This window comes from Scatophagus argus, chromosome 2 (genome assembly GCF_020382885.2).
Source record: "Scatophagus argus isolate fScaArg1 chromosome 2, fScaArg1.pri, whole genome shotgun sequence".
NCBI classification, from domain to species: Eukaryota; Metazoa; Chordata; class Actinopteri; family Scatophagidae; genus Scatophagus; species Scatophagus argus.
Genome location: NC_058494.1, coordinates 1,474,843 through 1,619,021, shown reverse-complemented (window position 1 = coordinate 1,619,021; position 144,179 = coordinate 1,474,843). Strand labels below are relative to the sequence as shown.

Sequence of the window (144,179 nt, the reverse complement as noted above, 5' to 3'; positions counted from 1 at the left end):
TTGTGTTAAATCAAAGAAGCTACCTGACTCTTTGACTTTTGACTTTTAAAGACTGATATTATTATTGTTATGCATGTAAATGAGTCATTTGGCTGCCTGTCTGTAAGCTGGTCAGTGTGTGTCCTAAGCAAATCACACAGTGGCATGTGTTGATTCATATGAGTGATGATGCTTCCATTTTTGCTCAGGCAAAAAAAAAAAAAAAAAAAAAAAGCAAAACCCTGAGCAGCATGAAATTCCATCTGTGTCTATGAGCATGTGTCAGTATGTGTGCACGTGTGTGAGGTGGTATCTATCTATCTATCTCATGCAGACTTAGGTATCGGGTTCACTTGAATTGTGACACAGCGCAGATGTGTAATAGAACTAGAATGAATGAAATTAAATAAGGAGCCTTAATTTGTGCATTAAACCGACTATCAGCAGGATGGTTCTCCCTTGTGATCAGGGTCCTGCTCAAGGCTTCTTCCTGTTAAAAGGGAGTTTTTCCTTGCCACTGTCTGCTTGCTCGGAGGTTCAGGCTCTGGGTTTCTGTAAAGCATCTAGAGACAATTTTGATTGTATAAGGTGCTATATAAATAAATTGAAATTGAATTGAAATTGAAAACGAATTCTAAAAGCACTCGTTGAGAAATTAAGTGCAGTTTAATAGTTCAATTGGTAAATGATACTGACATTAGCATCTGCACTTCAACAAGCATTACTGAAGTGTGTGTGTGTGTGTGGGGAGGGGGGGGGGGGGGGGGGGGGGGGTAATAAATTTTAATTAATTTCTTCATTATTATTATTATGGTCTATCCCATCCATGATCTGTGACCACGTACCCTTTGTGGGTTGCAGGGCTTAATCACAGGTTATCACAGGACTGACTTATGTGAATAAACAACAATCCACACTCTCACTCACACCATACAGTCATTTTGTGTGAGTCACCAGGTAACCTGTATCTATCAAATCAATTAAAAATGCCGTAATATATTACAATTATTAATGGGTAAATTAAATAAATTTAAGCTTTATAAAAGTGTATGAAGGGGCTCCTTTTGAAGGTCAATTTTTTGGTTAAAGGAAAAAGTCAAACCAACACCAGCCTGTATGTCAGGGTGACCTGGGCAACATTATTGTGTAATACAATACATAGCAAATTCAAATCATAATAATGAGAAGAAAAAAAGGATTGACATAGCCAACCTTCATGACATGCAACGAAAATATGCATTAGTCTGCAGGGGGGATAGGGTGTGGCTAAAGCGGTATGTTGTACTTCCATTTCGACCTTCACTAGTTAGTGTAGTTTCACCTACACTGGTAAGACATTCCTCATCCAACAGCTAAGTGATAATGAATGATGAATATATATGAATATAATGTATATAATAATATATAATATAATATATATAATATTACTCTATCGACATTAGATAATGTAGTTAAAGGCAGATAAATAGAAATAGCAATATAGCTCTACAGACAACTGAGGTGATATTTATTATAACCAGTTTTAATAAATAGAAGGCATGGGATCATGTGTATTATAAGCATATATAAATGTCTCAGTGTATGTGCAGGGGTCACAATTACAGCAGGGGGCAAAGAGGTCTTTCCTAAGGAAAAACAGATAAATAAATAACCATGGCATTTTCTGAAACTTGACATTCAGAAGACAATATATTCAAAAAACTTTATAGTAGGGTGATTCATGTCAGTTATTTGTGCTGTTATGGCTACTGAAAATGACACTCACTTATACATGCACTTCTATACTGCCATTTGTCTTTAAAAAGGGCTAAATCTTGTCTGCTTCACTCCAAAAATGTGGAACATTCCATTGTTTTTCACAAGTACAAGTGCAGAGACTCCGTGCAGGCTAAGCTGCAGGCCCAGATGGTGTGAGCCCCAGTGTCCTGAAAGCCTGTGCCCCCCTGCTAAGTGGAGTACTCCATCATGTCTTCAACCTGAGTCTGAGTCTTCAGAGAGTCCCCATGGTGTGGAATACATCACGCCTCATTCCAGTCCTGAAGATTCTATGTCCCAGTGACCCCAAGGACCACAGGCCCATGGCTCTGACGTCACACATCATGAAGACCCTGGAAAGACTCGTCCTGGAACAGCTCCGGCCCATGGTCCAACCACTTCAGGATCCCCTTCAGTTCGCCTACCAGCCCTGCCTTGAAGTAGATGATGCCATCATCTACCTGCTGAACAGAGTCTACACTCACCTGGACAAGCCGGCAAGCACTGTGAGAATCACGTTCTTTGACACTGTTGGCTGAGAAGCTGACAGCGATGCAGGTGGATGTCCCACTGGTGTCCTGGATTGCAGACTATCTGACTGGCAGACCACAGTATGTACGCCTGAAGTGCTGCTTGTCAGACAGAGTGATCAGCAACAACTTCCTCTTCACTATCTACACCACAGACTTCAAATACTGCCATCTTCAGAAATTTTCTGTCTGCAGTGGTTGGTTGTATTACTGGAGGTGATGAGAGAGAGTACAGGACTGTAGTGGACAACTTTGTCACTTGGAGCGGGAGAAACCACTCAATTTGTACCCACTCAATGTGACAAAGACTAAAGAACTGGTGGCGGATCTGAGGAGGTCTAAGCCTCCAATGACCCATGCCAACATCAAAGGATGTGGAAGACTGTCTCTCCCAAAGAGATGGGGTTTCATGATGTGCTGTTTAAACTGCTTTGAGTACAAAGAAACGGGCAACGTTGAGGATCGTAGACGCAATGGTCGGCTGAGGAAACTTGCAGCAGTGCAGCAGATGGAAAAAGCTTATTTCCCTTTGAAATCGGAAGATGTCCTACAGTGCCATCAGCTCAGAACTGGCAGAAACCAGTGGGACCCTGACATGGAAATGAGGTCAAGCGACTCAACTATGCACAAAAACATAGGAACTGGGCTGCAAAAAAATGGCAGCAGGGGCTCTGGACTGATGAGTCAAAATTTGAAATATTTGGCTGAAGCAGAAGGCAGTCTGTTCGCCACAGGGCTGGAGAGCGGTACAACAATGAGTGTCTGCAGGCAACAGCGAAGCGTGGTGGAGGAAGTTTGCAGTTTAATTTCTGCAAATGGAGTTGGAGATTTGGTCAGGATTAATGGTGTCCTCAGTACCAAGAAATACAGGCAGATACTTATCCATCATACAATACCATCAGGGAGGCGTATGATTGGCACCAAATGTATTCTGCAGCAGCACAACGACCCCAAAATACAGCCAATGTAATGAAGAACTATGTTCAGTGTACAGAAGAACAAGAAGTAGAGAGGGTGAGCAGCTTTAAACACCTGAGGGTCCACATCAGCGAGGACCTCACCTGGACACTCAACACCACACAGCTTGTGAAGAAAGCTCAGCAGCAGCTGTACTTCCTGAGGAGGCTGAGGAGATCCTCAGCAACTTCCACAGCTGCGTTGTTGAGTCCATCCTGAAGAGCTGCATCACTGTGTGGTACGGCAGCTCTACAGTCATGGACCGCAAACACCTGCAGAGGGTGGTCACAGTGGGTGACCCCAACAAGGTCTGGTCACTCTCCTCCCCTCAGGCAGGAGGTACAGGAGTGTGAAGTGCAAGACCACCACACTCAGGAACTCTTTCTTTCCCTCAGCCATCAGACTCCTCATCAGCTGACAGGAGTCTGTAACAATGGACTGTACCCTGCACATACTGACTGTTTACATCCAGTAACACAGTAACTGCAGTACTGCACCTTAATATTCAGTAATTACACATGGTACATGTGTAATTACTGATTACTGTTTACCTCCTGACAGTTTTTGCACAATTATTCATTCTATGCTGAATTTTGCACAGCAGCTGATGTAGCACATATGCACATCTATGTATATAGCTTTACTTTACCTTCTTATTCATAATTTGTAGTTTGTATTTTATGTTTACTTGTTTTCTCAAAGTGCCTATTTTGTTAAATTATTCTATTCTCTTTTATACCTTAAACTTTTATTGGCATTCAGCATCCTGGAAGTGATGGCATGGCCCCCACAGAGCCCTGATCTCAACATCAAGTCTGTCTGGGATTACATGTAGAGACAGAAGGATTTGAGGAAAATTGATAAAAATAAACAATTATTATTTATGTTTTTGACAGCATTCTTAGTTTACAGCATTTTTTCACACCTGCCTAAAACTTTAGCACAGTACTGTATATTACATCGTTTATACAATGCTAAATTAATGTATGTAAGTATTAAGAGTATAGAAACATTTATGGATAAAAATGCTAAATATGTCCTTTCAGCTAATTTCCACTCCTCGTTCACTTTGATATGTAACTACAGCGCCACCTTGTGGTATTTGTGATTGGTACAGCTGAGATCTACAAAAGAGCAGGCTGTCAGTGTCTCAATAGTTGACACTATGAAATGACTGGGTGACAAATCCTGATATGGTTTTCATGATGAAATCTCTCTTTGTGACAGGGTCTGAAGGGACCATTCCTCACTTAAACAAGACTCCATCTTGCGAACTCAGCTCATCTTGGTTTCTGACGTGGTTTAAAAGAGGTTTATAGGTCTATTTTAATCACTCAGGTGTTATAGAAGGAACAAGCACTGAGCATCGAGTCAAACATTAAATATATCCAAAATGTGTCTCCCTGAGACAATTAAAGCCATTTATTTAGAGATGTCATGATAAAGAAAGAAAAAATCAAAGATCTGTGAGTAGCATAGCATAAATATTATGATTATGATTATACAGTATGAATGAATCAGTTAATATCATTGTGTATTATATATGTGTGTCAGTGTATTTTATATTATGTCAATGTAATATGAGACTTACATATAACTGTCAATTGTATTTTTTTTTAAAGACGATGATAAAGATAAATCATGATCCCTGTCAAAACATTAGCCAGCATAAATTCTGTGCGTTAGCTCACAAATAAATAAAAAAAGTTCATCATACAACAAGGGAAGGCAGATGAAGTTCAGAGAAATATTTCCCACTGTGACCTTGCAGGGGCTTCATATGCTTGAGGTTATGCTAATATATATATATTTTTTATAGAGATTTTTTTAAAAATCTTTGTACAAATCAACAAAAAGAATGATGCTCAACAGAGCATTCCTGCCAGGCATTCTGTCCTGACAATGTTTTATTTTTACATCAAGCGCAAACACAAGTGAGACTAGTTAGAGCAAGGGAAGGTGAAGGAACACAAAACATATTCACACAAGTGAAACTAGCATAATCTTTGCTCACAGATCCACTGGTTTCTGGCGTTACAGTTGAAGTCGTTCAAGCCAGTGAAATTCGTCATCGTGCGAAGGTCACCACAGTCTTCTCCTCCAAATGCTCCATCAGGCTGCCCAAGGGCCCACTGCAAGCTGCAGACGGAACAAACAAACCGAGAGCAGCGTTCACAGCACTGTTTAACTGCTACAACGAGACTCCAGATTCTGTTTAATACTGTGTTTTTACACCCATCATGTAAGGATAAGAATGATGTGATGTGTGCAATGACAGTCCCTTAATGCTGGCTTTTTATACTAAAAAGTCATTTTACCTATCTAAAATAAAAACAAGAGTAAAAATATATAACAGCAATGAAATTAAACTAGAGATGGGTGTTCTGAAGAACAAGCAACACCACAATCAACTTAATCGCAACCATGAGCCACAGTCCTATAGAGCCAGATATGAAATTACTTCTGAATTCGTTTAGAGAAGAAGAAGAAGAATCAGCTTTATTGACAGTATATATATTTTTACATACACACACTGAATTCGTCTTCTGCATTTGACCCATCCTGAGTTGAACACACACATGCAACACCTGGCAAATTACATGCAGTGAAACAAAAACAGGAGCAGTGGGCCCAGGTAGCACCAGGGGTTGAGTGTCTTGCTCAAGGGCACATCAGCGGATTAATGGAATTTTTCACATCAATCACTCCACCACACCCAAATGTTAATACCTAAGGAAAGTTTAATTTGGCACAAGCTTCTCATCTGCCTGGCTACATCACTCTTGGTTTGTTCACAAAGCAGGGATCTGCAGATCTGCCAATTAATGAAGTTTATAAAGTCCATGTTGAATGATTTGCCTGACAAGTTGTGGACACCGTCAGGATTTATCTTTATCTAAAACTGGCAATCTGACAGACTCCCCTCCACCCCTGACTCAAACTGAAATTACAGACAATAAGATACAACAGCTAGTGTCGTAGTTTAAGTGCAATACTGTCTCAAGCAAAGGGAAGTATTGGTAACATTAGTAGCAGCAAGTCAGGAAAGTATAATGTATCTAAGAGTGGTATGATACCATCAGATAAAACAGAGTGTAAGTAAGTCTTTATTTATATTATCTATCTATTATCTATTCCATATGTCATGTTGTTAACAGCTTTCCTGCCTGTACAACATCCATTGCACGTCTGCCCGTCCTGGGTGAGGGATCCCTCCTCTGTTGCTCACCCTGAGGTTTCTTCCATTTTTTCCTGTTAAAGGTTTTTCTGGGAGTTTTTCCTTAGTCGATGTGAGGGTCGAAGGGCAGAGGATGTTGCTGATGTTATGTTAAGCCCTTTGAGACAAACTGCTTGTAAAAATGGGCTATACAAATAAAGTTGACTTGTCTTGTCTATATTGCACTTTTTAAAAACACAGAGTTGCAAAGCGCCTCACATAAAGAAAACCAAAGAACAAGTAAAAGAAAATGCATAGAAGAGGAAGTGCATTAAAAACAATAAACCATAGGATAAAATAACATACATACATAAAAGGAGCAAAACATTATCTTTGGAGTTGAGTTTTGTAAAAAAAAAAAAAAAAAAAAAAAAAAAGGCTTGTCTGTAGAGGTAGGTTTTTATAAAGTTTTTCGTCAAACTGTTGCCAGGGTTAGCAGATCTAATGGAATGGGGAAGCGTGTTCCAGAGAGTTGAGGCTAGCACAGCAAAGGCACGATCACCTTTTTCTTGAGGCTGGAGCGGGGAACGGATAAGAGGCCAAGGTTTGATGAACAGAGTGGATGAGAGGTAGAATATGGCACCAAAAGGTAAAAGGTCAGAGATATAACTAGGGGCGAGGTTATAATATAGTGTGATTATCTATTTCTACTGATATTTATCTATATTAATATCAAGTTAATGATGAAGTGCATCATGCAGAAAATAATACCACATGTATACGCTATATAGACAAAAGTATTTAGTCACACCTCTTTATTATTGAATTCAGGTGTGGTAGGGGGGTGCTTTTCATCTAAGCTCGGCCCCTTACTTCCTGTGAAGGGAAATCTTAATGTGTCATCATCATCTTTGGATGAACTGGAACAGACATTGAGAGTCAAGCCTTTTCTTCCAAGACTGTTGATGTCATAGCCAGGTGTCCCAATACTTTTGTCTTAATAGAGTAACGTACTTAACATGCTAGGAGTTAAGGTTCCTCATCTGTACTGTGCATCTTCTTTCTTACTTCCTTTACTGCTGTGAAACTTTGCCGTGGGATGAAATAGTATAGATAGATAAATAGATAAATGGTATCTAATTGTAGCCTACCTTATCTTAATGTATTTTAGTTGCTGAACCTTTTTTTAACGGCGAGCATACAAGTGCATTACTGAAAGTCCTTTCTGTATTTCAAACAGCGTAATGCTGGTATTGGCTGGGCAGTGAAGTGTGAATATTACATGTTGAACAGCTGGTAACTTTACAAATTACACAATAACATTACAAATTACAAATTTGTAATATTACAGGTACAAATAAAACAGGGCTTTTAGCTGTTTATGTTGTTAAATATTAATGTTTGGATTTTACAGAACCTCTTTCTATAACGTATTAATGTAAGGTGTTGGTGGTGCAGTGGTTAGCACTGTCGCCTCACAGCAAGACGGTCGCTCAGTGTGGGTGTCAGGAGTTTGCATGTTCTCCCTGTGCGTGCGTGGGTGTACGGCTTTGCGTGTCAGCCTGTAGTCAGCTGGGATAGGCTCCAGCCCCCCTGTGACCCTGACAGATAAGCGGTATAGAAAATGGATGGATGGATGGATGCATGTGTGTGCAGAGAGAGAAAGACAGTTACACACTGTATTTATTTATTTCTTTTTTGGTGCCATGGTCAGGTGGCCCAATACTTCTGGCTATATCTCACCTGTGTTTGTTCACTGGTGTTCCATCCACCCAGATCCAAGTTCCTTCCATCTCCCTGTCAGTCATCCCAACCCAAGCTGCCATGGTGAGTCCGGCGAGAAAGAACTGTCAAAAAAACAAACAAAAAAAACCATAAACAACAAAGGTATCACACGCTGTCCATTTTAATATCATCTGTGTTCATATATTTTTCTGTGTTCACATGGAAGATCTATGAGAGACAGACATTCTGTACATTCTACATTTGTCAGAATGAATTAAAAAAAAAAGGAGGATTTAAAAAGCTGTAAAGGCACCTGTTCGTATCTGCTATTGATGATGACCAGGTGAGCACCTCTGTGCACACAGTCCTGCCGGCTGTAGTCCCAGCTCCTCCTCTGTGAGGAGATGTAGTAACAACTGCAGCCATATGTCACCCAGCCCTGTGCACAGCTCTGTTCCTCTGTCTCACCTCAACATAGCAACACAGACAGCATGTCCCAACATAACGTGTCACAATGTAGAACATGTGGACATTGTAAGAAGTGTTATGATGCAACAGAGAACAGGAACCTGCATGTGGACCCAACAGGGAACAAAGCCACAGAGATCGGCTGAACTTGCATATACTGTTGCAAAGATGACTGAATTGAATCTTTTGTTAAGTGATCAGTTTTTAATAGGTGTGTTAATCTAAGTTGGGAAAATAGACATATTTTAATCAAGCGTAAACCCACGCTAACATCACCCATTGGTTAGTGGACTAGTGATTTGAAGCCTCAACAAGACTTGAAACTTGACACTGAGAGCATCAACTTATTAGGAAACTGTAAATCAAGTGAGAAGTATGCGTATTTTCTCATTAGCTCACATGCAGTGAAACTATATTTTAACCTTTTGGCCCACTGCTGGCCATTACAGACAATGGAGATTTAAGTTACTTCTGTGTGTCTTGCTGCTGTTTGGTGCAGGGCAGGTAGGGAAGAGTGAGCCAAAAGAGTCAAATTAGAGGCTGCAGAACCAAAGCAAATAGCTACAGGACACTACAGAGCTACACTGACATTTAGGAAGCAGAGTCACAAGTGTGTCTTACCTTCATCAGTGGGCTCACTTGGGGAAACTCTCAGAGAGATATTGAGAATCCCTTGAAGGACACACAGCAGGCCAAAGCTCAGCAGGACCACACTGACATGTCTTAACTCTGTCCAACACACACACACACAGAGGGGCTTTACTTTTTATCATCAACTATAAAACCAGCATGTGAACACACCTAAATTATCAGAATTTTCTTCTGATTATTTAGCCATTTCCTGTCGTGTTCCTTTCCTCTGCCTCTGAAGGAGTCTCCCTGCTGACATCTGACAATCTGACTCCACTGAGGTCTTTTAATGTAAACATAAAACTTACTTTTTCTCTTTAACTTTCAGTTAGAACTCTGTTCTTGATTGGTTCAGCCCTCACATCCTCATATTATCATTATCCTTTGGGTGGACTGCTCTCAGTCTCAATGACTCTTCTATGAATAGAATACAACAATCTGTAAACTTGTGACAAATGCTGCCTTTCCCAAACTTGTGTGCTTTTTTGTTTCTGTTTCCCGACATGTGTTTTCTCTTCCTCTCTCTCTCTACCTCCCTGAGTCTTCTCCTCCACCTCTCTCTCTCTCTCTCTCCTGGCTGTTGCTGTCTCAAGCACATGTTGGATTTAGGTTGGTTTCCTGTATGGATTATGACTCTTATGTTTACAGTCCTCTTTAACGTGTATTTGTGTCTATTCTTTTGCTGATCTTCTTTGTGTGACCTGTCCAAATTTTGTCATTATAATCTTTATTATTATTATCTTTAATTTTTTGGGTGTTGGTGGAGTGATTAATGCGAAAAATGCTTCCACCCCTCCATTAGCCGGCTGATGTGCCCTTGAGCAAGGCACTTAACCCCCCAATATGCTCCCCGGGCGCTTGATGCAGCCCACTGCTCCTGTGTGTGTTTCACTGCATGTAATTTGCCGGGTGTTGCATGTGTGTGTTCAATTAAGGATGGGTCAAATGCAGAAGACAAATTCAGTGTGTGTATGTAAAAATATATATACTGTCAATAAAGCTGATTCTTCTTCTTCTTTATGTTCTGCACATGTGGCAGCTATTGCACATCTGTCTGTCCTGACAGAAGGATCCCTCCTCTGTGGCTCTTTCTGAGGGTATTGTGTATTGTACAAATTGTAAAATACCTGTAGGCATTATTGTTTGTGATATTCGCTCATATAAATGAAACTGACTTGACTTAATATGCTGAACAACAATAACACAATACGTGATCTCATGTGTTACTTACTTGATTTTGGAGTCCTCTCTGTGGCACCATTGTCAGGTCCAGGTTTGGGAAATTTCTGATACTCACCAAGTTCAATGTTGATATCAGACTCACTTGGATGAAAGAACACAGACATTTTGGAGCTGCAGCGGTGAGACGCTGTGTTTACTGCGGGGTGTTGTGCAGCCCTTCTTACCTTTTGCACATACTTCCTTCCTGTCTGTCACAGGAGAAGTGTGTGCATCCTAAATAGACAATATAGATTTGATTCTTTCTTGGCTACTTTATTGTTAACATGTTCAGACTTATTTCGTCTCTGTTTTGTGTATTAATTATTAACATTTGACAGAGAATAAAATCAGTATCAGAACATTTTTTTGATTTCTGTTTCAAGGTGTTTACAGAATTACATTGTGATAAAATGCTAATTTTATTATGTTTGTGTTTGAGACCTTTTTAGATTAGATTTTACATTTTGGGCTTGTGCATAATGGAAGTCCAAGAATGATGACTGTATTAAACTAAATATATTCAAAATGAAGTTTCCCATTTTTATTTTACATTTACAGAATTTAAACTTACACGACATTTTTCAGACATATGAAATACAGGATTTCAATGTATTTCTAAGCATCGCCCTGATACAAACCTAAACTTGAAATCCAAATTCAGTGTTTTTCCATCTGAATTATGTAATGTTTGTGTAAGAGTGTGAACCACATCAAATCTTGATGTCATTCCAGGTTACCTGACAGCTAATTGTCCAAACCCCACGCTTCAGCATTTAAATCTAGGCTGAGGAGGATCTCAGGTGAGATGGGGTAACCGAATGTGTCAGAAAATCAAGTGACGCATTAGCTTTTGTATCAGATTCAGTTTCATTCAGCAGGTGCTGTTGAGAAAGGCTGTGGAAGAGTGTGAACACAGCAACAGCTTTACACAACAATATGACAGAAACATGTTGCCCAAGATACAGCACATGTGGCTCAAAACACTAGCTGTGGTCATTATCATTCATCACTATCAGTTCTGACTGATGAAGGTCACTGCATGGAGAAAATGTTGACAAGTACAAAGGATTCTGATACAAATAAACACAATATCACATGAGTGACAATGACTTGTCCTAGTTGAAGGGCTCATTTCCAGCCAGTGGAAAAAAAGATTAGGACTTAATATCTGGGAGGCAAACTTCAGTTCATTCGTCCCATTACTTTTACATCAGTTCACCGTTTTCAACCGGCACCACAGCACATGAAGCTGTAGTTACATCCACGCTGTACACTTGTTTTCCACAGTGCATATCTTACAAACCGGAAAACAATCACATTTCTTTTTGATTTTTTTGCAGACATGGCTGTGCGACTGTGTGAAGGCAAGAGAGTGCAGAGATGAGACAGGTCCATGAGAGAGCTGTAAATACAACAGCATACACATCATCATAGAACTATGTTGTGTATTTAGACATTTAATGTCAAGTCTACATAAAATATGTTTACGTTCAGCTATAGACTTATCTTTTATTATTAAGTCAATCAACTGTCAGCAAACTTGTACATCTACATTTGAAATTAACACTTGCTGGTCAAACATAATTAAACTAAGGCCTGGGGAAAAAAAAAAAAAAAAAAAAAAATCAGTGCATGTTTTCTGCAACTGACACATTTTATCAAATGGCCAATACCACTAAGCTAGCATGCCCATTGTGAAACTGAATACTGAATGACCTGCTGCGCCAAGTGCACAATTTCTGTGCTGATTTCATTCGATATACTCCTTGCAACAATTGTAATACACTCACAATGTGCCCACAAGGGACAGTATTATGTAATGCCTCACTACTGCTGCAAGAGTCCAGAATGCTCATTGAAATGAGATGAAAAGGAATGCGTATGACCTGGAGTGTGACAAATAATAATTCTACTTTAATTAGGGACTTTCCAACATGCAGTCAGGACGGTAAACAAACGTACTGTATGCAGCTGTGAGAAAAATAAGCAATGTATTTAAAATTATACCACACAAATTAAAAACGCACAGTGTCACAGTATGTGACAGGTCCTGCTTTGTCTGTCCACACAGACAGACGGTGTGTGTTAGGCATCACTGAGGAGGTGGAGGTGGAGGTGGAGGAGGAGGAGGAGGAGGGAGGTCAGAAAAAGGGACAGAGTTTGGTGGCCAGAGAGGAGAAGAGAAGGACGGATTGAAGAAAGAGGGTGGAGGATGAGGGGGGTAGAGAGGGAAGCTGGGTGGGGAAAAAGGGTGAGGAGGTGGAGGAGGGAAAGGGCAAAAAGGAGGGCGGTACATTGGAGGGACATTTGTGTGTATAGGCGGCGGGTGTATGTGTCTGGGTAGAGTGTGCGCATGTCTGAACGGTACATGTTTGTTCCTCGGGTTCTGGTGCCTGAATGGAGGCCCTGCATGCCTGACATCACGCTCCTGCTGCAGTGAGGTATTCTGGGTAATGTGGGCAGGATTATCTGGAAGAGGGGGGGGAGAATGGAAGATGAAGCAACATAAGACTTATTTTAGATGATAACACCTTAAAACAATCCAAACACATCAACAACATATCAGCAGGTGAATACCTGGATTGTTATTGTCCCGCTTCTTTTTGGAGCTTTTTAATTTCCTTTTGGCTTCCTGCTCTTTCTCATCATCACTATAATCTAAAGCCTAAGGTGGGGAGGGAGGGGAGAGAATGTCATTATAAAGAATACACAGCAGTCTTTTGTGTGTTGGAGTGCAGTGTACGCCCCTTCAAAGTCTCTTCCTCTTACCTCCTCTGGTGGCTCCTGGTCGTTTTTCCAGGATGCATCAGATCCCTTTAAGCTGAAGGAAGAGCAATTTCAGTATATTAGTGAGGTGTGCTCAGTTACTGCGCCCCATGCAGTGTGTGTGTGTGTGTGTGTGTGTGTGTGTGTGTGTTTGATGAGGCCATGGTCAGACGTCAGACAATGCCTCTGCTTTTTTTCACATTACTACTTTCTGTGTGTAATTGAACATTGCTTACCAAGTGAAAAGAGATAAATTCAAACATTTTGAATATGTGTAGTATTTGACTGAAAATTAGTCATTTTATAACTTTAAACACATATCACCACACTCTAATCTGCTAATTCATGCTGTCGGAAGCTATACCACACATACATATTCCAGGTTAACATGCAACAATTTCGGTAATAATTACTAGCAATACCACTAATTACTACGCACAAAGCAGCACATAAATCGGCACAATCAGCAAATAATTTCAGTCAATGTAATGGCATTAATATTATCTGGCATAAAGTTCTTTCAGAGAGTTGATCGTGGAGAATTTATTTCCACATCATGGCTAAATATTTGACCGATTTCAACAATCTAGATGAGTAAACAACTGCCGCCTCTCATGAAATTTCAGAGCAACATTTCTCCCTAAGAAAGACTGGCTGGCTGTTTGGCTCATTGGCTCTTTTAATACAAATGAAGACTTTACTCTTTAAGGAAAAAGGTCTCTCTGAATAGGGATTCTTTCTATATTGAGCCCAGGTTGACTTCTTTTTTTCTCATTTTCAGGTACATGTACTCCTTGGGGGGGAACAAAAGTCAGCACAGAGCCCTGGCTTACAGTCTGAGCTGTTGTACAAAGATGTATCTTGTGTACTCCTTGATGGCCGGCGCGTAGTAAACGGTCAGTCCCTCTGCCAGCTCTTTGTTTCTTATCTGGTCTGCAGAGTTAAAACGCAAAATATACAGCGGGCTGGACACTGGACCAAACACCTCAAACACCTGAAACACATGGGACACATGGAAACCAATGAGACGCAAACTAAGTGGTAACACGAAAGACCACCACGGAGACGACCCCTGCCAGTCACTCACCTTGGCCAAAGCCAGGCCATCAGATCTAAAGATGATGCTGTCCTCAGTTAGAGGAGGCGTGTCTTTCAGAGACTGAACGATAACTGCACACACAGAAAGAGACCTTAAAGTACACATTTAAAGCCATCACTTACATCATTCGTTTTGGTCAGACAGCACTAGTTGAAGAGGGACTATTTACCAAGTTGCTGTATAATGCTGGAGACCGTTCCTACAGGCTGCAGTTCTGCATCTGCTGGTAGTGACACGGACACCTCCTCCACTGCTGGCAGCTCCTACACACATCATGACATGTTGTTAGTCGCATTTGAAACGCAACGGGAACACAGGTCCATAACTCTTCTTATCGCTCAGGATTAATCTGCAGGCAAACTTGTACAGAGACTGACAGCTAGAACACGCAGCGTATCAACAGTTACTGAACGTCGGTTCATTCAATCAGAAAAAAAATAAGAATAATTCATTCATTCAGATGTGACATGGCGGAATCTTATGTTAAGTATGCCTCATCCTGCATCACCTCCATGAGCAAGTGAGATTAAGAAATACGTGTAGTGAGCCAAGGAACTAAAATTAATATCAGGATCAGAATTCCTTCGTTTATCCCAGAGGAGAAGTTCTTCTTTCTTACAGACATTGCAAATTTCCCAACCAAGAAAATGAAAAGATAGGAATATTTCATCCACACACACACACAGAACAAGATGACGCAATCTAGTAAATGCAGTATGCAACCATCTAGTTACAACCTTTAACCTGCAAATTTCCTAACGCCAATGAAAAACAGACTCAATCTACACATAATAATGATAATCTATCTATGAAATAAAACCACTGAATGTCACAGCACTGTCATTTAAATAATTTAACTGTATTAATGCCATCACTGTAAACCATCCTGCAAAGACTATTTGCATACTTACATATCGCAAATTTCATTTCAATCCAGTGCAAAAAAAAACAAAAACAAAAAAAAAAAAAAAGATTTAGAGCACACATACAAAGGATCACCAAAATTATGAAATTTAGTTCTCAAACCTCAAAAATCAGATTACAGCTCTGAGATTCTGAAAGTTACTATGAATTTAACAGAAGTACTCACATAAATTCTATTTTTTTTTGAACGGGGAGGTCCAAGGTGTGTTGATGAAATGACAACTCTGAAACTCAGGCATCATCTTGGATGGCGTTGAAAAATTTGTAAAGAAAAGCCGCCTCTAATCTTGTGCTTTAATGTACGCTGTATCTCTCAGAAGACTCTGTAATGAAGGCTGTCACACACTGGGTCACACACTGGTGTCTGAACAGGAATGCTATGAAACTACAAGGCAGAGCAGTACAGGCTTTGAAAAATATGCCTGAAGAGAGAGTTTATTATCTGTGACAGCTCACATTCTATAAGACGGAATAGTAGATAAAACAATGTCAAGCAAGCAGGATATTACTGTTCATCTACCACTTATATACACAACCCACTGACAGGATCCACACTGTTGTCCTTCTGTGCTCATCAATGTGGACGAAACACAAGTCCAGGGCGCCGTGCGAAAACCTTCAAAAACACAACCACACACTGACCTCGAGCAGGACTTCGTCTCTGGTTTTGACCGGGGCCGGCTGGCTGAAACCCTCGTCATCGTCATCATCCCCAAAGGCGGGAGCAGAGGGGGAAGAGGAAGAGGAGGAGGAGGAAGAGGAGGACGAAGAGCTGTCACTGAGGACAGGAGAGGAAGAGAATCAGAGACTGTCATTTTGTGGCCAAGTTTGCACTGCTTCCTGCTTAGATATCGAATAGAAAAGCAACTGTTGGCGCTGTTTTTAACCAGTGTATCTGTTCTGTTCTGAATCTATCTGTGTGTTAGCGTTAATACCTGTCTGAATCCTCTGAATCATCGCCATCACTGTCCTCTGTCTTACACACGCTGTCCACAGGAAGTGATGCTGCTGCTGAGGCTCTAAGCACATCCTCTTTGTCCTCTGTGTGTGTTTGTGTATCTGATGACATGTCCGCACTGTCGGGGGATACAATGAGATTTTCCAGCTGCGTCGTCATCGTAACCTCCATCTCCTCGCCCTCCAGCTTGTGTACTGGTGACGTCTGTTCATTCTTCTCATCCATCTGAAATGTACACAGATGTGTGAAGGCGGCCATCGGGTAGCACATGATCCAGTTTCTAAACTCAGACTATCCATAGTGATCCATTCAATGTGACAGCACACTGTCCGCCCATACAAGCTTTAATGTTGAGTACTACACTTGCCGTTGACACAGTGTGAAATACATGTGAGAAGCAGCTCTAACACGAATGTGGTTTCCACCATTTACTGCAAAACTTAAGTTGAAATCCGTGTTTGTTTTAAATCACACATGTCACACACAAAAACAGTTATCAGGTAGGTAAAATAACAGTACGGGCGAATGTTATTAAAAGAACGGTTAAAATGTAACTACTTTACTAGCGCCACTCGGCTAACTAGCTACCCAGCACTAACAGCCGGAATTTAAATTACGAACCGGAGTCAATAGCCGTGAGCCAGTGTGACTCCTTTTTAACGCATTCCATTAACATCACGTCGGCACAGTGATAATGTCTATCTGTCCGTAAATTATTACCTGTTTATTCGTGAAGTTTCTGGATCCGTGCTGCGAAGAGCTTCATTAAACAAATAACTATGAGCTCAACTAAGATGAACACAACTGCTTCCTTTTAGAGACCTCTAAAATAAAAGCTTCATTGCCTGTTCACGTCTACAACGTTACACTGAGCCAGTGTAACATTCAGTAGGATTAGGCCACCACTTGACAAGACAAAAGATTATGCTTCTTAAAATCTTAAACTCATTTAATAAAGTAAATACTATACATTACCGATTTATCTGCAATAAACACACTCTATTATTAAAATCAATCGAAAAATAAAACATTTTGTTCAGATAGTGAATACCACATTGACATCTGGTACCAAAGTAGACTTATATTTTATTTTGAAGGCAGAGTTATTAAACTTCGGTGGTAATCGTTTCTGTCTGTTAACTTGACGTAGCTAGGCCTCCATGCCTGTGCCACAGGTTCTCACCACGTGCGGTTATGTTTTTCCGGGTATGGGCAACACTGTTGCGCAGTCAGTCCTCACAACTGACGATAAATCTTCAACATACCAGGCGAAACACATTTTAATTGTTTATGGATTATGCTATAAGTAGAATTAGAAAACAGTCTTCCTAAATTAAGGACAGAATACATTTTCGTTTAGCACAGCAAATTACAGAAAACCTGGCAATAATCACATATGGTAAAATAACAGTAATACCTCCAAACTGAGCCGAAGTGGTGGAAGAAATATTCAAGTATTGTAATGGAAATGTAATTAAAGCAAGTAAAATATCAGCAATTCACTATTAGTAATATTAGATTATTATTACTGATGATTGCTTGTAATTACTGGATGAATACATTAAGTAAGATTTGTAGTATATACTGTTGCACTTTTGCACACATTGGAAATTATTACTGTTGACATAGAAGGACACTGGAAATGTGAAATATCCTTGTATTGCCACCTACAATACTTATCAACAGCAGGTGGCAGCACAATCCTGTTGAATCAGACTATGCTACGATAACTGGTCTGGAGTGTGGTTCAGTCTGGACTATTTGATCTGAACCAGTGTTGTGTGACATTTGGATTCAAATGGCTCATAGCTGGTTCGACTAAGAAACCACGAAGCTTGAAAAGCTCAATCTTTGTTAAGATGATGTTCCCAGGATGATTATTGTTCCTGATTAAATTAGTAATTAAATTACCATTAGTGGTACACTTTTCAATTGACTGGCGACCAGTCCAGGGTGTACCCCGCCTCTCACCTGTAGTCAGCTGGGATAGGCTCCAGCTCCCCCACGACCCTGCTGGATAAGCGGTATAGAAAATGGATGGATGGATGGTACACTTTTCAATAAAGATAGAGTCATAAATCATTTCACATGTCGCAGTTGATCAGGTCAGAATTGAAGGCAGGAGTGAGCTGTGGAGTGTGCACGTGCGTTTCTGTGTTAAAACCTTTTGTTTAGTGTAACGATTCTTACTTTAGAGCTGCCCGCTCTATAAATGTGTCAGTTTTGCCCTTCTATGACCTTTCCTCGGTTAAATGTCTGTACAAGCATCTCTTGTAAAATATTCAAAACCTGAAAGGAAATGATTTCTAATTATATACATTTCTGTTTCTTAACAGCTTATTTTATGTCAGAAGAAACATTTCCTTTGCAAGTGAGTTTATTATTTACTGACAATCTTTGAAATGCTGGCAGCAGGTTTTGGAACACTCGCAGCAGGGATGAATAATTACTGCGTAAAATCAGCTGATGCTGGCTTCTGGACATATTGTTGTGAGCTAAGCAACTGGCACCAACACAGTGCAACTGTTTTAGTTCAAAGCCAGTTCACACATCAAATAACATTTCTTAAGCACCACAGATGAGGACTGCTTTGTTTGTGTTGCTTTTGAAGACATGATGACATAAACATCCCCAGTCACCAGTTCTGTGTCAGCACTGTGAATAATTTATTGAACCCCAGTAGGCTTCATATTTGCATGCACCAAAGGAGTTGAGAAATAGGCTATTGTTGATAGCGCATGACTCACCTCAGCAGAATGTTGGAATTACACTTGTGTCTGCATTCAAGTTGATGGGAAGTGGAACACCAGTGTCTTATTGAGATACTGCCTTGGTATCCTATGATATTTCCTATGATAACATTGTATAAGCCAGGCCTCTAACGCTGATTCCCATTGTTCCACAGGACAAAAAAGAAAGCAGACATCATAGCTCAGAAATTCCTCATGTGCACACTCATATTAAACCTTGAAAACATTTGCTTTCCTGCATAGCATACAATGCAACTTATTTACCCTAGTACAGACAAAGGAACATATTCCACACATTAGCTCATATCTCTAACACTGTGGTGTCACTGATGGTCTGTGTCTCACCTGATGTCCTCTGGGATTGCCAGCCATCCACACTGCAAAATAAAGTGAAATAAAATAAATGACTTCAGCCTGTCAACTGCACTCTGATCTTGCCTTAACGAAGTAGTAGTTTAATTTTAGGGACACCCAGGGAGGCTACTGTGTTTCATCAATTAACACAGCTGTTTTTAACATGAAATCATTGTTTAAAAATGTCCAAGGTGTGAATCCATCAACCTTATACACATGTAAGCTCTATACATTACCATTTCACAAACCATTGGGTTAAATATGAATCTCCTCTGCCTGAATCACAAAGTTGGACTGCAAACTATCATTATGTCTGCTTATGTCTACATGTCAGACTTCTGATAGCATTTTATACATTTAGTAAACATCTGAACGTAATGTTTTGACAACTGTTGAATCGTCATGAAGTTTGGTACTGACATCATGTTCAAGAGACATCAGGTTAACATGTCCTTTTGCTGACTAAAATTAGAGTATACTGTATATTTGCGGTTAAATCAGACAGATGTGTTGTATGAGAAAATAAGCCTGAGGGGAGGCTCTCACCTTACCAGGTGATGTTCCAAACCCCACCTGTTTGGCCAGTGCCAGAAAGAAGAAGAAAAGTGTTGGAATCAAGCAGAAATTAGTTGGAAGCTGCTGTCAACAACTGACAAAAACTGCACCCAACTTTTCATTTGCATGGAAGTGGGTAGATAGTGATGGAATTTTCCTTTTGGGGTAAGCTGTTGCTCTAAATCAAAAATCTCTTTCTTCCTGTGTTGACATGTATTCATCTTAAGTGTATCTGTGTTTTGACAGTATACAGGAATTGAGCTTGAGTCTCTTAGGGGGCTCTGAGGCCACAGGATGCTGGTCATAAAGTTAGCAGGTGTTTTTCTGGCATTGTGTCTTTCACACACACACACACGCACACACACTGTCTGTCTGTCTGTCTCCCTCTCTCTTTCACACACACACACACACATATACACAATAAGCAGGTGTTGTTTGTCAGAAACTATTCTTCTTTTTAATGGTCTCAGTGTTACTCACATGACACATGACAAACAGAATAGCTTTACTCCACTGTGACACCTCCATATGTCAGAGAAAATTCCTCAAATTCTTGATTTTTTTTCCTGTTGTTGGTGTATGACTTCCACATTTCCTCCCATGAGTGACAAGCTTCAACTATTTATGAGCTTAAAGGAAAAATATCCTCTTAAAGGCCATTGAAGGATAAGGCCAGCATTACTTAAGCTTTGCAGCTTCGGTACATTATCTTTCACATTTTGACATTATATATCTCTCTGCTGTTGCACAGTTTTCATTTGGACAGTAAAACTATACACTAATAACAGATAACTCTCAAACTGTATAATTTCCTGCATGTACATAAGAAGGAAGAGAATGTTAAGTAAGCTACAGTTTGAAAATCAAGTGGAAAACAAAACTCAAGTTAACACTCAACAGCCAAGAATTGGCTCTAAAAATTCACTCTGATGATGAATGCTTGTGAATAGGGTCCAGAATTTTATGCTATGCCCCTGCCCATAACTACCATATGGTTTGCTTAATGGTATATGATATATCTGTTTATGTTTATGATCACCAGAGGTGGAATCCTCACGTGCTTATTATCCTGTGTTATCCTGTAATACAAATTGTCAAGATCTAAAAATGTAATGGAAAGGTTCTCATGAGCACACTCATACTCCAGGATGAACTATCCTCTACTATGTGAAAGCATCATCTCAGATCACAAACGTGTGATGTAGCTTCAAGGATAATGTTTTTGATATTCTATGTTTTTGTTCCTGTCAACAAATTCTATGTGAAAATCAAACCCAACAATTTTGGGACACCTTTTTAGTGTCTGTTAGATATCAAATAGGTCTCAGAGGGGCCTTAAACTTTTGCTTTGTGTATGTGTGTGTGTGTGTGCGTGTGTATGTGTGTATTTAAGGATTTATCAGTTTCTCCCTATGTTTTCTCCTTCATGGTTGTCCCTGTTAGTCTCTTTTGCCTGTTGTTGTGTGTTGTGTCTGTGAAGCGGTAATTCCTTGTTTTGTCCTATATATGATAACCACTATGGCAGCTGAGCAATAATCCAATAAAAAAAAATCCAATGTCCACAAAAAGATGTCTAAACATCCATCCATCCATTTTCTATACCGCTTATCCATCAGGGTCGCAGGGGGAGCTGGAGCCTATCCCAGCTGACTACGGGCGAGAGGCGGGGTTCACCCTGGACTGGTCACCAGTCAATCACAGGGCCAACACACAAAGACAAACAACCACACACTCTCACACTCACACCTAGGGGCAATTTAGAGTAGATTGTGGGAGGAAGGAGTACCCGGAGAAAAACCATGCAAACTCCACATAGAAGGGCCCAGACCAGGATTTGAACCTGGTACCCTCTTCCTGTGAGGTGACAGTGCTAACCACTGCACCACCGTGCCACCCAATGTCTGAACAGTACTAACTAACTAACTATTTAATATAATCTGTTATACAGTCTGTTCCTGCCAGTCCTTCAGGAAGTGAGGTCAAGAGATTGACTTCCTGCTGTGGACACACCCTCTCAGTGGCATCCTCTTCTATTCTCTCCCCTCGTCAGATTAACATGCAGTTCATTATTTTATGTCACTAACTGTGTGTCCAGTTCTCCTCATAGTTTTGTGTCTCTCCCTCCCTTTCTCTCTCTCTCTCTCTCTATATATATATATATCTTTCTGCAGGTATCTCTCCATCCAGATCTTCAAGTTGAACTGTAGCTGGCTCTATGACCAACCCAAAGTCTACTGTTGACATCTGCCTGTCATTCTTCTGTGCACCGACTATCGGCGGGGTGGTTCGACCTTGTGGGCCCAAATTGAACTGAATAGAATCGCTAGGATAGTGGTTTTCAACAGCACATAAAAAATACATGAATGATACAGCAGTTCATTATAATTTCATTATTATAATTTCAGTCTTGTGAAATGTTAAAATCATATTGAGGTGGTATCAAAAGTGAAACTGAACGGATGAAGGACATTAAAATTTAAAATTTTTATGAGTTGAGATTTTGTTTTACTTGTCTTTTTAGTAATGTCATTTCTCATGTTGTTAACTGCTTTCCTGCCTGTACAACATCCATTGCACGTCTGCCCGTCCTGGGTGAGGGATCCCTCCTCTGTTGCTCACCCTGAGGTTTCTTCCATTTTTTCCTGTTAAAGGTTTTTCTGGGAGTTTTTCCTTAGTTGATGTGAGGGGCTAAGGGCAGAGGATGTTTCTATGATGTTATGTAAAGCCCTTTGAGACAACTTGCTTGTAAAAATGGGCTATACAAATAAAGTTGACTTGTCTTGTCTTATCCTCCGGTATCCCAGCCATGGTCACTAAATTAGGTTAGCTTAGAAAAGAACAATGCAAGTTTCACAAAATCAACCTTTTGGCTCCTACAGTGTGTGTATCCAGAGCTAGGCATGGTGATCTAGTTTTCTTCCAACCAACTCACATGTGCAGCTGCTTCCCATCAACTCATCAACTCCGCCTCTAGTCTACTAGATAAAAGGACCAGTTCCTTCATTTTCTCTTCACCGGATTGTATAGTTACATTCAGTGGTACCACACTTCAGGCTGGGACTCTTGGTTAAACTCTTATGCTCTTTCTTGACCCTTGAGTGACCTTCATCTCCTTGGCCTGGTTTTTCAAAAGTAATCCGCTCGGATTTTGGATAACGGATTGGATTAAATCTTGAAAATGGATTTCTCAAAAGAATAAACGGATTACGTAATCGGATCAGATCACATAATCCAGTCTTGGTTTTGATCCGAATCAAACCTTTAGTTTGGATTTTTTAGAACCTTTTAGTAGGCTTGGGATCACTTTGATCCTAAAAACTCTTATAATTATACTGATCCCTGATCCCATCAGAAGGGTGGATTCAGCGTGGATTTCAGGCCCAAAATATAATGAAACTTTAAAATTGTATCAAATAATACTATATTTGGATCATGCAGTATAGCCTACAAGAGATCCTATTTATTCATAAGGTTGTAATTTGATTTGTTCAGCCATCAGGCTACAGTGATTAGGTAGGCTATGTCATGCCTGGTTTTTGGTTATGCTTTGTCTCTTGATTTCAGTCCATGTGCCATGTTTCATGTTTGTCTTGTCATGTGTTTCCATGTATTATGTTCAAGGTTTTTGTCATGTCCGCTTTTATTTTGAAAAGCGTCACTTCCTCTGTGTGCCCTGTTTCCATGTAGCTTTGCTTTTAGTTTTCCTGATTGCTTTCTCCCTCCTGATGTGTGTCACCTGTGTCTCGTTGTGATGTCTATTTAGTCCTTGTCTTCCCAGTCACCTTTGTCAGAGCGTCTGTGTTTTCCTCCATGTCGTGCCAGGAACGTTTGTTTAGTTTTGCCTTGCCTTGTTTTTGCTTGGAGATTTAATCACAGTTTTTTGTAGTTCTTCTGCCATGGTGAGAGTGTGCTTTTTGAGTTGTTTTTTTGTTATTATTAATTAAAGACTATTGCTTGGACCTGCCTGCCTGCTCCTTAGACTCTGCATCGGGGTTCAGCTCTTTTTCTGCCTCAGCGACGCCGACCCACTCTGACAGAACGCTCTGACCCAAAAATGAACCCCGCAGAGTCTCCTTTTTGGGGCACCAGACTGGCAATCAGGCCCCCTTCCAGTCTGGGCCACCTCTGGAAGGTGCACATGTACCGCCTGAGGTCCAGGGGAGGCCTGCACCCGGCGACAGGCTCCCCACTGCCGGTGCAGACTCCGAGCCGCCTGCCGCTGCGGAGGTCTTCATTCCTGTCCCTGCTCCGTGGACCAGGCCGCCTGCTGCCGCGGAGGTCAAAGTCCACAAATAATATATTTAATTCTGTCATTAATTAATGTGTATTCATCACAATCAAAGATATTTTTGTTTTGTTTTTAGATCATTTTTTAGTGATGCATGCAATGATAAAACAGAATAACAAAGCAATGGCAATGGCATCACTGTTTTTTGAAATCCAAAACAAATTCAAATCAGAAATAGTTTCTAACTATTGTGTGCCTTGTTGCATGTTCTGTTTGCTTATTCTGGCAGAATGCAGGAGGTTGGTCAGGGTCTCCAAGGGACTCGGGTGCATCATTGTCAGCGCAGAGAGGGATGTTGCGCTTGGAAGCGATGTTGTGCAGGACAATACAGGCAAGGGTTATGTTGCAGGCTTTCTGTGGTTCTGCTCCCAGGTAGTTAAGGCATGCAAAGCGCCTCTTAAGAACTCCATTTAAAGGCTCAATTACACATCTTGCTCTGAAATGAGCGGTGTTGAAGCGTGTCTGCGTCGGTGTATTTGCTGTCAGAAAAGGGGTCATCAGCCATGGTAGGAGTGGGTAGGCACGGTCTACTAATATTATGTCATCCGGTCAGTTGGTTTGGAGGTCTCTATATAGGGCGCTCTCCCTCAGGATGTGTGCATCATGGATAGACCCAGGCCACTTGACAATGAAGTTGGTGATGATGAGGTCAGCATCGCACACAAGTTGGACATTGATGCTGTGCCTCTCCTTCCTGTTTATGAACTCCTGTTCATTCTCACAAGGTGCTTGCATATGCACGTGTGCAGTCGATTACTCCAGTAGTATTGAGTATATTCCCCAAAAGAAAATCTTCACCGCATCACACAGCTGATTTCGCCACTCCCATATAGTCACCAATAACTTGGTAGAAAGTGCCTCATGCATAAAGTCGGAGAGCAATGAAGATCTGGTCTTCCACAGACAGACTGTGACTCCTTTACCTTCTGTGTTGTAGTTTTGGCTGGAAAAGGTTCACAAAGTACTCTATCAGCTTTCCTAAAGCGAAACCGGGCATACAGCTCCTCAGTAGTGTATGCTCAACATATACCCTTTGAGATGTGAATGCCATAGGGTCTGGCCAGAGAAGGACCACAGACCAATGAGGTTTTGATGGAAAAATCTTAAGGCCAGGGCAACAAAGGACTATGCTGAAGCCAAAAACCCACAAATAGGCAACAAGCCCTTTAAGAGGGGAGATTACACAGATGTGGTCCTCAACATCATTGGAGGTGAGAAGTCACAAGCTCTGCATGGTATTCAAGGTGTTGTAGGGGATGGCGAGTCTGGGATTGAGGAGGACAGTCAGCCAGTTCCTCCTGAGGCTAATCCAGAGAGCACATTTATTTTGAATCTCAGCTCTGTTACTGAGGAAGAAGCTGCATCCTCACTGGTGGAGCCAGCAGTAGTTGTCACAGGATGATGATGTTTTACAAGGCACTTCTTCAAAAAAAGACTGAAAGGGCAGAAGTACAGATTCGTCTGATAGAGGAACAACTGACTCTCACCAAACTACAGCAAACCAAGGCCAGACTTAAGATCCGCCTCCTAAAGGCCAAGCTCAAACAAGCTGATCTCTCCACATCAGATGAAGAACCTTGAAATTATTGTTGAGTAATTGACATTAAGCCTTTTTATTGAATTCAACACATCTACATTTGAAACTTGTTCTAAATATCCTCAATGTACAGTGTTTGTGTGTGTCTCTTGTTCTCTGTTGTGTTCCACAGATGTCGGCTGTGAGAGTGGATCCCCTGTGCTGCTGGGCTGTCCTGTTGATTGGAGCTTAAATCTAGCCAATCATCATTCAAGGACCTTGACATATATAAGCCAGCACATCTATCTGCTCTCTCTCTCTCTCTCTCTCTCTCTCTCTCTCTCTCTCTCTGGACATTGGTCTGTGTTTTGTCACTAGAGGAACTCCAACTAGAGGAGTTTGGGGTACCCTATACATTTGTGCAGCACATAGTAGGTTTTGTTAATACACACTAGGGTTTTTGGTTGGTGCCACCTGCTGTATTTAATTTTATTTATTTATTTATTTTTTTTAGATCAGATAGTTAGGCCTTTTGTTTGTTCTTTTGTTCCTAGCAGTAGAGCGTAGTCAGGTCTAGTTTTTTGTACTGTTTTTTTGATTATTTTGGCACAACCACTCGTTTCCAATTCTCCCCCCACATTTGTTTAGGTTTAATTCCTGTTGTTCCTGTTGTATTTAGTTTATGATAGAAATAAAAGCATCTTTATTTTTCTCCACCACATGGACTCCCTTAAATTGTTTGGTTGTGGTGTTACAGCTTCCAGTATTCCCCTAGACTCCACTTCAATGGGGGCGTAACAGTGAGTAATGTTTTATTTATTTGTTGTAGGTCTCAAATGAGTGGACTGTCGTAAGAGGGTGTTTCTTTTTTTGTGTGTGTTTTCATTTCAAATAAAAATATACTTGTATTGAACTCACACTGGCTAGTTGTACATTGTGATTTCCTATCCTATTTAAGTGCTGGTTATCCAGATTTGGTGATCCTGAAAAGTTTCTATTTGGATCAGATTGATCCAATCCGATGTTGCTTTGAAAAACCGGCTCGAAAGTAAAATGGATTACCTGACCACGGATACCAAAAAAAAGGATTACCAAATCCAGATCAATTTTATCCGGATTGAACCTTTTGAAAGACCGGGCCCTTGTGTCCCTGGTTCATTTCTGCCTTCCCACCTGCTCACCACATCCAGCTCAACTTCTCCCTGGATTCCCCTCACCATCAGTTCTCTCTACCATTCACCTGGAGCTCAGCCACTCGGCAGCCACAGCAGTGCCTAAAGGACATCAGACCATTCAACTTTCTGGATTGTCTCTTCAGCAAAGAACTTGCTATTTCACAGTCTTTATGCTGTTTTTTCCATCCGTCTCTGTGTTATTCATGTGTTCAGCGTCGCACGCACCACACCAACGATGACTACTCAGTTACACCAAGCCCTCTCCAGTCCTGTAGCCACAATCAACTAATCCACTCCATCATGGATAATCAGGTAATCACTTCTCAGACCTCTGAATTGACCCAACGGTTTTCCCTCTTCTCCACTTCCTTCTCCAGGACAGCCTCTGTCCCTCCTCTTTCAGCCCCTGAACCACCGATCCTGGTTTCCAATCAGCCTTCATCTTGGGAGTCTTGTGCAGCAGACCCCCAGCCCTTTTCTGGAGAGCTGGACCACTGTTCAGGTTTTTCATCCTCCAGCATGACCAGTTTGGCAGTGGGTCAGTAATGGTGTGGGATGGAATTTCTTTGGGGGGACGCACAGCCCTCCATGTGCTCACCAGAGGTAGCCTGACTGCCATTAGATACAGAGATGAGATCCTCAGACCCCTTGTGAGACCATATGCTGGTGCGGTTGGCCTTGGGTTCCTCCTAATGTAAGACAATGCTAGACCTCATGTGGCTGGAGTGTGTCAGCAGTTCCTGCAAGATGAAGGCATTGATGCTATGGACTGGCCCGCCCGTTCCCCAGACCTGAATCCAATTGAGCACATCTGGGACATCATGTCTCGTACCATCCACCAACGCCACGTTGCAACCACAGACTGTCCAAGAGATGGCAGATGCTTTAGTCCAGGTCTGGGAGGAGATTCCTCAGGAGATCATCCACCACCTCATCGGGAGCAAGCCCAGGCTTTGTAGGGAGGTCATACAAGCACGTGGAGGCCACACACACTACTGAGCCTCATTTTGACTTGTTTTAAGGACATTACATCAAAGTTGGATCATCCTGTAGTGTGTTTTTCCACTTTAATTTTGAGTGTGACTCCAAATCCAGACCTCCATGGGTTAATAAATTTGATTTCCATTGATAATTTTTGTGTGATTTTGTTGTCAGCACATTCAACTATATAAAGAACAAAGTATTTAATAAGAATATTTCATTCATTCAGATCTGGGATGTGTTATTTTAGTGTTCCCTTTATTTTTTTGAGCAATGTAGATGTTTCAGTTTTATACAAAGCTATGCTTACAACTTTGTGGCAACAGTTTGAGGAATGCCCTTTTCTGTTCCAGCATGACTGTACCCCAGCACACAAAGCAAGTTTTGCTTTTAATTTTTTATATATTCTATATTTTTTGTCTTTATGCTGATGCTACTGGATATTGAATTTTCCTCTGGATCAATAAAGCATCTTTCTATCTATCTGTCTCACGCAGGATTAAGTTGAATTGAGACACACCATAGATGTATAATAGAACTAGATTACTGGACCCAAACATGGCACCTATTCAGTCCAATGATAATTGCTCTCCTGGTATGTTCGCAAGAGTTCCAAACTGACATTTACATTGTGATGATATTCTAAATTGCTTTGCTCAGCTCGACAAGAACCTTGCAAATATAAAACGTCCCTGGAATTTTTTGCTGCGCCACTGAAATTTGCCACTGGGCATAATGGGAAGAAAGGCTGGGCGTTTGCTGTCATATCCAGATCTAAATAATACACTTACAGGCTTACTGGTGTGGAACACAGATTCTCAGGCTTCGTGTAAATGTAATGATTATTCCTGATTGAACCAGCTACAACTGAGTGCTGGAGGCCTCTTTACCCAAATGTCCAAACTTACACTTTCTTGGCCTCAGAAAAAAAGTTGCTACATTTTAATGAAATGAGTGTGTGTGTGTGTGTCTGTGTCTGTGCGTAGGAATGGTTTCTCCCACAGGATTACGATGACAGGACCTGGCAAACAGGCCTGGGAAAAAACCTGAATAACACACACACACATGCACTGAGTATGTGTCTCGTGCATGTGTGTGTTTATATTTTATCATATGTTCATAAATGGATTTTTTTTTTTTTTTACTCCATCATGATTGGCAAACGTTTATCACCCTGTTAGGATGGCCATGTAGTGGATGGACTTCAAAACAGGCTTGAGGCAGAGGTTAGGTGCAGACCAACCAGGTGTTTATTTCACCCACAAACAACAACAAACAAACACTGTGGACCACAGGCTGCATGTGATCCTGACAGCAGATCCTCCTACTAAATGCTGGCAGCCTTTTATAGTCTGCCACTGACGAGGACCTCAGCCTCTAACAAACATAGGGAAATACACCCCTCCCCAAATAAACATTACAACAATATTCAAAAAGATTGAAATACATATCCCATATATTTGGCACCCACATCCTCTCAATTAGTATTATACATTACAATAAAGTGACCTGGAAAGAAAACATACATTACACTGTCATCCCCTCCTCTATTAACCATATGGTATCTCCCAGAACCTTGAATTGGTGTTTAGTTTTCTTGAACACCCTGGAAAGGACACAGCAGGTGAGTGGCATTGCACGCAGTATTGCACAATTAAGCCACACATTTAAAACATCATTGTAGAAGTAGTAATATTACTAAGACCACATGTTTAATTAGCCACACTAAGTTTGTCTTGTCTCATCTTATCTTTGCTGGTTAGGGCTCAATTCTACCACAACTGAGAAGCACCAACCACATCCCGAAAACAAACATTTTTAATACATACCACAATTACAATAAAACATTTCATGCTTCTATTTTCTGTCTCATTTCTTCCACATTCGGTCCAAACTATCAATACCACAAAATGAGAAGAAATCTTAGGAATGTTAGTAATGAAAGGACCTTCATTACACACACATTATGAACTACCTTTTATACCTGGATAAAGGGTCAACATGGTCCTTAAAATACAGTGCCATTTCTCTGGATTATGTTGCACATGTATGTAAGACAGAAAACACATTCCATAATTTAGGAACAATAATTTTGTGAATTTGTACAAAAGCAATATTTACAACACTTTGAGAAAACAGCTACCAAACCATACCTGAATTCTGAATAAATATTGTTATACAGACATTTTAATAAAAAAATACAAATATTGTTCAAAAGGTTCAGTGTGTTGAATATAGTGCCATCTGGTGGTAAGCATACAGATTACAATCAGCCGAATAGTCCTAACCTTCACCCTGTTTTTTTGTCATAATTATGTGCACCATATAGACAAAAGTATGGGATACATTTTTTTTATTTATTTTTTTTATTCAGATGTGGTATGAGGCTCCTTTTCACAGGCTGGATTAGGCCTCTTACTTCCAGTGAAGGGAAATCTTAATGCTTCAGCATAACAAGACATTTTGGACAATGCTATGCTTCCAACTTTGTGGCAACAGTTTGGGTAAGATCCTGTTCTATTCCAACATGACTGTGCCCCAGTGCATAAAGCAAGGTCCATAAAGAAATGCTTGGATGAGTTTGGTGTGCAGAACTTGACTGGCCCACACAGAGCCCTGAACTCCTTTGGGAAAATCGCAAGCCAGGCCTTTTTGTCCAACATCAGTGCCTGACTTCACAAATATTTTATTGGATGAATGTGCAAAAATTCTGACAGAAACACAAACAAAATCTTGCAGCAGGCATTCTGGGTTTAGTGAAAGCTGTTGTACTTTTGTTCATATTGTGTACTACTCAAAACCTCAAAGGAGGCCCATAATCTGAAGTTCAGTGCATGCGATTTGAGTAACTGAAATTTGTGAACCACTTCAGCAGCAAACAAACTAGATTTGAATTAGCATTAGATAACACTGAGACCCTGTCTTGTAGATGGGACTTACTACACCCAAAGTAAACAAATATTTGCCCAGGGGACGGTTTAATCTGGTCATGTATGGGTTCCATGCCGTGTGGTAAACCACAGCAGAAGGTAACTGTCATTCAACTCTGTAACCAGTCATTTCCACCTCAATGTATGCTTACTTTTGACTCCATTGATGTATATTGTATTTGGAATATGTTCTGATTTTCACTCAAAAAATTCCTTTCAGCTGTTCCTTTCACGGGTTGCCACAGTGAATCATTTGCTTCCATCTCACCCTATCCCCTGTATCCTCTTCCTCAAACCAACTACCTTCATGTCCTCCTTCATTATATCATAACCCTCCTCTTTGGTCTTCCTCTAGACCTCCTTCCTGGTAACTCCAACTGCAGCATCCTTCGACCGATACATTCACTATCCCTCCTGAACATATCCAAACCATCTCAACCTGGCCAACTTTATCCAAAATTTGTATGGATGTATTGACTGATTTTATTCTGTGGAGAGAAATATTTTAATCATGTCATATTTGTTGTGTTTGGTCAATATATTACTCGTGCTTTGCTCCAAAAATATCTTTAAAAAAATCTAATCTAAACATCTAATCGGAAAAGTACAAAATGTTTAAAGTATTCTATATAGAGCACAACAGTGTGTAGGTGGTTGAGAGCCAGTCATGTGAATTGTGTGTGCCTTTCAGTGACAAAAATGGGATTTTATTAATTGCTGTATATTTTGGAATGAAATTTCATTTTACAAAATATTTGAGGTGTTCTACCACTTATGTTTGGGGTTCTATGAATTTTGTGTACCATTTGACCAAATGAGCCCACTTTTCAAAATCATGCTTTCATTTGTTTATACAGCTGTTTCCCTCTTGTTATAAGTTATGTTAAGTAAAAGCTATATTTAATAACTGCGTGTCAAAATCTGCGTGTCAAAAACTTGCCTCTTGGGTCGTTGATACTCCAATAACTTTTTCTCAGATTTACAGGAGGTTTGCAGTAAGTTTGTGTTCCCTTTCCTGGTAAGACATCATCTCATCATCTGGCATGATAATCTGAATATAAACAAATATGCAAGAGGACTGAAATACAGCCTTTTATGCTTTGATAGGTCATAATGGTCCAGCATAAACCTGACAGAACACTAACTTGGCAGAGGAAAATGTCAGAACAACATAGTTCATTTCAACCATATCCCCAATGACACACTGCATCATCTTTATTGCTTACCCAACAGTTTTATGGAACCGTGAACATTTAAGGATCAGGTAGTCGGCCAAATTATCTGTGACATTTCAGTTCATATTTCATTTCAAAATATTTCTCCTGTGTAAATCTTTCACATTTACATCAGTGTGTGACATTCTCCCACTATTGGTGAAATCCTTTTTGAAAACATTGTTTCAACTGAGCACAGGACGTTGCAAAAGCATTTCAACTTTACTGCTAGTTGCATATTTCGATGTGTTTTCTAGTTCAAAGCATGTCTCAGTATCATACATACATCCCCTCCACCGCTGTGTCTGGTATTCCTATGTTGACCAGTCACTGAAGGAAGTTTATATTAAGGACCTAATCAGGGATTTACATGTCTCCATGTTAGCCAAATACACAAGCTATGCACACACACACACACACACACACAGATATACACCAGCAGACAGTTCGACCCCTGACACTTACAATTTTTCTGCCATGTTAAAGTATTCTGTACACATTGACTGGCACAAAATAAGAACATTACCTGTAAGTTGAATCACACTGGAACACACTGGGTAAAAAACAAGTGCGTGTTATAACATGCTTGAGTGTAAACACTGGAGCATATTGGGTTACATCGCTTACTCTGTGAAAACACACCACTCGTTACAATGTCTGACCAAGCCACTGTGAAGTAATTATTTTCATATCAGCTCAAATTCCACAGATGTCTGCGATTGCACGACCAAAAGCATAGCATTCCAATTAGGGAACACACACAAACACTGACGCATGAAGGGATGAACACACACAGACACACACACACACACACTCACAGGGAGAGAGAGAGAGAGAGAGAGAGAGAGAAATTGGTTGTCAGAGCATAACCTTGACCTACTGTTTGCGGGGGGTCTGAGCTATTAGTCTTTGGATGTGCTGTGTGCACAATTAATTGCCTAACCAAAAGGTCAACGCTCAGCCAAGGGTTTGTTATTTATGTAACTGAATGCTAGAGAAATGTAGGGGCAGAGAACACCAAGAGCCAAACTTTCTACACCAACATACTAACCACACTAATTCATCTTCATCTGTGATTTTGTCTAACAAATCATTACATTAACTAAATCCTTTTTTTATATAGAGGAGTTTTTTCAAAATCCCACGAGCAAGCACTTGGCGACAGTGGGGTCAGACAACTTCCTTTTAGAAGGCAGAAACTTCTGAGCAGACCCCAGCTCAATGTGAGCGGCCATCTGCCTTGACCGGCTTGGTTATGAGTGAGTGAGAGAGAGAGAGAGAGAGAGAGAGAGAGAAAGCAAGCAAGGGGATGGGGGTGCATAGGCACAGATGCATAGCAACAGCAATAACAACAGAGTATTGCAATGACGATGACAGTATTAGCAACAATAATGATGATAGTAGTAGCAGTAGAAGTAATGATAATAATTTAGAAATATAACAGGTGGTAATAACAGTTATCATTGTCAAGCAGGACCACAGCAGGAGGTCCAGACATGATCCATGGAAACCTGAGAGACGAGAAAACACAAAGACTCCAGGGAGGAAGTCAAGTTGGGGACATGCATTGATGGAACATGAACATGTGTGGAAGGAGAGTTAGAGGAGAAGAGAGAAGCTCAGTGCATTATGGGAGATCCCCCAGCAGTCTAAGCCTATAGCAGCATAACTAGGGGCCAGCCTAGGCCAGCCCTAACTATACGTTTTATCAAAAAGGAAGCTTTTAGGTCTGCCCTTGACCATAGAGAGGGTGTCCTCCTCCTGGACCAAAACCGGAAGATGGGTCCACAGTAGAGGAGCTTGATAACTAAAGGCTCTGGTTCCCATTCTTCTTTTGCTGATTATGAGAACCACAAGTAACCCTGCATCTTGGGAGCATAGAATTCTAGTTGAGTAATAAGATACTATAAGCTCTTTAAGATAAGATGGTGCTTGAATGTGAAGAGGAGAATTTTAAACTATATTCTGAATTTTACAGGCAGCCAATGTAGAGAAGCCAACACAGAAGAAATATGTTCTCTAATATGAGTTTTTGTCCATGTACATGTGCAGCGGCATTCTGGATTAACTAGAGACTCTTTATGAATTTGCTGGGGCAGCCTGATAAAAGGGAGTTGCAGTAGTCCAGCCTGGAGGTAATAACTGTGTGGACTAGTTTTTCTGCATCTTTTTGAGACAGAATGTGCCTAATGTTTGGAATGTTGCACAGGTGAAAAAAGACATTCCTTGAAATTTGAGCTATGTGTGAGTTAAGGGACATATCCTGATCAAAAATAACACCAAGTACGTAGTAAGTAGTAGTATGATGCCAAGGTAATGTCATCCAATATAGTTATATCACTAAATAATTTGTTTCTATGATGTTTAGGGTCCAGCACAATAACTTCAGTTTTGTCTGAGTTTAGAAGTAGAAAATTGCAAGTCTTCCAAGTTTTTATGTCTTCAAGGCATACCTGAAGTTTGGTTAGCTGATTGGTTTCATTTGGTTTCATTGATAAATATAATTGCGTGTCATCTGGGTAACAGAGTTTCCTAATAATGTCACCAATAGGGAGCATATATAGGGTGAATAATACTTGTCCTAGCACAGAACCTTGAGGGACTCCGTGACAAACTTTTGTGTATAAGAAGGATTCATCTTTAACATGAACAAACTGAGTTTGATCTGCTAAATAAGACTAACGCCAGCTTAATGCATCCCCTTTAATGCCAGTAAAGTGTTCCAATCTGTATAATAATAATAATAATAATAATAATAATAATAATAATAATAATAATAATAATAATAATAATAATAATAATAATAATAATAATAATAGTCAACAGTATCAAACGCAGCACGGAGGTCTAACAATACAAGTACAGGGACAAGACCCTTGTCTGATGCAAGTAATCATTCGTGACTTTGACCAGTGCCGTCTCTGTGCTGTGATGAGCTCTAAAACCAGACTGGAAATCCTCAAACAAAGTATTATTATGCAGGGAGTTGATTAGCATCTGCTTTCTCAAGAATCTTAGAGAGAAATATAATGTACTCTTGAATGTATTGATTTTAGGTGGGGCTTTATTTAGGTTGCTAAAATGCATTTTGTTGCTGTCTCTGTCTGTACACTGATGTCCCAAACTGGGGTTGTGCCTACGTTAAGTATCTCATACAACCATACTACAAAAAACTTGACTGTTTCTTACTATGCATACAACATCAAAACTGTATGCAACTTGCAAAATGATAGCATGGCATTATATTCTTATTTACTACTAAAAGTAACACCATACGGAAGCAGCCTAGCTGAGACATGTAGTGAATATGCCATAAGCCAAAGGGAGCAGGAACTGAACAAAAAGAGTGATTTTTGTTTTTCCTGATTTGGTTGGATTGTTTACATGTTTTATTGCTTTGAAGTTAAGTTGAAAACATATCTTATAAGAGATTTGAGCATTTCTCTTAGCAAGCTTAGTGACAGTGGGAAATTATTCATAACACAACCACTCAAGATAGATTAATACCCAAACTAAAGTCAGTTTTGTGAGATTTCCATAAAAGTGAGAAGACTGTAGCACATAAACACACACACACATACCCAGATACAAACTCACATTAGCTATTAGTTAGGTCATCGACCTGTTTCCCTGAGGGCCCAGTCTAATTAATGATGTCTAAGTGTCAACCAGTTAACAAAGGATGCTTATCTCTCTGCTACCATTTTCCCTCTTTTCCCCTCTGTCAGTTTGAGGGTGTGTGGTTAGAGGTAGATTAGCAAGTGAAAGAAAGGATTTTTTGTCCCCAAACAGTACAACATAATTTCTTTCCACTTCCAATTCTGAAACAAGCAAATAATATGAATATGAGGAAATCCTCATACTTTTTAGGCTTTTTATAAATTTAGATTTGCTCTTTTGGGACCCATCCCAAAGGCCCTATATCCTGCACTGTATAATACCTGGACTGTTTCTGTATGCTTTTTTTTTTAACCCCCACTAACCTATTGTTCATTTGTTCAATGTATTCTTGTATTCTTGTTATTGTGACTGCTAAGAAATATCCTCCATATAGGAAATGAGTGCGAGGGAAATGGTCACTGAAATAACACCAAGTCAAGACTTCTTCCACAATGTTCTGCTCACAGATATTTTGGTGCACCATGAGCTAGGCTAGATACTTATGTTGGTTTGGTAACCAGAGGCCGGTGCGCAGTTGTCTAAAGCATATCTTGCTTTATTATCCATTTCACTCTAAATGAGAGCAGTTTTCTAGTTTTCCTGAAACAAAGATGGCCGCAAAATGTCATGGCATCTTCTTAAAAATGTTGAAACATCATGGTGATCTCACACTTGTTGGAACGGCATCACAAACATTTCCTACTTTATCTGGCATCCATGAATATCCTTCACAGATAAGGTGGTAAACATGCATGCACCATTTATGATATTGCCTAATGGTGTTTCTGGGTAACATTTTTGAGTGTCTTCACCAGGCAGTCATATACATGTCAATGTGGGCACAATGTCTACAGAGATTGGACTCAATAACATGAACGTAGATCACCATTGCAGAAAATTTTCCTATTTCCTAAAATGTTCCTATGACAGAACAATTATAAACTTGTGGTTATGTCCTATCCTATCTCAAACCTTATCCCAATTTAAAAAATTATTACTAGAATTGTGAATTCTGACACGAGAAAGGACGACATTGTCAAGAAGGGTCGGCGTCGCTGACGCAGAAATGAGCTGAACCCCGATGCAGAGTCAAAAGGAGCAGGCAGGCGTGGTGGAGGTCCAAAAAACAATAGTCTTTATTTAATGATAACAAAAAAAACAACTCAAAAACACACACTTACTGTGTCCTAGGATCTTTGAATAACTGTGGCAAAACTGCTAGCAAAAACAAGGCATGGCATGGCAAGGTCAAATCTAAGCAAAAGTTCCTGGCATGACATGGGTAAAACGCAGACGCTCTGACAAAGGTGACTGGGAAGACAAGGACTAAATAGACATGACAACGAGACACAGGTGACACACATCAGGACGGAGAAAGCAATCAGGAAAACCATAGCAAAGCTACATGAAAACAGGGCACACAATGGAAGAGACACTTTCAAAATAAAACAGGACATGACAAAAACCTTGAATATAATACATGGAAGCACAAGACACACATGGAACATGACACATGGACTCAAAAAATCAAAAACAAAGCATAACCAAAAACACCAGGCATGACAGACATGATGACTGTGCTCCTTGTGTCAAATTAAAAGCAGAACAAGAAAACGATGACTGACCAAAGAAAAGGGCACCAGGGAATCAGGGAAATTTAGGCTAACAAGCTATCAGTGTTAGCTTCGCCAACGCACTAATGGTGGTGTTACCATTTCTAACAGGCAAACATTAATCTTAGCTTCTTCAACAGCCTAACATTAGCATTAGCTTCAACAGTTCAACAATGGTGTTAGATTCTCCAAATGGTTAACATAGATTTTAGCTTCCACAAAATGCTAACAATAGTGTTAGCTCTTCCAACAGTCATAGTCTATGTAGCCTTTCAGTGAGATTACAGTGTTTATGTTGTTTCCTAACAACAGTGGTATTGTGGTGCCATCCTTACTTAGGATTCTTACTTAGGAAGTTCTGCAGTTAGAATGATTCCGTAATAGACAAATGTCTATCCTAAGATACGATCCTGTCATGCCTGTCATCTGTTTAAAAATGTATACAAAACTGTCTGTCTCAATTCACTTCATGACATATGGTTAATGGCTGGCTATCCTTTCCTCTAAAAGCAAAATCCATTAATATATGGTAATGTACAATGTAAAGCTAACAGGCTAATTAGTGTTGTCTTCTCCAACAGGCTAAGATCTGTATTAGTTTCAGGCTCAGATAAGATACAATTTTAGAACTTGTGCCAGCGGCAGCCCAGCATAAGTTCAGTTAAAAGTTAACTTTGATCAATGAAAAAATATCATAAACAAACTGAAACTGAAACAAAATGAAATCATCTTTAATCATTAATCATTTTATTTTTCAGCTGAACTTTTTTTAGTGCCAAGTATTTGTGTTAGTGCCAATACAACTTTTTTTTAAAATATAAATGTTTCAATGACAATGTTTCAGCATTTTAAGATCATGAGTTGATTGAAGAGGCAAAACTCTTCAACTGCACTCACAAATCACTCTTGTTTTATTTTTAGGGTTCTCAGTGACTCCAAAACTGATTGGGAGACTGCAGTTCCAGTCTACTACAGCTTTACAGCTCTTGGGAAAACACTTAATATTTGTCATGTTTGTGTGTACTGCAGCCATTCCAACTGTGGGAATTTTTATTCTTCCGGAACTGAACAACAATGGGCAGGATGGTAATAGGGTGCTTTGTGTGTGTGTGTTTGTGTGTGTGTGTGTGTGTGTGTCAGCAATTTGAATAATTTTAGAAGTGAACAAGGCTCTCAGCCTGACATTCATAATGTTATGTTTTAAAGATCTGAATGGAAGTCTCAATGACTGAAGTGCAGAAGTCATTGCTAAATCCCATCCATCCATCTGTCCATCTGTGTTTGACCTGTTTATCCTGAGAATGCTGCAGGAAGTTGAAGTCTTATTCATACTGTGGAGACATAGACAGAAACAAATTGCTGCCTGGAAAGAAAGAAAAAAACCAATAACACATCAACATAATCAATAACTCAAACATCTAAAAGGCTATTTTATTTTTTACATAATCAACTGACCACTTATTGTATTTACACATGATATGCAGCAAATAGACTTAGAGGTCCCACAAAGTGCAACATACTGGACACAATATCACGAGCACTTCTAGAATCTAATGCAAAACAAATCAAATCACAAATCAATTTCTCAAATAGATGCTACCTTTGAAAAGTTTAGATATTGTAAACAGTATTCCAGATATATTATTTAGGGGGCTCATTACATAAACTTTTATTAGTACACAAACATGTTTCATAATGAATGCTAGCTTATGTTAGCTATAATTGCTAGTGTTAGCTAATATTGTTATCATAACTAATGTTCAGTTCTACGTGAAAAACAATGTGACAGAGATAAACAGAGGAGTATGAGTGATGGGGCATTAGTTGTTGTTGTCATGGCAAAAATGGTCCCCAGACACTAAACCAGTCCTGCAGTCCTTAGATTGCTCCTCAACCTGTGAGGCACAGGCCAATCAAAACAATGTGAAGCCAAATAATAATCTCTGCTCAGTTTCATGAGGAGCACAGGACACACACACATGCTCACAAGCACACACACACACATACACACACAGACTAGCAGTCACAGTCTGAATAGAGTCATTTCCTTGGGGTATATAAGGTTTGAATTTAACCCGTGTTAAGACAGCTTTTTTGTATGCTGTATTTCTGTTTTTAACTCAAATGTGTTAAACATCAGAAAGAAAATAGTGTGTGTGTGTGTGTGTGTGTGTGTGTGTGTGTGTGTGTGTGTGTGTGCTTTTCTGGTAAAGCCACTGAACTTTGGGGCCAGTGGTCCTCATGGGGACTAAAGACTGGTCCTAATGAGACATTTCTGAGGTCCTGGTTCAGATGTGAATTGGGGCTAGGTTAAAGTTAGAATGTTCACAATGAATGGAAGTACTGCAATGTCCTAACAAGGATAGCTGTACAAACTTGTGTGTGAGAGAGAGAGAAAGAAAGTGTGTGTGTTTCTGTGTGTGTGTGTGTCTTGTAATACTTTGGAATGCTGGCCATGCTAAGGGATTTTTAGCGTGGTCCTTTAAATATCTGCAGAGTGGCCCCTCATGTGCACGCGCAGACACACACACACACACACACACACACACACACACACATGCACGTGCACATACACTCATTCCTTAGTATAACAGTGTCTTGGCTAAACTTGAAGATGGGGAGAGACCTCCTGCAGTTCAACCTTTCCACTTAGCTGGTGTGTGTACGTGTCTGTCTGCGTTAGACTCACAGCCCAAGGTTCAATAACTCTGTTACTCCATCTCTCTCAGCTCCATGCAAAGTTATTTCAGCTGAGCCTGCTCACACCGTGCACCGGGCTCATCTCAGCACTTCTATCCATCAGGAATATGACCGCACTTCTGTAAATCTTTTCCGACTTGGTTCACTGTGAGGAAAATGTAATCAGCCGTAGAGACATTTTGAAATAATAATCCATTACATTTTCATAAAAACGTGAGCGATACTTATGGTTTAAGAAAACATGAAATTTGCTCAAAATTCATTCAACACTGTGAGGTGAACTGATAAAACGAAAGGACTGACGTTTATTTCGATTTGACAAAAGCACAACAAAAACTGTTTTGGAAGTTAAGCTTGCAGCCTAAAAAATATTTTCAGCCTTTACACTTTTTACTTGTGAGTGCAATCTTATGTATAAGATAAGATAATTAGTATATTGATTTCAAATGGGAAAATTTGCTTGTTGCAGCAGCACAATGACTGAAATAAGTGCAGATATGTAAACAGAGTAAAAGAAACAAATACTAGAGGTATATAAAATGAAAATAAAGAATACAAAATAGAGCATTTGGAGATAAAGTTACACAGTAAGGTGATAGTGTCATGATTAGCAGCAGCAGGATCAACCGGTCTATTTAAACAGCAACCATCAGACTAATATACACTCATCAGCCATTACATTAACACCAGTGACAGGCAAGGTGAATAAAAGCTTGAGAAAAAGCACACCCCTCACTCCCCATTAGTTTACTTGTTAAGTTTCACTGAAAATCCTGGATGCCTGTCAGTGGTTTTCGGCTGTCATTCAGGTCCTAGTGAGATACACGGCGCAGCCGAGGCCTACAGGTTGGAGAAGTGGCTTGTGGGTCGCCATTTGGTACGATTGCCCTTGCACAGACTGGCAGGAAAAATTTTGGGTGTGGTGGGGTGATTAACCAATTCTCCCCTGCTCCATTAGCCAGCTGATGTGCTCTTGAGCAAGGCACTTAACCCCCCCCAATTCCCTGGGCACCTGAAATGGCAGCCCACTGCTCCTGTGTGTTTCACTGCATGTTGCATGTGTGTGTTCAATCAGTGATGGGTTAAATGCAGAGGAGGATTTCAGCGTATGTAAAAAATATACTGACCATAAAGGTTTGAGGTTTGAAGTTTATTGGAAAAAGCCCAACACATAGAGGGCCCCATCTTGGAACCCAAAGGATTCACTGGTCAAGTGGTGCCTGATTCCACATGCTGCATATAGAGGTCCTCTGTCCATACCTCATTGGTCAGAGCTGTCTTGGTTGCACCGGGTGGACCTACACAATATTAGGCAAGGGTCTGATCAGTGCGTAAGGGAGTGTATAAAGACGATGCTGCTGGGTGTGTGGTTAATGGTCAATCTGAGGCGTGAGAGTTTCTGGCTCCAGAGATGTAGACCACCACAGTCAATGACCTGCAGTGCAACGACACATACCTACCCCTGCAGGTTACAACCATATGTATAAGAGGACGTGCAGTTTGTGTGTGTGTGTGTGTGTGTGGCAGGCTACTCAGGAAGTTTATAGTGTCAGTAATGGATCATATTTCCTATTGGCCAGAAATGATGAGCAATTAATCAATGTCAAGGGCAAAAAGAACCTCTCGCAGATCTTATACAGATGTTTTTCGAATGAAATCATCATTTTAAGACCGTGTACAATGCATAACACTCTGATCTGGAGCTTGCAAAGATGAAGGCCTTACATTATCTCTCTCTCTCTCTCTCTCTCTCTATACCTGTTTGACTGACTGCTGCTCTTGTTTCCTCAACTTCATTCTCACTCACATGTACAGTAGCAGATCAGTGTGAAGCTAGCAAAGAATCAGAAAGTATGACTTCTGTTCTGACCTTCCTCAATAAAATGACAAAAAGTCTTCATTTGGACAAAGCCTAAGCAATTCAAAAAGAGTGCATAAAAGTATTGCTGAATAAATGCATATGTTTTAGGCTGAACAGATTCAAATGTAAAAATGTCAAACACATGAAATTTCCTACAAATTCAGCCTTATTTCTATCTCTCTGTACAAGGTGAAATTATGCAAATGTGTTTGGGGTAAATGTATCATGATAATACTGAGAGGTGTTGTCTCAAAAAGTTAATGTGTGGAAAGAGTCACTAGATTGTATTTCACAGTCCATGACGCTCAGATAATCACAGATAATATAACTTATAATAAGCAACCAAAGCCACCCTCTTTGATATACAGTAGGCATAGTTACCTATCTTGTGTGATTTTTCGTTACAGAGTGGGCTCTGCCACATTTTGTCCTTGATGCAGTTGCCATCAGTTGGCGACAGAGGTCAGTAGAAAATATCGATTATCGATATCAGCTGTTAATGCCCTCAAAAAAAGTGGTCAGTAGTAGGCTTTTATTTTGAAGGCAGTCCCTTTTCCTGTCATTTTACGGTTTAATTGTCGCAATTGACGCGACAGACTCCCCCACTGACCCACCGGATTTATCTGTTTCCATATGACCGCGTTTTCATTCACTGCGGAGTTCATATTCATACTGGAGTCCCTCTGTGGAACAAGTACTGGACCTTGACAGAGAAAGACAAAGGAGAGAGAAGGAGACAGACAGACAGACACAGAGGGAGGGAGAGAGAGAGAGAGAGAGAGAGAGCGAGAGAGACCAAATGAAGTGTTAGCAGCAGGGGAGCGCAGACACAAGGGAGGGTTTTTTAAATTCCATTTCCATGCTCCTCGGATAATAATCACTTAGAACTTTACAGCCATGCACTTAATGGGAATATCTCTTTTACTTGCATATCTTCACTACACCAACCTCGCCAGCGACTTCAGCCACAACGACTATTATGATTACTACGAGCAGGAGCAGACGGACAAGCCGGTAAGTTGAGAACAAATGAGCAGAATTTATTTGAAGTGAACCTGGTCTCCTCTGTTTGTCAGAAAAGCAGCCAGCCTTCACGTCCTTCTGATAGTTCACCTGAATCTGCCACGAGATGATATTATTATTATTATTATTATTATTATGTGGTAATTCGCTTAATTCTTAAGTCAGATTCTTAGTGTCGACAAAATATAGTCCCATGGAGGATTACATGATTACTGTTTCACTATTATAGTAACGTAGGGGCCCAGGGGGTGTCGAGACTCTTGATTGGGTGGAGGGGGGGGTCACTCGTTATTTGGCTTGTGGGTGGAATCAAGGGATTGTCAGGGATCTTGAGATGATCCTACGCATGCAAAGGTGTGGGTGAGGGATGGACTGTGGATCCTTCTATGCCCTGTTTTAGAAATAAGGAATATTTTGTTATCTTGGGGATTCTACAGCTGAAAACCAAGGAACTGTTTATTGTCTCAGTTAAAAACAAACACTGTCGAGGTGAATGTAAGGACAGCCTGTGTAGGAAAGTAAAAGCACTTCATCTCAGTGGACCCACCTGCTGAGGTTCTGTATCCTGTTGTAAATTCACAGCACTGCCATGTAGTGCTGGTTTATTGAAGGGGCCCTCAGGCTCTCTACATATCAAGTTTGGTTTACTTACTTTCATGAGAAGTTAAATTGTTAGATTTTCAGGCACAGCACTGGAGTTTGGCTTATACAAGAGACTAAAGCTCAGGGTGTCTTCAGTTTTGACTTTTCCTTTCCTAGCCTTTTAATCTCATTTGAGCCCCTGATAGCCAGATGTGCAGTACGGATATACGAGTACAACACATAACAGAACACAAACCTGTGACTTCAACAATATGTAATGAGATGAGATATTAAAATCCGTGTTCCATTTCCTGAATTATCTAAAGATCTCCTTCACATATGTATTCAAGCAAATGTAAAAATGATCTAATGTTTGTCTGACAATGGTACCAATTCCTTCTCCCACATTAAAAGCTCCAGAATATATGAAAATGCAAATATTTTTTATTTCACCTGTTGGACGATGTCCAGTCGTGTTCAGGTCTCCCCATCACACTTCTGTTTGCTGAATGCTGGGCCAGGATTGGCTTTCAAGCTATTTGTGATGTCACAAATCATGCGTGTAGGCTCCGCCTCTTCAAATGACATTTAAGTGATTACAGAAAAAAAAAAAACCTCTCTCAGCAATGAATGTGAAAAGCCTTACAGCTCACGGCTCTACACACACATCATTCTACATACTGAAGCTCAAATATTCAATCGTAGAAGAAAAACGCTTCTGACTGGAGAGTGATATACCATGACAAACCAATATGACCAGAAAGATACTGCAAATTTACTTTATATACTAAAAAAGCGACACATTATTTGGAAATGTGAAATATGACAAATCTGTTCAAACATGGCCAGGAAAAAGGAAGAAAAAAAAAACCCAAAACCCTAAGCTCTTGTATTTTCTCCCTCTCAATCAGTTTTATCTCAATACACTATTGAATACATTATTCCGGTTTGTGTGTGTGTGTGTGTGTGTGTGTGTGTGTGTGTTTATGTGTGGCTTTGGACGAATAAAAACAAAAGGCATGTTAGTAACAGCCATTGCTCCAAATAGGAAGCCAAGGCCAGATCTCTCTTGGAGTGTATTTTCCTAACTGATTGTAATCATCTGTTCTGGTGCACAGGATATCATTAAAGGTTGAGCCAGAGCTGTTACTGCTGAGCCTGGGATCTGAGAGGTCACGGGCACAGAGAGAGAGAGAGAGAGAGAGAGAACGAGAGATACACAAACGCTGATGAATTAGCCGTTTATTGTTTTACACACAGAGGGCCGCATTGATATTCACTGGCTTTTGTTAAACAGTTATTATCCATCTGTCAGGTTTTATAACGTGAGTTGGATTGATACACCATTGAAACATACTTCTCTTTAATGTGATGCCAGCACATCAGATTTGCATTGAACTAAAGTGCCAAAGAAACTGGGTGAGACAGAGGAAGGGAAACATTTTTCAGGGTGTGGAGGGGGGGAGGGGGGGGGGAGGATTAGGAAGGACTGTTTCCAAATTAGCTGGAGAAAAGAGCCAATGAAGGCAGGTGTCACAGGGGTCAAGTGTGTATGTGTGTGTGTGTGTGTGTGTGTGTAAGTGGGGGATAAGTGCTAAGCACTAACATGCAGCCATTTGATCACAGTAGACTCTTAATTGGAATGATGAGTTTTTCTCTCAGCTCCTGTCCTTCACCTTTAAAGCCTTCACAATTATGCTGAGGAATTTAATCATCTCTGCTGTCTGCTAAAAAAAGAAGAAAAAAAAATGCATACATCTGTCAGGTGTGTGAGGATAAGAAAACAGATTCAAACAGATTTTAACTTGGGTCATTTGGAGTCAATGCAGCAGGATGGGAATGAGGTTTTTATACAACAATTTAATCTGCTTTCCACACTCGAAATGCTTTTCTAATGCATAAGTGTTTCAGTGTGATTTCAGGTTACTGCAGAACAAAGCCATCTATGAAGCATGCAACTTAAAACAGAAATTAAAGAGTATATAGTATATGATGCTTAGATAGCCATTCTGTGGAATTATAAAGAACTAAATTTACCAGACTTCTGTAACCTGATCCTCATCTTTGCTTGATTCGGCAGCCTACATTAGGTGCTACTAGCATAACACCTGTATATTTAGCTGGACTGCTGAAAGTCAAGTTGCATTGTGGGTTATGTAGGCACCCGGTTTGACCAGGAGGAAGAATGTACAGAATAATAAGGGAATACGTTGTCAGCTGCTTTGCTTCTGATGATTAATAAAACAAGCTGTTCACTGGGAGTACGACATTGTTTTAGAAGTGCAGGGATAACTAAGTGGAGTGTCCTTAGCACTAATATACTGTGGATTATGGCCATTTCTAAGATCGATTATGCAACCAAGTGGAGAAAACATAAAAGTGAGTTGACAGACACATGGTCACCAAATATCACTGGCTTATAGAGTTGCTATGTGCTACATTTTAACACACTGTATTAAAAACCCGGTTGGATATTCTTCCATCAAACACCACAAACTGCTGAGCCTCTTTAGCTGCTAGATACTCCACTATGTTCAGTATCTAGTTGCTAACTTTGTCTGCCTGCTGGGCAGGTAGGGTACATTGGTTTTGTCAGAGCTTATTGCTGTAAACAACTGTTTACAAGAGTTTATGATAGCTACTCAGACTCAGCAGTAGAGTAAATGTGCAACCATAAAATGTTGACAAAACAAGCTGTGGAGAAGTTTCATTACAAGTTGTGGTTGTCATTGAGCCTTTGACAGCTTTATTCATTTATAAATTTTCTATAAATTAGATTTAATTAGGTATTAATTGAACTTAATTAATAGATTTCACCACTTTGCTGTTTCCTCAATTCTTACTTGTTCCTGAGTGGCAATGCTCTCATTTTTTTCCATAGTTCAAATTTCACGTAGGAAATGTGTCTGTGACAGACTGTCAGTCTGCCCAGATACCAGCAGCCTAGCTGAGTGTGAGATGGTTGATATGATGCAGATGTTTATCTTGTTAGTGTCTGGTCCTGAGGTTTGCTTGTTGGTGTCCATTCATCTATACAATAATCTGGCCCAGAGTAAAGGATCTTCTCTGCTACTGACCTGATATACATGAAATTTGACATGGATATTCATGTTCCCCAGAGGAGGGTTTTTAACAATTATCAAGTGTCACCATTGCTGTAAAATATTTACTCATTATACACGATTCTCTAAAGTCTTTATATTTTGTATGCTCAGGAACACAACCTTCAGGGAAAATTGTTAGCCTTATATCAGAAACATCATGCTTGTGGGGCTTTAACATAGAGTGTATAAAACATGGACTTGGTCTGCTTTCTCCATCTTTGCAGTGACCCCTGACTAATTAAAAAATGGGCAAAGAGGTGGAGCACAGACTTCAGGCTGTTAGTACATTTAACAGCACAGCAAGCCATAATATTTATCTAATATTTACATGAAAATTTCCCCAAAAGGCACCAACCACATACACAACGTCAAGACGTCAAGTTCAGTGACTCAAATTAGCAGAGGTGAAGCCTAACAGACAGCTTGCAGCTAGCTATAACTCAAAACGACCACACCATTGATTATGTTTAACTTCAAGACTTAAAATAATTTAACTGAGTGAGCTGCATAAAGATTCATTCCTGAAATATTACAACAGGACAGTGGCGGCTGGTGCTGAAATTTATTGGGTGGGCTAACAAATAAACTATAGCCATAGAATTACAAGTTAAAATAAAACTAACATTCTCTCTCTCTCAATATATATATTTATATTATATTTATATACTTGCACACACGCATACCGTTTTGACCAATTTTTTCCTCATAGGACATTGAAGAAAACAGATTATTAAGAAGATAATCCACCTCATTCATGTTAACGCCCGCCATTTTTCGTCTTCTTTTCTTCTTCTTCTTCTTCTTCTTCCTCTTTTTACAGCGGTGTTGGGATAAATGAAATCAGCCCAACTGACAAGTAAATCACGGGGCATGAAATGACACCTGTCAATCATTTAACTAGCGCCAGCTCGCTGCTGATTGGTCAGAACCGATCGGCCACCATTTGAGCCACATGAAGTCAGCCCAAATGGTCAGTGAATTAAGAGGGTGGAACATGATAACCATCAATCATTTACACCCAGAAAATAAGTAAGAGCATATTTGATGCGCTTGCGCTGCATAAAATAAGCCCATTTAGAGATATCCCGTGTTAGTCTTTTAACTATTTGGTGCTGTTGCCACTTTAGGTTTCACTAAAACTAAACCTTAAATGCATAACAATCTTTTGTGTGTTATTTAAACATTAACTTTCTCATCTTTATTCCATAACGTAGGGAGGGCTTAGCCCCACTAGCCCATTTATATCAGCTGTCACTGCAACAGGAATATTATCTATAGAGACCCAAACCATTTTTGTACCAGGCTGTAAATATGTTTATTTCTACTGTAAAGCTGGGCATTTTATTATGGAGGTCTAAGGGGACTGACTTGCTTTTATAACCAGTCTCAAGTGGCCATTCAAGGAAGCGCAGTTTTTGGCAATTGTCAAATGTAAAACTATTGAGAAAATGAATCAGTGCTACATGTGCAGTCTATTAGTCCAAATAAGTCAAGTTGGCTTAATTCTTGATGAATGAAACACTGACACTGCAGCACTTTCAACCTTGCAGGAATTGCCACTGTGCTTTGACCCTGTTGCTCTTTGTAGGCCTGAGGGGAACTATAGAGTTGAATGTGCGAGTTAGTTCCTCTGAGTGACCCCAAGTGACCCTCAAATTACATGTACTTATTTAATTCATTGCTCAGTTGAAATATTGATCAGAGCTGCTTTTAATTTCCTCCACAATATATGAATAAATGTAAATCTATTGTATATGAATGCAGTTCTTTGGTGAGAAAAAAGAGAAGACTGCAACTCCCCTGTTGAGTATTCCCTTGGCCTTCCATTTTCTACTACTCCAATACTCCTTCAGTGTTCTTGTCTTTCCACTTCAAAGTACTGTACTGTTTTATATTTCTAGATTTTTTTCAGATTAATGAATGTGTTCTTCCTACCCTATGTACACCCACTGGTTTCCACCTATTTCAGACAATGGTGTCTATATTGAGGTTGAGGGGAAGTAAGTAATCTAAAACATTATAGCCTGGTTTTGAATTGGTTTCACCTTATGAAAGGTGCGTATGCGGTTATTTCCATCTGTTTTTTTGTGACTGATTCAGTAATCAGCGATGTTTAATACTTGAACTTTCCAAACAGAAAAGCTTGCCAGTTTTTACATAACGAAATGATACTATTAAATCACAAATTTAAGATCTTTTTCCTGCTGAGCTCATTTAAAAACTGGCTTGGTGTTCTTGTTTCTATACTTATGGACACTTGTTCATGTTGAGTGTTAGATTTCCCATCTGAGTACATATTAACAGTGTGAGTTTCAGGGATGAGTTACTTTTGGTTTTCCCTCCTGGAAATGTTGATAGAAACTCTATCCAAGCTAGGACGAAATCGTTCTCCCAAGTCAAATTGTATTGTTTTCTTTGAAATTCAGTCTTGGCGTAAAGTGATGATGGTTTCTAGCAGGGCACTGTAGCATGCCAAAAAGTTTCCAACCTTCATGTAATCTGTAGATGACCCTGAACTCTAAATTATGCAGATGGATATGGTGAAATACTTGTTACAACGCCAACACCTCTTGCTCTCCCTCTTGTTCTCTCTCTCTCTCTCTCTCTCTCTCTGTTTTTCCAAGTCTGTCTCAATGTCTCTCTCGCAGTCTCTGTGGACTTATATTGCTCCATCATTCTTACTTCATCATGATGAAGATGACTAAGAATAGCACAATATCAATGTTTCACTGTTATTTTTCTCTTTCTTCAGCCTTTACCCCGACCCAGACACCACATAATCTCTCAGTTTCTATTTATTCTCTGCCTAACTGCTTCACTCCCTCTCTCTTTCTCTCCCTCCATGTCTGTCTGTATCTCCTGCCCACATTTCACAACCCCCTGGAGTCTGCAGAAGAATGTGGTGTGTAATTAGCAGCCATTTTGAAGGAATTTTCTGTAATTTCTCTGAAGATAATCCAGCTAAGACTCACTGAACGCCTGAATGTTTAGATATCTATACACCAGCTTTAGATATCAATGTGGTTGACTACAAATATCACTCTAAAAGATGTCAAATGTTCCTCTAGAAACAAAGAGAAGACACAGTGCACAAAAATCTGTTTGACTTCCTCATAATTTCTGACTCAAAATAAGATACATTTAACCGATGAAGATCTAGCAAGTTTGATATGTGTGGAAGTTTGCTTGCAACTTTTGATCTACTTTTCCCTCTACAATGCACCTGCCCCATGATACAGATGTGCTTACTATTCCATACCATATACCATATTTTGATGCAGATGGTAAAGATGCTCTTGATTGTACAGCAGTAGAACTTCACCTCTGAACCTTCTTCGCCTGAGTTGAAGCGTTGAGGGTCCATGAAAGGTCCTTTGAGTTGTGTACAACTAGAAAAAGGTGGCAACGTGATGCTTCTTTTCTATAGACACAATTACATCTTTGGTCCTCTTGGTGTTGAGGGCCAGGTTGTTGTCAGTGCGCAATGCTTGCTGCTGCTTACATGATAATAGTAGTAGAACCATGAACAGGCTTGCAGTCGTAGTTGAAAAGGACTATTGGTAAGGATTCAACATTCAGCTCTTTAGAATGTTGGTGGTCAGGGTGTGGTTGTCTGACCTAACAAAGTAAGGAAGTCAAGTGTCCATCTACAGAGAGCAGGTGTTGATGTCCAGGTCAGTGAGTTTGGTGATTGGTTTGGAGAGAATGAAAGTGTTGAAAGTTGAACTGGAGGTGACAGACACCATCCTTGTGTAGGTGTTGTTAAATTGGAAGGAGTGCAGTGTGGATGCTTCATGATGATGGGGGGATACTTGATGATGGTGTGGGTTGAGTGGCCAGAGGTAAGTAAATTTTGGTTAAGGGCTTTGGCACTTGCACGATAAACGTGGTTTCTCAAAGTATGTAGGGAACACTCCTTCAGGAAGTGACAGCTTGAAGATATCAATCAGGACCTCAGAATCTGCTGTTTCACACTTTCACACACACTGTACACCCTGTTCAAGGCAGGAATATTGTGCCATTATTCTTCCTTGCTGTTTGCACAAAGATGCAAAAATGCTGAACTGAGAATAATTCTTTGTAGGTTTGTCACTAAAAGCACCCTCTGACAATATCAGCTATAAATTAGAAACTGGTTCAATTTTTGTTGGTGCTACATTGGTCTGTTCAATATGCAAGTGTACATTCCCAGTAAATTATCTTGACTTGCTTGACGATTGTCATTGTGAAAAGTGTCGTAAAAGTATTTTAAGTAATTACTGTAACAGTATTAACAGTATTAAGTAACAGTATTTCTAAACAGTGTTTTGGTATCTGATAAACCTCTCAGACCCTTCATCCTCTTGCTCTTCCTTTAATGTAGGGCTATTTATTGGTCTGAAAGTGTCTTGTACTTTGCATAAATCTATTCATTTACACCCAGATCACTATTGAGGTTTTATCTTGTATTCATGTAAATTTAACAGCCTGCATCTATTGGCAGCCAATGAAAAATTTCCTGACAGTACAATGCACAGATGTCGAGTTTGAATGGCGATTTTTCTTTTTCTTCCCCTAGTACAGCCCCAGTTACCTCATTTGTACTGTACTTGTTGGACCTTCTGTAATTTAAGTCCTGTCTAGAAAGACACCTGTACAGAGGTGTGTGTATTCATCTTTAATCACCGTTGATGGAGACCAAGTGCCTTGGGGTTACTTATACTTCCTTTCCCAAAATTATAAATTGTGTTTTCGAGTCACATATACTTTCATTTCAGTACATTTTATTCAGAAATTAAGGTATAATGTTGAATTGAAACTGAAATTGTTTTAATATATTGATCATCAGTTAATGAATTCAATCCTGAATACAATTCAAGAAGTCATGATCTCCGGATTTTATGATCGTATATGCTTAATCATTTTAATCAGCTTAAAGCTCCTCATCACACTCCTCGCTCTCTGCTGCTGGCAGCAGAAGAGAGCCTAATGATATTTCAGTGGGTAGCTGATGTCAGAGAAAAGGGTTAAGGTTTAAATTTATTTAAAGATACACACTCTCTCTGTACTAACCACTCTGTCACCAACAACACTGTTCGATTGGTTACATAAGTAAAAGTGTAAAATTTTGTGATACTTTTACAGTTGTCACTGTACAAAGTGCTTTTCTAACTCTATGTATGGGATATTGATTGTCAGAGGAAACTGATCATGTGCGCAGTGTGATTGGTAGCATATAGCTGCTCTATTCAAAATGGCTTCTCATTATCACAAACCATCTGTCTGCTGAAGGTACAAAACTTTGTGGACTGCAAGTATAGACTGGAGTCTCTCAGCAGCGATGCTATAAGCACTGTTGTCATCTTACGGTGATAGGATAGTTTGATTTTAAAATAGAAAAACTGTACAGAGTTTTTTTTTGTTTCAGCTTGAAATTATGCCAGACTTTGGATACTTTCTGGCATTTTTCTCTGGTCTGTCTCCCTTGTTTTTCTCTTCTTGCATTCTGCAATCTGTGCCATCACTTTACATCCACAGTCTCCACAGTGTTATGCATCAGTAATAATCATTTGTACAAATTCAGGGCACTGAATATAGTTATAAATTTTCATTGAGTTACTTGAGTACTCCTTTTAGTTCTTTTAGATCTACTTTCATAGACAGAGCAGACGATTTCGCTGAGCAAGACAGCAGTCTGCTACACAAGAGCCACAGATTAGTCCTGCGCTTAAACTTGTTGAACGAGCTACCAAACAAAAATTTACCAGAGAAAAGTGCATTGCTAACATTAGTTTGCTGGTTAGATCAATTAGATTCAATTATTCATTCTACAGTAAAAATTGGTGATAATAAATAAATGAATAAGTAAAGTACAAACATGTAAACATTCCTTCATAAATGAAGTGATCTTGTAAAAATTTAAATGCATTATTTCAGCATCTTTACAAATGAGCCTGTGAATATCTTCTTTACCATCTTTACAAATATTCATTTTTTTTTTGTTTTTGTTTTTTGTTTTTTTTTTTTAAAAAAACAAGCTTTATGCCTTCTGTGTGATTCAGTCCTCTGGGACTCATTTTGACCAAGCAGTATTAATTCAGGGCTTTTTGACTTTTGCTGCTCTTTGAACTCAAAGGACGTGAGGGCTCATTCAGAGTATTTTGACATCTGAAGGTTGACCTGGTGGTGTTGGACCCTCCAAAGACTGACCTGCAGACCTCACCCGTTGACACACTTTGTGTGAGTCTGTGTGGGTCTGAATGGGAGGTGGGCAAGCCGTGAATAGGAGTGAATGGTGGGTGACAGAGGGTCAGTGAGGACAGAATGCATAATGAAGTGAGATTCTCTTAGCTGAGAGGCCAGGAGGCAGTTGTTCTGCTGAAAACATGTGATTTAGCAATTTGTTCAACTGAAAACATGATGCACTATCTAGCACTGTGATTCCACTATATCTTCTGTTTATACACTATATATTTACATACAGTAAATATGTTTCCTGCCTATGCTCCTTCATGGTGATGCTCTCAGGTAGTTTAAGATTCATACATACAATTATACAACAATTTAAGATTCATGTATGTGACACAAATTTTCTTTTGTCTGCCTGTGTTCTCAACTTTTTTTACTCAATCTGTCCTATGTAGACAACATAGAGAACAGATTAGGGCTGATCCTGTTGCTTAATAAAAAAGGAGCTTTAGCTGGATTGAGGCCTAATACAGTAACAAGTAATTAATAATTAGCAATAAAATGCAGGCTCACTCTCTGTCCGTCTCACTGGAGTGCTCGAGCCTTAACACTGGAACATGTGAATAGAATGTAGCCATTGTTTGGTTGTGTCTGGCCATGTTTTTCAGCCTTCAGCTGTGAGTAGGCTGTTTTCCGTTTTCTTTGGGTTTCCTCTTTATCTTCCATCTTTAGTACCTCTCACTTGAGACAGGAAGAGATAAATGAAAAGATGAGAGGAAATATGACTAAATAAAAGGAAATGTCTTCCCTTGCAGGTGCCCTCTGAACCAGCGTCAATTTGTGATGATGGTGGCACAGCTCGTAGCAACTTATTCAATTGCTGTTCGGTTAAATGACTAATAATTTTCAGTATAATGATTTGTGGAATATAATGATTCTCTGTGGTGTAGTTTGTGACATGCTGCTGCTTACAGCTGTTTGTATAACCTTTTAGAGTGTAGAAGTTTTCCATCTTGATTGTTCTTATTTGCTTTGTTCTCTTCACTGCAAGTCGTCCTGTCTTCATGCACTTCATCTTTTGTTTGTGAACCTTTCCTTAGACTGTTATTTATTACTTAAGTAAGTGCTAGAATTCATTTCTTGGTTCTTAAATGACTCAGTTTACACACTCAGGCATTGATCAAACATCTAATCTAATCTAATCATCTGTTTTACTCTGTAATTCTCTGTAGTCTCTTTCTCCAACTACACCGTGCTATCTGCCATATTATAAATTACCATTAAGTTATTAAATTATTTACCATAACATTTTTTTTATTTCTTTAAGGAGTTGCAGATGTTCTCTCTCTCTCTCTATTTATATATTGATATCCACACACACATATATATAATATATATATGATATATATATATATATATATAATATATATATAATATATATAGATATAGATAGATATATAACCCGCATGTGTATGGAGGCGTATATGAGAGCATTGTCAAAGTCTGTGGATTTACACGAGCAGAGGAAATCTCAGCATCTTTCACAGAGTCTCAGAGTCAGATTCCTGCATGGGTCATGTTTAGCAAAACTGAGTCATGCTCTAAGTTTGGAACTTAGTTCCAACAATGTTTTGGGGGAAGTAATTAGGAAATGTGATGTGGCTTTGGACCACTTAAACCACACTTTAAGCATGGATGTTTTTTTGCATTTAGGCAAACTGGCACCATCATCACCATCATCTGATTTACCTAATGGTAGTTCCTGTTTACACTGTGGCCATGGGTGCAAATATGCTTACCACTAGTTTATTTTTACCACCTAAACAAAACAAAACAAAAAAAATGATGGTGCATGTGCAAAAAAATGTAACAATGAATACTAATCCAGTGTTGTGCACCAGTGGCCTTGTTCCAGATCACTGAATCCAATTCTAACAGCAGTGTTGGAGTAAGCTAGCAGTGTAAGAAAAGAAATCTCATGGCATGGATAGCTTGCTAGCTAACTAGAAAAATACCAGAAAAAGTGACCACAGAAATTGGCAATAACTGTGGAATAGAATTACATATATTGAAGAAAAGGCAACTTACCCGAAAGCCAGATAGATAAAGCACCACAGGTAAAAATGATTTTTGATTATGGGGTGAACTGTCTCTTTAACTGAGTGAAATGGACATGGAGACAGAAACCACTCACTGCTGATTGGTTAGGGCCAAAGAAGACAACATCATCATGGTTTAGCGCATCAGGAAAAACGATGGCATCATTAAAAACATGACTTTTTCACTTTGAGAAAACGTTATGATGATGGATTTTGAACGTGTTGTCCTATGAAAAGCCTGATGGTGGTTCTACACATTAATTTCTTTGAAATGCAGATATTAGCTTTCTTGTTACGTGAGAGATGACACGGCAGAGTGAACTATTTCCAGCCTCCATAATCAGAGTCACCAACGGTTTACTGTTGGCAGACATTTTTTCATGTCTAAAGCTGTTTTATGCTGTAAACATCTCGTGGAGTAGTGAATGACATCAGCAATTGTTGTTTGATACAGCATACTGCGGTTTCACTTGTAAACTGTGTGTGTGAGTGTGTGTGAGTGAGTCTGTGTTTGTTTGTGTGCCATGGTAGACACACGATCAAACACTTGATTGTAAGGCTAAACAAACACATAGCCATGATGAATTTTTAACCCGAACACACACACACACACACACACACACACACACAGAAAGAGAAGGAAAACACAAACTAGTGACTCTTGGTGAGACCACCAAGATAGTGGTTTGTTTGGCAAAGAAAAGCAGACTTCAGATGCTTTTGTAACACACACACACCCACACATAAATACACACACTCCTCAGTATAACATACGCCCACACACACACACCTATCCATCTATCTGTCTATACACCATATATATATATATAAGCATCAAATAAATCAATAAAGTATTCTGATTGTGATTCTGATGACCTAAAGGTCTCTTATCAGTGTTTCCCTTCATATTATATATACAAATGTATTTATATCTGCCAGTGGAACTTTAGTATGAAATCAATAGCATGTGAAATGCATAATAGTTAGGGGAAATATAATATAGCAAACACTGTGGTAGTGATGAGCACAACAAGATAACAAATACCAGTGCTTTTTCTTTTACTTCTTAGGATAAGACAGCCAAGTGCTGCAGTGGCTGGCCTCAGCTGTTTTCTTTATTATTATTACTTTTGATAGTGATTTACAGCGATCAGCCATCACATTACTACCACTGACAGGTGAAGTGAATAACACAGATTATCTCATTCCAGTGACACCTGCCATGGGTGGGATATATTAGGCAGCAAGTGAGCATTTTGTATTTAAAGCTGATGTTTGAGCATACGGATTTGAGTGACTTTGGGTCAAACTGTGATGGATGGACGACTGTGTCAGAGCATCTCTAAAACTCCAGCTCTTGTGGGCTGTTCCCAGTCTGCAGTGGTCAGGACCTACCTTAAGTGGTCCAAGGAAGGAAAACCGGTGAATCAGTGACAGGGTCATCAGCGGCCAAGGCTCACGGATGCATGTAGGGAGCAAAGTCTGGCCCATGTTGTCCGATCCAATAGAAGAACTTGTTGTTTCTGACACAATGGTGTCGGAACACACAGTGCATCACAGTTTGTTGTATATGGGGCTGCGCGTAGTTGCAGACCAGTCAGGTTGCCCATGCTGACCCGTGTCAAAGGTCGTAGAGGAGAAGCGGCTTGCGACCTGAAGATCGCCCGTTTGATTCCCCCTCAGACAGACTGGCGTCAAAAATTTGTTGGTCTGGTGGAGTGATTAATAACGCCCCCCCCCCCCCGACAGCAAAAGCCCAGTCACCTTTAGTTTTTAACCTCGACTTTGGAATGACCAGAAGGTCCCCACCGAGGACCTCAGGCTTTGGGCTGGCTCATAGGGGGTCAGCAACTCTGTTATATAACTTGAAGCCTGACCCAGATGTTTAAATGTTTAAATTTAAATGTGATCAGTAAAATGTTAAACTCAGGGTCAGGGCTGTTTTGGGGCTGATCAGTGTATATTTTTGATTTAGTCTAACACTGTGCTGATATTCCAACACTTTCTTTCAAGTTGAATAAGCTCCTTCAGCAGCTCCCAGATCTTTGAACAGCTTCCTAATTTGCAGCAGTAGTACAACATATTTGGCGACTTATTTTTTACAATTGAAATGACATATAGATATACATATACATAGAGAGTATAATATATATACATATATATATATACATATATATATTTGTTGCTGTTTCCAATGAGCTAAAGTTACTAGAACAACAGCAGTTAACAAAATCATAGATGGCTGTATATAATGAAGTGGATTTCCTTGGATTCTCCTTGGATTCCTGGATTTCCTTTGATGTGTTGTGTGTTTGAGCATCTGACAGGTCTTTTCCAAGTGTTTTACCATCTGTGTTCATAGTTTTCCTCTAGCAGTGTTTCGCTAGCTCTGCCTCCTCTTTGGAAAATGCTGTTCATGATTCTTTTAAACTTTGTTGCAAAAATGGATAATCTTTCTAATTTTTTTAAACATTTTTCTGCATCTGTTGCCAGTGTGTATTTATGCTTGGTCCCTGTTCAGGAAACTATTTGTAGATGAGTAGATGAGAACAATGTATTTTTTTAATGTTCTAATGAGTCACTTGAATTATATTTCAACTTCTCTTATTTTGCACAGATAAGTGAAGAAAGGTTGATGTAAAATATGAAAAATACTTTCCTATGTATGGCCTCAGTGTGAGCTGCTGCTGAGTCGAGCGTGCCTATTAGTGAAATTTAGTATTGTGTTACAGTCTGGTGGTTGACTTGATTAATAGATTGGACAGAAATTTTTCACATTGGTCAAACCCCATTGAACTTGTAGATTTATTTTCATGCTTTAACAAAATTAGCTTTAAATTTCCAGTCACTTGAAGGCAGATGTAGTTCATAGATGATTTAGCAGCATAAAATGATCAAATGCAAAAAGATGAATAAGGTTTCTGCCTCATAAGCTTTTTAAACACTTTAACTGGATATTTAAGTGTGAACACAGTAAACTCAAAAAATGGTCAGCACTAATATACATTATCTGTTTGATTTTAGACAGCTAGACAGTTCAGCAAAGGGACTCTTTCCTGCAGAGTTACAGTAAGATAAAGCTTTAGTGGTTAAAAATCTCAGGCAATCCTCAGACGTGGAGACCCCAAACAGAGGTGATGAGTGTCAGCTGCTGACATCACATAGTAGAACATTGTTCTCTAGTTTCAAGCTCTGTGCAGCCTTATAATGACGAATATCACCCAAACTGCCTGGTGTGTATAGCTGTCTTGACTGTCTGACTTCTCATCTGGCACATTCATGTTTATATTTGTATGACGCCTGCTGCTGCCTGCTGTTTTTTCCCCGTTGCTTATCATCCACAGCTTAGTATTCTATACCTAAAATGTTCATATCTAAAGGGTGCTTTTCTGCCTCACTTGTTTAATTTCATCAAACACTGATGGGTTTACCAGTTAGATATTTCTACGCTGGCATAAAAGTGTTGTGCTCTAGTGGCTAAAATATTTAAATCTGGCCCCACTATTCAGGGCATAAACACTGAGATGCCAGTACAATTAAAATTGAACAGTTTTTTTATTCACAAAAAGTGTAACTTACAACAGTTCTTATCTGAAGGAGACACTTGGAGTCTGTACGAGGTCTGAGACTGCTGATTTAACAGTCTGGGACTGAGCTGTGTGAATCTTCCAGGGAGAGCAGGAAATGGTTAGAGAGTTCAGTTTTCAGGAGATGAAGCATTGACTCCACAGGGAAATCTTTAGGGAATGAGTTGCTGGCAGAGCCTGGTGTGGAGCAGATCTTGGAGAGTGAATACTGGAACTGAAGTACAAGGAAATCCAAATTACCAAAATGCAAAGAGCACAAAAACTGAAAGGGCTGATATCAGTATCTAGTGTTGGAACTGAACAATCTAGCAGCAAGTCAATCAATGAGCTGGTCCTTAAATACCTCAGGAAGCAGGTGGAGTTGATTAGGTGACAAGACTCAGCTGTGCAGGTGAGTAGGCAGGAATGACCAGGAGACCATACCCAGCTCACATGTAGACACACAAACCAGACAGGTACAAACCAAAATGAGAACACAAAGTAGACAAATCCTAACAGAAAGCTGTCAGTCGAGCTCTTATATGGACTATAGAAACAGGACTAATATGACTTGTGATTTAGTTTCAAGCAAACTCTGATGCACTTTGGTTTGTGATGTATAAGAGCAGCGGACCAAATTAAAAATTCTATTGCATTCATGGGTAAAGATGTATGTGTCGGACGTTATAATCACCCACTTGAATGTTTTATCAGTTTGTCTGATGAGTAACAATTTTAAGGATGCAAAGATTTTCTATAATGATACCAGATACTTTATCAAGATACTGTTTGTCTTTCTCAACATACAGTATCAGGTTCAATTATGGATGTGGTTGCAGTTTTGACCAATAATGCCAGTTATCAATAGTTTCTTAGTAAGTGGGTAAATGTGTGCTGGAAACAACAAAGTAAGTGCCATACTGAAGAGACTTCTGCTACAATTTTATGAGATGTATCAAAATTCATTGTCATACTAAATAGTAGATTGTTGGAACATAATGATATTATACATTTATTCTACAGGGCTTTATAGTTGAATTGAATTGAAATAGTACTGAAAGTTATGTTTAAAGGTAATCTCTTACCTCCCTTCAGACAGGAGGTTACGGTCCATTCGGTCCAAAACCTCACGCCACAAGAACAGCTTCTTCCCCTCTGCTGTTGGACTGTTGAACACTTCAGTACTTACTTCATTACAGGCACTGATTTATGTCATTATCCACCTGCTGTTCATTTGCACTGTTTACCTCACCTACTTGCACTACACTTCCACCCTGCACTACCTCACTTTGGGACTACCTCCAGAACCATATTTATTTTACTTATCTTATTTTGTTTTACCTTATTCTATTTTAATTTATTTTATTCTAATATTATATGTTACTCATTACGTTCTATGTATGCACCAATCACCAAGACAAATTCCTAGTAATGTGAAACCTCAATAAAGACGGCAATAAAGACGATTCTGATTCTGATTCTTACTTTGAAAGATTTGTCTTGAATCATCAGTTATAGATGAAGTTATGCAAGAGTCTCATCAAAACAGTGAGATGCATGGGGGTCTTAAGAACAAATTGTTCTTGTTATTCTTTTCTCCCTTCTGCTCTCCTTTTTCTTGGTACTGCCCCGTTAAACACACAAGGACTGTCATCTGGATACATACATTCTTGTTGAATGTTGATAAAATCCAAGCCAAGATGAACTATTTCTGAAATTAGTGCAATTGCAGCCCCCCCCAATACACACACACGCACACACACACACACACACACACACACACACACACACACACACACACACACACACACACACATTGTGGTGGCCATCTTGGGACTAACTCTTGACTAATCCAAAAATGCTACAAAAGACACCAACACCACAAACAAAACAAACGAGAGGTCAAGTGATTGAAGTGACTCGAGTTAGTTGAAATGAAGGAGGAGCAGAGACAGGATCAGAAAGCAGCTGCTAGCAGCTGTCTCTGCTAGGCATAAATTAGGGCACACCCTAAATTATGCATAACTTCAAGTGTTAATATAAGCAAAGAACTGTGTATAAATAATCTCCAAGATTACTTTACCAAGAAATGTCAAAAACATGACTGCACCTGTAGGGGAGACTCTCAGCTACAAATCAAGAGACCCATTAGTAAGATCTCTTACACTACAAGTACAAAAGTATTGGGAATGGGCTGTTTTCCAGGGATGGGGGTTGGTTCCTTAGTTCCAGTGAAGAAAAATCTTAATGCTTCAGCAAATTAAGTTCCAAGATATTTTGGACAATGCTAGGCTTCCAACTTTGTGGCAACAGTTTGGGGAAGGCCCTTTTCTATTCCAGCATGACTGTAACAAAGCAAGGTCCGTAAAGACATGGCTGTATGAGTTTGGTGTGGAAGAACTTGACTGGCCCACACAGAGCCCTGACCTCAACCCCATCCAACACCTTTGGGATGAACTGGAATGGAGACTGCGAGCCAGGCCTTTTCATCCAACATCACTGTCTGACCTCACAAATGCTCTACTGCATGAATGGGTAAAAATTCCCACAGAAACACTCCAAAGTCTTTTGGAAAGCCTTCACAAAAGGGGGGAAGGTGTTATAGCTGGAAAGCTGTTTATGAAATTTAGAACGCCATGCCGAAATAACAAAAACAAAAATAAATTAAATAAATAATCAAAAACGATGACCTCTTGCCTGTTAACATGAACTACAATAGTGGTACTTTTGCCACTGTGTTCAGTTTCCTCAGTTATTTTGATTCCACTATTTTACTTGTATTTTTATTTCTAAGAATTGATATTCCTTAATGGTTTGTGCTGATCTACTGAGATCTCCTGATCTTGAGTTTAGAATGTTTACATCACGAAATTGTGTATCGTTATTGTGTATTGTGTATGTATGTGATTGTGTATCATCACAGGGCTTTAATGGTGGTTTGAACAACTGACTGATGTCACTGTTTTCAGATTCCATTCAATTTTCAGTTCAGTTTATTTATATAGTGCCAATTCAATCTCATGACACTTTCCAATTAGAGCAGGTCTAGACCAAACTCTTTAATTGAATTGTAATACAGAGAACCCAACATTCCTCCTTGAGCAAGCACTTGGCGACAGTGGCGAGGAAAAACTGCCTTTTAGAAGGCTGAAACCTCAGAGCAGACCCCGGCTCAAGATGGGCGGCCATCTGCCCTGACCGGTTGAGAACAGTCTCTTGTTGGCACAAGAATGATCCCAGTTCACTTTATCCTTTTCATTCTGTCCGTGATCTATTGTTTGTCTCGGAAACATACAGTGTATGTTTGCATGGGTAATGAGTGACAATGTGCCATATGTCTTCATTCAGTTAACAAAGCAGTGACTGTTCATATTACACATGTATAGATAAAATATAGTACGCATTAATTAGGCCATAAATCAGCTAATATGCCTCGAGCAGACTGTCACAAGTAGAGCTATCAGATTTAATCAATGGATATGTCAATGGATACATTCCACAGCAGAAAGCTGTGGAAAACTTTTTAAACAACAATATGTGTAATTGTGAATAACAAATTGTGAATAATGAAAATTTCAAATACAACATATAATACAACAAATACAACATATAAAATTCCTAAAAGTATGAACATGAAAAATTGATTAAAGATATCATATAATCTTTCATAATGAACTGCCCACTATGACTGCACACCACTGCTCCTTTATTATTGCTGAAATACCTCATGCCTGTAACATAACACAGAATTAGATATTTTGAGTTGTTTTCTGTGATGGATGACTGAGAGGTTCAAGCCTCTAGAAAGTAGATTTTTTTTATGGTTAACTGAAATGAGCTATGAATGGCTGCCTCTACATTTGGACATCGATCTAAAAAGTTACATCCTGCTTTTGAAAATCGCAGCAATTTATGTGCACAGTTTGAACTTAATAAGCTAAAACATGTAAAACCATCAATAAGGTGGCTTTAATATGCTGCCAACTATATTAAAATGTTCTGATTAGTCTGGCAGTCAGTGGTGACATTCCAATAGTGTTTAAAACCTTCACGCCTTCAAACATCAATAGCAGGAAAGAGCGAGTTGGTGAATGTGGTCACTCCAGTCAGGTGACAGCAGGGTCGTACTTAGAACTGGTGCATTCTCAATTGTTTGTTTCGGGTTCTTGCTGCTGCTGATGTGACGTAAGAGACACAGCTCTTTCCCACGTGAAGGGACAGCGTGTGTGTGTGAAAACACTAGTCCAAACACACAAGCAGACACACATACAACATATAGAATCAGGGGAAACTGAGACAGGACACATTCGGAGACAGAGAAACACACACATTCACACACGCATGCAGATGTGTGCGCACACACACACACAAAAGGAAACCCAGACAGGACATACAGTACGCATGTAGAAAAAAAAATCTGTGCAGAGGTAAATCGCAAAATATGCATATGCATTTAGAAACACATGAGGACATTGTTTCCAGAAGGAAATGGAGTGTTGCGTGTGTTATCACTGCAGTGGCTGTAAACAGAGTTACACAGGCTGTAAAATACAATAGACTGCTTCAATCTGTCTGTTTGACTGGCCTCTAACACAAAGGCCAGTCAGTGTGTGTGTGAGTGAGACGGCATAATTTATAGCGAACAGTAATGTTGTTCCTGTCAGAGTGATTGTGTGGATTTTGACATATAAGTAATGAAGGACAGGAAGTCAGATAACATTCACATAGACTTGCTGTTAGGATGGCCATGTAGTGGATGGACTTCAAAACAGGCTTGAGGCAGAGGTTAGGTGCAGACATTCGGTCCAAACTACCAATACCACAAAATGAGAAGAAATGCTAGGAACATTAGTAATGAAAGGACCTTCATTACACTTGCCATATATTTGTCAAAGAAGAATAAAGAATAAACTGTGGCCAGTGGCAAAACTCAGCCAGCCAGGAGAAATTGTCAGTGATTTAATTAATTTAGTTCTTCTGGTGTGTAATGAGCAGATGGCTATCCTGGTTTTAATCTTTTTTTTTTTTGTCATGCACCAAGGTCTCAGTGATTGAATTTTATAAAGAAAAAAAGAATTACTTGCCAATGTCCAAATGCAGTACAACATCTATCAGATTCGGGCAACTGACGAAGAGTATAGTTAAACAATTGGTGAAACTTTTAGTTGGTAGCTCACCGTTTCCTTTATCTTGCAGTGGTTTTCAAAGTCGGGATACTCACTGATTCTTGAATGGGGTTTCAAGGAGTCTCCAAAAAAAGGGGAATCACTTATTTTCATTATACTCACATCCAAAAGTAATAATGTATGACTATTTTGGTCATGGGCTGCATACACTGTGATAAAACACTTAAAAGTAAAATCTGAAACTGAATCTTAACTGAGGGGTCCTTGACATGAAAAAGTGGGAACTACTGTCTTGTTATATACAGTGTATTTCAGTAGGACATACTCTGCAGGGACATTGTGAGGGCACACTTCCACCTGTAGTTCAGTTCATTTGGTTTGGAATCAATTTCAATTTCAATTTATTTATACAGAGACCCAGAGCCTGAACCCCCGAGCAAGCAGACGGTGGCAAGGAAAAACACCCTTTTAACAGGAAGAAACCTTGAGCAGGACCCTGATCACAAGGGGGAACCATCCTGCTGATAGTCGCTGCATAGAAGAACGACCTGAAATGGATACACTGCCTTTTAATTCTAGCTCAGTTCGTGTTCACACTGACTTTACAAAGAAATCTCAAGGAAATTCAATCGAAAGCAACTGGACTTAGATATTTGTCTTTGAAGACGTTTCACCTCTCATCCTTGACTAGGCTGGGACTAGTCCAACTAGCTGGTGTGGAGATCCAGGTATTTAACCTCTGTGGAGACATTCACATGGGCAGTGGTGAATGCCTCCACAGAGGTTAAATACCTGGATCTCCACACCAGCTAGTTGGACTAGTCCCAGCCTAGTCAAGCGAGCAGGAACTGATGAAGCCTCTTGGATGAGAGGTGAAACGCCTTCAAAGACAAATATCTAAGTCCAGTTGCTTTCGATTGAATTTCCTTGAGATAACCATGACCTGGATGAATGAGAATATTCACAGGCTTATTTACAAAGAAACTAAGAGTATTAAACATGAAGTCATATGGACTGACAAGTGGCTCATTGATAGGACAGTTCAAATAAATCAAATTCAGTGTCAGGCAGCTGGTCTGTTAATGTTTGCTGGTGTCACAACAAGCTCATGAAGAAATAATCTTTAGCAAAATTATTAGACTAAATGATATGAATAATGGCAAATGGTGAAAAAAGAGGAACCATACAGCTATAGTACAGGGCAGCTCACTGTGGTGATGTCACATTTTTTTTTTTAATGGACCTAATGAACTACACCTGGAAGATACAAGCACAGGTGACCACAGTTTTAACTGATCAGGGAAAATCCTGCGCACTCATGCACATTTATCATGGTTTCCATCTGCTTTGCATAAATACACAGATATCTCATTATGAAAATAGATTAGGTGTGAAAGCAACCTGATAACATTGGGTCCTCAAGATTTGGTCTGTAATTTGTGTTGGGTTCAGTCAGATTGCGCCGTGAAATTACGGATATGAATCATGTTCATGAACTCACTTTTGTGCTTGTGCAGACTCCTTTGAAAGTTCCAGCATCACAGCGTCATTTTATATATTTTTTGTTTGTTTAAATGGTAAGACTATCATAGGTAAGCCATCGAAATGATTTAAAGGGCTTTAGTCTTAGCCGCTATTCATAAATAAATTTCAAATTGTAATGTTCAAGTGCAGTATAACTATTGCTGTTTCCAGTGGGGTCCTAAGGCTGTCTGAGGAGCAGAGGCAACAAAATGAATAAAAACGAGCTGCATGCAGTGTGGCACTAGTGCAGAGAAATGTGTTCATGCCTTATAGTGCTCATGGGGAAATATTACCAAACCCTGGTTAAGACAGATTGTTTAGTGTAAGCAGCTCCACCTCTGCAGTAAAACAAGGAACTATTAACTACTTAACCATTTAGAGGCACTTAGGGGCCAGTTATTTTTTGGTATGTATGGCAGCCCACATAGCACTGCATCATGTTTTCTCAATTTTAAAGGCATAAGTGCAGAAGAATGATAAAGGTCATCCAAGAAGGCATCCAAAAAATGTTTAGATCTCTAAATGACGTACTATAGATAGAGATACAGATAGATGTGTCAGCTGTCCTCTCATACAGCTCCTGTTTTCACTACTCAGAAACTCTGCTTCCCCAGGGCTTGTGTGTGTGCGTGTGTGTGCGCGCACACACGTTTAATGGGGTGATGGAGTTAGATTAATTTGTAACTTGTCAGATGATCTGACACCTATGATTCCTGCCCTATGCAAACTAGCTTTTGCATATAAGTGTCATCATATCCACCTACAGAAAGTTAGTTCCAAAAGAAGTAGCCAATACATTTATAATTAAACAACATTCATTTTTTTTAATCTAGGATAAATTCATTATGTTTGTTATTTATCTGTTATGAGGTAGAATTCTGCAGATCTGAAGATCTGTATTGTTCATTACACTGCAAAAGGCAATTTTTCATTGTCACTGTCATCAGGTGTTTGCTCAAGGAGGAATGTTGGTTCTCTTTGCATTAAAGACTAGTTTCAAGAGTATGGTTTAGACCTGCTGTATTTTGAAAGTGCCATGAGATAACTTTTGCTGTGATTTGGCGCTATATAAATAAAATGAATTGAATTGAAAATATAAATGATTACAAAATACAAATCCCATTTGTCCTGAGGGGTCTCTGGTTATCTGTCTGACGAAAGAGTGGAGCTTTTATTACTTGTACTACTGCTTTTATGGCTTCTGCTATTTCATTTCATCAGCAGAATGTTTTTGGGTACGGAGTGTCTTTATTTAATGAACGCTTGAGTTGAAGGCAGTGACCTACCTCAGGCTCCAGACTGTGTTTTGGAAGCACCGGGGAGGCTCCTAAAGCACCAGGGCTGGAGTTGTAGCCAGCTTTGGCCCTAATCTCTGCACCATGAAATTCAGCAGCTTATACTGAACTTTTACTAACAATAAGACGTAAGACTACTTGTGAGATACTTTTGACTTGCAAATCTATGATGTGATTAGGGTTGTTCCTAATAACTAATTTTCCTTATGTTTAAATGGGAAAAACTTAGACTTGTGGACTGGTCTAAAAGTAAGACAATGCTCAGAAAACAATTAAAATTATGCACAATTTAATCTATAAGGTTAAGTGTTGTCCAAAAAATATTATTTATTTTATTAGAGACATTTGAAACCTTTAATCATATCCTTCAGTACCATCTTAGAGAAGAGTTAACTAGCATTGTCAACTGCAATTAGTACGTATTAAGTTGTCTGTTTTTTTCAAGCATCCATTTTCTATACCACTTATCTGTGCAGGGTCATGGGGAGGGGGTGGGGGTGGGGGTGTAGCCCATCCCAGATGACAATGGGTGAGAGGGGGTTACTGTGGGAGGAAGCTGGAGTACCCAGAGATAACCCACGGAGGCACAGGAAGAACATACAAACTGACTCACACTCAAACCCGGAGTCCCACACCACCGTATTGCCCATGTTTGATCTTTATAAAGCAGTGTTTGACTTGGAAGACATTACATTTCAGTGAAAATTATGTTAATATATGGCTTCAATTTGTAGTGTAGTATTTATTACTCACTGTTCTTAAACATGTTACACACAAGAATTCATAACCATTGTCCATAAGTGTCCATACATTCAGACATTTCACCACAATGCAACGTTCACTTAGTGAGGTCACTGCCATCAGGGATTATTGTTTCCATGAAGGGGTGTACTTGGTTGGCAGCTGAGCTGCAGAGCTGCAGTTCTGGAGATGCTCTGACACAGTCATTCAGCCATTACAATTTGGCCCTTGTCAAACTCCATGCTTGCTAATTTTTGCTGCTTCCAACATATCAACTTAAAGACATTCACTTGCTGCCGTATGTATCTCACCCACTGCCAGATGCCATTGCACCAAGATAATCAATGTTATTCACCTCACCTGTCGGTTTCATGGCTGATTGGTGTAATTGTGCACATTCATATTTGTGATGTGTATTTAAGATGCATCAAATTGTGTTTCTTGGCCAGTCAAACTTGAGGATTCAAGTTGAGTAATTGCATACAGTGACAACAGTATTCAATAACATGTGTCTTGTCTCTTTCAGGACTCTCCACCAAAGCCAGACATGGAGCAGAAATTGCGTTCAGCCTCCAGTGTTGATGAGCTGATGAGTCTCATCTATCCTTCATATTGGGCTGCTCTGAAGTGCAAATCTAAACTTTCTGCTGCCGCCACCTCCTCAGGCTCTAGGCTCTCTCAGGGGCCACAGCCCCGCCAACTAAGGCCACTGGCTCATACAGAACAGCCAACATTTGCTGCTGCCTACTTCAACTTGGATGTCCTGAAAAGTATGTTTGCACTTTTTATTATTGTTCTTGTTATTATTAACATCAGATTTGAAAAAATAAAATGGGAGCCACGATAGCAGCAGTGTAAAAGCTTCCTTTAAGGGAAACCTTGCCAAGTGCTGTGTCTAGCATTATCCCTACGATGGCTTTTTATAAAATTAACTAATGAAGAGGGGTTGAGATGTTTAAATTTACTTTGTTGTCACAAAATATCGGTTTCTGCACCAGTTAGAGCCCCTTAGTAGGCGGCTATACAGACAGTATATAATTGACTGTTACGTCATTAAGTCAGCTGAGTTAATATGGAGAATATTTTTCAGCATGAAACACCCCCAAATTCTATAAGATTTAGAATATTTATATCAGACATTTTAATACATGTTCAAGGATATTTATCAACTGCATTTTTCCCATTGAGTATATATTTTTAGTGGCCTTTTAAAATATAACATATTTGCTTATTTTCTTTTCTCTTTGCTTCACCCTGACCCAATGTGAGAACAAATATTGTAATATAATGATATGACAGTTAAAAATTAACAACAATGTATGCATGCATGTAACAGGTCCAGAGTTTTCTAAGAAAATATGCATTCATGTCTGGAAAGGATTTCATTGATCCAATAAGATTAATAAGTCATGGCTATAATATAATAAAAATATAATTCAGCTCATTGTTAGTTGCGGTTTTACAGATTTGAACTTAAGAAGTTAAGCAGGTGGGGAACTCTTCAGTGACAGTGATGTTGCATGATGTTTACAGTACACGGTCAGGGATATCCAGATGCCCAGCAGCTTTACTGACATTCATTCTCAGCAGGATTCCTCTCACATCCACTGTTGTACACTGACAATTCTCTGGACGCAGATTAGACTTTTCAGCTGACTCATTGTCTGGGAGATCAAAGGAAGCACTGAAAGTGTTGAGCTCATCTGACAATGTATTCTTGCACAAGATAGGGGCCCTTCTGTTTTTGTAGCCTGTGAAGTTTGGGTTTCTAATCACATATCTTTGGTGGTGTTGAGGTGTTGGTGTTGGTCTGTTTCCAGTTGACAGTGTTGTATGCTTCTGTGCCACCTGACCAAAAAGTAGGGTTTCATTGGCTCTGGATAGAGCTCTCACCACTTTCTGGATGGGAACTGATTGTTTTGTCTTTGTGGTTACCCCATCATCAACGCATTTGTTGATGTATGATGTCACTTATGATGTATATTCATCAGGATTGATTTGGTTTTTATGTGCGGTGGCATTTCTTTTACCTGGTGATGTAGACATGTTGGTGTAATGTAGGTAAAAATGCTCTGAGGGCTTGTTATCACTACAATTACCAGCCACATCAAAACACCCTCTTATCAAGTGAACGCTGATGACCTCATACAATTCTGTATTGCAGTTTTTCCAATTGCATTTGGACACAACATCAACAAACACTCTGGTAAGCCTTCCAAGAAGGTAACGTGGTCTTAACATTAAAATATGGTAACATTGGCTTACCAAGGTCTTGGTCTTGTGGTCTGTCAGTTCGGAACATTATTTCATTTAGTTTTCCTGTACCCAGACATTATCCAGAAGTAGACGAGGAACAGGAATAGAATTTGAACCCGAGTTAGCTTAGCTCTGAAAGAAGAAGCTGTTTATCAGTCTATACTATCATCAGTTGTAGTTCATATTGGCCCCACTTTGGTGTACTGAGATTGGTAATGTACCAAATTGTACACTTTTGTGTTAAAAATTTCAAATCTCAAATCCCTGTTGAACACAGTTCAACTTGGCAATACTGGACTGTTCAGTTTTAAAGACCACATGTTTGTGTATGAGCCTATGATAAATGTGTGTCTTTCTGCATTTATGCATGGCCATCATGTTTTTTTGCTGGTCTTACTTTCTGTGTGTATGCAGGTATAGAGTCGGAGTGGAGGAAGACTCAGTGCATTCCCAGGGAGGTGTGTGTCGATGTGGGCAGGGAGTTCGGGGCGCCCACCAATATCTTCTATAAACCACCATGTGTGTCCGTCTACAGATGTGGAGGATGCTGCCACTCTGAAGACAAACAGTGCAGGAATATCTCCACTGGTTACCTCAGCAAAACTGTAAGAACCATTTTGTTCCTTCTCCTTCTATTATGAGCTCAAATATGGAAACTAAATACACATGCATGCACGGCAGATTACATTTTGCAGTTGTTAGATAGATGAAGAGGCCATTTTAGGGAATCTCAGACTGTGAATCTCAACTAACTACAGTTTACAAAATTGTCACCCTGGTGCTATAAGTACAGGTGGAGGCCACTACTGGACTCTATGGTGAATTCTTTCCCCCTGTCATGTATTCGGCTGCTAATCTAAATAGAAGTTTGCTCAGTGGGAAAGACTTGACAAACCTGATATGGAGCTAGGAGCATCATGCTTGGATTCTGCTTTGATTTAGCATCTATACCAGGAGTCGGCAACCCAAAATGTTCAAAGAGCCATATTGGACCAAAAAAACAAAAACAAATCTGTCTGGAGCCGCAAAAAATTAGAAGCCTTATATAAGCCTTATATGAAGGGAACACAGGCTGTAAGTGTATATTAGCTTACCAAAATCACCAAATTCAGCATGTCTTCCCTGGAAATGTCTTTCCAAATTACTCTTTTTGTGATTTGACAACTTCTCATTACAAAGCAAACATGCAGGTAATCCTTCCGCATCGGCAATGAAAGCAGATGATTCGGTCCATTCTTCCTTGAATCCTCTGTTCTCATCAGCTATCTTTCGCTTTTCCCCTTTGGGATCCATGGCCCATGACACACCCGCCGGTTTGTTTACAACAGCCACCTGCGTGGCACCGCGCCGCGCTGAAACGTGTGTCGCAGGCTATGACGCACATCGTCGTTGACAGAAATGTTGAAATTTAATATTTATTATAAACATTTTTACAGCACTGGAAAACGTTAAGAATGTTTGTGTCATGTTTGTCGTCCTACAGAAACCATATTAAAACAAAATATATATTCCCCCCTATTTCTTTCCATTTTCATACATTTTTGAAAAAACTCCAGAGAGCCACTAGGGAGGCGCTGAAGAGCCGCATGCGGCTCCAGAGCCGCGCGTTGCCGACCCCTGATCTATACTGTGTATTACTGTGTATGTGTACATATTAATTGGGAGCAATGAGTAAGCAACCTACCACCCAGAGCACATAAGCAAAGATTTGCTTCATGATTCAACACCACTGTTATGAAAACTGTCACTCACTAGACCCCAAAATAGGCCCAAAATAGGCATGATGCAAGTGAGCAAGTAGTTTGGCATTGATATCTTGGATGAGATGCAGTGTTTACTTTGGTGTACATTAAGTGCTGCTGCTTGCTGTTGGCTTCAGAGTAGTGTTTCACAAAATTATGGATGATGTAGATATCCGAGCACATGTTGTCTATAAACATTTCCTGAAGGAGATCACCCAGTATGACGTCTTCATGCAGCTGGATGAGGGGCTGAGTTAGTACACAGTGAGGAAATGGCCCAATAACATTTCAGTGATCCTTTCAAACAAAGTTATGCAGGTGATGAAGATGCATTACGCAATGTGTGTGATAATTTAACAAGAAAACTGTGCCACACTTGTACCAAAGTTTTCATAGTGCACAGTGTGTAACGTAATGGGCTGATACTCTGGAATACTGTTTTTAAACTGGTGGTGCCGTGACCATTCCATGGCATTCTGGTGCCCACCTATGGTTCACCTGTGGCCCCCTTGGATACAGGGTGTGATTAGGAAAAATGTAATAGCATACATTATATGTTTGATAGAGACTGTGACAGCCATGGCCAAAATACATTCACTGTTTTCATCCACTTTAAACACATTACATCCCTGTCATGACAAACTGTTTGTGAATCATGTCTTTTTGAAATTTTTGAATTTCATTGCCTCTTGATTTGCATTATAAACTCAGTAGAATAATTAACCATAACCGACAAGTTGGATGTATGTATAAGAACAGAGGTTTCTGTGGTAGAGATGAAGCAAATATCTGCTGCCTTCAGGTGGCTGAAAAGTCATCAGTGTAAAGGAAAGGACTTCAGTATAAAATGCTGTCTAACCTCTAATTAGAGGTCTGGAAAGAATCACCTACTTGTCTATAATTTGTATCACTTGCACGTTCACACATCAGCTGGTATAATAATGACTAACTCAATGTAGAATAGAAAGGATTAACAAAATATCAGTTTAAGAGTTTATAAGATTTCTGAGAGTTTTATATGGCATCGGGTGATTCAGATAATAAGGTTTGGTTAGCACTGTCACCTCACAGCAAGAGAGTTCCAGGTTTCAATTAAATTTCAATTCAGTTTATGTGTATAGCACCAATCCGCAACAAAAGTTATATCGTGACACTTTCCAATTAGAGCACGTCTAGACCATACTCTTTAATTAAATTTGCCTTGACCAGGTGGGTTGAGGGGTGACGGCGAGAAAAGGAGCATGCATAGCTCTGGTTAGAGCTCTGGGTCCTGATCTGATCTTGATCTTTTGAAGACTCTAGGAACCATGAGTAACCCTGCATCTTGGGAACATAAAGCTCTGGTGGGATAATAGGGTACTATCAACTATTAAGATATGATGGTGCCTGGCCATTCAGGGCTTTATATGTGAGGAGAAGAATTTTAAACTCTATCCTGGATTTTACAGATTTTACAGGCAGCCAACAATGCTGGTTCTTGTGAGTAATTGTGCAGCAGCATTAGCTGGAGATTCTTTAGAGACTTATTGGGGCAACCTGATAAAAGGCATAAATGATTTCCTGTGTTGCTCTCTGGTGCATCTTGAGAGTAAGAGTCTCTTACTGAAAATATTGTGGAGATGAAAGAATGCAGTCTTTGAAATGTGTGTTATGTGTGAGTTAAAGGACATGTCCTGGTCAAAAATAACTCCTAGATTCATTAGAGTGGAGTTTGATGTCAGAAAAGTATGGCGTCGCTGACGCAGAGAGCTGAACCGCGATGCAGAGTCGGGGTTTGCAGAGTCAAATAAGGGCAGGCAGGCAGAGGTCCAAAATAATTGTCTTTAATTTAAATAAAAAGAACTCAAAACAGGCACACACTGTGGCAGAGGATCAACAAAAAAACTGTGGTAAGAAATCGTGGCATGGCAAGCAATTCCTGAACATGAAGACAAAACAACAACCTGACAAAGAGTGGCGGGGAAGACGAGGACTAAATAGACAACCTAACAAGAGACAGGTGAAACACATTAAGGGAGGAGAAAGCAATCAGGATAAACCAAAGCAAAGCTACATGAAACAGACACATAAGGGAAGTGACACTTTCAAAATAAAACAGGACATGACAAAAACCTGGAACATAACACATGGAAACATATGACAAGACACACGTGAAACATGACACATGGATCAAAAATCAAAAGACAGAACATAACCTAAACACAAGGCGTGACACTTGAGGCCATCTAGAGTTGCTATATCAATGGATAATTTGTTTCTAAGGTATCTCGGGCCCAAAACAATAACTTCAGTTTTGTCTGACTTTAGAAATAGAAAATTACAAGTCATCCAGGTTTTTTATGTCTTTAAGACATGCCTGAAGTTTGGCTAGCTTTTGAATCCTGGCCTGGGCCCTTTTGTGCGGAGTTCGCACGTTCTCCATGTTCCTGTGTGGGTTTTTTCCAGGTACTCCGGCTTCCTCCCACAGTCTCAAAAATATGCACATTAGATTAGCTAGACACTCTGCATTGCCCCTAGGTGTGAGTGTGTGCATGTTTGTGGTTGTCTGTTTTGTGTGTCAGCCCTGCGATTGACTCGTGACCAGTCCAGGGTGTACCTCTCACCCATAGTCAGCTGGGGTAGGCTGGAGTCCCCTCCACGACCCTCACAGATAAGCAGTATAGAAAAGGATGGCTGGATGGACAAGGTCATTGAGCTGTCCTGTTGTAGGAAATGCTGAAATTCCTCAGTAGGTAATAATTTACACAAAACTTCAGAAGACATTTGTGCACTTTACCTGTAACTGCATAAGTATACCACAGTAGCAGATGTCATATTAGGTAAAAGTGCCGTGACAGAAGATTAAATTAGTTCAGCAAGGTAAAGAGCTGTTTGAATTGTACTGTACTCACACACCTCAAAAAAGAGTACAGATGAGACACAGATATTCGGAGATAATCACCCATTTATTCAACCTCTTACACACCCTTTATTGCATCACGGGTTGAATTTAGCACGACATTTAAATCTGGATTTGATTAAATGCATAGCAAAGACAAAGTGATACACACCGTAAATGAGAGTTTCGGCTTCTGAGAGGTGTTTTTCTGTTCCACAGTACTCCGCTGCTCTTTGAAATGGGGTAATCTTTCAGCTGTTTAGCTCATTTAGCTGTTGTTAAGGGACTGGAATATGGTGTCTGTGACAGCTTATTGTTTCACTGCTTCTGCTTTATTCATTTCCAAGAAGTGTTAAATGAAAGAATGTGCATTGGCAGCCTGGACTGATACTTCTTTTGTAAGATGATCTCTTAAAGTTGATTTCAATCAGAGCAGAAAGTCTGCTGTAGCCTGAATGTTCCTGTGTGTTTGACATGTTTTCGAATCTGTATTTGCAATTATTTGCATTTTTGTGCTCATGCGAATGAGCATTAAATGTCAACAATTCATAAACAGCAGAATGGAGGAAAGTCAGGGGAGAAGAGCAGGGCTGTGTCCAGACGTTTTTTTGACTGGGGTTGTCAAGGTGTGCACAAGCACCAGAATAGTATCATTACTCATATCTACTTGTGGCACCAACACTGTTGTTGTAAATAAGGAAAGAGAGGAAACGCAGAAAATCCCTGGTTGTGTAAATTATAATTTCATATGATGTTGCGTTTCAGTACTGCATATGATTTAAGCTCTTTCTTTAAACTTGATACAGCACATTTAAATGTTATACACAAGAACTGCATTTCATAATGAAGGATATGTCAAAACCACTTAAATGTTTTTTTCTGAATCAAAGTTGAAATTAGATGACTTTCTTTGAGATGTTACTAGGAGAAACCAAGAAGTTTGCATATATAATATATTCCTTCAGCTCTTTCAATCTAGATCACTCACAGAATATCATCAGGAATTTAACTAATGAAAAAGGCAGAAACTCTGAATGTAACCTCTTCCAGACCAGGTTAGGTGCATCGCATGAGTCACATTTGTGAAATTCATTGAGATTTAAGGTCAACACACCTCACTAACCCATTAATCTCGCTTTGTAGTACACCCCTCAGTGCTTGTTCTGAATGTGGTGCAGGGTAGTGCTAGTATTACAACTTAACTGTAGAGTAGCATCACATAATTTACATTTGATTTGATGCCTTTCCACACCAAGCTTTGTTTAGCATGCTTCATTTTTTACCTTAAACTGTTCTCACAAAGGTGAGACCTATAGACAGATGAGCGTAACTAGAAAAAGAATATTCTTGGAGGTTAACAGACATCCCTACTTTAGACTTAGACTTCACTTTATTGATCCCTTATGGAAATTGAATGAATATACATACATATATATATATATAATATAGACTTAGGGGGATAAGGGTGGCTGCTGAAAATCAAAGAGGCGTTCGCAATATACATTGATTAGGTTTAGATGATCAGGAATGGTTTGATTGTTACAGTGATATTTGAAATTCTTTTTTTTATTGCTGTTTTGTCCTAGCAATAAAAATGATAATTAAGATAAGATAAGATAAGATAATCCTTTATTAGTCCCATAACTGGGAAATTAAAGTGTTACAGCAGCAAACAGGATATAGAGGGTGCAAAGCATGCAGGGATAAGGGAAGGATGTGCATTCAAAAAAGCATTCAAAAAATATTAGTAATAGTAGTATTAAAAGACTAAAGAGGCAGCATTGGTGCATATTTTGAAAGTTGGACAAGGGTGTGTGAATGGTTCTTTGACCAGAGCAACAAGAAACAATCTTTTGCCTATCTTTTGGCAAATGTAGCTCTTTTTAACAGCATTTTGTGGTTTTGTTTTGTTTTGTTGAAAGTTTCATTGGGCTGATTTGTTTTGGCAGTGCCTTGAAGCAGCTGGCAGGTGTTGAGAGGTTTCGACACATAGCAGGTAATACAAGTTATGCTAAGCTGTGTAATTTACTATTTGACTGACTGTGAGTGTTTATGCCCATCTGGTGGTTCACTGCATAAGGGTTTATTTCAATGCCTGCAATGTGAATGATTTTTACTCTGCAGATATTTGTATGCCACTTTCTCTTTAACAGGCTGGGTTAGTCCTTTCACTCTTCTGCATTGTGCCAAATGTATTATGGATTTGTTGGCTGTGTTAATACCCCACATGCTATATGCTGTATTAGAGATATTCTTTTTCTTCTTTTTTCCCCCCACTAGTCAACCTTCCTGTAGTTGGTGATGTACACAGGAAAGCTGCAGATAAAGGCTGCCCAGAACATCAATAGTACTGATCATAAGTTATATTGGCGAGGTGGGTTTTCTGAGCTGAGCCCAAAAGTCAGACAGACACTGTACAGAAGTATATACAATAAAGAAATATGCTGATTATGCAGTATGCTTTGACAGCGTGGAACTTGACAGTGATACTGCATATACTGTAAATACTTTCTAGGTTTATACATATATACACTATATTGCCAAAAGTATTCACTCACCCATCCAAATAATTGAATTCGGGTGTTCCAATCACTTCCATGGTCACAGGTATATAAAATCAAGCACCTAGGCATGCAGACTGCTTCTACAAAAGTTTGTGAAAGAATGGACCGCTGAGCTCAGGAGCTCAGTGAATTGCAGCGTGGTACTGTGATAGGATGCCCCATGTGCAACAAGTCCAGTCGTGAAATTTCCTCGTTACCAAATATTCCATAGTCAAATGTCAGTGGTATTATAACAAAGTGGAAGCGTCTGGAAATGACACCAACTCAGCCACAAAGTGGTAGGCCATGTGAGCGCGCATAGTGCGCAGAGGCCGCCAACTTTCTGCAGTCAATCGCTACAGACCTCCAAACTTCATACGGCCTTCAGATTAGCTCAAGAACAGTGTGTAGAGAGCCTCATGGAATGGGTTTCCATGGTCAAGCAGCTGCATCCAAGCTATACATCACCTAGTGGAATGCAAAGCGTTGGATGCAGTGGTGTAAAGCACGCCATCACTAGACTCTAGAACAGCGGAGAAGAGTTCTCTGGAGTGACGAATCACGCTTCTCCATCTAACAATGTGATGGACGAGTCTGGGTTTGGCGGTTGCCAGGGCATCAGTACTTGTCTGACTGCATTGTGCCAAGTGTGAAGTTTGGTGGAGGAGGGATTATGGTGTGGGGTTGTTTTTCAGGAGCTGGGCTTGGCGCCTTAGTTCCAGTGAAAGGAACTCTGAATGCTTCAGCATACCAAGAGATTTTGGACAAATCCATGCTTCCAACTTTGTGGGAACAGTTCGGGCATGGCCCCTTCCTGTTCCAACATGATTGAACATGACCAGTGCACAAAGCATAAAGACATGGATAAATGAGTTTGGTGTGGAAGAACTTGACTGGTCTGCACAGAGTCCTGACCTCAACCTGATAGAACACCCTTGGGATGAATTAGAGTGAAGACGGTGAGCTAGGCCTTCTCGTCAAACATCAGTGTCTGACCTCACAAATGTGCTTCTGGCAGAATGGTCAAAAATTCCATTCCATTCCATTTCATAAACACACTCCTAAACCTTGTGGAAAGCCTTCCCAGAAGAGTTGAAGCTGTTATAGCTGCAAAGGGTGGCCGACGTCATATTAAACCCTATGGATTAAGAATGGGATGTCACCTAAGTTCATATGCGTGTAAAGGCAGATGAGCAAATACTTTTGGCAATATAGTGTATGTAAATACTTATATAAATATACTTACACAGGTACTTGTAGATTTTGCTTTATTCCATTCTAATTTCAATATGTTTCACATGTGTGTAATATGACGGAGCTACAACTGATATTTCATTGTGCAACTCTGTGTTCTAAAATGACAGTAAATGATACGGACACTTTTATTATTTATCTTTTTATAAAAAAATTTGTTGGAAGTGATTGCACGGTATGGTTAAGCCAGTTTGTTTCTTGGTGTCTTCTATCAGTATTGCAAGTTCAGTAGCAGAAAGCAGTGATTTGCTTGCCACCTACGCCTGAAACAGCCCAACATCAAGTGTTACTGGACAGTAGTGCATTCAGATGGACTTGGTTGTGAATGCACTGACTAACAGCTTCAGTAAATAAACAGCGACATTTGAAGGAGTGCCACAATGGTAACTTGCAGAACATTTAATAATCAGCTTCTCTCTGGTCATGTAGTATGCTACCACAATTGGTTGCTGCAGCATACTATTGTTTCCAAAATGATTAGTGTTTCACAGTATCCCAATATTAATTTTATTAATAGTTTCTTTACCTTTGTTCTGCTAAAGAGGACAAAATAACAGAAATATCTCAGCAAGATAAATAACTGCAGTTAGTTTCATGGCTACACTATATAGACAAAAGTATTGGGACTTTTTTGTTACTGAAGCTGTCTATGTATTTATAATGCAATGTCATTAAAGTTCCTACTGGTGTAATGGTCAGATGTCCCAATACTTGTCTATAAGGTATATATTGTTAAAAAGCCTCTTCAGCAGTATTGTGCTGCCTTGGTTATATTTAGGTACAGAAAAAGAAAGAGTTTTACAAGCTAAAACATCAATTTAATAAAGGTGCATAGATGACCTTCTCAACCCCCTGGCAAGTACCATAATCTCTCTTGGTGTGTGTGCGCACTATAACTATGGTGAGCACTCACTAGGTCAAAAAGACTGAGTTCAGCTTTAATGATATCCCAGTTAGGATGAGAAGGAGACAGTTTAAGCTGTTGAAGAGTCTTGAGTAGGAGTCATTGAGACTAATTAGTTTCTATTCATGCTGTTGAACCCTGTCATTGAAAGAATGAAGTACCTTTCAGGAATTCTGTTCAATTATGTGAAACATTCTTATGTAAGTGGGATATCTTAATCAGTACCATGTGAAAACCCAAGTCTAGGTCCTCATTACCCTTTTGTTCAAGAAGTTGCAATCCTTCAAGTTCTCGCTCAGTGTTTTCATTATAAAATGTGCTTCCAAGTGATTCAAGCTTCAAGTCAAAGCCCAAATTATGTTCTTGTTAAGAGAGTGTGTGAAATATTGGCTTCTTGTGATTGACTTGAATCTAGGCCAAATGAAGCTAGCTCTTTCACTTTCACAACATGAATTACATTTAATATTGACACAAGTTTGTAAAAAGTATAAAGAGTAGCTGTACTAATTGATTTGTGGGCGCTATGGAGCAAAGGAACTGCAAAACAGGCCGACAGACGCACAGCCCTGAGATATTATCAGGTTTTTAATGACGCATCCAACCATAGTTTGGTAGAAAGAAAATCATTCCAGCATGTAAGTGCTCACAACAAGGTCTGTGTATTATCTTGATTAATGAATTTTTGGCTCTTTGAGCACCACAAGGCAGACGTGTACAGTCGATATCTCCAAAACTCAGCAACTCACATCGAACCAATCTAGATGGTTGAATAATATGACCATTAAGAGGAAAATGTGTATTTTGATTTTTAGGTGAACCGTTTCTCCAAGTCTGGAACAATGACTAGTCCTACCTTACTACCACGATCTGCTGAACTGTGTGACTGGGAGTACTGCACAGTCATTTCAGTTACAATTCTCACCTCTAATGTATCGATTTTTTCCTCATATTTCCATTCATAACATCAAATAATAACATAGAAGGTTCCCAGTCATTGTTGGAACAGTATTTCTTCTCTATGTGGTTTCCATCATATCTCATATCTCATCATCTCCAGCTTGTGACTTTGTGGCACAGGCAGGTGACAGGTTAGCCAGCACTGACCCACATCTGCAGTTTTATTGACATTAACTGTATACCCATGGTGGCAGCCTTACCTGCTTTCTTCAGTCTTTGGATGAAAGTCAGATTTTTGGAAAGTGTCTGTTCTGCAGTGGTTTGACTAGAACTAATCAAAAATGCAGAACATCATCTCAATGTGTGGGATGTGGGAGAGGGGATAAAAATGCTGTGCATTCCTGCATAAAACCGCACAACTGATTACCCTAGTTACCTTCCCCAATAGGGTAATGATTCTGCTATAGTTTATCAGCAGGAATACTAAAAAAAAAAGACGAATGGCCTGAATTATTGTCACATTGTGAAAGAGGACATTTAGCCTTGGCATAAATGCCAATCCTGTGGATGGTAGTACGGTTCAGCTGTGACAAAACTGTCATCAAATGTAAAATTATGATGGCACTGTATCATAATTCATGTTCGCAGGTGCCAGTTATCAATACATGTAGCTTCATACTGAAATTTGTTATGGTGAACAGTGGTTTCATGAGAGAATAGTTTAACATTGCCACAATTGTAAGAATATAGTTAACCAGTGTGACTGGTTTGTAATGCTGTTAATTACTTGGAACATTGCTCCAATTTACAGAGGTTTCAACCACAGGGTGTATGGTTGAATGATTGAATGCATTTTTAAGCATGTATTTCAAATTATACGAAAAAAGGCTAATTTCAGTCCTGTTTTAGTTTGTCGTCATACAAATAAAAGAATACATCAATAGAAGACCCAGGAACCCGCTACCGATATTGATGAACAACTGACAGACATAAATATGCAGAAGAGGTTGGAGCTGTAGTATTAATTAACCAAGTAAATTAAACTATCTGTGTGACATAGCTGGTGCCATGTTCTAAATTCCTTTATCATGTCAATGACCTTTATCACAGACCACGAACGAAAAATCGAAATTACTCTGATCATGTTGAGAGCTGTAGATGTGGAAAAGGAGATTTGCTATGATAGCGCTGGTTCAGTGACCATTACGTATATGCGACTGACTGTATAGGCTTTCCATTTATGCCTTTATTCCATGGTGCCTGCATTTCGTGTTGGTACCACGTAATGCAGTGTCGACAGTCTGTGCGTATGTGACGTATTTCTGTGAGATCAGGTTGTCTAAAACATCATTAAGATTGTCTAGTCAAATGACACCATTTAGTTGGTTTTGTTTTTTGTAGCTGGTGAAAATCTTGAAGAAATGTTCATGTAAGAACAAACAAAAAACAAAAATATCTGAAGATTGTGGGGTCTTGAGTGTAATTCATATTTTCCTTGTTTTCTTCATTTTTTGGTTCAGACAAGGATGAAAAAAAAATTGCACTTCTTTCTGGATGATGAATGGGTAACTGTAGGAATTTTAGACAACCATGTAGAATCCTAAAAGTCAACAATTTCCTCCCAGTCTTCTGTTATAATGTAACATGCTAATACATTGCAAGTGAAGGCAACACAATCTAAAATGCAAACTTTAACTGTTACTTTTATTTCTTCTGTTTCAGTGATATTTCTAACTCCCACAGTAGTAGTAATCTGTATGTGCACTGCCATTCCTCATGGAAAACTTCACTGTGCTATTTTGATTTACCTTGTGTCTCAATGACTCTCTATTTTCTTTCTGCAGCTGTTTGAGATCACAGTGCCAATCACTCAAGGCACTAAGCCGGTTACCATCAGTGTCGCCAACCACACTCAGTGCAGCTGCCTGTCCAAACTGGATGTCTACAAACAAGTTCACAGTATCATCAGGAGAGCCCTGTCTGAGTAAGCACCCATTCTCAATGCATCACTCTGTCTCTCTCTCTCTCACACACATGCACACACACACACACACACACACACACACACACACACATAAAAGTTTTGCTACTTCAGGAAACACTTCATATTATCTCCTGATAAACTTTGCAGTGCTGTGAAAAGTGTGAATCTTACTGTGTGCGTAACTGCATGAAGCAGGCTATGAAAAACAGCCTCTTCAGAACACTCTCTGACAGTCAGGATCCCATGAGGAAATGGTTCATGGTGTATTTTTTGGCTTGCGTCTGACAGAAAGATGCCTGTACTTAATCATTTTCCAAAAAACTTATTGAAGCAGGCAGCTCAGATACGTAATGTAAACATACAGATTTAACAGACTTGTTTGCAAATATATTTCATTTGGTTTGCATATTTTAGTCCAATTTTAAATTATGCCTAGTTGACATTACTGCCAACAATTGGCCTCACATCACTGTATTTGTAGAAAGAGCATTCTCAGTACTTAGGCTCTTGTGCAGCTCAAGAATGTCCAGTTTGTATTATCCTTAGGACTGTGTCTGTGCCTTCTGACAGTGATGTAGTCCTTATGGCTTTATTGATCTTGAACTTCAACATGCACTGTAGCAGTTTGCAGCTGAATACATAGTGGCTTCGGCCGTGGTACTGAAGAACCACCCCTCAGGTTGGGAGTGAGTTTCTGTGTGAAGGAGCTCTTGATTACAAGACAATTTCACCCTGATTTGATCACCCCAAGCTATCGGTCATCGAATTTACTGGTTTGCCAGTTAATTGGCATGGATAGTTTTGAAAAATATTGTAAGGTAATATCATCATGTACCTGGGACAACTCATACTGAATACTGTACGTAATTCATGAGCATAATAAGGTTGTTGGTCGTTGTATGACATTATTAAAGCTTTAGACTTAAGTTAATTGCTGGCTCTGGCACCAGTATACACAAACTGCATGAGCAACTGATCAGTCTTAAGCTTTGGTGAGCAAGTCAAGTCCACTTTGAAGTTGTAGTATCCGCAGTATCAAGTTCACAAACAGCACTCCATGAAACAGTATGACAGTCCACATAGCTTTGTGTTTGTGCTTGGTTGTTATCTTCTCTCTAATGTTAAAATGTCTGACAGGCTCTGTTTTATTATCAGTATGCAGACTGAGTCACTTGCATTAGCTTCTAGCAGCAGTCCATGGTGAGAGGAGAAAATAAACACTCCATCACAGCACAGGCAATTAAGTTGTTCATTTTTTAAGCAGAACACACACCCATTGCCACCAGTGTAATGCCGATTACACTTAGTGGTAACTTAAGTCAACTCTTGATAATTTTTAGAATCTGTTCTTATGTTAGGCTTTAGTGGTGAGCTTTTATGTCAAATTGTGAGATTTTCAAAGTACAAACAGACAAATACTGTACTCTAAGACCACATGCATTTTCATTATCATTATAGTAGACAGCTGTAGATATTAGTGATAAATGGGTTAACACATAACCTGCGGGTTGGGTGGATTTCGGTCAGCTTGGTGACAAAGGAGCATTTTGAATAAGTAATTGAGTTAATAACTTAATAATGACTTGACAAATTTGTGAGCAATAGTCCTCTCTCCGTCTCTCTGTCCCTGTTTGTCTCTTAAACAAACATCATTTGCTTGAGAGACAGAAAAAGAGTTAGAGTTCATGTCTTTAATGAGGGGTTACTTGTGCTGCTGCTATTCAACAATAAACAACACCATTTGGAACGATTCCTCTGTTTATATATGGCTAAAAGGCAGTGTGAACCGAGCATGACGACTGTGTTGCTGAACTGATGCAGCTCACCCGCGGGTGTGTGTATGTCAGACAGTGTTGCTGCTGTGGGGCTGCAGCAGCAAGCTCTTCTACACAGATTTGCTTTTGATATTGATGTGTTCAAAGAGAGAGAGTAAAGAGAGAGAGAGTGTGTACCAGAGCTCCTTGCCTTTCACCTGGTTACTTTTCATGTCTTTTACATATTCTGCAGACATTGGAATACTGCCATTATATCGATAAGTCTATTCCGACATCATTTTCAGGTTTATTTGTCTGAGAATCAGTATATGTATGTGAACTGCACTGATTTTTTTTTATTGACTTTTTCATTGTTCAACAAACATTTGCATCAAAATAATTTAAAAGATGGATAATTGCATCATAACCTGGTGCACATATGGCATTTCTGTTTGTTTCATGTAAGGGATGTTACAGTCTCCTCATTGAGCCACACGCATCAAATTCTAATTAATAATTAATTCTGCTGACATTTTTCACCTCTTCAGAGCAGTGGAGGCTTAAGTTACGTCTAAATTAGAGGTACACCAGTTAAAAGGCCTGAGTTTATTACTTTGAATTTAATGTTTAACAGTTTAGTCTTGATTTGAAGTTCAGCTCAACAGTTATACAGTTTCGTATAAAGTCAAAGATTGTTCATTTCCAACTGTTTTTTTTTTTTATGTGGGCATTTGGTTTTAAGTAGGGAGAGTCATATTTGTCAGTTAATCGGCTTTCTCCAAACTATTATACTGACATATACCTTTGAAAATCCCCTACTGGTTGACCTCTAGTTTTACTTTATTTTGTTTAGCTGTTTCCATTTCACTTTGAAACACCAACATTTCCACCTCAACTTGTCTGTAATTTTTGTGATATCTGTGGATGGGAATGCACTTATAATTATATACTAGATACATTGTATACAGTACACTGTATAGCATAATGAATACTGGATAAACATAAACATATACCAATCAACCGTAAAGTTTAACATTATAACGTTATCACCATTGACAGGTGAAATGTATAAAATTGATTATCTCATTATAATGATACCTGGCAGTGGGAGGGATATATTAGGCAGCAAGTGAACACTTTGAACACTTGTCCTTGAGATTGATGTGTTGGGAGTAGAAAAAATTGGCAAGCATAAGGATTTGAGCAACTTTGACAAGAGCAAAATTCTGATGGCTAGATGAGTGGTCAGAGCATCTCCAGACCTGCATCTCTTGTGGGAAGTTCTTGGTCTTCAGTGGTCAGGACCGATCAAAAGTGGTCCAAGGAAGGAAAACTGGTGACAGCGACAAGATCATCAGCTGCCAAGGCTCAGGGATGCATGTGGGGAGCAAAGACTGACCCGTGTCCCATCCAATAGAAGAGCTACTGTAGCTCAAATTGCTGAAAAAGTTAGTATGAAGCTTGGCGAAAGTTCAGTCAGGAAGACTACCACTTTGCGCGTGCTCTTTAAGTCACAAGCATTTTCCCGCTATCCTGTAGTTCCACTATGTCATATGTCATCTTCCAATCACATCCTGCCACATTTCTCCTACAGTTTTTAATTGCTAGCAAGCTGTCATACTTTAGAAGTGTTTTCTCTCTGCTGTCATTCAGCTGTCTGTTCAGCCCTGTGAAGATTTGCAATGCTGTCTTTTCAGTGGTATTGTCTTGTCCTGCTTGTCTAGATAATAGCATGTCAGATTATGATTCGAATTCCCCAGCTCCACCCATTCACCACCACATCTGGCCATCTTCAATCAGATCCTCTATCTTCAAGTTACCCTTCCACGCAGTCAGCATAACTCGTCATTACCATCACCAATGTTTAGACTCTGGGGGTGAAGTCTCCTTCGCATGGAAGAACCTCGTTCGTCTGAGAGTTTCCTGTGGTGATCTACTTCCTGCCGCAGTCTAAGCATCAAACTCTATTTTGCTCTTCACAATGAATTCATTTGACTTTAATAATCTCATTCATTTTTCTTTCTTATTATTTTCTCCTGATTGAACAGAAAGTTGTCAGAACACACAGTGCATCACAGTGTGGTTGCAGACCAGTCAAAGTGCCCATGCTGACCCGTGTCCACCGCCAAAAGCATTAAAAGTAGGCCATGGAGCAATGGAAGAAAGTGGCCTGGTCCAGTGAATCATGTTTTCTTTTCCATCATGTGGATGTGCATGTGTGTTGTTTACTTGAGGAAGACATGGCCCCTTCATGGAAATGGTATTTCCTGATGGCAGTAGCCTCTTTCAGCAGGATAATGCGCTGTGCCACACAGCAAAAATGGTTCAAGAATGATTATTTTGAACAAAACAAAGTGTTCGAGATGTTGACAAATGGAGTCCATGCCTCGATGCCTGTTTTGGTGGCAACAGGAGAACCAATGTAGTAATAATGTTGTAGCTGATTGATGTATCTTAGATCATTATCGAATCTTAGATCAATACCATCTGAAATCAGTATCGAAAAGCAATTTATATTTATATATTTATTTAATATTTTTTTTGTGACCATATTTATTGAGCAATACAACAACATTTTTTACAGCGTAAAAGAGATTGATGAAAGATGGTCAGATTGTGGTGCAGATAAAATCCAAGTACCTGTTGCTAAAAGAAGCTTGTGTGTGTGTGTGTGTGTCTTTGTGTCTGGATGTGGTATAATACGAGAGAGTCATGGCCTATTGAACATGGAATGTGCACTGGTACTGTACAGTATGTGCCATAGACCTTCACAATGAATATAACCAAGAAACAACATGAAATATTAATCAGTGAAGGCTTTTTGTCACTATGTGTACATGTTTGGGCATGTCTGAAAGACATATCTTTGGAATGCTTCATGATTCAATTTCAATTCAATTTATTTATATAGCATTAAATCACCAAAAAATTGTATCATGACACTTACCATGACCAAACTCTTTAATTTGAGAGACAGAGAGACCCAACAAAACCCCCATGATAAAGCACTTGGCGACAGTGGCGAGGAAAAACTTCCTTTTAGATAGAAACCTCGGAGCGGACCACCACTCACATAGACAGAGCATGCATAGCAACAGCGATAACAACAGAGTATCAGAATGACAATGACAGTAGTGACAATAATAATGATGATAATAGTAGTAGTAGTAATAATAATAATGATGATGTAGAAGTATAACAGGTGGTAATAACAGTCATCAGTGTCAAGCAGGACCACATGAAGGAGGTCCAGACATGATCCATGGGAACCTGAGAGACAAGAAAGCACTAAGACTTAATAAATTAATAGACTTAATAAAGACTTAATAAATGCATGGACTAGTTTTTATGCCTCTTTTTGAGACAGAATGTGCCTAATTTTTACAATGTTGTGAAGATGGAAAAAAGGCAGTCCTTGAAATTTGAGCTATGTTTGAGGACATATCCTGTTCAAAAATAACTCCCAGATTTCTTATGGTGGAGCTGGATGCCAAGGTAATGCCATCCAAGGTAGCTGTATTACTAGATGACTTGTTTCTAAGATGTTTGGTGCCCAGCACAACAACTTCAGTTTTGTCTGTGTTTAGAAGAAGAAAATTGCAAATCATCCAGGTTTTTATGTCTTTTTTTATATAAGTTTGGTTATAAGTTTGGTTAGCTTTATATAAGTTTGGCTTCACCTGATAAAGTTGGGTCATCTGCGTAACAGTGAAAATGTATGGAGTTTTCCCTAATAATGTCACTAATGGGGAGCATATATAGGGTGAATAATATTGGTCCGAGCACAGAACCTTGGGGAGACTCTGTGACTAACTTTTGTGTATAAAGAAGTTTAATTATTAACATGAATAAACTTAGTTTGATCTGATAAATAAGACTGAAACCAGCTTAATGCAGTCCCTTTAATGCCAATTAGTGTTCTAATCTGTCTAACAATACAAGTGCAGAGACAAGATTCTTGTCTGATGCAAGGATCAAGTCATTTGTGACTTTGACCAGTGTCTCTGTGCTGTGCTCTAAAACCAGACTGGAAATCCTCAGATAAACTATCATTATGCAGGTGGTGTAGCTGATTAGCTACTGCTTTCTGAAGGATCTTAGAAAAAAGGGAAGGTTAGATATCTGTCTATAGTTGTCCAAAACCTCTGGATCAGGAGTAGGCTTTTTAAGGAGAGGTTTGATTACAGCTACTTTAAATGACTGTGGCACATAGCCTGTTATTAGAGACAGATTTACCTTGTCGAGGAAGGGAAGTGCTAAGTAGGGGTAACCTCTTTGAGCACCTTAGCTGGGATGGGATCTAAGTGGCATGTTGTTGCTTTAGATGAAGAGATCAATGAATTTAATAGTGTCAGGTGTTCTCAATGAGCTCGCACCACTGTCCAGACAAAGATCAGTTTGAGAGGATCTATAGTTAGCATGAGACTCTTCTTTAGCATTGGAGTGTTTGGTTATACTGAGATGTGGTACTGAAGTAAATGCAGATGGTATCACTTTCTTAAATTTTGCCACAGCACTATCAGATAGTCAGATACCATCTAGTGTAGGAATTTATTCCCAGGGGCTTGCAGTCAGGTAATCGAAATTCAGAAGTTATTAAACAATGGTCAGATAAAAGAGGATTTTGTGGTAAGACTGTTACATGTTCAATTTCCATGCCATATGTTAGAACAAGGTTGAGAGTGTGATTAAAACAACAAGTTGGTTTATTTACACACTGACGGAAGCCAATAGAATCCATTAAAGAGATAAATGTTGTACAAAGGCTATCATTGTTATTGTCCACATGAATATTAAAATCACCTACAATAATTACTTTGTTTCCAGGACTAGACTTGATAAAAATTCAGAGTATGGACTGGGAGTGCGGTATATTGTAACAATTAAAACTGGCTGCGCTGTTTTCCAGGTTGGGTGTGAAAGGCTAAAACTAAGGCTCTCAAATCAATTCTAAATGAGTTAGCCTTTGGATTGATTGCTCGGCTTGAGTCAAAAATGGCTGCAACTGGATTTCAGTCAGACAATAAATCTATATCATGATCCGATATTAAGTCATTTACTAGAACAGCTTTAGATGACAGAGACCTAATGTTTAAAAGTCCACATTTAATTCTTCTATTTGTTTGAACTGTGGTGTTGTTGACGTTAATCTTAATTAGGTTTTTATTAATGTTAATGAAATGGAAGTCACTTACGTTACAGCAATTCGACTAATTCAGCAGATCTACTCTGTTTAGTAAATATCTACAATATAGTTCTGTAATTTTTAGAGTTTTTTCCTATCTGGATCTTATGGTGGCTCACAAAATCTACTTGATTGACATTAATAGGCCTCGATGCCATGAAGTTTGTGAGAAAGAAAGAGAGAGAGAGAAAGAGCAAGACAAATGTTGATACATGATGGAATTTGACATTACATACTCACACACACACGCTCACACACAGAACAGTGGCATTAAAGACACCATGAGAGACTGTGGCTGGAAAAGGAAACACATTGTAGAGATTTTCACACCTGGATGGAATTTGACATGATACATTCACAAAAAACATAGACACACACACACTCACGTGCGCTTGCACTCGCGCTCCCACTCCCATGCAGAGCAGTGGCGGAAAAGGAAACGCTTTGTCAAAGTTTTCACAGCTACAAATCGTCCAACATGCATGAAGCTTACGTATGTTTCACATTAGCTAAAGTGAAAGAAACATAGCATACACAGACCAGCTCCTTTCCCAAAAGTCTCTTTCTGTTCTATCAACTCTCCATCCTTTTCTTTCACTTTCCTCTTTTAACACCCCCCCAACCCCCACCACCACCATTAGTGTATATATCTGTTCATGTGTTCTTGCCACTGCAGCTCTAACTGAGACCACGCTCTCTCTTTTCATCGCCAGACTCTTTCACAACTTCAAACAATTTGTCTGTCTGCAAACACACCTCCTGCTGTCTGTCTCTGAGTTCAAGTCAACAGTTCACTACATGTTGCATTTCAGCCAGACCATTTTCACATTGGCTTGTGGTGGGTCATATAATTGACGCTGTGTGTGTATTTTCAGAGGAAATATATTTTCCTTGGCATTTTGTGGAAATCTAAACATGGTATCTGGTTTCTGGAGTCATTTTAACATCAGGCTGGAATTTGTTTTCACAACAAGATACATTAGTCATTATAACAACATGGGGTTGTACAACAAAATGCAAAATAAAATGATATAAATTAATGAATAAATAATAACAATGAAATGAACACTGTTATTTGTGGTAGAGTTTGGAGGATGAGTTGGGTTGTCTCTGTCTCTCTATTGGCCTGAGGAAAGAAGCTGCTCCGTAGTCTGCTGGTAAATTTATGTATCTTTTGCCAGGTGGCAGCAGGGTGAACAGGTTATGGCCGAGGGGAGTCTTGGGTTGGGTTCTGTGCAAGCACCTCACCTCACTGAAGACACATGGAGATGTTGGCTGAACTGGTGGAATTTGAGTTGAAGTGTCCCTTTAAATATACACACAAAACTTCAACCCTAAGACATGAGCAGGTCAGACAATCAGACAGGTTGAGCAAGGCACTTAACCCCTAATCCTCCAATATGCTCCCTGGGCACCTGAAATGGCAGCCCACTGCTCCCATGTGTTTCACTGCATGTTGCATGTGTGTGTTCAATCAGTGATGGGTTAAATGCAGAGAAGAATTTTGGTGTATGTAAAAATATACTGACAATAAAGGTGTGAAGTGTAAGTTTTACTGCATTGTAAATACGCAGCAGCAGGCAAGCATACGCAGTCATCTTATATAAGATATACCCAGATACATGAGGTTATTATGATAAAGCTAAGCATCTAGACAGCTAGAAGACTATCTTTACAGTCTATCATTTTTAGGTTCTACAAAGGCTGAGAGGAATGATAGGAAAGTAGGAATCTATGCTGTTTGCTGTCTTTTTCCAATCTGTCTGTCCAAACCTCTCACAAAACAGAATGTTCATAGCTGATTTTAACATTTTAGAATGTTGATTGCCAAAATGTTTTAAACAGTTATTCAGTACAGTACTTTGCTTACACCTGGCAGTTACAGTACAGGAACGTTGCAGCTGTGTTTAGTCCACTAGATTTTCTCAGTTAAGGTTAGGGAAAGATCTTGGTCAGTGTAGTCAGTAAGCAATCATAAACTGATGTTTACTTTTTGTGAGAAATGAGGGATAAACCATGACCTGCAGTGTATACCTGTAATGTAATGTTGGCAAAGACTTATTTCAGTAAATTAGCCTGTTTGGAAATGAACATGTTAAGCTACCCAGCTAGCCTAGCTAGCTTGGCCTGTGATATTTTGAAAACATAGCTGGTTTCATTGTAATATTAGAACAATAAGGCAACTAATGTATTTGAGTTCTCTGACCTGAGCCCTGCAGTGATGCTGAGTGCATGATTGGCAGAGGTTACCAATGAACACTTTAGAGACCTTCAAGTGATAATCATAAGTCTACCATGAAAATGAACATTTTCTAATGAAAATAACAAAGCTTAAAAACAAAACAGTTTTAATTTTAATTTCATTAACAATTTCTATCAATGTAGCCTCTAGAATTAGTCATTAGGTAATCAGTTTTAGTATACAAATAACAGATTTCCATTTGAATTTCAAATTAAATGTCATATGTTCTACTTACATTTACTACATTTGGCTTTTTTTTTGTCTACAAACTTTTATTTATTTATTTTATTTTAGCAATTAGAAGTAACTATAACTATTTTAACTACTGCCATGAAAACAAAATTTCAGCAATAACAACAACCGACAGGAATGTAATGATGTCTCAGCAATTTTCATGTTCTCTTCTAAAATCATAAACACAGACACTCTTTTATCCTGCAGAAATCTAAGAAAGCCATTTGATTGAGCAATAAAAATTAAACCCAATGGTGGTCCTATCTGAATAAGCAACTCTCTCATATTTGCATTTTTCATAGGCTATCTGGTTGAGGCCATGTAAAGACAACTGCATCCTTGCTAAGTAGCCACAATGTGGATGCCATCTTATTTGGCTAAGCTTAATTTCTTAATAATCAGCCTTAAAGTGAACCATATGCTAAATTTCATGCTTGCATCAACATCTGGTTGATTTTGCTGCTATACTGTGTGATTCTTAAAATAAGAAAGCAAATATTACTTAGTATGAATTGCAGAACAGCACTGCTGTCAGCTCTTGCACTTCAAGAGAAAGTGTTTGTCATGAAGCAGTAAAAGTCCCAGAGATGTTTTTTTCCACTTGAAATTCCAGATAGAGATAATCTTTTGATATTTCCTGTTGCCTCCTGACTATCTGATTGAAGCTGATCCAAGAAATCTTTCTTTAATTAAGGTGTTTATTTATCTATACTCCTTGAAATAGCTTAGTAGCAGTGGGTTAAAAGAGTTAACTTCACATGCTTATAGATGAATATAGAAGAATCCAATGCCTATTTAGTGCCCAGTTTCTGTTCTAGGCACCTCCTGAAGATCAGATACAAAGAGCTGACACAAAGCTGATCTTTTTTTGCTCGTTATTAAGACACTGTTAACAACGTTTTGAAGATCATATAAAATGCAACATTAACAACAGTAAGACAAAACAGTCAACTTGGACATAAATAACACTTCCAAATGGGGGCAGCCGTGGCCTAGAGGTTGGAGAAGCGGCTTGTGATCGGAGGGTCACCGGTTCGATTATGCTCCCCGGGCGCTTGATGCTGCCCACTGCTCCTGTGTGTGTTTCACTGCATGTAATTTGCCGGGTGTTGCATGTGTGTGTTCAACTAAGGATGGGTCAAATGCAGAAGATGAATTCAGTGTGTGTATGTAAAAATATATATACTGCCAATAAAGTTGATTCTTCTTCTTCTTCAAATCCTTCAGTGACATCAAAAGTACAATGAGAGTTTAAAAGGGGATTGGGGATTGTGGGTTCAATCCTTTATGGGGGCAGCTGTGGTCTAGAGGTTGGAGAAGCGGCTTGTGATCTGAGGTTTGCTGGTTTAATTCCTCACCAGACGGGCAGGAAAAATTTGGGTGCAAATGCTCCCCTCTTCCATTAGCTGGCTGATGTGCCGTTGGGCAAGGCACTTAACCCCTGGTGCTCCCTGGGCACTTGATGCAGCCCACTGCTCCTGTGTATTTCACTACATGTAATTTGCTGGGTGTTGCATGTGTGTTCAAGTAAGGATGGGTTAAATGCAGAGGAAAAGTCTCTATGAATTCTCTTAGTTACCCTACCATCTTCATCACCTGAGTCAGTATTATTTGATTATTCACGTGTGTAAGTCACAGCGAATATAAAGATGTGAGCACATCTCTGTGTTCAGATTTGGCAGTCATAATTCAAAGAAGAAGCAGTACAGGTTTAGATGGGTTTAGTATCTGTGCACTATCTACAACCTTCCTGTACCCCTTGGAGAGACATGACTTCTGCTTACTACAGTGTATTGTCAAGTCTGATTTCACATATTCATGTTATGATTCTGAGGTTGGCTTTATTTGAGCAAATTGCTTTTCATATTGTATCATTCTGTATGTAGTTGTACATGCGGTTGATAAAGCTAATTAAGGTCCGACACATACTGTGTAAATGCTGGTTACACAAGTAGCAACATAACCTCAACCATAGGTGTTTGCAGCATTCACTCACTTTTCTATTGGACTATTTCATTGTAAGCTGAAATATGTTTAGCTGAATTGGTTATTTTCATTGGTAAGTAGCAATATGATATGTAGATGGGAAGTGCTAGAAGCTTGTGATTTTTCCTTTTTATCATTTAAAATAGCTTCACAATATCAATAGAATACTCTATTTGATACGTGAAAATGTGAAGGATGCGTGATTTTTCATTTCATACAGTCATGAAACCATCTGTGGGGGTGATCAATTGAGCAAATATCATGTCCGTTCTGAATCCTTTTTGTCTCTTTTTGTTGAAGGTGTCCGGCAGCTAACAGGACTTGTCCTCCTGGTCATACTTGGAGCAGCAGGCAGTGTCGGTGTGTCAGCATGACCACTAATGTGCACCACAACCCCCCTCCTCCACCACTGCCCCCTCCAAAGCCCTCCCAGCAGCACCGTGGTGAGTGTTAGCTCATTTGCACACAGATTTTTGTGGTATCTCTGGCCACCCTTCCTCCCCTTCCCTTTTTTTTTTTTTTTTTTTTTTTTTTTTGAAAAACATTGTAGAGGAAACTATGTTTGCTTAAGTTTTTTGTAGCAGCTCAGAAAAAAAAATACAAAAAGAGGAAGAAAATCAACAATTATGGCTGCTGACATACATACAGTAGGTCTAATAACAAGGACGTTACTTTCCACTGAGAACAAGGCTGGTAATAAGCAGAGGGTAGATGGTAGATAAATGGCAGGGCTATTGGAAGTTGCATTTGACCAGGTGAATGTGTCTTGTTTTTGAAAGTCCTTAAAGCCTAATATAAAACCCACATAGATGTAAATAATGATGTAGGAAAACAACATCTAATTTGATGAAATCACACAGCATTGACTGCATTTCTTAAATGCACTACAACTAATGACAGCTCTCATGTGGGATCCTTTTCACTCAGCTTTCTCTGAAACTAACAGGTGTTGGTGGCGGTGGTGTGTGTGTAGCAAAGTGTTTTTTAATTTAAGAAAGGTTTCTCTAACTTGACTGAAATTATTGAGACACATGACTGAGGACAGCAAAGTTTTCTGAAGATAAAACTTCTGTAAGGAAGTGGGTGATTGTAAAATAAAGATGGATGACGTGAAAACTCCCCAAAGATGAAACCATGGATGCCCCCTGCTGGCTGACTGCAGAATAGGTCATAAACCCCCTCAAAGTAAAAACAAAGTTCATGTCAAATACATTTTTTTCTGGAGGATTTCTGCCATTTTAGATAGTTCTCATCAGAGAAGACCTATATTCAATGTTCATTTTCCTGATGAGTTTGGCATTAATTAGTTACAGTTAGTAACTTTTTTTTTTCTGTGGCAGTGACCATAATAGACTGCCTTTTATTAACTTTCATGCTACACCAGAGCTTATTCAAAAGTTTTATGGCTGATTAACAGAGCATAGTATTCCTAATAGCATGCACTTTCATGTCACTGCTGCAATGTGCTGGTATGTCTCTAGGGAAAGACTTACTTCCCACAAAAAACCCAACAGATTTGCCATGATTTAGAGTTAATTTTAAGCTACTTCCTGTTTTATTTTGTAGTTTTCTCCCCAAGTGTCCTGTTTTTTGGATTTTTTTTTTTAACATTTCCTGTCTTTGTCTTTTTTTCCTTTGTATTACCATGATTAGTTTCACCTGTGTCTCATTTGTTTTCACTCCCTAGTGCATTTAGTCTTTGTGCTCCCTCTCAGTTTGCTTATTTATCTCTGTTTTCTGTGATATGTGTGTCTTCCTGCATCATTTTTCCCATCCTGCTTTTTGTGTTTCAGCTCTTGCTGCTGGTTGTGTTTTTCCTTGTGTTGCTTCTTGTCTTTGATTTCCCTTTTGGACGCATTTCCTTTTGTTTTTGAATCCCTCCAATTTGGATTATTATTTTTGTGGACTTGATCTTTTATATATGGATTTCTAGCCATTTTTAATTCTTTGTGTTGCTCTGCCTCCTTCAGTTCTCTTTAAGTAAGTTCAGTCGTTCTTTTCCTATTACCTTCCCTGGTGCATCCTCTACTTTGAACTGAATGTAACAAGATTAATTCACATAGACAGGTTACTCCAAGACCATCTTCCTTAAAAGTGGGGCTCAGCTGTTAACACATAGGTATAGTTAGACTTAGGGTGTGCTGACCTACAGTTATTACTTTTACCAAAAAATAACAATGTTAAATCAAGTTTTACACTCACATACCTCATACACAGTACAATGTATAGTGAATTCTTTGGTGCTCCAGAACAAATCTAACAATTGGATTTATTTGTTAGATGAATCTAACAATAAAATGTAAAAGAATAGCAAATAGATTAAATAAAATATAAATGTATTGCAGGTGGATGTATTATAAGTATGTATGCGTTTGCATAAAGTCACTGTTGAGAACCGAAATGGCCTGAGGAAAGAAGCTCCTCTTCATCCTCTCTGACTCGTAAAACATCCTCAGCATCATCCTGCAGATGTTGAAGGACCTCAGCTGCCTCAGAAAGTAGAGGCGACTCTGGCCCTTTTTGCAAACAGTGTCCAAATTCTTGCACCAGTCCAGTTTGCGGTCCAAGTACACCCCCAGGTATTTGTACTCCTCCATCACCTCCACAGTGGTCCCTTTGATGTTGGTAGGGGTCACTGGAGCCTTAGTCCCCCTCAGGTCCACCACCAGTTCCTTGGTCTTTGTCACATTGAGTTGTAGGTGGTTTTTCCCGCTCCATGTGACGAAGTTGTCCACTACCGTCCTGTACTCTCTCTCATCCCCCCCAGTAATACACCCAACCACTGCAGAGTCATCAGAAAATTTCTGAAGATGGCAGGTCTCTGTGCAGTGCGTAAAGTCTGCGGTGTAGATCGTGAAGAGGAAGGGAGAGAGGACAGTCCCCTGTGGAGCCCCGGTGTTGCTGATCACTTCATCTGACAGGCAGCACTTCAGGTGTACGTACTGCGGTCTGCCAGTCAGATAGTCTGCGATCCAGGACACCAGTGGGGCATCCACCTGCATTGCCGTCAGCTTCTCAGCCACCAGAACCGGCCTGATGGTGTCAAATGCACTTGAGAGGTCAAAGAACATGATTCTCACAGTGCTTGATGGCTTATCCAGGTGGGTGTAGACTCTGTTCAGCAGGTAGATGATGGCATCGTCCACTCCAAGGTGGGGCTGGTAGGCAAACTGAAGGGGATCCTGAAGTGGTTGGACCATGGGCCGGAGCTGTTCCAGGATGAGTCTTTCCAAGGTCTTCATGATGTGTGACGTCAGAGCCACAGGCCTGTGGTCCTTGGGGTCACTGTGACGCGGAACAGGAATGATTCATGTCTTCCACACCACGGGAACCCTCTGAAGACTCAGACTCAGGTTGAAGACATGATGAAGAACTCTGCTTAGCAGGGGAGAACAAGCTTTCAGCACCCTGGGGCTCACACCATCTGGGCCTGCAGCTTTGCCTGCACGAAGTCTCTGCAGCTGTTTTCTCACCGGCTCAGCCGTGAATCATTGTTGAAGTGACTGATGGGGTGGTGGGGGTGCACGTGGTACCCAGGTGAGAGCGGTCCATCCGGGCGTCTGGGGACGGGGCGCAACAAGGCCATCCAGATGGAATGTGGGGGGAGAGAGAGGCTGGAGTGGCTAGTTGCTGCCATACTGCTGAGGAGAAGCGTGAGCTGGGCTCCCTGTGTCGAATCTGTTAAAGAATTGATTCAGCTCATGTTGCCATCAACTCCTCCTCCACTGGTCTGTAACCTGTGATGGTCTTCATGCCACTCCACACCTTTCTCATTCGAGGACAGACTGCTGTCACCTCGAAACAGCCCTGGAGTGTCTCAACACACTCTGTGGTGCAGTACAGAAAGTCTTTAGCACCTCTGTGATGCAGACACAAAGGTATATAAAGTTTTTCACTCTGCAATCTGCAGGGCCCAATTGTTCCACTCTTAGCTCCTTTGTCTTGCTGACGTTCAGAGATGTTGTTTTTCTGAAACCATTCAGTACACATGCTCACTCACAATTTCCTGGTTTCATTGTCTGGAACTGTCAGCTGAGATATCAGATGTTCTTATCAGCTGGCCACATCTATCCAATAGCGCGATGTCACAGCTATACTGTTAGCCTATGATCTTGCTGTTGTCTTTTTAAATATGATTCTCTCTCTTTGCCTTTAGTGATCTGCTTACTGTGAAATTGTTAATTCGGAAGGACAAAGTTAACAGCTTGAGTCAAGAACAGAGGCTGTATTCTCTGATTGTGTATTTTTCTTCTGGTTGGTCTGTATAACTAACAGGTAGTGGTAGTACTGATAGAGCACCTTGTGTAAACTTAATTCAAACATATAATCTGCTGTAATAAATTATGTTTACTTTATTCACTTGTCTCACTTGTCTAGTAAAGTGGACATGGATCAAGCACCCCTCACCCCACTCCCTGAACATTGCCTGAAGAAACACTACTCACTCCCGAGCAGATGCCTTGGGGTCTTTAGGCAGAAATGCAAAAATCTCATGAAACATCAACTGAAATAGTAAATAAATGGTTACTGGATCTCTTGACCATACAGTATCTGTCACTGACACATCTTTTTGACCACCTCCCATTTTACTCATGGACTCTTCGCTTGAGCAAAACATTTTTGTATCTACCTTCTACCTTGTCAGTCTTTGCTTCTTTATTGTTGCCACAGTTACGAAATGACAAAACACTGACAGCAGAGCCAGACTGATTGGCCTAGCTGATTTAATGGCTGATAGAAGCTTTTTATAGATGCATCAATTTGCTGGCCCTTAAGTAACAAGAAATTGCACTACAGACATGCCAATCTAAGTTTGAAGTTTGGGATACAATGAAAATGAGCACCCAGGAAATAATTGTGCATTTCTAAAATGGGCATTAGGGTGAATGTAAACAGCAGCAACAAGATGGTGATGACCGTATGGTTGGGTGAGTGCAGGGGCACACAAAAAGAGATGCGTAGCAACCGCAATAGTTCCAGATGTATTGGAACTACAGATAATGATAATGATGAAGTTTACAGAAGATACTAGCAGTAGTAGTAACAATAATAATGGTAGTAGCTGTACAGAGTACTAAGATAATTATAAGAAATTATGACTAAACAGTAGTAATCACAGTAGGTGTCAAAAAGTAAAGTTTTAAGTCTACTCCTAAATATCGAGAGGGTGTCCCCCTCCCGGACCGAAACCGGAAGATGTTTCCACAGTAGAGGAGCTTCTGGTTCCCAATCTACTTTTGAGGACTCTAGGAACCACAAGTAGCAAGTAGCCCTGCATCTTGGGAACATAAAGCTCTGGTGGGATAATAGGGAACTATCAAGTCTTTAAAATAAGATGGTGCCTGGCCATTCAGGGCTTTATATGTGAGGAGAAGAATTTTAAAATCTATCCTGAATTTTACAGGTAGCCAATGTAGCGAAGCCAGAACAGGAGAAATATGATCTCTCATGCTGGTTCTTGTCAGTAGTCGTGCTGCAGCGTTCTGGATTAGCTGGAGAGTCTTTATGGATTTACTGGGGCAACCTGATTAAAGGGAGTTACAATAATCCAGCCTGGAAGTAATAAATGCATGGACTAGTTTTTCTGCATCTTTCTGACTCAGGATGTGCCTAATTTTTGCAATATTGTTGAGGTGAAACAATGCAGTCTTTGAAATGTGTGTTGTGTGTGAGTTAAAGGACACGTCCTGGTCAAAGATAACTCCTAGATTCCTTACAGTGGAGGTTGAGGCCACGCCTAAGCCATCTAGCATTGCTTTATCATTGGATAGTTTGTTTCTAAGGCGTTTAGGGCCCACAACAATAACTTCAGTTTTGTCTGAATTTAGAAGTAAAAAAATTGCAAATCATCCAGGTTTTTATGTCTTTAATGATCAAAATCTTGTCATTAAAAAGATCATAAAGTCATTGCTGCTGAGAGTCACAGGGATACAAGGCTCGATAGCACTATGGCTCTCTGTCAGCCTGGCTACAGTGCTGAAGAGAAACCTGAGATTATGCTTGTTATCCTCAATTAATTTTGAGCTACATGCTGCTCTGGCAGTCCGTAGGGCCTTCCTATATGATCTAAGACTGTCTTGTCAGATTGAACGAGATTCTGTGAGTTTGGAGGAACGTTATTTCCTTTCAAGTTTTTGTGCACTTTGCTTTAATTTGTGAAGCTCTGTATTATACCATGGCGTTAGTCTCTTTTGTTTTGTATTTCTTATTTAGCGGGGCAATAGAGTCGATTGTTGTTCTTAATAAGCTTGCAGCACTGTCCACAAAATGGTCGATTTGAGAGGGACTACAATTGGCATAAGACTTTTCTTTAGTGTTGTAATGTTCTACGATACTGGAACATGATACTGAAGTGAGCAGACACATACAAAACAGTGAAATAAACATGCTGTTAGTAAAGCTGTCTTTTTCTGTGATAGTCACTGTGACAGGAGAATGTTCATGTGTTCACTGAGGAGTATTTATGACTGCAGTGTGTTTGTTGAGAGTCTGTGTGTGTGTCTGTTTGTGAGTTCCACAGAGTGTGTGTTTGGCTATGATAACACTCTGGACTTCGTGTAAACAAATGAGAAACAGAAGAACGTGGAGACCTCAGAGTAACAGATTCCAGAGATACTCACGCATACAAATACACACTTGCACAGTCTGTATTACAGGGCCAAAACAAATTAGTTTTGAAAGATGGCAGGAGATATTTGTAGTGTTGAACTAAAAAATTCTAAAACAAATTCAGAAAGAAACACCTGAGTGGCTGATTGTATAAAAATAGAATTGTCGTTAGTAAATTGTGTTTATCAAAAAAAGTTATAGTCCACAGAGGAAAACTAGAAAGACTTCTTCTAAATCTCTCTGAATCTGCTTCACCATCTTTAATTTCAACTTTAAGGAGCCGCAGGCTTCACAACAGATATTTCTCATGATGGAGGGAAACCCCAAAGTCTACCCTCAAAGATTAGGACATAACACAGAAACTTGGCACACAGGTTTGACAAGCCATGGCATTAGTCCAGTAGAGCAGACCTTAATATTTGGAAATATTCAAATATTTAAAATTATATTGTCACAAAACAAAACTCAAAAAGCCAAATACAGCCAGAAGTTGAAAATAAGTTGTAGGAGGAGGATATTGTCAGAAACTAAAAACCCTACATTATACACATACAACACAGACATATACCCTGTAATGCATGACATCACGCTGGCCCTAGCAGGATAGGCATGGACATGCATGTAGGCCACTCTTAATATAGACATGTTCAGGCTAGACTGACACATCAGTAAAATCATGGGAAATCAGATGGAAAATATTAGGTAGATAGAGTGCAGACATTTATGAAGAACATATATCAGGGAAGATCTTGCTATTAAAACAAAACTCATAAATGCCATGCACACAGAGAGAAAGAGACAAAAAAAAGGTACAGGATACATAGGCACCATTGACACAGAGGAAAATGGGTATGTACACCATTTACATACATATGATAACACCACATTCACCCCAAAAAATTGTCTCCTTATGATGAGTTTGTCTGTTCCTGTGAGTCTGTGAGCTGCTGTGTCAGGGGCAGTAGGGGTCGGTAGGTAGGTAGGTAGGTAGGTAGGGGTAGGGTCTCAGGGAAGGGACCAAACTAAGACCCATTTGAAGACCCCATATGAATCTGTGTCCAAGGGCTCATGATATTCAGGTAAACAGTTGTGACTCATGACACTTTCCAATTAGAGCAAGTTTAGACCAAACTCTTTAATTTGAGTTTTAGAGAGACCCAACAAAGCCCAACAACATCCCCATGAGAAAGCACTTGCCGACAGTGGCTAGGAAAAACTTACAGTTAAACCAACTAGCTGTCCTATATATCCTCTGTGCTGCAGGTAAATAAGTGGACCAGACCATTTAGGTGGGGCCAAAACTTTGATAAATATTTACATTAAACCAACACCATATAACAACAAAACACAAATAATGAAAATTTTGTTAAATACAAATATCTATCAATAACACACACTTTAATCACCTGCCACCTGCAGGGATAGGCTTTTCAAAGTGCATTGTATGCTGCGTGGTGGACAAAGGCAGGTCCTAAATGTGCTGATCCCTGGTATTGCAGACTGGTCCTTAGGACGTGGAATGTCACCTCTTTAGCAGTGAAGGAAACAGGTATTGCAGGAGGTGAAGCAGTACCAACCAGATATAGTTGAGTTCACCTCAAATCATCAATCAATCAAAAGTGTGTAAAATCTTTTAAATAAAACTATATGGTGTACTATATGGCTATATTGTCAAGTTTAAATCTTTAGATAATGGTTAAGGCGTGAGTTCACAGTGGAGTAATGCTGAGAAAAGAAAGATGATGGAAATTCCTTGGAGGTGGAACCTACCTGGCAATAAAAGTTTTTCAGATTCTGATTCTTGCCATGTCTTGCTCTTTAATGCTAATACAAGAAAAACATTAAACATTTTGAACACTGGCACCCTCAAGTGGTAGTGCAAAGACACTTTGCATCACAAATTTTTGCTTAATATACTTAATACTTAATATACATAATACTTACAACACAAAGTATTATAAATCAGTTTTTCTTGTCCTGATTTTGTGTGAGCTGAAATTAGGCCAATCCTGCCAAGCTTTGAACAGAGACAGGCTTGTATCATCGTGGTTCAATAGTTTAGTGTAATGCTTACATTACTTTGCAGTGTTTGCATTGAGATGTTGCTGCAGCACCACCTGTGTCCTTTCTTTCTCAAATAAAGTTTTAGAAAGTGTCCATTCCTAAGAACATTCCATTCTGGTGTTTCTTGAGAAAGGCTAATGAACTGATATAACAAGAGGAGTCTGATAATATAAAGCAGTTTGATAATATTTGCTGCCAATAAAGCATTATGTCTTTTTTAGGTTCAATAACAGCAACATTTAATTCCTTTGTCTTCCAATTCCAGTGATATAGCAAGCAACTGCCTAGTAGACTTGTAGCAACTGGTGATTGAATTATACATTGATAAGTGAAGGGATGGGTGTATAGGAGATAGCAAGACACTGCCCATTACTATCTCTGGCCATGCATCTGTTGCACTAAAGGGGGATATGGGCATCTCTCTTGAATTAAATTTGTCTCCTTCATCTATCCTATATAACTATATATACTATATATATGTACTGTGTCATATCAGTATATTCATCTACCTTTCTCCTGAAATATCCTCCTTCACAGTGTGTGACTCTGCTATAGCTGTTATTTACCTATGCTGCGAAAAAAAAGATGGAGACTAAAGAGCAAGAACTGAAAGATAAAATAAAACACAAACAATTTGCAATAAGCATTTAGATTCATAAAACAGCTAATGGAGTGAAGGCATGCTATAATATATTAGAAATGAAACCTATGGCACAATTTTGAACAGAGGCAACTGTAGCAGTAATACATAAAAGCCAGCCCTACAGATCAGTATCAGGGCTGTAATGGCATCTACCACTTATCCTATTTCTCACTTTAGGGACTACTTAGGATACCAGGTAAATATTTATAAAACACAGCCTATGGATGTAAATGTTTGGATTCCACAAATTATACAACTTCAAGTTGAAATAAAATTAAAATTCAAAAAGAAAATAACAATAATAATAATAAAATTTAAACGGCTTAGAGAAGGTATCAGATACTTGTATGTACATTCCTCTCTACAGAATGTGCATGATGCTACTTACAGTAAAATTATTTGGTGTATTAGGAGTCATCTGGAAAGATGGTCTCTCATCTCTCTATTTCTAATGAATTGCATTGAAAGTATCTGTATGAATAGTTTGCACAGACTGCATTATTTTTTTCAGATGCTACCTGTTGAAAGTTCAAAATTTGTCTCTGATAATTTGTGTAAAATAATTTTGACATTCATGAATCAGGAAGCACCCTAGAAATCAACTTAAAACTTTACAGTTAACAAAGTCAGGAGGAGGCTTTAACTGACCATATTTAAAATAGTAACTCAAATTAACCTTTTCATAACATAGATTCAGAATGACATAAACAAACATTGGCTAAATATATAAAAGATATGTGCCAAGAATCCCGCCAAACTCGACCTTTTTTTCCTTTATATACGCCCCTGGAAAAGAAAGTTAACTTTTGTATTAGCAATCACCTCGTTGAATTGAACTGAATTTATAAAGCTCATACAACACCTTCATAAATGGACAGATAAATAAATTAGTTGAGGAAATTACATATCTACATAACTCCCTGCTGATAAAGCAGAGACAATGCAGATTATAGTAAAGTTGGCTCAGTTTGGGGGAAAAAAAAAGAGCTAGAATTTTGGCATGTTTAACAATTAGCAATGTCTTCTGAGTGAGTCTCAAGATCACCTTTCATTCTTTCTTCCATTTGTGCTGTACCCGTTGGCATTCTTGGATTCATTGCAGCAGTGATTTTCAAAGTGTGGTCCTTCAGGGGGTTCCAGGGGGTCCCCAGGCAAATGGGAAATTACTTATTTTCACAATAATTCCATCTATAAGTAACACAGTGACAGAATATTTTATTCTATTTATTATTTCTATAATATTTTATTCTTTTTTGGTCATGGCTTTCCTACAGTTTCTGTAACAAGACATCTTAAAAAATTCCTATCAAATGAAGGTCCCTTGTCCAATTTGTGTCAGTTTAGGGTTCCTTAAAGTGAAAAAGTTTGGGAATCATTGCATTACAGTATTGATTTGATTTTGCATATATATGTGGAATAAATCAACCAAATACAACCTGAGATTACCTTTTGATACCTTTTTTATTTAGATATGAATTTTTGATTAATTAAATTATTCATTTGACAGAGCTAATTATAGGAAGCGTTTTCCACTCCTTACTGACACTGCACATTGTGTAGTGTACAGTTTGTTCTTAGTTTGAAAACAGTCATCTGTGGGCATAAATAAGGCTCTGTTGAAGCTCATTATATTGATTTAGGTTGATAAAGTCTGTTTGCTGGAGTAGACACAGCTTGCATTTTTGTCCTTAAGTATGCTGTGTTTTTGTTGTGTGTGTTTGTTCGACTGTAGAAACACAAACAGGCGCACGGTATGTGTGTATGGAACAGTCTCAACATCCATCTGCCAGACCCTCCATTGCTCTCTCTTTGCCTCTCCCTGTGTTTCTCAGCTAAAAGTTGATTTGCCAGTATTGAAAGAGAACCAGCAGTGTTATCCCTGCGGAAAGAAAGAACATTGCTTGTCCGTTTCACGAATGTCGAAGTTTCATAGTTTATCTATGACGGCAAACAACTGTCACGCACAGTCTTTATATGTAATTGTGTTTTCAGTAATAGCCAACAATAACAGCAGTCTTTTGCATGAAATTGTTTGTTTTCTTAGAATTTATGGAAGCAAAAGACTACAGCAAGGTCAGTTATACACACAATGATTCGTATACGTTTGTATAAATTGCTAGACTGTCTATTTCTTAATGAAACCTGCTTGGGTGTGGGTGCACAAGCAATACTTATAGAACCCTGTAAACATGTGTTCTACCATTCCTGTAGAAATGGTGGGAAAGGTGGAGCAACAGTTGTAAAGGGGTACCTGAAGTACCTGTTCCCCAGGGAGCACTCCTGCTGTTGCCAGTAATAAATAATACAATATAAAAAAATTGCAGTTAAGACTGTGTGAAACTACTTAGCAAAAGAGCTGGGGAGATAAAATAATTTGCTAAAAGTAATAGATAAACCATTGAAATTGATTATTCCATGTGGTTGTCATACGAATGCAAACTTAACCAAGCTGAACTCAACAGTAACAGTTTGAAATGAATTCATGTTGACTAAGGGGTACTTGAGTTCACTGGACAGTTTGATTCAAGTTTATAAAAAGCTCAATCCTGAGGCTGTTATATAACAACTTCTGATAAAGACTGATGAAACACAGCAGTTGATCTAAATACAGGACAGCCAAATCAATAATGACACACAACAAATAATCAATAAACCATCAATAAATGGTTCAAATTACCAGGTGACAGAAGTGATATAAAGACAAAGTGTATGCCGAACAAGCACAAACAAAGGACAGCTCCATTCCACAGAAGAGCTGTGCATAACTTTGTAGTAGTCTTTGCTTTAGGGATAACACACATAATTCAAAGGTGTAATGGTGCTGATGGGAAACTGCTGTAAAAAAAAAAAAAATCATCTTCTGTAATGCTGTTGATTATTTTTAGTGGATTTAACCACAGTTAATTCCAGGAAAATGTAAAAAATGAAGCAAGTTATCTTATCTTTTCAGTCATTTAAGACAAACCTCAGCTGTGTCTCCCTCCCCCTCTCCCTCCATTTCTACAGACATATTCTCAGCAGATGTGTGTGGCCCAGACAAGGAACTGGACCTAGAAACCTGTCAGTGTGTGTGTCAGCGCAAGGATCAAGCTCAAGACTGTGGGCCTAACCGATACCTCGACCTCAACACCTGCCAGTGCGTTTGCAACATGCCACCTGCTCACTCCTGTCCGCTGAACCATGTCTTCAATAAGGATACGTGTCAGTGCATATGTAGCAAGACATGTCCAAGGCACCAGCCCCTCAACAAAACAAAGTGTTCCTGCGAATGTAATGAGTCTCCCAATAAGTGTTTCCTAAAAGGAAGGAGATTTCATCAAGCCACATGCAGGTAAGGAGCTATGTACATGGTTTAGTACTATTAGAAGTTAATAATTTTTGTTGACTAAAAATGTCACTTTTGGACGGAGAGTATCCAGCACATAAAGATAAAGAAACTTTGCTTTGATTTTGGTGTAATTTTAATTACTATAACTCCAAGAGAACAAATAATGCATTCAGTCATGATGATAATCTTGTAATTCTACATGTATTTTCAATTCAGTTCATTTCAATTTATTTATATAGTGCCAATTCACAATTCACAAGTTATCTCATGACACTTTCCAGTTAGAGGGTAATATATATTGCAGATAATGATGTTATTTTTTTTTATTTTGCATGAACTTAATGTGAATGAACTGTGTTTGGTATTCTGAAAGGAGTACCACAAATCCTGAATTCAGTAAATTCAGCCTTATGGCAGATATTGTCAGGCAGTTAAAACCAGAAACACACCCACTGTAAAACATGGATTTATTTATTAATCCTTTAAATTTTACATAGGGGAAGATATACAGTATTTGTTGTGCTGACTTGCCTGGTGTTCACTGTTCAAGTAGATTGTATCTTGTAGCTTGGTGGATTTGTCTTGAGATGTTCTGAAAGGAGTGAAGACAACCATTTCTTCTTGATGTTAATCAGAATCAGAATTCCTTTATTTATCCATGAAGGGAAATTCTTTTTCGTACAGACATTGCATTGAAGTCGTCCCGACCAAGAAAGAAAAGTGAGATATAAAAATAGGATAAACAAAAAACAAGATAAGTATATATCTAAGTATATATCTAAAAATACAGGTATTTACATGTGTTAAAAATATAAAAATACAGGTATTTACATGTGTGAAAACAATATATACAGTGTATGTATAAAAGTAAGTGTGTCCGTCACAGTGCTGAGTTTAACAGTTTGATGGCGACAGGCAGGAGTAACATGTTGTATGTTCACTCTACTCTGTCTGGCATTATAAGATTTTTAACAGGTAATATTAAACGAAATGACCAGCTTTTCGTCATTTGTAGCGAAAACGAAGTGACCTGCTTTTCGTCATTTGTAGCTTAAACGAAGTGACCTGCTTTTTATCACTTGTAGCGAAAACAAAGTGGTCCTTACAGAGACGTCTGTATTGAACGGTCGTGCACGAGCTCCACATTTGGAATGGGGAGTAAAGTTCCGTTGAGGTTGGACCTCTGGAGGGACCAGTTGTGGATACTATGAGAAAGAAATACAGGGATAAAAGTCTAAAATATTTGAATGTCTGGACAGCTGAGTTTGGATTTCCAATAGGGGAATTCTTCAGTTTACATAAAAAAAAAAAGTCCAGTCCCTCCACCATACAACCCCACAATGTCCAACGAAAGGAGAATAGCAGACTCCACCAGCTCAAAACAGGAAAACTCAGAGGAGGCTTATCCTGAAGCTCCTTTCCAAACCCAAACCTCTGCAAACACCCCATCTTCACCAATTTCACATAGACTGCATCACCCCAATCAAAATGCAGCCTTCAACATGTCCATGGTTGAAGTGTCTGGACCAGAAGATGCAACTTTGGTCTTCCGCCCATGGACTTCTGTTGACATCACAGCAGCCTCACAACATCTACCCAACCCCACAACATCAGGTAAAATGTCTGCTGAGCAATTCCTCACATTCTGCACTGAAAAGACTCCTGATCACCAAAATGAAGCCCACAGACTGGCAAAATAGCTGGAAAATTCCCAGAGGCTGACCTCCGTTGCAGACACATCACTTGGGAGGATGAGTCTGATGCTCACTATAGAGATGCTGTCCGTCATCTCTGCAATGCCCTCAGTGAAGCTTACCCTGTAAAAATTAACATGGAGAAAATCACCGCTTGCAGACAAAAGGATGATGAAAATCCTGACGAATACCTCACTCGCCTGACAGAAATATTCAACCCCTAGAGTGGACTTCAAGTACCTCACTAGTTAGGCAACACTCCAGACGTGTGGGGAAATTCATCTCTGCAATTGAAATACCTCATCCACCCCGGCAGAGAAGTCATATTGAAAAAGGGTGAGGCTTGTCGGAGAGGAATGGACTCCAACACCGGCTTCAAGATCACTACATGAATTTCAACCTGGTGACTGGGTGGTGGTAAAGGATCTAAGGAGGAAGCACTGGCACTACAGATGCTGGCGAGGGTCATTCCAGATACTCCTGACAACACACACTGCCGCAAAAATCGCTGGGAGAGCAACGTGGGTCCACGCCAGCCACTGCAGGAAGGTCCCTTAGCCAACAGAGGAATTCAGCTGTCAACCTGAACGACGCGAGAACGGACATCGCAACGACGAACGAGCGCCACAGAGGACGACACGAGGGATAACTCTGAGAAACTCAACAGACCCCAACTAGATGTGCAAGATCAGCAGTACAAACTCTTCTCCGTCAGACTACATCATGCACCACCTGATTCCTCAAGTGCAGTTGTTGCACACAGTTAAATCCACAAAAAAGTGTATGAAAATCCCCATAAAGAGTGTTTGTGTGAGATTTCTATTTTCAAGTTTACGCCTCTTAGATAAACATCTAATGGGCAGCTGCAGTTCTACTTTCTTAGGTGTCATATATTTATTAAATTAGTATATTATTGGCACTGGCTACCACGATGACACACCTCCAACCAGCAAAGAGGCTCTCAGGAAATGATGTGGTACGTGCTAAGCAGTACCTCCGGACCTGTACCTCTTTATTCACACAAAAGGATGTTGAACGACAGCGCTCATGTTGGGTGTGCAGGGCAGAGCGTTCAGTTTGGGATGCAGCAACTTTAAAGTCAGAATTCTGAGCTTCAGAAGCTTGGACAGAAGGAGTAAACAGTGTGAGTTTACTGCTGCTGATGCTGCCAACGTACCATGAACACTTCATTCCTGAAACTTTATATTCACACACAACACAGCACTGACAACCATCATGAACCATTTGTTCATTTAGAACATCTCATCATGATGATCCCAGCTAGAATAAGTTGATCTTTCAGCCATCCTAAGTGTGATTTACATGCACATCTATGCAGAAAATCAGACCACAGATTTTTAAACAAAAATGTCATTTAAATATATTTTATATGTAAAATATATCTAAATTATATATATATATATATATATATATATATATATATATATATATATATATATATAAATAACATTTATTTCATATATATCATAAAATATGTTGTTGAATTTAGTTTTTTTTCTTTGGACATGATTTGAATTAGGATTTTTTTTTTGTCTTAATGGGAAGAAACCAGCACTCGGAGTAAACCCCACAGAGGAACACAGTGAGCACGTGTGTGCTCATCACAGCAAGAAGATCTGGAATTGTCACCTCAATGCTGTGAGGCCACAGCGTTTAACGCTGAGGCATCTGTGCTCCTTTGAAACCTGAAGTCCTGCATCATATCCATGTCGAACAGTCGGTGCTACCAGCCCCATGAGGCTGGCAACACAGACTGTTCAGTTGGACGTGGACACGCACACACTCACACCTAGGGGCAATTTGGAGTAGCCAAATAACCTAATGTGCCTGTTTTTGAGATTGTGGGAGGAAGCTGGAGTACCCGGTGAAAACCCACGTAGTCACATGGAGAACATGCAAACTCCACATAGAAGGGCCCAGACCGGGATTCAAACCCACTTGCTATGAGGCAACAGCGCTAACAATCGCACCAATGTGCCACCCTTGAACCATGGTTATCAGAAAAAAATCTGAAAATCCTTTTAGTGCTGCTTTTCCTCTTTGGTCTCAGATGTTTTGTCAGTCCCTCAGTTATGTCTTTGAAAAGATCTTCATTTCTTATCAGCAGGTTCAGTCGAACCGTCCCTGTGTCGCCAGTCTTCTTTTCTTTCAAGATGCGAGGGTGTTTGCATATGGACCACAGGGACATGTCACAACCAATACTTTGGGAAGACAAAATGATCCTTACCAATATTTATTATTTTTATATAACAAAAATATGAATTCATTTATAGCTCAGTTTAGTTCTAGTTAGATTTAGTCATAGTTTTTTCCTCTTCATAGAGTGATTTATTGTTGTAGAGTTTTTTATATTTATAGATTAGCTTTTCCTCCAGTTGGAGTGATTTTTTGTTCTTAGATTTATTACCTTTATTCCTCCCTTGGGAGCATTTTTCGTTCGTAAAGTTTCATAGCCAGTCTTTGTTTCCGTTTCTTTTCTTTTGTTGTTAATATTTCATAACCGTGTGCTCTTCCTCAGGAAGAACGCACGACAGGATAATTTCATAGCCTCATTGTTTTGTTCACTCTGCCAAGAGGGTTTGTCTCAGACGTGGTGTTAAAAGTTCCAAATATTTACTTTCATTTTTTCCATTTGCAATTAATAAATACAAGTTTAAATTAGGTAGCCAAATACTTACCACTGAATGGAATGCTGTACAGAATAGATTATTCATCTTGGTTGCAAAAACTATTGTTTTTTCTTTGTGAGTTCCACAAGTTAAGTGTTTAATAGTACTTGAATGTACCTAGCCTACCTTAGCCTTAAATGGTTCATCATTATGTCGTCATATGATATGTATTATGCTGTGCTTGTCCGTGTACGGGTGGGTAAGTGGTTCCGCAGAGGGTTTATGTCAGGGTGTCCCTACCAAAGCTGAGACCAAACCTACGCCCTTGCAAAGATGTTATTGTGTCATTTTCCTTTCCTGAGGGTCCCTCTGTGATTGCTATAACTGTAGAGATTAAGCTTTCCTTGGAAGAAACTCCTTCTGCTCCTTCCAGAACAGTAATCAAGTCCTCCATCTTATCTGACACGGTTTCACTTTGATTTTTTTTCTCTTAATTTAAAGAGTGGGAAGAAACTCGAAGCACTCGGAGAAAACCCCACAGAGGAACACAGTGAGCACATGTGTGCTCATCACAGCAAGAAGGTGAAGGCCTGGAATTGATCCATCACCCCGATGCTGCGAGGCCACAGCGTTTAACACTGAGGCATCTGTGCTCCTCTGAAACCTGAAGTCCTGCATCATGTCCATGTTGAACAGTTGGTGCTACCAGCCCCGTGAAGCTGGCAACACAGAGTGTTCAGTTGGACATGAGGCGGGACCTCTGCTCTCAATAGACGTTTCTCACAGCAGACATTTTAACTCATCATAGCAGGAGCCAGCATGCACAATACCAGCACCCTGCAAATGACTCACCCAAGTGAAACACACTTGTTTTTCAAAACGTCTGCTGTGAGAAAGGTCTGGGCAATTTAGACCCATTATTGCAGGGACCATGGTAGAGCCATGGTCTTCAGAAAACATCTGAAGAACCTTTTAATGCCGCTCTTCTTTGGTGTCAGATGTTTTTTCAGTCCCTCAGTTATGTCTTTGAAAAGATCTTCATTCTCTATCAGCAGGTTCAGTCGGAGCGTCCCTGTGTCACCCATCTTCTTTTTCAAGTCTTTCTTCACTGCCTTGGCAACCTTTACGATGTGACGGCCACTTCTCTTGACAATGTCAGAGCCTGCGACCTCTGCCAAGAGCATCTCTTTGAGTGTCCTGATGATTTTGTTGGTTTCATCTACAGACACATGAATCCAGTCATCCTTTAGAATCCGGATAACCAGCCCTGTCACCATCATATGGCACAGTTTTTCTCGCTCTTCATCAACTTCATCAGTGATAATTAGTTCATCACTGACAGAAGCGGCTTCTTCAACACCGACAGCTGGTACGTCAGTGACAGAAGCGGCTTCTTTAACAGCGACAGCTTCGATAGCGATAGAAGTTGGTGTTTGTTTGACTACAGATGTTTGTGTGTCATTTTCCTTTTCTGAGGGTCCCTCTGTAATTGCTGAAAGATCTGCCACCTGTTTCCTGATTATCCTCAGAGTCGTCCTCCTCTTTGCCTCTTGCTCTCGTGTCTTCTGGTTGATCCAGTTCCACATTAGCTTCATAAACATGTCCACTTCTACCTGAATCCCCTCCAGAAACTTCATCTTGCGCCGTCTTGGTCGGAGGTGGTGGTGCACCGTAGCAACCAGCCGATCACTGATTTCCTTCTGGCTGTTGGAGGTGTCTGCTTTCTCCTTTATTGTCTCCTCTTCTTTCACTGACGGCATCATGTCTTGCACCAGCTCTGCCCCCACGTCAAGTATCTGCTGCAATGACGTTGGTTCTTCAGCTGTGCAGCAGTTAAAATTCCTCTTCAGGTTAACCACGAGTCCAGCAATGGACTCCTTGGCATATCTAAGAGCGAACAGGGCCTTTATTTTATTTCCCACCTTTTTCCAGCAGGATGTTTTGGTCCCTGGTTCAGACTCTCTCTCCAACTCGAGCATTGCCATTATGTCCTTAATAATCTCAGACGCCGCCTCGCTTGTATCCTGGGAGGTGCTGGACACGAGCTGTTTGTATTCGACTTCTGAGATGTCATCTTTGTTAATGACACTCAGATCACTCGCCTGTTCCTCCAGGATGTTCTGGATGGTTTCTGTAACACTAGAGATTATGCTTTCCCTTGAAGAAACCCTTTCTGCTCCTTCCAGAGGAGTAATAACATCCTCCGTCTTTTGTGATTCAGATTCACTATGAATCACTTCATCGATTCTCCCGCACATCACCTTAGCCTTAAAGCGTCTCAGGATCTTCAGCACGTGTTTGACGATCGTCTGAAGTCTGTGTGTGGAGGTCTGGGAGGACGACTCGCTTCCCTCGCTGCTGCCTTCGCTGCTGTTGGACAGCTGGGAGTTTACCCGCTCGGCTACTTCTTTGGCCACCAGCTGTGTCACTTCATCTGAGCTCTGGCAACAGATGTCCTCTGTGACACCCATCGCCTCACCCAAAGTCTGTGAAATGGTGTCGCCCAGACACTCGAGGACCTGCTCCTCGGTTACAGTGATGCTCCTCTGGGATCCATCGGAGCTTTTGCTTGATTTGGGAGGACTTTGTGTCAAGTCGCTCCCCTCTGACATTTCTTGGATTTGTTGCAGTGCCTTAACGATGTTTGTGGATACAATATCAATGATATCCAGGCACATGTCTGTGATGATGTTTTTTATACTCCTTCCAGCTGAACCTGATTCCAGTTTCATCCACTGTGCTGTCGTTATCTTTTCCAGGAACATCTGGACAAGTGGGCAAAGAGCCTCCTTTGTGGTCAGTGGAAGGGCCTGATCCATCTTCTCTTCTCCGTTTGAAAAATTTGTTCTATCTGTTGTTTGTAGCTTTGTATTTGCCATGATTGTGCTGCAAACATGTTCTGATATAGCTGGTTTGTCGGTGGCAGAAGGAGCTTCTTCAACACCGACAGCTGGTACGTCAGTGACAGAAGCGGCTTCTTTAACAGCGACAGCTTCGATAGCGATAGAAGTTGGTGTTTGTTTGACTACAGATGTTTGTGTGTCATTTTCCTTTTCTGAGGGTCCCTCTGTAATTGCTGAAAGATCTGCCACCTGTTTCCTGATTATCCTCAGAGTCGTCCTCCTCTTTGCCTCTTGCTCTCGTGTCTTCTGGTTGATCCAGTTCCACATTAGCTTCATAAACATGTCCACTTCTACCTGAATCCCCTCCAGAAACTTCATCTTGCGCCGTCTTGGTCGGAGGTGGTGGTGCACCATAGCAACCAGCCAATCACTGATTTCCTTCTGGCTGTTGGAGGTGTCTGCTTTCTCCTTTATTGTCTCCTCTTCTTTCACTGACGGCATCATGTCTTGCACCAGCTCTGCCCCCACGTCAAGTATCTGCTGCAATGACATTGGTTCTTCAGCTGTGTAGCAGTTAAAATTCCTCTTCAGGTTAACCACGAGTCCAGCAATGGACTCCTTGGCATATCTAAGAGCGAACAGGGCCTTTATTTTATTTCCCACCTTTTTCCAGCAGGATGTTTTGGTCCCTGGTTCAGACTCTCTCTCCAACTCGAGCATTGCCATTATGTCCTTAATAATCTCAGACGCCGCCTCGCTTGTATCCTGGGAGGTGCTGGACACGAGCTGTTTGTATTCGACTTCTGAGATGTCATCTTTGTTAATGACACTCAGATCACTCGCCTGTTCCTCCAGGATGTTCTGGATGGTTTCTGTAACACTAGAGATTATGCTTTCCCTTGAAGAAACCCTTTCTGCTCCTTCCAGAGGAGTAATAACATCCTCCGTCTTTTGTGATTCAGATTCACTATGAATCACTTCATCGATTCTCCCGCACATCTCCTTAGCCTTAAAGCGTCTCAGGATCTTCAGCACGTGTTTGACGATCGTCTGAAGTCTGTGTGTGGAGGTCTGGGAGGACGACTCGCTTCCCTCGCTGCTGCCTTCGCTGCTTTTGGACAGCTGGGAGTTTACCCGCTCGGCTACTTCTTTGGCCACCAGCTGTGTCACTTCATCTGAGCTCTGGCAACAGATGTCCTCTGTGACACCCATCGCCTCACCCAAAGTCTGTGAAATGGTGTCACCCAGACACTCGAGGACCTGCTCCTCGGTTACAGTGATGCTCCTCTGGGAGCTTTTGCTTGATTTGGGAGGACTTTGTGTCAAGTCGCTCCCCTCTGACATTTCTTGGATTTGTTGCAGTGCCTTAACGATGTTTGTGGATACAATATCAATGATATCCAGGCACATGTCTGTGATGATGTTTTTTATACTCCTTCCAGCTGAACCTGATGCCAGTTTCATCCACTGTGCTGTCGTTATCTTTTCCAGGAACATCTGGACAAGTGGGCAAAGAGCCTCCTTTGTGGTCAGTGGAAGGGCCTGATTCATCTTCTCTTCTCCGTTTGAAAAACTCATTCTGTCCGTTGTTTGTTGCTTTGTATTTGTTGTGATTGTGCTGCGAATGTGCAAACGTGTTCTGAAAATTCGGAACTGAACTAAACAGAATTTACGCCCTATTTATAATAAAGAGATCAAGTGTGCATCAAAGGAATTTACCTTTGATCCTTTGATGATGTCATGTCTTGCCTATAGAATGAGAGCCTAATGAGAATCTATGAGAAGGAAAGAAAAAAAGGACCAATCAGGAATTCCCACCTCAAAACAATGATTGACCAATAGCAGCTTAGCAACCGTAACTAAGCAGTGCCAAACACTTTTTTTCTCTGCCCCTTCCCCCTCCACGTTAGCTGATGGGACATGGGCCAAACCAAAAACTCAAAATGCATGTTTAATCAAGTAAACTTTTCTCAAAAATGGTTTCTGACATTTTAGATCATTCCCGAGATTCAAGACTTTATTTATTTCTGGAAGGTTTGGTTTTTAATTAGTTATTTGATGCTATAAAATAGGGGTGAAACATCATGATTAACAGCCGAGTGCTGCTCCTGATTGGGTCATATGGATGTATGGGCAGGAAATTCATACCATAGCTTCACTGTTATATTTGTCAATGATCTCACCAGGTTAAAGATGGCTGCTGTTTCCTCTGACTTTTAACCGTTTCAGCACATTCTTGTAAAAGGCAGGTTTACAATAATCGCACTTAACACTTAAAGTTAAGCACTGAAACACAGGCAACACATAAGGCTGATCCTGTGTCATAACCATTCACTGACCAATGCATCCATTGTTTGAGCCATCCATCCATCCATCACTTATCGCTTATCGGAGATAGAGAGAAAAAGGAGAGGGAGAGAGGAAAGGGAGGATAGAGAGAACAGCAGGATCCAGGCAGGGCCATGGAGAGGGTTCTGGATCCAGCAGCACTATCAGAGCAATAGGCAGGGCCATAGAGGGCTCAGGCTCCAGCAGCAGTACCAGGCCTCAGGAGTGCAGGGTAGGGGATTCTGGATCCAGCAACACGCTCCGGAAGTGCTGAGAAAAGATGGAGCACAAGAGCTCCGAGGGAGAGCGTGAGTTAGTGCTGTACCGATGAGGGGACATGATGAGTGAGTCCCCCTGCTCTGAAAGCTCGGTGTCTAAGGATCTAAGAATCAGAATCACAAGTCTTTACTGTCATTGTACCATTGCATACAACAAAATTGGTAGCATTCATTCATCATAAAAACTCTCACACAGGATGTTCTAAAAGAATGAAATGGCATAGGAGCACAATAATTAAAAAAGAAAAAAACTTATATAATACCTAAAATTGCACAAGTCTAGTGTTAATTTCTATATTTCTGGTGTGAATGCAAGGCATTTACCTTGCATCATCTTGCAGTAGTTACCCCACCTTAAGACAGAAACGTGCACACACATATACTGGACCAGTGCTCTGACTAAACTCAGCTACTAATGTGTTTCGCCGGGAGAAAGCACTAGTCTGGCAGTGGTTGGTGGTTATTGCAGTGAACTTGGTGTGTAATACAAGACCTCAATGTGCTAATGACTTCTTCTAGCTGTCACCTAACCATTTCCTCTCCCCGCACAGGAGGAAACACACACATCCATCCAGTCTGTCCAGTCTTGACCCTTTGTGACCTTATCTGAGGGTGATTTATGACTATAACTTAGCAGTAGAAATCTGGTGTTTGGGATCTGGCTTTTGTGTGAGTGTGTGTTTGAAATAGAATGTATGTGCATTTTATCTTGAGTTCATAGGTCTCTTTTAGTAATCATTGCTTAATATTGTCATTGACCAGGTGACACCCTGTGCAGCCAGCCAAGCAGTGGCAATTACACACTAGGTTCAGAATTTTTGTGGTGATGATGAAGTGTATTTGTACTGCATAAAAGAAGATTCCAATGCTTCATATGTTTGGGAATTACATAGATCCTCACGTAAGCATTCGATGGTAGGCCTATCATTATGCTAATATACAATAGAGTATATTTTAATATTAATATCGGCTTACCAACGTTAACACTTTCTCATGATGCAGAAGAACAGTAACGGCATCTGAAGTAAAATTGTGAAACTGTTTTCGAACTCTGACATCTTGTGTTGTTTCAAACATGGGCGGTAAATCACATAGCAGTTCTGAAGGCCTTAGTTTTTACTGCTATGAAAGCAAAACCTTAGTTGTAACCTTTGACCTGTAGAACACATTAGACAGTAGTTGTTTGTAGTATTTGTCTTTGTATTGCAGCCGTGGTTTTCAGTCATTTGCAGCAGCATTTGTCTCTACTGAAAGCCTGCAAACTTATGGAAACGATGGACCATATTTAACAGTTGTGGGTGTATACTTTAAATAACCAAATTAAAATCACAACAAAAGTAATTTCATGAAACTTTCCAAAAAAAGAGCAGAACATGGTTCCACAGGAGAGAAGCTTGATAATTGAAAGTTCTGGCTCATATACTGCATTACCACGCATAACCCAGCATCCTGCAACCTTACCATATAAGGTGCTACCTGTTCAACAGGACTGATAACCACGGTGTCAGTGTAGTGCCCGGGGACACTTCAACACGTAGGAACTGAACCACTGACCATTTGATTAGTGGACGACTGCTCTATCTCCTGAGCTACAGCCTGGTACTATGAGTTCTTTCATGTAAAATGGTGCCGGACCATTAAAAGCGAGCCAGTGCAGAGAAGATACTATGGGAGAAATATGATCTCATATACTAACTATCATCAGTTCAAGTGCAGCAGCATTTTAGATTTGCTTTATAATCTTATTTGATTTTTCTGCATCTTTTTGAGACAGGAAATACCTGATTTTTGCAATAATATGCAGGTGAAAAGTTGTGATTTTTTTTTTTTTTTTGTCTGTAAAGTAAAGATATTCATATTCCCCCAAAAAATTCTATTTCAATTTGTCAAATGTCAAAATTTCTTTTGTCAAAAAAGCTATATCTCATGCACAAATGTGCGCAGTGCAAGATTGCTAATGATCCAGCAATCATTAGATAATCAATCAGTATTTGTTTTGCTTTTACTCAGTGTCAGTTTTCCCACTGACCACTTTCTATCTCTAATACTATAACCCCCCATACATAAATCATTATGTTTAACAAAGCTGTGACACATTAACACAGTTCATGAATTAATCTGTAGTTTTATTTGATCTTTTTCTGCACATAGACCGTTTTCTTTGTGAGAGACCCAGTCCTGTCAAACCAATGAAATTTGGGTGTTATTCTTACCTAATATTCTAAATCTTTTTTTCTTTTTTTTTTGTCTTTCATTACAGTTGTCTCAGGCCTCCCTGTGACGTGAGGAGGCGGAGGTGTGAACCAAGTTTTTCATTTAGCGAGGAAGTGTGTCGCTGCGTACCATCCCACTGGAGGCGGCTCGACTAACAGCCGAATAATGGTATGCTAACAAGATGCTAATGAACAGATAAAAAAAACTTAACAAATAGAATTTGCCGTCCCCTGTAAACCTGCTGATCATGAGTATTCCATCAGCTGTGATGGCAGCTAGTGTGTGGACCCTGATGAATGTGGGGAAACCTTAATGATTGGAGTACAGATATGGGAAACTTTTTGTGATTTGAAGATGGGATATGCACTGACTCGGCTATCAGGATGTTCTAGGGGATAGTGGCTAATAGGAGCCCAGAAACCGAAAGAAGAACTGAAAGGGAGAGAGAGAAAGTCAACACTCGAGGTTTTAAAATGTTGTCAGAATAATTTGTTTTAAAATATTTGGGGGGTTTTGTATTAATTATGTCTCAGTATTATTATGTCAGATATAGATTATATAATTTATTAAATGTTATTTTATCTGTTAATTGATATTTCAATCTTTTTCTATGAAAATACACTGTGATCATTATTTTTCTATCGTGTATGGTATATGTGTAAAATAAAGTATATGCTGTATATTGTTATCTTGGGTTGTCTGTTCTGGTGCATATTATCAGAAATTGGTCCTCCAGGTAAATGTCAATGGTAAAATCTGTGTTGCTCATAGTGGACTACGTTTTGTACTTTCAGAAGCATGCAGGTTTCTATTCTATGCCTATGCTGATTTCAGTTTATTCACATTTGTGAAACTGAGTCAAACCTAAACAAGCTGAACAGTTTTTGGAAAATATCAATGATCACTTCAATAAGAGAGCTGTGGCGTGAGCTTAGGATTTAGGCTGATGAGATCTCACAAAAGCTGCATATCTGTTTGATATGTGAGGTTTGAGTGAATTCCCTATCTCACCCACTAAATCATCACCTAGCCTGCCCCCATTTTTTTACTAACAATTATTATTTAGTTGACAACTAACTCATCTACCATGTCATGTAATTTCCCATGCAGTAAGCTAACACTACAGTGATAATAGGAAATGCACATTTTTTTCTTATCTATTTGTATATTGCTTTTTGGGTACATAATGGTGAACTGTTCCTCTTTAAATTTTAGGCTCTGTGTACCTACAGTTACGGTAATAGAAAACAGTAGGTATAACATATATGACACCAAGCACCTACATTTGTGCATATTTGTGCTTTGACATTCTGGAGATGAAAGCCTGACAGAAATTTCAACACTACACTGATGTTTATTTTTTATTTTTTTCTCCCACTTCCATGTTCTTGATCTGTGTGCTGAAGTAAAAACTAATCTATGATCGTGTCACTGTATGAAACTGTTCAGTGTTCAAAATGTAAACCTTAGCACTGTTCCTGAAGAAAATGAAATTAAAATCAGCTAAAGAAATGTTCAGTGAGGTCACTGTTTGTATCTAAGAGAGAAAACAATTTGTTTTTTTATTGGTATAAATATATTTGTGGATACATCTTCAAAAGCACTGCTTAATATCACTGCCATAATCCACATTCCAAGAACCCTGTACAGCTGAGTCACAAAAAACTACCCATATTATTGTTTCCTCCTCATTTCCTTTCTGGACATTCTCCAAGTATGAGTCATTTTTCCTGTCTTTGACAAGTCACAAAGTACAAAAGGTTAAGGTCATGCAAATATTAAAACATTTATCAGATTTTAAATTGACCTAAGATGTTTTCAGTCTTCAGATCAGCCTTTTGTGTGTTGTGTGTAGGATGAGTAAGAACAAAGCAGTTAAACCTGCTAAACTCACTTAATGTCAGGCCCTATCAGCTGGAAGTAAAGACAAAACATGTTGATCCCCCTCTGGTAGTAGGCTCCGGTACATGTCATAAATCCCTCCTCACTCCAGCATATGGGACATGGAATAATAATATATATATTTTTTTTAAAGTACAAGTCAAATACATTTTTCCCTAAGACGGTTAAGTAGTTCTTATCACACTAATGTATGTTAATATGTCGGTTTTAGTTACTTCATGCTTTAAAGAGGGGGTGAAACATCTGATAGCTGAGTGCTGCCTGTAATTTGTTCAGTTGGGTGTATGGCTGGGAACTCAATCCTGCATATCCATCTCCTGATCACTACTGCACAGACTCTGGCTCCAAATGACATCACCAGAATCGTATAGCAGCACTCCTATTTAATATTATCTTTTGGCTCCACTTTTGTACAGTGGGAGGAAGTGGAGAAGTTTATATTTATGTACAATAAATATCACACATTACACTGCCTCTGCTGATTTTCATTTATGGATATTATTGATTGATTATTGATTCTTTGCAAGACCATACTATTATACAACATAAAAACATTATGTTGATTGCATCATATGATGTTATTGTCACATCATAGACAGAATGCTTATATCACCATCAGTGCAGCAACAGTGCAGAGGGTAGTGTGTGTATCTGTATGTGCGTAGAGAGAACTTGCTGCTCCAGAGCTTGATCTACTCAATAATCCACTCCAGATGTAGAATGTTAGCTGTCACCCCTCATGTCAACCCAGGAAATGTGTGCATATATGTGTTTTAATCTTTATATCTTTGACTTTCTCTGTGCTGTCAGACATGAGAACTGAGATCGAGTTTCTATTTAATCAAATTCAAACACACACACACACACACACACACAAAAAACAAACAAAAAAAACACCAATTTGATTCAAGGTAGATTCGTCCCTCAAATGTCAGGGTATCGCAACATTTATTCAAAAGGACCAATGTTATGTGACATGTTGCCAACTATGAATAAAAAATAATAATAAAAATACAATTGAAAGAAATAGCATTACTTCAAAGTATGGCCCAAAATAATTATTAGCAAATGTGATCATTATTGCAACCAAACATAACAAATTGAGATTATTATTTCTAATAGTTCTAAAAGTGTGGTATGCTGCAGTTCTGCATGTGTTTTGTCCAAGTGTTGTTGCAGTACAAGTAGTATAGCTACAGCCAATGTCAAAGACTGGACTTCTCCTGCAATGCTGTCAAATGTACTAAATGGTGGAAAACTAGAATCTGAGTGTTAAGTTGCCTATATCAACTTTGAAATTGTGTACACTGTTATGAAAAATGATCATTTTATGAATGGTGAGGAGAAGTAAAAAGATGAGTGGAAAGAAGAGGAGAATAAGATCAGATGGGAAGAGGAGAGAGGCCTGGAGAGGACAGGATGATTCATTTCCCCCAAAGAGTGCTCTGCTGAGACCTGCCCCACTATGTTGTGATTATCTACAACGACTGTGCTGTGACAAGTTAGTTTTGGTTGCCTTAACGTGTGATTGTGATTGGATGCAAGCATTTATGGGTGAAGTTGGGAGTGGGTCAAGACACAGGAGAGAAGTAACTGCACACAGAGGAGTGGGGTTCTTATTCTCCCTGAAGCTAAAAGTTTGATGCTGAGTTGGCATTCACAACCATATCTTCTTGCAGGACTGTTCTTAGCTTGGTTGTTATTCTGCTTCCAAATGTTTTACAATGATTTTACAATGTTTGCGTAATGGACGGAGTGTTCAGTGCTACAGTGGACATCATCATCGCTACGGTGGAGAGTCAAAAAATATATATAAAAAAAAAAAAGTTCCTATTTTGCATGTAAGGGTGTAAGCACTCAGGGTTTGCCTGATGAGCAGGTGGTACCTTGCATGGTATCCTCTGCCACCAGTGTGTGAATGCTGGCTCATGTGGTAATGCGCTTTGAGTGATTAGGCTTTCAAGGCAACAATTCAGTTTAGCAGAAACTGTTCCATAGTTTTTGTATTGCATTATCTAATTTATAATGATTAAACTTTTTTAAAGGTTTTGTTTCTTGAATAATTTTTAGTTTACAGTTTGGCTAAGTGTAGGTGCAAGCAACATAATAGCTTGGTTAGGTTACCACCAGTAAGGAGGAAGGTACTTTAAAAGCATAGCTTTTCAAGCCACCAATTATTTCACAACAAAATAAGCAGTACTACAGTGAAGCTAGCCTAGGGAGAAATCTAGTATTTAACTTAAATCTATTTCAATTTGAAAATCAATTTCTGCCACATTTTGAAGATGTTCCCTCTGGGTTTCCTGACCTGCTGTGCTTATGAGAAATTGATGACTGGGCGGACAGACAAACCTAAAACATGGCTATCACCGGTTCAACAGTATAATACTCCAGTATCCATGGGAAAGTGCATTATGGCAAACCTTTTTAACACCGGTAATAATTTTTACTAGAGAAAGTGGTATTTTGATTTTGATGATCATTTACAGATATCTTTATATATATATATATATTAGAATTCCCTTTTCACTAGTACAAGCAACTAACACAGAGATAGTACAGATTAAGAAATTATCTAATGATATAGCTACCCTGGATGGCATTACCTTGGCCTGCAGTCTCACTGAAGGGTCGCCATCTGAGAATTATCTTTAATCAGGATATGTCCTTGAACTCACACAAAACACCATTCAAGGACTGCCTTCTTTCACCTACATAACATTGCCAAAATTAGGCATATCCTAACTCAAAAAGATGCAGAAAAATCCATGTGTTTGTTACTATTGGGCTTGTAACTCCCTATCATCATGCCCGTAAGTCTTCAATGACTCTCTGGGTAAACCAGAATGTTGCTGCACACGCACTTACAAGCACTCCTGTAAGAGATTACATTTCTCCCATACTGTCTTCTCTACACCGGCTGCCTGTAAAATCCGATTATTCATACTCCACTTGGTACTTGGTATCTTAAATACTTTATCGCATGTTGCTCTGAGTTTTTTGTCTTGATGCTACTTATTCACATCCCCAAACCCAAATTGTTCCTGCTGGTCAAGGAAATCAAACTAGCAACCCTCCGGTCACAAACCACTTCTTCAACCTCTAGGCCACAGCGCTGACATTTCTCAGCTTAACGTGGTGAGGAAAAGGTGATGTCAACCTTCAAAGTCTAAATATATTACACTTTTAGATTTGTAACCTTTTAAACTATTTTCACATTATTTTTTTAATAATTTCAACTTGCATTTATCCTGTTATATAAATTCCTTTAATCTTTTTGTCTGTTTTTGTTTAAGTCTCCAGGAAGTAAAGGTGGAACATAAACACACCTCTAGTCCGTCTGTAATAGGGAAGGAAGGTAATGGAGCTACCCAGATCTGCTAATGAGATAAGATGTTGGAACACACGCGTGATTATGTGTGTGAGTGTGTAAGAGACACACACACACACACACACAGAGAGAGAGAGAGAGAGAGAGATGTGATGATAAAACACAGTAAGTGGTTCACACCATATATTACCATTAAGTCCAGTATTAACAATCCCACTCCCTTCCTGCTATTCAAAACCTTTTTGACTTATGACCTGTGTTTGTATGTGTGAGTGGCTGTGTCTTTGTGTCTGTGTGTGTGTGTGAAAGAGAGAGAGAGAGAGAGAGAGGTGGAGGGAGAAAGAATGCAACCATATTGTAGGGAAATTGGAGCACTGGGTGTGTCAGCTCCTTAGATAGCACAATAGAACAAGTTGGTTTCTGTGTCCATGTAACCAATGTGCTTGCTGCATTAGAAAGTGTGTGTATATTACATGTATGGACAAAAATAATTTAACTGACTTCATTAGTTGAAGGAAATAATGAGACCAACGCTTTCTGACTTTAGAATGACAAACTGTTCATTAAATTACATTTAAACCAAAATCTAACCTGAATTGAAACTGTGAAAGTTGCGATAGTCAATCTAATGTCATAAAAATGTTTCTACACAGCACACATGGTAAAGACAGAATACAGTATTCAGTTGACAATTGTGCTTACATTTTTTCTGGCAGAAAGATGGCTTTTAGTCAGACATTGGCAGTTAAGTCAGAACAGGCAGTCAGAGTGAATTACTGTCAGTTGTCTGTTAGCTTGTTGGTTTGTCTTCTAACACTTTGGCAAATTCTGGTTTTTCAACCTGAGGGTGTGCACACACAATCGTACACACATATTAACACTGAAAGAGTCGATTTTAACACTGAGTCAGTGAATATCAGGTACAGAGTGTAAAAATACTAGTTAAATTTCAATTCAATTCAACTCTTGTCAGAGTTGATTTCTTACACTACACTACTGCATTTGATGCTGAGATTTTAAGTGTCATCAAATGTAAGTGTTAATCAGAATTATCTCTTCATGAGTGTTGAACCTATTTTACATAATCCCAGTGTTTTTGAGTTACTCCTGACAATTTTATATGTAATTTACCTGGGATTACTCCCTGTAAGTGTTATTCTTACTACTATATTTTAAGAAAATGCACATTTTTACATTTTAGTTTTTCATATTTGTTTGATTTTTGCAAATTATATTTGTATATTTATAACAAATACTTAAAACAAGTGAAATATATGTTGATATATGTAAAAAATGACAAATATTATTATGTCCATCTCTTAATTTGTTCAAAATTAAAACAACCTTCAGGTTTCTACAATTCAGCTTCTCAGTTTTAACTTCTCTTGACACTGAAAAATGTGTTTAAAGTACATATATGAGAGAAAGGTTTTTGCCATTTCAATCCAGAAAAACATTATCGTGTGGATTTTAAAGAAAAAAAGTGAAACAAATGTGAAAAACAAGTGAAAAAAAGCCCTTGTGGTCCACTTTCAAAGATTTTTGTCAGAATCAGTGGTGCCAGATGACAGGAAATTATGTCTTTATGTTGACAAACAATAACTAGTCCTTTTAACAATCAATATGGCACAGGAAGAAAATACAAGTGACAAGGAACTTTCACAGAGAGGTATATACATAGAAACAGGACTCTCAGCCAGACAACCAGTGTTTGATTTTCATGGTTCTTCATCAATAAATTATATTTAATTTAAATTTCTTTTTATCACATAATTCAATTGGTTTGTATAAATCATATTTTATTCTGATGCCCCATCTCTTAGTTATCTTACACTGTCCAATCCTGCTCCCTGAATAATCCTTCACCTGAAATATTGGTAAACATCTTCAAATTTGCCCACAGCTACACTCAAAGTGTATAGAAAAGCCCATACAAAAAAATAATCACTTGAAACAGTTCTCATGGCTGCATTAGATGGCAAAATGGGACTATAAAATGAAAGGAATCTTTGTATCTTTGGTGCTTTGATATTTTTTAAACTCTTTAGTTGAGTCTTGAAAAAGTTATGCTATGCAAACAGATGCAGACACTGAAAAACATGATAGTGCTCAACAATAATATGCCTCAGAAAGATGGTCATACCACCAGTTAGGACTAGAGAAAACACAACATTCACAGTCTACAGAAGCAATGGGCTGGTTTAAATCATATTTATAGGATAGATTTCACTTTGTTCACGTTAATGATGTTTCCTCTTCGCATATAAGGGTTAATCTCGGTGTTCGACAGGGATCTGACCCTGTTCACCTTATACATGCTCCCTCCCGGAAATACAGTATTATTCAGCAACATGGCATAAACTTTCATTGTTATGCTCATGACACTCAGCTGTACTTATCCTTAAAGCCTGTAGAAACAGAGCCGTTAGTCAGACTCCAGGCATGTCTTAGGGACATAAAGGACTGGATGACCTCCAATATCTTATTATTAAACTCAGACAAAACTGAGGTCATTGCTCCCAAACATCTTAGAACTAGAATAGCTGATAATATTCTCTCTCTGGACGGCATTACTTTGGCCCCCAGTAGGACTGTGAGGAACCTCGGCGTTATCTTTGATCAAGACGTGTCATTTATCCATCACATTAAACAGATCTCTAAGACCGCCTTCTTTCACCTCCGTAATATTGCTAAGATTAGGAGTGTCCTCTCTCAGAGTGATGCTGAAAAACTTGTCCGTGCTTTTGTTACTTCTAGGCTGGACTACTGCAACTCATTATTATCAGGATGTCCAAATTACTCTGTTAATAGCCTGCAGCTGATCCAGAATGCAGCGTTTTGCTAGAATGCTAGAGTTTTGACAGGAATCAGTGAAAGGGATCATATCTCCCCCATCTTAGCTTCTCTTCACTGGCTTCCGGTAAAATTCAGAATAGACTTTAAAATTCTCCTACTTACATATAAGGCCCTAAATGGACTCGCCCCATCATACCTGCAGGATCTAATAGTCCCATATATTCCCAATAGATCACTCAGATCACAGAGTGCAGGTTTACTTGCAGTTCCCAGAATTCATAAAAGTAAAATGGGAGGACGAGCCTTTAGCTATCAGGCACCCCTGCTGTGGAACCAGTTGCCAATCTGGGTTCAACAGGCAGACACCACCTCCACCTTTAAGACCAGACTTAAAACCTTTCTGTTTAGTAAAGCGTATAGTTAGCCTCAAACAAAGTGTGTAGGGTTGGTAGGCATAGTTACAGTCACTTCTTGATATACAGCCACTGGTAGAATAGGTCTGACTAACTGTTAATCTTTAATCTTTATCATAGCTACGCTGCAATAGGCCTATGCTGCCGGGGGACACAAACATGATCCACCAAGCAGTTCCCCCACCTCCCCAATACCGCCACCATCTCTACTCCCCCACCTCCTCTCCCCTTCTTCCTCTCCCCTCCTCTCCCCTCATCAGATCAACATATAATTCATTATTTTATGTCACTATCAACATATAATTCATTATTTTATGTCACTAAGTGTGTGTCCAGTTCTTCTCGTAGTTTTGTGTCTCTTCCTCCCTTTCTTTCTCTCTCTGTATCTTTCTGCAGGTATCTCTCCATCCAGAGCTACATGTTGAACTGCATCCAGCCCTCTGACAAACCCAGTGTCTTCTGTCAACATCTGCCCATGTCGTTCTTCTATGCAGTACTATTATAACTAACTTAAACAACATCTATTCATCCATTTTCTATACCGCTTATCCGTCAGGGTCGCGGGGGAGCTGGAGCCTATCCTAGCTGACTACAGGCGAGAGGGGGGGTTCACCCTGGACTGATCGCCAGTCAATCACAGGGCCAACACACAAAGACAGACAACCACACACTCTCACTCTCACACCTAGGGGCAATTTAGAGTAGCCAATTAACCTAATGTGCAAGTTTTTGGTATTGTGGGAGGAAGCCGGAGTACCCGGAGAAAACCCACGCAGGCACAGGGAGAACATGCAAACTCCACATAGAAGGGCCCAGACCGGGATTCAAACCTGGAACCCTCTTGCTATGAGGCGACAGTGCTAACCACTGCACCACCGTGCCGCCCACTTAAACAACACATCAACTAAAAAACAAATATATACAATACATAGTCTTCAGAATTCCAATTATAACAACCTGTCATGTTTGTCCTTTGTAATTTACAATGTTTATTGCATGTATGTTTCTTTCTCTCTCTCTCTTTCATCCTCTCTGTCCTGTCTACCTCTTCTTCCCCCCTTCACCCAGATGACTATCAGCAGGATAGTTCTCTCTTGCAAGCCGGGTCCTGCTCAAGGTTTCTTCCTGTTAAAAGGGAGTTTTGAGGGAGTGTGCTTGCTCGGGGGTTCAGGCTCTGGCACTGTAAAGCATCTAGAGACAATACAACGTAGAATCATATCTAAAACTGCTGGCTAAGGATAAGCGTAAATACAGTAAAATAGTAATACATGTGGGCGGTAATGACACCCGACTGCACCAGTCGGAGGTCACTAAAATTAATGTAGAATCAGTTTGTACATTCGCAAAAACTATGTCGGACTCCGTAGTTTTCTCTGGACCCCTACCCAATCTGACCAGTGATGATATGTATAGCCGCATGTCATCATTCAATCGCTGGCTGTCGAGGTGGTGTCCCGCAAATAATGTGGGCTTTGTAGATAATTGGCAGACCTTTTGGGGAAGACCTGGTTCATTAGGAGAGATGGCATTCATCCCACTTTGGATGGAGCAGCTCTCATATCTAGAAATATGACTTATTACTTATTAAACCAAAACCTTGACAACCCAGAGTTGAGACCAGGAGGCAGAATTGCAGTCCTCTTTGCGCTTCCATTACAGTTACCCACCCAATATCCCATAGAGACTGTGTCTGTCCCCCGACCACTTAAATTAATTAAATCAAATACAAAAAGAGGAGTTATACACAATAATCTTATAAAGATAAACACCAACACCTCCATAGCTACAACCAATAGGAGAATTAAATGTGGACTATGTGGACTGTTAAATGTTAGATCTCTCTCATCTATTTTTGACCTATATTTGGAGAATCTTTAGAGACTTATTGGGGCAACCTGACAAAAGGGAGTTACAATAATACAGCCTGGATAATAAACACATGGACTAATTTTTCTGCATCTCTCTGACTCAGAATGTGCCTATTTTTTGCAATATTGTGGAGGTGAAAGAATGCAGTCTTTGAAATGTCTGTTATGTATGAGTTAAAGGACATATCATAGTTAGAGATAACTCCTAGATTTTGTGAGTATGGACGAGGTATCATTAACATGAACAAATTGAGATCAATCTGATAAACAGGACTGCAGCCAGTTTAATGCAATTCCCTTAATGCCAATTAGGTGTTCAAATCTGTGTAATCAGATGGAATGGTCAGTAGTGTCAAATGAGGATTATGCAGTTTCAGCCAGGAAAAAACCAAGATCAGAGGATTTTGGGCAGAGAAAATGACTTTAAAGGATATTTCCTCCCAGTGATTACCCGAAAGAGTTAAAGAGACAGGAGAAGTACAATGAGTTACCCTAGCCAACAAATGACCTTCTAAGGCTGAAGCAGACTGGGAAACAGGGAACTCTTCTAAGGCTAGACTGCATTGCTTCATTAACTCAGAGTCTAGAAAATTGTCCTCAGCACCAGAGTTAATCAAAGCCAGTAAACAAACAAACAGAAGTTGAGAAGAAAGAGTTGCTGGTAATTGTAGTCGTGGGGCAGATTACAGTGGAGAATCAGTCTGGCTCACCAATATGCTCACTCCTACTGAAGAGCCTTGTCTTTTGGCTGAACACAGCAAGTAGTAAGGAAATGTCCCTTCTGACCACAGTATAAGCACTCACCCGCCACCCAGTGGCATTCTCATTCCTCAGGAGTGAGGCGGGATCTTTCAAGCTGCATGGGCTCCTCTGCAGTGGGAGTCGGGGAGCAGGGAGGTTTCAAACATCCGTTAACACCAGGCACCTGGGGAGTAGGGACAGGTGGGTCAGGTAGTGCTGATGACGTTGAAGAAAAGCTCTTCATATGTTCATTTAGTCCCCTCACAAATAGTAGAGGGAAAACTGAGCAAGTGGAACTGGCTACATCCTCATATCTCCTACAGGGGTCGAGTACTTGTGGTTAACAACCTTGTAGCGTCTCAGCTGAGGCACCGCTTGGCATATGTACATCCTCGATCAGGTCTTTTAGTCCAGATTCAGACCAAGCTTGTTAATTTTTTTTGGGATGGTTAACACTGGGTGCCACAGGGGGTTTTGTTTTTACCAAGAGAGGAGGGGGGGACAGGGCCTCATCCACCTGGCCACTACTTCGAATCTGGTCCACCAGGGTGGTGCAGAAGGTACTGGAGCTGTGAAAAAAAACAAATGTTTTTAGTTCTTTTAATGTGCCTTTTTGCAACATGACTTTTATTTACAGTGCAGGGTACATGAAACAAAACCAAAAAAAGTGGCAGCTCCTGAATTTCATCTCTGGCACTGTGAAAATGGCCATTTATGTGTCCAAGAGGAACGGGATAGAAAACAGAGCAGATCAGGAAGCAACCTCAGTGTGGCAGTGCAATGTCAGATGCAGGCTCAGACTGGAATTCGGTTTTATAAAATGATAGGCAATCTGGACACTTTTAAAAACATTTGGTGCTATGAAAACGTTCTTTGCACTGTGGTTAATGGTAACCTGGTTTTTGCTAACCCTCTTGAGAGATTTGATCCACTGTTTTATTTTATTTTTTTTTCACTCACAAGCACATCTGTAGCACTTTATTATTATTAATAAATTAAATTATTATGCGAAAATGTAAATAAAGTGTGTTTGTAAAAATCAAAATCTTCTACTGGTAAAAATATTGCAATAAAGTAGAGTAATCAGTAAAACTCTCTTGAAGTCTAACATATATAATTACTCCAGGCATAATGTCTGGTGAATCTGGTGAAAATACAGTACTTCCCTTGTGATCACAGCAAGACTAAATGGAGGGGCAGAGTCATCACTCATCTACTGAGAGCTGAGAAGCTCAGGAGGAGAGAGCTGTGTGCAGACCTGGAGGTTATCGGTGGGAGTAGAAGAGTTTACTTTTTAAAACTTTGAGATTAAAAACCTGTCCACAGAGGTGATCAGTGATGTCATGATGGCTACTGTAATAAGTCTCTCTTCTCCTTGTTGACTGCTGATTGGAGGGGAATTGTATTTTACTTCATTAATATAGAACTAGTAAGCAAAAAAGAAGACACTGGAGAAAAATAACCAGAATCTATAATGACTGAGAGAGGCTGCACTCACTCAGTGCCTGCCATTGCTCACTAGCTAGTGTACAGTAAGATATTCTGGCTGTTTGGCGCACATAAACACAAATGAACCCCTGGCATAAATGCAAGTTGAAAATTAATTTTGCCTTCTGTCGTGACTCAAGCACAATTTGAATTGTACTAAAGGTGAAGTGATTGTTTTGTTGTTTTTTTTTTAATTAAATTTATAATTTAAATAAATTTAACTAAAGAGTATGGTTTAGACCTGCTCTAATTGATCTAAGTGTCATGAGATAACTTTTGTTGTGAATTGGCGCTGTATAAATAAACTGAATTGAACTGAATTGAATTGAATTGTGGAGAAAGATAGTGGATGGTTAAATCCCATTACCAGGTGTTCAGATACAAACACTTTCGGGTTGATGGACAGCATCAGCGGGTTCAAAATATACATATTTTTAAACACTAATAATATTTGACTTTTGGAATTACTCGGATTAGTTCTCCCATTTGTCTAGGGCATTGAAAACTTTCAAGATATGATCCTTTACCAGCTGCATTACAGCTTACAATGCTTAACAACAAGACTTTAGCTCCAGGATTCAAAAACTGAACCATGTGAAGAATGTGAGTCTCCTCTGACACAGTAAGTGGGTGATAGCTCAAAAGTCAAAGTCAATCTCAATGTTAAGATTTGTATTGTGACATTATTAATATTTATCTGATATAGCTCAATAGTTGAAGGCCAGACAAAGTTCATGTTATTTGTGTGCTGTGAATGTTGTACATACAGTAAATCTACCCAACAAAGTGACAGCTGATGTTGTCTCTGACAAATGTTATTAGATTATACCTGTTGTTCTGCCTGTTGTTCTGAACAAGTAACCTCAGAGGTGTAACAGCGGTAACTGTTGGTTGAGATCCAAGTGTATTTTTAAAGACAGTGATGCTGAATTGAAGTGAGAACCTTCACAGAACACCAGTGGTCTTGAGCTGCACTGTTGCCTTTTTCTTAAGTTAAAAACAGCTAAATGCTGACATCATGTGGTGACAGTGAAAAATGAAAATAGAGCAGGGTGCCAGGGCATTCATGAAAACAAATTTCAAATGGATCTCCACTTATCTTTTATTCATGTATTAATTTATGCAAAAACAAGATGAAATGGGATTAAGACTGTTTCCATACACGATGATTAAATAAATCATAAAAAGACAGCTACTAGTGCAGGGGCCGGAATCATTTGCTGTTGGGTCCCTACTGAGCCCCAGAACGGTTCACCTAGTTAATTTTGTAGTATTAGTATGGAATGCTGCGACTGTGCCACGTTCAGCCACTTTGTGATTTGTTTAAGAATATATTGTACACAGTGTAAACATAAAGTCAACCTAAACATCCAGAAGTATTATGGCTAGATTTTGATAACCTCACCTCAGGTAAGTTACCATTTCAGCTTTTGTCATGCTTTACCAAACCTATTATGTTGTGCTATCATAGACACAGAGACAAAAAGACATTTTGGAGAGTTTACCACCCACAGAAGTCTGCCAAGACTGAGTGATGTGACTAAACAGCCCGTAGATTCAGACCATTATGTGGTACATCTAACGCTCATCATTAACCTCTTCTACGGTAGATGGATGAAAGTTAATGCGCTGTAGGAGGGCCCAGCGTTCTGAGACTGTATTTGCTGTTAAGCCGCAGGAGGTATCCCAGCTTTCACTTCTGTGGCTAACATTTTTTCATCTGACCTGCTGGGTTAATTAGCAGCTGTAAATCATTTTTTGTTTTTAGTTTTAAACTACGGGGAGTATGTGCCACATGAAAGAGGTTTATTGAAGCAGCTAAATTAACATAATGTCAGTGACATTGTCACTCTCAGAGAGGCCCTGAAGTAACTGCCAAGTACTTTACTAGAAAGGTCTAAACAGCATGTGGGCTATGTCTGCTTTTCCTCTATATTACATCAAGCAGTGGCCCTAGAACCATGAAAACAGGGTCATCCAAAATGCTCCACTCATGGAAAGGTTAGTGTTTTGCTAAGGGATGATTTAAAGGAGAGAGGGAAACATCCAAATGCACGGTCAGATCACAGTACAATGATCTTTAATCACCTCCCCACTAAGCCCCCCCCCTCCCCCTCCCCCCAAAAAAACAAACAAAAAAACACTTCTACAAACTCCTAGGTACATAAACCCTTGGCTGTAACTTGCAGCAGCTCAAAGTGCATTTTCTTTAATCTCTGCAACCAGTGAATCTTGTTTTTATGATGTGACAATGCTGTTTTCTTCATCATCATGGTTACAGTAAAGTAGTACTGAATGCAATCATAGTGAAAAGAAAAGCTCCGTAGAAAACAGAATACAAATCAATCCTTTGCTCCTGACCCACAAGTATAATAAGTTCTGTTTCCAGTCAGCTTTTGTCACTTGAACATAACATGGTCAGGTGACAAATGCTTCAAGTTTGAAGCATTTGTTGAAATCACAGATTCAATTTAATTCAATTCAATTCAGTTTATTTATATAGTGCCAATTCACAACAAAAGTTATCTTTTCACACTTTCCAACTAGAGCAGGTCCAGACCAAACTCTTTAATTAAATTTTGTAAGACAGAGAACCCAACATTCCCCCTTGAGCAAGCACTTGGCGACAGTGGCGAGGAAAAACTGCCTTTTAGAAGGCAGAAACCTCGGAGCAGACCCCGGCTCAAGATGGGCGGCCATCTGCCTTGACCGGTTGGGGTGAGAGAGAGGGAGAGAGAGAGAGAGAGAGAGAGAGAGAGAGAGAGAGAGAGAGAGAAAGAGAAAGAGAGAAAGATAGACAGACAAAGAGAGAGATGGGAAGGGGGTGGGGTGTGAGAGAAGGAGCACACAAGCAGAGATGCATAGCAGCAGTAATAATACCAGAAGTATTGGAACTGTAAATAATGATAATGACAATGAAGTATACAGAGGGTATTATGGTGATTATGATAGCGATATTAGTAACAGTAATAATGGTAGCAGCAGAAGCAGAGTAGTAATAGAATTAAAATAGATTATGACTAAACAGTAGTAATCGCAGTAAGTTTTGAGCAGGACTGCAGCAGGAGCTCCAACCATGATCCATGGGAACCTGCGAGACGAGAAAGCACAAGGACTCCAGGGAAGAAGTTGAGTTAGTGATATGCATTAATGGGACATAGATGTGTGCAGAAGCAGAGGGAGAGGAAGAGAGAGCTCAGTGCATCTTGGGAGATGCCCCGGCATAACTAGGGGCCGACCAGTGATAAATTATCCAGTGATATAGCATTGCTACATCACTGGATAATTTGTTTCTAAGGTGTTCAGGACCCAGGACAATAATTTCAGTTTTGTCTGATTTAGAAGTAGGAAATTACAATTCATCCCTGAAGTTTGACTAGCTGATTTGTTTCTTCTGGTTTCATTGACAAGTACAATTGTGTGTCATCTGCATAACAATGAAAATGTATGGAGTGTTTCCTAATCATATCACCGATGGGGAGCATATAAAGGTGAATAATATTTGCCCGAGGACAGAACCTTGGGGAACTCCGTCACTAACTAAAGGTCCATCTGATAAATAAGACTGAAACCAGCTTAATGCAGTTGCAGGTGTAGGTGTAGGTGTTGTAGTGAAGAGGACTGAACCCTGATGCAGAGTCACAAAGAGAGGGAGGGAGGCAGTTTTCTTAATATTAAAATAACTCAGAATCACACACTCTCTGTGGCAAAACGATCAAGGATAAACTGTGGCGACGAAACATTGCATGACGAGACAAAGCATAACATGCAAACGAAAACAGTTCCCGGCATGAAGACAAAGCATTGCAAAATGAACTGAAGTAAAGATACATGAAACAGAGACACCCAGAGGAAGTAATGCTTTCAAAATAAAACAGGACATGACAAAAACCTGGAACATAATACATGGAAACTAATACACATGACAAGACATACTTCAAACATGACGTGGACTGAAAATCAAAAGACAAGACACAACCGAAACTCAGACGTGACATGTAGTTTACAAGCCAAAGAATTAACTTTAAAACAAACACAGTACATTAGAGTGAGGAGGTCTGTCACTGGGGAGGAGCTCGGAGTGGAGCCGCTGCTCCTCCACATCGAAAGGAGCCAGTTGAGGTGGCTCGGGCATCTGTTTCGGATGCTCCCTGGACTCCTTCCAGGGGGAGGTTTTCCGGGCATGCCTCACGGGGAGGAGGCCCAGGACACGCTGGAGGAACTATGTCTCTCGGCTGGCCTGGGAACGCCATGGGGTCCACCCGGAAGAGCTGGAGGAAGTGTCTGGGGAGAGGGAAGTCTGGGCATCCCTGCTCAAGCAGCTGCCCCTGTGACCTGGTCCCGGATGAAGCGGAAGAAGATGGATGGATGGATGGACAGTACAACACATGGTAGTGTCAACTAAGTGCAAGGTGGGCTATCACTGCAAATGTCATTGTTTTTGATGTTGTTTGTATTAAATGGGATGTTAGTTATGTCAGTAGAATCTTAACTTCTCTGAAATAATCAAAAATATGTCACATTTAAAGTGAATTTAGAGTTCTGCCCTGTGTCTTCTGGCAATCAACACCAGCAACATGTTGTATCACCTGACAACAGAAAGAGCAAAGGGATGGGGATATGGCAAACCAGCTTTTCCAGGGCATCGGCTAGTGTTTATACTGACTGATATTTATATCCTTTACAACTAAATCAAAACTGTATTTGAGGTATTATTTTGGTATCATTTAAATCACATGTTTCTACAGATCCACAAGGCTTTTCAACCTCTTTAAAATCATAGTTTTGTTTTCATAGTCTGCATATTTATAGTTGCTTTAGCACTGATACTGTTTTCTATAATAATATTGATACCGACAATGTACTATTAAGACTACAATAATATTTCTGTATCAGAATTACTATACACAAATTAAATACTTATTTCACTATTTGTTTGTGAAAATAAAAAATAATTCTAATAACAATAAATGAAAGTACTTAACTTACTTAATCTGTAGTTTCAAAATAGTTATATTAAAATGTTAATTAATGCAGTAAACTTTACTTATAACAAAGTTACAGTTCATTTAGAAACTGTTTGAGATTCAGCACTGAACAGTTGTCTGGTGTCGTCTTAAAGCAGAAGTAGAGATGGGGTGGTAGATCGATCTATCTGTCTGTCTGGGCTCATGTAAAACCAGAGAAGCGAGTCGTGTTCTCCTGCTTCCTCAACATTCCCATTCCGGAAGCTTTTGATTGATCCAGAATGCTGTCGGATTGGAAGCTTGGCATGCTGATGGGAATGAGAGGCACCTCGTCATGGCCTGTCAATCACAACCACCACCCACCCATGCACACACACACTCAGCAGCTTAAAGACTTCATAGACTTCTCTTTTCCCCATGAGAGAATAACCACAAGAACACACACCACAAAGCTCAGTCATCTGTCATCTGGCCCCTTTTTTCCCCCACCCTCTTTGTCTCTTTTTTCTCTCATGAGGTACATCTTTAAGATTTCTAAGAGGAACACAAGTACCTTTTCTTTTTCTTTTTTTTTTCTAATTTCATCACTGTTGTTCTGATCACACTTTGAAAACCTGACAGCATGCTGATGTAAGATGTCTACAGCTAACCAAACAGCAACAGAGACGCTTTAAAAACAAAAAAGGAAAATAAATCTGACAGGCATTTTGAATTCAGTCCTATTCTGCAGTAAATAGAACGTGAACAAGTAAAATGTAAATTGAATTATTCGGTTATCACACTGAAGAGGTTATTAATGATGAATGAATTGAAAATGATGTATTAGGTTTTCAAAGTATATTTTCTATAAATAATTACAAACATATCCAACATTCCAGATAACAGTAAATACTCATTGTTATACTGTGCTATTCTTCTTCTTCTGGCCATTTTGGGATTCACATATTTAACTATTTGACTGAGTTTATTTAATTTTTTACCAACTTCTTGAAATTTATTTGTATTTTTACAAAAAAAAATCCATCCAATTTCTTATCAGTTGTCAGGATTCCCTTTGTTTTCTCCTGTGTTCGCCTGCCTCGTGCTTTGATGTGTCCCTGTTTGTTCTCTCTCTGTGTTTCTGTGTCTTGTGCTCTGTGCATGTATATGTGTCTGCAGCTCGACGTGGTCTTCTGGTCATTCCTGCCAATTCACTTGTACACCTTAGCCTGATCTGACAATCAACTCCTCCCTAAGCACCTCCTTAATTACTTTCTTAAGTACTGTGAGGGACCAGAGTGGTCTCCCCGAATAACGGGATCTCGGCAAGATCGGATTCAGGCAGAAGAGATTGAAAGTAGGAGGCAGCAAAGCGTCAGGTGGAAAAGCCCTTTTATTCTCCTGGAACACAAGGTTTTCACCGACAGGAACAATGCAGGAACCAAAAACACCGATAACAAACTCTCACAACAGCACATAGTAGTTCTCCCAAGGAACAACAAGAGCAAAATGAAGCTCCTTTAAATAGGGCTGCTTGTTGAGCCCAAACGGTCCAAACCATTATGGAGGGGACTACCAACAAACATAATGGTTCATTCAATGCATTAATCATAATAAATAAATACAAAAAAAATAAATAAGGCATTATTCAATGTATCCACACCAAATATTTACACACCATACAATAATGTTTCACAAACACCACATAGCCAACACCATGAGAAAATAAAAACCCCCTGAGTGCAATGGGACGTGCCCCCTTGCCCTGTGCCCAATAAAGTCCGCCCCTGCAGCGGCGCGCGCTTCCGCAGAGGAGCAGTGGAGCTGGACCGGGAGTGCAGGTGACTGTGAGTGTATGACAAACCAGAGTCTTTGCAAACTGAAATGAAGAGGTGGACGAGTAGTGGGTACCTCACCACACGCCTGGATGCTAAACCGGGGAGAAAACTGACACGGGTGAGTTGTGTTTGTAGTGTGTGAGCGACGCAGCGGGCTGAATTTACAGCGCCGAAGCGTCCATGGCGTACGCCACGCCAAACATGTCACCAAGCATTTAAAACATATATAAACTGACAATAGAGTCCATTTCTCTGTGTGCGTGCGAGTGTGTGTATGTGTGTGCGCACACGCATCCGCGTATACATGCGCCACAAAGTCCGAAAAGTCTTTTTAATTTTAATTGTCCGACGCTGCCTCGCAGGCCACGTTATCAAAACGCGTCCCTCGTGGGAGACCGTGAGAAGGGGGGTGCTCACCTTCTCACAAGTACTTATGAGCCAGTTCATTCACCCACTCTCTGCCAGACTGTATAGTCCAAATACTTGGTACTTGTGTAAGAAGTGAGAGAAGGAACACACAAACAGACCAACCAAAAGTATTGGAACTATAGATAATGATAATGATGAAATATACAGAAGGTACTATGGTGATTATTATAACAATAGTAGTAACAATAATAATCGTAGTAGCTGTACAGAGTAGTAGTACAATTAAAATAGATTATGACTAAACAGTAGTAATCGGAGTAGCTTTCAAGCTGTCAAACGCCATTCACCCTCTGTATTGTCAGGGTAAAGCATGGTTCACATTACCTTCAAGCCCATTCTGAGTTGGGGTTGAACTCTGCAAACGCTGTCCTTTGTCTTCGCTTCTGTTCAAAATTTTTAGGGACAGAATTTCACTGCACAGCAAAGTGGCAAGATCTGTGTGGTTCAGCGGCCTTAGGATTCTGTCTCTGGTTTTTTGGAGACGATGTAGTCCTATTGGTTTCATTGAAAAATGATCTCCAGCTTGTTGCATTGGGACAGTTTGCAGTCAAGTGTCTTATTCACAAGCGAGGGAAAAATGAAGTGGGAGACTGACAGGTGGATCGGGGCAGTGTCTGCAGTACTGCCGTTGTGGTGAAGAGGGAGCTGAGCCAAAAGGTGTTCTAACACCATAGGTGAGTGTTCCAACCCTCACCTATGGTCACGAACTGTGGGTAGTGACTGAAAGAACAAGACTGCGAATACAAGCAGCTGAAATGAGTTTCCTCCACAGGGTGGCTGGAGATAGGGTGAGGAGCTCAGACATCTGTGAGGAACTCAAGATCGAGCCGCTGCTCCTCCACATCATAAGATGGTCTTGGCATCTGGCCAGGATGCCCCGTGAATATCTCGTAATGTAGATTTTCTATAAATTAAATAATCCAATCAGTTTCTATACCGCTTATCTGTCAGGGTCACTGGGGAACTACAGGCGAGAGGCGGGGTTCACCCTGGACTGGTTGCCAGTCAATTGCAGGGCTGACACACACAAATACATACATACAACCACACACGCACACACTCACATCTAGGGCCAATGTAGAGTAGTGCATGTCTTCGGAATTGTGGGAAGAAGCTGGAGTACCCTGAGAAAACCCACGCAGGCACAGGATGAACATGCAAACTCCACACAGAAGGGCCCAGACCGGGATTTGAACCTGGAACCCTCTTGTTATGAGGCGACAGTGCTAACCACTGCATCACTGTGCCGCCCTTGAAGTCTCATACCAAACCCAAAGGAATCCAGATGAACTTCCCCTTTAAGGCTTTCCTCTTGACAACATTAAATATTGGATCAGTCAAGGTGCATCATATGAATCATACAAACTGACTGAACCTGGTCATATACAGTATATCAGTCTAATCCTGACACCATCACATGAAAACAAACAGAAGCACTTTGTTCTTGTAAGGCAGTCAGGCAGTAAAGCAGTCAGTCAACCAGTCTATGTTTAACAGGACCAGTTGCTAATTGGCAGTGAGCGGCTTGATATAGAGACAGAAGATGACACTTCTGAAGGTATAGAAAAATCCCCAGAGCATCATCTCCCTTTCTGTTCTCTTCTCACTCTTTGTAGCACACACACACACACACACATGTGCTTCAGGTATAATTTCCTCTTTCTTTTAGTATATGGCACTCAAATGCAGACTGAGACAGAACAAATGAATGTCTTCACGGTTATTATCCAGCCCTGCTACTTTTGTCACTGGTGACTCTAAACCAGAAAATAATCAAGAAACTGGGAATGCTTGACAAAATGGAAGCCCTGGAAGCATCTTTTCCTCTCAGGGTCCTGGTAGTATTGTTGAGGGATTTGTGTGTTACTGCATATTTTGACATTTTGCGTAGAAATGGAATTATCTGAGGTGGTACCAAATGAAAGGCTGGAGGGGCCATGTCACTAATCATAGTCATTTGAGGTCCATAATATCCACAGCACATTTGCTGGAAATGCAGTCAGATTTTGAGATTATTTTTGGGTGTTGGTTTAGGGAATTTTCATAGAATATATTCACACAATCAAATTTTAGACTGAAATCAAAATATTTCAGTGAAAGACTCCACAAAAGCACAAAAGCCAAAAAAACTCCTGTATCTGATCAACACATTGTGGAGAGGGTGAGAGGGAAAGTCCAGTATAGTCCTTATTTTGGACAACATCCTCCTCTCAGACACCACTGTCAGAGAGTCCAGTTCCTCTCCCACAACATGGCTGGCCTTCTTGATGATTCCATTGAGTCTGTTAGTGTCCCTCACCCTCAGGCAGCTGCCCCAGCAGGCAACAGCGTATGTGATGGCACTGGACACCACCGACTCATAGAACATCTTGGGCATCGTTCTGCAGATGTTGACGTCCATGTTCTTGCACCAGTCTAGTTTGTGGTCCAAGTACACCCCCAGGTATTTGTACTCTTCCACCACCTCCACAATGGCACCTTTGATGTTGGTAGGGGTCACTGGAGCCTTAGTCCTCCTCAGGTCCACCACCAGTTCCTTGGTCTTTGTCACATTGAGCTGTAGGTGGTTTCTCCCGCTCCAGGTGACAAAGTTGTCCACTACCGTCCTGTACTCTCTCTCATCCCCCCCCAGTAATACACCCAACCACTGCAGAGACATCAGAAAATTTCTGAAGATGGCAGGACTCTGTGCAGAGCTTAAAGTCTGTGGTGTAAATGGTGAAGAGAAAAGGAGAGAGGACAGTGTTGTTGATCACTCTGTCTGACATGCAGTACATACTGTGGTCTGCCAGCTAGATAGTCTACAATCCAGGACACCAGTGGGACATCCACCTGCATCGCTGTCTGCTTCTCAGCCAACAGAGCTGGCTTGATGGTGTCAAACAGACTTGAGAAGTTGAAGAACATGATTCTCATAGTGCTTGCCGGCTCGTTCAGGTGGGTGTAGACTCTGTTCAGCAGGTAGATAAACTGACGAACTGACGATAAACGAACTGAAGGGGGTCCTGAAGTGGTTGGACCATGGGCTGTTCCAGGATCCTCATGATGTGTGACGTCAGAGCCACAGGCTTGTAGTCCTGGGTTCGTTGGGACTTGATGATAATAATAATAATAATAATGATAATAATAGCTTTATTTATACTTCACCTTTAAAGAACCTGGTTCCCAAGCTTTACGACCTTACAATAGTTACAATGTGTGTGTGTGTGTGTGTGTGTGTGTGTGTGTGTGTGTGTTGGGGGGGAGGGGGGGTTCCCATCTGCAACAACAACAAGAGTTTTGTGAGAACTGATTCTAAGCTAATTCCACACTGTAAAAGTTTTTATAGAGAAAGAGATTAACAAAGAGAGATAGCAACATTTTTCTGAGCAATGTTAGACAAACATTGTAAAGGATGCAATGATATCTGTAACCTACTTTTTAATAGCACTCAGAGTCCATCTGTACACATTACACTGGATCTTCAACTAATGTAGTTGACTGAATTAACACATACCCGGTGTTAATGGTAACCTAACAAATAACCTTAAACGAGGCAACGTTGACCTCAATAGTTTTTCTTTGCCAAGGTGAGTGGAAAAGAGCAAAAGCTCAAATTCAGTGTGTGTTTTGTGATTTAATTTAATAGATCTAAATCTCCTGAGTCACACTCATCCAGATCACACTGTCATTGCCCACATGAGCACTGAAGTCCCTCAGTAGAACGATTGAGTCCCCAAGAGGAGCATCTTCCAGCACTCGTCCCAAGGATTTCAAAAAGTGTGGGTACTCTGGACTGTTATTTGGTGTATAAACACAAACAGCAATCAGGGCCAATTCTAGCCTGGTAGGCACAGGGAAGCAACCCCCTCATTCCCCAACATAAACTTCAACATGCAGGTGGAGAGCCAGGGGGCTATAAGTAATCCCACACCTGCCCTCTGCCACTCAGAGCAACTGCAGAAAAGAAGAGCATCCTGTCCCTCTCGAGGAGGTTGGTTCCAGAGCCCAAGCTATACGTAGAGGTGAGCCAACCTATAGCCAACCTGCCAGAACTTGCCAGAAAAGACACTTTCTACTATTACGGTAAATGAGTCCTAATATTGTTGATTCTACGGTTAAGAATGATTTCACATTTTACTGTAAGAGTTAATGTTTTTATCACTGAAAAATACCTTGTTTTGCACCCAAACTAGCCTGAAAATACTATATAAAATAAAGTTTGTGCCATGAAATATGAAGGGTTTTAACTGTAAAATTAACGGTCTAAATTATAAAACACAAACATACTCTGTAAACATGTCCATGAATTATTGCAAAAAAAAAAAGGTTTTGTCAGTATTTTTTGACAGTAAAACACCGGCAGTTGCGGTTGCCAGAACTTGACCATAAAAACAATTGTCAGACATTTTATACTATAACTGCAAAAGAGCACTAGTACTGCAGATTTTACGGTTAATAATTGTGTTTATTGAGTTCATAAGTTTCTGCAAAATTAATGGTTTTTATCCCTGAAAAAAAAAAAATAAAATAAAAAAAAATACCAAATAACACCACAAGGATTTAAGATTGCATGGTAGAAGTAAAAAGTAAAATATGTACATATTGTACATAAAACAACCACAAAAAATAATCAAAACTTTTTTGTTCATAGAGCATTTACATTTAATGAAAATTATCTGTGACACTGTGTAGAACAAGACCAAGGACTTCAAACAAACATTCCCCATTAAGCTATAACGTCTAACTATTACATATAAACTACTACATATAAACCGTTGACATTCCTGCGCTGGCAAACAGCCTGTCATTTTAATATCATCCCTGGTCTATCAAAACACGGGAAAGACAACAACTTTCAGGACTTTTGGAAAAAATCCTAACAGTGCCAACATCCTTCACGAGACATTAATGCAAATATTGCGGTGTTGGTTGTTAGGAAAATTACGGTATATTTCTGTTATAAACAGTACATGGATTTAGGTAATGTATATTAAGGTAATGTATATTTTCTGGAGTAAACATGTCAAAATAATGATTGATTAACTGATTAACTTTTTTACAGTGATTAATTGTTAAAGAAACAGTTTAAAACCAATTTTTTAATTTACAGTTTTTTACTGTCATGATTTACATTTTTTGATTGCAAAATCTACAGCGATTTTTTACAGTGAAGCTCCATCCCCACCAGAGAGGTGACATTCCTGTCCTAACATCAACCACCGGGCATTGAACCACCAAAGTCCCTGACTTTGTGTGCTGCCCAATCCACACTACACTACTCTTTAACTCCTCCTGCTAGTGTTGGGCCCACAGGAGGACAGAGCCATGTCTCTGCCTCGGGCTGGACCCGGTCACCAGGCGCTTGCCATTGGGACTAGCTCCTGGGTGGGGAGGTCCTTGGTTTTCCTTCTCATCCTTCGGTGAAGAATTACCACTCCTCATTATTCCTGTGTTCTGACTGATACACTGTCCTGTTGACTGTTACCACCTAAATGGCCTAGCTCTACCTAACTTCCTAATTACCACATTATTAGTCCATATACTAAGATTACCTTTCACATCATCAAGTATCTCTCCTCTCTAGTGTATTTTCATTTTCCTGTGTCTGATGAAGTTTCCTTAGTTTTTATTTCGGTACCACAGCCAATGCATTTAGCAGTTCTTTTTGTTGTGCTTTGTGTGAACTGTGAAGCTATGACCAAAGTTTGTGACGAATAGCACAACAGCTACAGGCATACTCACCACGGTGTTGCTACTGCAGTTTATGACTGGGACACACTGGCTGACACACTGAACAGCATGTGTGCATCACAGAATCTCTTGCTTTTCATTTCAGCACCTATATTAACAGGTTAGGACACCCAAACAGCTTGAATGGCTCATGTGCAACTCGAGCATTGGATCATCTAGAATCCATCCAAACCAGATGCTGAGATACTTGAAAGGATTAAAAGTGGTGGATTGCACATGGGTAAAGTTCGTCTTGATGCTTTCTGTCAGAAGCCTTTGATCACACATTTTATGAACTTTCTTTTTACTTTTTCCTATCTTGGAAGATAGGATGAAGATGAGGGAACCACTGTAAGGGGTGGGTCTTGGTGGCTTGTCACAACTCCAGGAACAAGAATAAAGTGAATATTTTATTTTTGTCTTCCCACATGGCAGTCATTTATTATCATTATGAATCACACCTGTTATTGGGAAAGCAAAATTCTTGAATGAATAAAACCCAGAAGGCTATTAAACAATACAGGTGTTATATAAGTGTTATACACGTTGCCCTGTTCCTTGTTCCATATTTCCTATTGCAAATAATGATGAAAGCGAGAATTTATATATTTCCTTGCACAAGTTGTACAAATTATAGGTCCCCCAATGTGGTTGAATATGAAAATGCATGTAGATTTGCTTATTGAATTATATATTGACTTTGTTTTCCTGTTATGTGACACAGAGAGAGAATCTGACAATAAAATTGAATTAATTCAATCCAACTGAACAACAATGTGAGTATATTGATAAAGTAAATTAACTTAAATGAACTTAATCCCAGCTGAGACCCTGAACGGCCTTAGTTCTGTCAGATCTTTGCACAGCAGGCAACACTCAGTGTTGATCTGTTTCCATGTGTCATCATCACCGCCCCAGATAACAGGCTAAACTTACTAGGCTTTACTCTCAGGCTGAGGGGGTGTGATTGATTGTCTGTCACTGCAGAAAACTTAAAAAAAAAAAAGCTTCAAATGACATACAGTTAAGTGGCTTTCCGCTTCAGGACAGATTTTTTTTCTTTCTTTTTTTTTCCCTTTAAAATCTTATTAGACATCACATCAGGGACTCCGGACTCATTCAGCTGTGTCACTCCCGCTAGGATAGCCACTTATCTTGTCAACCCCCCCTACCCACTGGACATGGCAGGACCCTTATTAATAGGCAAAGCTCCAGTGGGTCGTACCAAAAA

At 39.7% G+C, this 144,179-nt stretch overlaps 3 protein-coding genes and 1 long non-coding RNA gene across 6 annotated transcripts; 1 reads left to right on the top strand and 3 right to left on the bottom strand.

The window, feature by feature from the left end:
• Positions 1-4,399: 4,399 nt before the first annotated feature.
• On the bottom strand, positions 4,400-10,955 carry LOC124064907 (asialoglycoprotein receptor 2-like). The gene is made up of 5 exons (XM_046399772.1): positions 10,433-10,955; positions 9,193-9,300; positions 8,417-8,571; positions 8,122-8,225; positions 4,400-5,360 (listed from the first exon to the last, which is right to left on the bottom strand). Exons 1-5 carry the CDS (start codon positions 10,545-10,547, stop codon positions 5,216-5,218), a joined length of 627 nt encoding a protein of 208 aa, XP_046255728.1. The 5' UTR covers positions 10,548-10,955; the 3' UTR covers positions 4,400-5,215.
• A 315-nt stretch (positions 10,956-11,270) lies between these two features.
• Positions 11,271-17,046, bottom strand: naf1 (nuclear assembly factor 1 homolog (S. cerevisiae)). 3 transcript variants are annotated; one of them, XM_046399760.1, is made up of 10 exons: positions 16,890-17,046; positions 16,147-16,394; positions 15,854-15,989; positions 14,457-14,550; positions 14,276-14,358; positions 14,022-14,182; positions 13,192-13,243; positions 13,000-13,087; positions 12,791-12,891; positions 11,271-11,824 (listed from the first exon to the last, which is right to left on the bottom strand). In XM_046399760.1, exons 2-10 carry the CDS (start codon positions 16,392-16,394, stop codon positions 11,678-11,680), a joined length of 1,110 nt encoding a protein of 369 aa, XP_046255716.1. In that variant the 5' UTR covers positions 16,890-17,046; the 3' UTR covers positions 11,271-11,677. The 3 variants fall into 3 exon arrangements, with proteins under 3 accessions (XP_046255716.1, XP_046255708.1, XP_046255699.1); XM_046399752.1 differs by lacking the exon at positions 11,271-11,824 and adding an exon at positions 11,918-12,308; XM_046399743.1 differs by lacking the exon at positions 11,271-11,824 and having other exon boundaries at positions 12,317-12,891.
• Positions 17,047-42,362: 25,316 nt separating this feature from the next.
• vegfc (vascular endothelial growth factor c) lies at positions 42,363-118,164 on the top strand. The gene is made up of 7 exons (XM_046399725.1): positions 42,363-42,780; positions 67,521-67,764; positions 69,665-69,855; positions 81,313-81,452; positions 93,154-93,296; positions 105,176-105,500; positions 117,531-118,164. Exons 1-7 carry the CDS (start codon positions 42,664-42,666, stop codon positions 117,637-117,639), a joined length of 1,269 nt encoding a protein of 422 aa, XP_046255681.1. The 5' UTR covers positions 42,363-42,663; the 3' UTR covers positions 117,640-118,164.
• On the bottom strand, positions 58,279-58,779 carry LOC124064885. Its single transcript, XR_006844330.1, has 2 exons — positions 58,673-58,779; positions 58,279-58,543 (listed from the first exon to the last, which is right to left on the bottom strand). It is a non-coding gene; the product is annotated as an uncharacterized LOC124064885 (long non-coding RNA).
• Positions 118,165-144,179: the final 26,015 nt, after the last annotated feature.

Bases quoted from the DNA above. Each gene is read 5' to 3' on its own strand.
- vegfc (XM_046399725.1), top strand. From the start codon at position 42,664: ATGCACTTAATGGGAATATCTCTTTTACTTGCATATCTTCACTACACC. The intron at 67,765-69,664 runs GTATGTTTGCAC...GTGTGTATGCAG, and splicing joins CAACTTGGATGTCCTGAAAA to GTATAGAGTCGGAGTGGAGG. The intron at 81,453-93,153 runs GTAAGCACCCAT...TTTTTGTTGAAG, and splicing joins ATCAGGAGAGCCCTGTCTGA to GTGTCCGGCAGCTAACAGGA.
- naf1 (XM_046399743.1), bottom strand. From the start codon at position 16,394: ATGGATGAGAAGAATGAACAGACGTCACCAGTACACAAGCTGGAGGGC. The intron at 15,990-16,146 runs GTATTAACGCTA...TCCTGTCCTCAG, and splicing joins GATTCAGAGGATTCAGACAG to TGACAGCTCTTCGTCCTCCT. The intron at 12,892-12,999 runs GTATTCACCTGC...CCCCTCTTCCAG, and splicing joins GCGGGACAATAACAATCCAG to ATAATCCTGCCCACATTACC.
- LOC124064907 (XM_046399772.1), bottom strand. From the start codon at position 10,547: ATGTCTGTGTTCTTTCATCCAAGTGAGTCTGATATCAACATTGAACTT. The intron at 8,226-8,416 runs GTGCCTTTACAG...TTTTTTTGACAG, and splicing joins TCAATAGCAGATACGAACAG to TTCTTTCTCGCCGGACTCAC. The intron at 5,361-8,121 runs GTGAGATATAGC...TTCCGTCTGCAG, and splicing joins ACACCAGTGAACAAACACAG to CTTGCAGTGGGCCCTTGGGC.